General features: G+C 36.1%; 8 protein-coding genes, 1 long non-coding RNA gene and 2 pseudogenes across 20 annotated transcripts in view; 6 read left to right on the top strand and 5 right to left on the bottom strand.

Moving 5' to 3' along the window:
- Positions 1-7,111: 7,111 nt before the first annotated feature.
- On the top strand, positions 7,112-12,847 carry LOC147556165 (uncharacterized). 2 transcript variants are annotated; one of them, XR_015235195.1, is made up of 5 exons: positions 7,112-7,258; positions 7,306-7,338; positions 8,675-8,881; positions 9,656-12,383; positions 12,459-12,847. It is a non-coding gene; the product is annotated as an uncharacterized LOC147556165 (long non-coding RNA). The 2 variants fall into 2 exon arrangements; XR_015235196.1 differs by lacking the exons at positions 7,112-7,258; positions 7,306-7,338 and adding an exon at positions 7,920-8,036.
- Positions 12,848-19,527: 6,680 nt separating this feature from the next.
- On the top strand, positions 19,528-25,478 carry LOC147556164 (cellulose synthase A catalytic subunit 8 [UDP-forming]-like). 2 transcript variants are annotated; one of them, XM_086663946.1, is made up of 13 exons: positions 19,528-19,984; positions 20,870-20,949; positions 21,107-21,158; positions 21,250-21,400; positions 21,540-21,806; positions 22,009-22,354; positions 22,503-22,640; positions 22,766-22,891; positions 22,980-23,192; positions 23,271-23,529; positions 23,653-23,852; positions 23,968-24,321; positions 24,742-25,478. In XM_086663946.1, the coding sequence occupies exons 1-13, from the start codon at positions 19,798-19,800 to the stop codon at positions 25,327-25,329; spliced, it is 2,961 nt and encodes a 986-aa protein (XP_086520072.1). In that variant the 5' UTR covers positions 19,528-19,797; the 3' UTR covers positions 25,330-25,478. The 2 variants fall into 2 exon arrangements, with proteins under 2 accessions (XP_086520072.1, XP_086520073.1); XM_086663947.1 differs by having other exon boundaries at positions 23,968-24,450; positions 24,652-25,478.
- Positions 25,479-31,156: 5,678 nt separating this feature from the next.
- Positions 31,157-45,487, bottom strand: OVA9 (glutamine-tRNA ligase, putative / glutaminyl-tRNA synthetase, putative / GlnRS). Of its 3 annotated transcripts, none has more exons than XM_086663951.1 (25): positions 45,118-45,487; positions 44,971-45,001; positions 44,677-44,811; positions 44,345-44,395; positions 44,169-44,240; positions 43,997-44,096; positions 42,665-42,760; positions 39,963-40,024; positions 39,722-39,826; positions 39,526-39,621; positions 37,354-37,506; positions 37,225-37,280; positions 36,262-36,352; positions 35,918-36,004; positions 35,628-35,825; positions 35,426-35,524; positions 34,837-34,968; positions 34,597-34,733; positions 33,769-33,868; positions 33,593-33,688; positions 32,276-32,376; positions 32,091-32,196; positions 31,901-31,990; positions 31,679-31,808; positions 31,157-31,502 (listed from the first exon to the last, which is right to left on the bottom strand). In XM_086663951.1, the coding sequence occupies exons 3-25, from the start codon at positions 44,806-44,808 to the stop codon at positions 31,405-31,407; spliced, it is 2,388 nt and encodes a 795-aa protein (XP_086520077.1). In that variant the 5' UTR covers positions 44,809-44,811; positions 44,971-45,001; positions 45,118-45,487; the 3' UTR covers positions 31,157-31,404. The 3 variants fall into 3 exon arrangements, with proteins under 3 accessions (XP_086520077.1, XP_086520078.1, XP_086520076.1); XM_086663952.1 differs by having other exon boundaries at positions 39,725-39,826; XM_086663950.1 differs by having other exon boundaries at positions 44,971-45,118.
- A 17,188-nt stretch (positions 45,488-62,675) lies between these two features.
- Positions 62,676-64,444, bottom strand: LOC147556162 (uncharacterized). Its single transcript, XM_086663944.1, has 3 exons — positions 64,021-64,444; positions 63,846-63,936; positions 62,676-63,603 (listed from the first exon to the last, which is right to left on the bottom strand). Exons 1-3 carry the CDS (start codon positions 64,302-64,304, stop codon positions 62,956-62,958), a joined length of 1,023 nt encoding a protein of 340 aa, XP_086520070.1. The 5' UTR covers positions 64,305-64,444; the 3' UTR covers positions 62,676-62,955.
- Positions 64,445-64,506: 62 nt separating this feature from the next.
- LOC147556161 (enoyl-CoA delta isomerase 2, peroxisomal pseudogene) lies at positions 64,507-65,554 on the top strand (annotated as a pseudogene). Its single transcript, XR_015235191.1, has one exon. The product of XR_015235191.1 is annotated as an enoyl-CoA delta isomerase 2, peroxisomal pseudogene (transcript).
- Positions 65,555-73,677: 8,123 nt separating this feature from the next.
- LOC147556160 (enoyl-CoA delta isomerase 2, peroxisomal pseudogene) lies at positions 73,678-74,484 on the top strand (annotated as a pseudogene). Its single transcript, XR_015235190.1, has one exon. The product of XR_015235190.1 is annotated as an enoyl-CoA delta isomerase 2, peroxisomal pseudogene (transcript).
- Positions 74,485-77,377: 2,893 nt separating this feature from the next.
- Positions 77,378-84,963, bottom strand: LOC147556159 (Leucine-rich repeat protein kinase family protein). 3 transcript variants are annotated; one of them, XM_086663939.1, is made up of 11 exons: positions 84,559-84,963; positions 84,309-84,447; positions 84,116-84,187; positions 81,234-81,377; positions 81,056-81,127; positions 80,914-80,976; positions 79,975-80,048; positions 79,747-79,893; positions 79,314-79,652; positions 78,676-79,067; positions 77,378-78,121 (listed from the first exon to the last, which is right to left on the bottom strand). In XM_086663939.1, the coding sequence occupies exons 1-11, from the start codon at positions 84,659-84,661 to the stop codon at positions 77,810-77,812; spliced, it is 1,857 nt and encodes a 618-aa protein (XP_086520065.1). In that variant the 5' UTR covers positions 84,662-84,963; the 3' UTR covers positions 77,378-77,809. The 3 variants fall into 3 exon arrangements, with proteins under 3 accessions (XP_086520065.1, XP_086520067.1, XP_086520066.1); XM_086663941.1 differs by having other exon boundaries at positions 80,914-80,973; XM_086663940.1 differs by having other exon boundaries at positions 80,914-80,973; positions 81,234-81,380; positions 84,559-84,900.
- A 5,078-nt stretch (positions 84,964-90,041) lies between these two features.
- On the bottom strand, positions 90,042-95,796 carry LOC147556158 (Ribosomal protein L1p/L10e family). Its single transcript, XM_086663938.1, has 10 exons — positions 94,849-95,796; positions 94,043-94,129; positions 92,980-93,021; positions 92,789-92,894; positions 92,608-92,672; positions 92,482-92,526; positions 92,276-92,383; positions 92,105-92,192; positions 91,541-91,587; positions 90,042-90,593 (listed from the first exon to the last, which is right to left on the bottom strand). The coding sequence occupies exons 1-10, from the start codon at positions 95,581-95,583 to the stop codon at positions 90,516-90,518; spliced, it is 1,401 nt and encodes a 466-aa protein (XP_086520064.1). The 5' UTR covers positions 95,584-95,796; the 3' UTR covers positions 90,042-90,515.
- A 2,707-nt stretch (positions 95,797-98,503) lies between these two features.
- LOC147556157 (O-fucosyltransferase family protein) lies at positions 98,504-105,916 on the top strand. Of its 4 annotated transcripts, XR_015235188.1 has the most exons (11): positions 98,868-99,574; positions 101,109-101,201; positions 101,308-101,410; positions 101,541-101,611; positions 102,155-102,243; positions 102,725-102,845; positions 102,967-103,110; positions 104,179-104,513; positions 104,698-104,938; positions 105,400-105,805; positions 105,885-105,916. XR_015235188.1 is itself a non-coding variant. In XM_086663934.1 (10 exons), the coding sequence occupies exons 2-10, from the start codon at positions 101,157-101,159 to the stop codon at positions 105,706-105,708; spliced, it is 1,458 nt and encodes a 485-aa protein (XP_086520060.1). In that variant the 5' UTR covers positions 98,504-98,856; positions 101,109-101,156; the 3' UTR covers positions 105,709-105,909. The 4 variants fall into 4 exon arrangements, 3 of the variants coding, with proteins under 3 accessions (XP_086520060.1, XP_086520061.1, XP_086520059.1); XM_086663934.1 differs by lacking the exon at positions 98,868-99,574 and adding an exon at positions 98,504-98,856 and having other exon boundaries at positions 105,400-105,909; XM_086663935.1 differs by having other exon boundaries at positions 98,618-100,412; positions 100,568-101,201; positions 105,400-105,909.
- Positions 105,917-106,327: 411 nt separating this feature from the next.
- LOC147556156 (nucleobase-ascorbate transporter 2-like) lies at positions 106,328-111,337 on the bottom strand. The gene is made up of 14 exons (XM_086663936.1): positions 110,801-111,337; positions 110,595-110,692; positions 110,329-110,505; positions 109,899-109,999; positions 109,560-109,635; positions 108,438-108,497; positions 108,099-108,283; positions 107,885-107,981; positions 107,697-107,783; positions 107,542-107,600; positions 107,339-107,430; positions 107,101-107,178; positions 106,833-106,993; positions 106,328-106,744 (listed from the first exon to the last, which is right to left on the bottom strand). Exons 1-14 carry the CDS (start codon positions 110,889-110,891, stop codon positions 106,532-106,534), a joined length of 1,575 nt encoding a protein of 524 aa, XP_086520062.1. The 5' UTR covers positions 110,892-111,337; the 3' UTR covers positions 106,328-106,531.
- A 28,343-nt stretch (positions 111,338-139,680) lies between these two features.
- Positions 139,681-144,179, top strand: part of LOC147556155 (Threonyl-tRNA synthetase) — a 16,216-nt gene continuing 11,717 nt past the window's right edge. Inside the window, exons 1-3 of the mRNA XM_086663926.1 lie at positions 139,681-140,156; positions 140,260-140,497; positions 140,582-140,641. Of these exons, the coding sequence (XP_086520052.1) occupies positions 139,852-140,156; positions 140,260-140,497; positions 140,582-140,641 (603 nt within the window). The 5' untranslated portion in view covers positions 139,681-139,851. The remainder of the gene's footprint in view (positions 140,157-140,259; positions 140,498-140,581; positions 140,642-144,179) is intronic.

Raw genomic sequence — 144,179 nt, 5'->3', positions numbered from 1 at the left:
GAATCCCTAGCGGCTCACCGTCCTCACTGATCTCTTCCTCAAATCTGTTCAGCGGGATGTTTTCTTCCTGAATAAGAGTTAAGACCCTCTCCTCATTTGGGTACCCAGCGAACCCTAGCACTCTACCAGTAACCAAAATATTATTCACCCTCTCCTTGTCTAATTCACCACGTCCCCTGACCTCATCTTCTAAAGTAGCTGCCCCTAGAGGTGTGGCTTCCCTTAGAGATGGGCCACCTCCTTGTTCCTGACCCCTTTCCTGGTCAGGACTTCCTGGGCTATCACTAACTGGGCCTATCTTCTCACAAACATTACTCCTAGCACCTCTATTCTTGGGGGCATACACCTTCTTGACTGGGGTTCTCTTTCTTGAAAAGACTTTTTTTGACTTGGTCCACCTATCAGCTTTTTCCATCACCTTCTTCACTGCCAGCATAGCTTCTTCTGTCAACAACATCTGTCCCTCCATCATCTCGACAGCTATCCCCTCCTTAGTAGTACCTTCCTCCACTATCTTCTTCCCTTTATCTAAAGATACAGGGTTAACCTCCTTCGTCACGGAAATCAGGTTGTCAATACCTCTGGTCAACGACTCAGAAGGCTCCTGAATTCTGATCCCACCAACGGCAGGATTGACTTTCCTCTTTCTATCATAAGTCTTAGCAGGTACAGAAGATCCAGTACCCTCCACCTTCTCTTTCGGGAAACCTGAGTTAGGTTCAGGAACCCAAGCATCAGAAATCTTACGGAGGGGAGGGAAAGCATCAGAAGGTAACTTCACCCCAACTTTCTTAGGTGGATGTTCAGCTTGCCATAAGCGGTAATTCTTATCGGAAATGACCTCCGACTCTGAAGCAATATGGAAAGTCTCCCCTTCTACCACTAGCACCTGTTTTTCCGGCATGACTCCGTTCGGTTTACTCTGAACTGTCACCTGAGCAAACCATAAATTGTTGAAGTTTCGAGTATCTTCATGTATATCCACCATCTCTCCAGCTTCCTCTACCAAAGCAGAAAAAATCTTCTCGTTCCACAGATGGAAGGGAATCCCAAACAACTTGACTGAGAGAAGATTAGGCTCCTTAGAAATAGTGTTACATGCCGCCGTCCACTGTCCGAAGAACAGAGTAACCTCTATATCATTTAACTCAATAGACTCAATATCCCTGATTCGATCAACGTTTAGCTTGGTTCTAAGGACAGCATACCCCTTACGAAAAGGCAGGATGTCAAACTCTTTCGACTCCAAGATACTATGGATCACCCTACTAGCTCCCGACCAATCTTCATGTGGAGGGTACATCTCCAAAATCACCGTTTTTGGCCAGTTAATGTCTCCTTTCTCTGAAACCGCCATTTTAGAACTGAAAGATTTAGAGGGATTTGAAGGAGAAGAGGGGTTGTGAAATGAGGAAGAAAGGGGGTGCTTAAATAGAGTATTGGAATGGGTATACCCATACTTTTTAGGTCCTAACCTAGGGTTAATGGAGAACCCAAACGTCTTCTTTACTTCCTTTGTTTTTCCCAAGTAGGAATCTTCATTATCTCCCTTCCATGCATTGGTCGAGGGCTTAGTGGTAGTTGGGAATACCTTGGGGATGGATACATTAACTGATTTATAAGTTTCTGATGGACTACTCAAGGATCTAAGAAGGAAGTTCATCATCACACTCCATCCTCCGCCGTCTCTGGCCACCGGCATGCATATCGATTTACTACTATTATCTCCCTCCCCTACTTTATAAGCCCGGACATACTCACCTCTTGCATTCTCCTCGCTTTCCCATAACCACATGGAGTTTCCATCACGAAACCTTCCCATCTGCTTGGATTTAACTTTGTTCCTTCTCTGTTCCGTCAACCTTCCCAAAAACTGAACAAGGCTACGAACCCCCTCCACTGGCAGGGAGATTCTCCATTCTCTATAGTAGCCTGATTCTATTAAGGTAATCCTCCCATTCAACTGAACAATTAACTGAAATCTCTTCCCTTCAAGCTGTAATTTCCAATCCTTCCCGGAGGAAGAAGAAACTCTCTGATCAAAAGTAGTCCCCTTATCACCAGGACCGGCGACCACCATTCTCCCTTCGATACACTCAGGTTTCCAGGCGAAGCTACACCAGGAATCTACAGATTCTCGTGCTATGGCACTAGCTGTGGACTGGTTTCCTGCGATCTAGGGGAAACGGTGGTCGGAGTTTTAGATAGGTGACCGAGACTCTTGCCGGTGTCAGAGCTTCTCTGGTAAGTTATCAAACACATTCTGCCTTGGAAATTTTCTTCTTGGAAATGTTAGTCAACTCTTGGAATTGTCACTTCCATTAAGTTTCAATATTTTGCCAAGTCAGGCTTTTCCCAATATTTTGTCCTATAAATCTCGTTTTCCACTCTTCTTTATTCGCAACTTGAGCGTTCAACTAAAATGTTCAAATTGTTATCTTCATGTTCTTCATTATCCATGGAATCTTCATCTTCTTCATCATCCATTGGTTCGTCAAAGTCGAACCCAGTTGATAAGCCGGTTCTTGGTGGACCTTCTTCTGTGATGGTAAATTCTTGTTGATTCTCCATTAGTAGGAAAGGGCCATTTGTGTTTTTTTTTATTATTGTTTGCTTTTGTCTTAGAAATGTCAAGTATGCAACGAAAGTGCTCATTCTGCTCTGAATTGTCTATGGATTTATAGTCTGTGCAAAGTTACGCATTGGGTTCAGACGCTTTGTCTTCTGCCACCACGAAGGATGGTAAAATACGGAAGTATCTTGCTTGTCAGTTCACCAAGTGCGCTGGTTTCTAGTGGTTGGACAAAGCGAAGGCTGATGTCCAGAACTAACCTTGTACAAGCAAAGGGAAGAAGGTTGAAGAACCAAGAATGGGAAAAGATGACTTTGTTTTTTCTAAGTTTATTAGTAAATTTGAGAAAAAATATTAGAGCTATGTAATCTGTTGTTTGACTTTGAATTACTATTTTGTGAAGAAATGGATGAAAGCCTATGGTTTGACTTTTCAGTAACAATTTCATGTGATGCTTTTGATTGTTTGTTTAATATTAAATGAATGAAATGATGTTTTGTTTAATTTTGAATTGATTTTAGGGACTTGATTTATTTATTTTTTTGAACAAATCAGTCATCCAGTTTGATTTTTTGTATAAATATTCGATATTGTACCATCGATCCTAATTACAGTAGCTTGCATTAGGGTCTGGAGCCAGAATCGACTAATTTTTGTCAATTTTTTCCATGTAGAGTCGACATTGTATAATCGATTTTAACTCTTGTAGCTTACCTTAGTTACTAGAGTCGGAATCGATAGCGTGATATCGATTATCTCCAGAACATATCAATTCGACACGTCAATTTGTTTTGAACCAAGTCGACATGACCTAACCGAAATTGTATGTACTAACATTTGTAGTTAAGTTTATCTTCCGTTCTTTATTCTCATGTATGTTAAAAGTTACCACAAATTAAAACATAAGCTTATGTTGTAGGATGGCAGCAGATCCACAACTTAAGACGATCATTGATTGCAAGGCAGGTAGCCAGGTATTACATGTTTGTCTAAGGTTGATGTGATGACTTTTAAAGAACAGAAATTGAATAAGAGGCAACAAAGTATGTTTGAGAAGACATATTCTGGTCACTTTCTTCATCAGATTGACCTAACATGATGTGGTGTGGTTGTCCACAATATGTTGTTGCGGGAGTGTGTTCTGAGATCATACGAGAGCAGCGGCGAGTCAATGACTTTTTTCCTCGGTGGTAAAAAGTTTAAGTTTTCGCTTGAGGAGTTTTCCATCATTTCAGGCTTAACAACTTGCGATGTGTGCGGAATGGAGAATTGGTACACGATATGGAGAATGAGTTGTCTTTGCGCGATGCATACTTCGCAGAAGAAATTAAAATCATCAAGGATATGTTAGAAAAGTGGATTGGTACATGCAAAAATGATCGTCATAAGGTCAAACTTTGTTTACTTCTACTTTTAGAGCTCTTTTTGTTGAGGAAGGATATGATGAAGTCATTTGTTGAGTCAGAGCATATCGACATGGTTGAAGACCAAAGTGTCTTTAACAGGTATGCATGGTGCGCTAAGGTATTCAAGAGAACTATAGATAGCCTTCAAAAATGTATTGGTCACGGAATCAAAAACAAGAAAGAAGGTAGTCAGTTGAGGTACCATCTGAATAGTTTTTCACTTACATTTCAGGTATTCCGATATTTTTCATTTAACTGTAATTTTTATTTTGTGATTTAACTTACATTTACGTATGTATGTATGACTGTTTTGTTTGTTATATTTAATTGGAGGTATGGGTGTATAAATGTGTCCCCTCTATTGCGATTGAATTTGCGGAAATGAAATCGAGTGTCGTGTACCCCCGTATTTTACGATGGAATACTAAAAGAAAATTTGAGCATGAAAAATGCGAGAAAAATTTGTGGCAACTGATGTAAGTTCATAACAATATAATTTCATTAATTAATTTGTTCTATTGACTTAATTATGGTTAATAGTTATAATTTTTGTATTTTTTTCAAGGTTAATGTTATTATGTTTTCACCCGACGAGATTGAGTAGGTGAGGAAGTTGTTTAGGAGGCTAACAAGGTTGAGTCTGAAGAGACAGTGCATGAGTCTAGCAGAGAGGTGCGAGACAATTTAGTGGGAAGCATTTACTCAACCTTTAGAGAGGTATTTGCGGTATCAGACGACGACAAAGATGCAACTTCAGACCCTAAGGTTGAAGCAGTTTAAAAGGTACTTCAACAGTACGACTTCTCAGACCGCAGTGAAAGGGTTAAAAGACGTAGGGGGGAGATAAATCAATTTCATGAAATCCAAACTTGCACCCCCAACGACTTTATAGGATTATTTTACTGGATCATTAACTGAAGAAAAAAGTGTAAGTATTACTACATTTCATATTGTTTTTATCGTCGTGACATATATTATGCAATGAAATATATTTAACTTTTTCTTTGGGCTAATTTGTAGGTCAAGATTTCTAGTTAATATTGGTCATAATATTGTCGAGCCAAAATGGTCCAAAGGGTTGTCGATGAATGGACATTGGCTAAATGACCAGGTTGGTTTTTTTTAATATTTTATTTGTTTTAGGATGGTATAAAATATCGATGGTATAGCGACACCTATTAATGTTATATTGGCATTGTATTGCAGCATATAGTTGTCGTGCTCCACTATTTTGGACAACGCAGAGATTGCACCCCAGAGAGGTACGGGTCAAATTGGACCACTGGAGATTGCATCTTGTCGGTAAGTTTTACTATACTTTATCATGTATACTGTATTCTAGTTTTTCTGTCAAAGATCTTACAACCAAGTTTATAATATGATATGGACATATAGCAATATTTATCAACACGTACGGAAGAAAGCAATACTCTTTATATAGTCGGGGCATGCATCAGAGATATGTGTCAGGTTTACGACTCAGTGCCACAAAACCTTGGAAGGAAGTTGAAACGGTGTATATACCTGTGAACATTAATAGTAAGCATCCGATACTTGTTGTTGCTGACATAGTTAACAAACAAATTACTATATACGATTTTTTACATGGCAACTGTCAAACAACACGCAGTTCTTCGTTTATTGGGCGTATTATGCCATGGGTTTTAAGAGATGAATTGTGTACAAAAGGTTGGGTTGTGACTTATAAAATCAACGTACCTCAACAACATAACTGGTGAGTTAGTACAATGTCTGGTTTTGTTAGTTTTATGACAATTTTTAAATACTCCAGAAATAAGTTATTATTTGGTGTTGTTTGCAATGATGATTGTGGGATAAACGTTTTGAAATTGCTAGAATGTTTGACAATGGGCGAAGAAATTTCTAATTGGACGGAGTCTGATATTGACGAGTTTCGTCAAAGATTGTGTGTCTAAAAAACTAGGATTTCAAAATCTGAAATAGTTCGAATAGTATGTAATTTTGTTTATAAGATATATAAGTGGGTAAGTGTTGTGTAATCAACTAGGATTTCAAAATCTGAAATAGTACTGAATTTGTCATCAGCTACTCCATAGACTTTGACGATATGAGTTCAGACTACATGTCTTGCCAAATCGGCACAGTTGTCACAGGTTGTCAGTTTTGTATATAAATACATAAACGATATATTTCGCTTACCACTACAATGTCTGCTTCACCTTCATCCTTTTGCTTAATGTGTAAACGTTCAGGTCATTATATTAGTGTGTGTGGATGGAAGAGGTGTGAGTGTCCGATGGTAATCATGGTTATCTAATTCTGATGCATGCCGACGGAGTTAGTGCAAAAGGTGGTTTTCTTCACTGCAAGAAGTGCAATATGTTTGAGTGGGTTTCAGACGCTATTAGTCGTTATTTAACTGTAAGTACATTCACTAAAAAAATAATTTTAAGCGCGTAACGAAAGTGTTAATAATTTGTGCAAATGTATTGTGCAATTTATCCAAGAGGCGTCTAAAACACCCTGTTCTGCTTGCGCGAGGTTTGACACGATCATTTGACATGTCCGTAGTTGTGCCAAAAGAAAAACGTCCGGTGTCATCCGGAGATGACTCAAATTTTTAGATCGTGTTAGTTTATTTGTTAACGTAGTTTTAATGTTATAAACTTAACGATATATTTGTATTACTGTATTAAGAATATTAGACTATTAAGTTATGTATGAATGTGTTGTCTTATCAACCCGATTTGAATAACATTGAAATAATACATATTTTGACCATATAAGACCCATAGGATCTGTCTCGTCCCATCAACACAGACTGTCAATTTCCAGAACAAACTATGTTAGTGTTGTCTTATCAGCCCGATTTGAATAACATTGAAATAATACGTATTTTGACTATCCAAGACCCATACAGTCTGTCTCGTCCCATCAACACAGCATGTCAATTCATAGACGAAATTATGTTAGTGTTGTCTTATCAACCCGATTTGAATAACATTGAAATAGTACGTATTGACCCATACGGTCTGTCTTGTCCTATCAACACAAGTTGTCAATTTCCAGACGCAATTATTTTAGTGTTGTCTTATGAAGCAGATGTTGTAGGCTTGTATATAAATATACCGGTCATGTATTAATCATGACCAGTGAGAAACCATGTCTGGTTCATCTTCATCTTTTTGTTTGGTGTGTAACCGTTCTGGTCATTCCATTACTAAGTACGTATGGAACAAGTGTTGTTGTCCAAATAGTTGTAAAGGTTATCTAACTCTGATTTATGCCAGCGGAGTTAGTGGGAAAGGTAGTTCTATTCACTAGAAGATGTGTAATAGGTTTTAGTGGGTTTCAGAGTCTCTCGGTCGGTATTTAAAGGTTAGTTTTTTTTTTTATCTAAATGTGCTTATATATCTTTAATGTGTAATGTAACATAACAAATATGTTCACATTAGTTTAGGATGCCGAGAAGTCACCATGTCCTTCGTGCGGTGTGGTTGGACACGACTATTACATATGTTCGGTCATAGCCATCGTATATAGAGAAGTTATTGTTCCGAGTTCAGGATTAGAGAGTGACGATGATGATTAGCTAAAAAGTGTAAAAATCAATATGTTATTTAATGAAAAGAAGTGTACTTTTATTTCTAGAGTTTTTTAGTTTTATTTAAATTGAAAAAAAAATTGAAAAAAAAAACACAGGTAAATAAAGTAATGTCTAGAGTAATCTAGAAAAAGTAATTAATTGACCTAAAGGCATAATTGACGGCGTTAGGTCAACTGTTAAGTAAAATTTGAACAAAGCATCCCTCCTCCGTTATAACAGAAAAACCGTCCATATCCCCATAACCTCCAACCGATCACATAACCCCTCAACCTCATAATTTCTCAATGTATTTCATTCACCCTTTTGCAGACAGAAAAAAAACAACCCAAATCATCAAATAAAAACCAAATCATCTTCCATTAATCTACCTCAAATCATCAAACAAGAAACCTAATTGGATTCATCTTCATCAAACAAAAACCAACCCTCTTCATCTTGTAACTCATTCTTTCTCTCTCTACATACCAAGGTTGTTAAATATTCTTCAAAATCCAAAATTTCTCTCTCTCTCTCTAGATCTCAATGTTGGAAAACTTCGTTTGTTTTGCTTGGGACATATTTAAGTGTTGATTAACGCAAGGTTGAGGGGCATTTTTGTTCGCATTTCGTTAAATTTCGAGGAATTTTAAAATCCCCAAATTTGAAGATACACCCTAAAACCACTCATTTCTCTTCAATTTCTTTTCATTAAATGTGGCATGTTTACTTTTATTAGACTATGATTAGGTTGTAGTTATGTTTGATTGTTCAAAATAAGACGAATTTGAGTGGACTTCATTAGTGATCATCTAATAGATCGAACTAGACCGATTTTTATGCATACAAATCGATTTTAGACTATCGATTTGTACTCCAGTAGGTTTAGGTGTATAAATCGATCTTTGAGTATCGATAATATTCAGAGCAAATCGATTTATGCCGTCGATTGGGTCTACTGTATCTACTGTGCTCTACTTCGGTATGACAAAATAGATTTTGCCTTAACAGAATCGACACGATTAAGTCGTTTCTGAAATATTCTGTTGACAATTCAATTATTTGTTATTCCAACATTTTCTCGTGGATAATTTCTTATGCTAAAATATTAATATTATTATTCAATTCCAGTTATGGCACCCCGTGTCCTCCACCGAGAGCGAGAGAAAAACCCCGAAAAAATATAGAAGCCTCTACCAATGAAGGTGGACAACCAAAAGAGAAACCAGCAAGGAGAAAAGGCCTCCACATGAGGGTCCTTTCCCAGGAGTTCCGATAGACAGAAAGCTTCTTGTCAATTACGAGAGTCACATAGTAAGAGATATTTGGGAAGGGAAGGTAATGAATTACGTAACTTTATCGATAACGACCTTTCTTATTCATTTAATTTGCTTATGTTTTAAATAAACTATGTATAATATAAAGGGTTATATTCCTAATAGCCCCCAACTTTGTGACCGGTTTCCTGCCTAGCCCCCTACTTTATCAAAAATACTCAGATGACCCCCTTATTCAGATTCCGTTATAAGACTGTTAACTAGTCATCACCTCTCTCGCATCCAACTCATCGCCTCTCTCTGCCACCTCATCTTCTCTCTACCTCATCATCTTCACCGGCGAAGGTCGTTGGCCGGGGACCTTCAAACAATAAAAAAAAGTTTTAAACTGTCCTCTCTCTCTAAAATTTTTTTTTTAAATCTCTCTCTAGATCTGGTTCACTAGGCCTTGAATTTTTTTAGAGAGAGAGGAGAGTTTAAAATTTTTTTTATGTTTAAAGGTCGTTGGTCGGCGAAGATAATAAGGAGGTGATGAGATGGTAGAGAGAGGCGATGAGGTGGCAGACAAAGGCGATGAGGTGGATGAGAGGGAGGTGATGACAAGTTAACAGTGTTATAATGGAATCTGAAAAAGGGGGACATCTGGGTATTTTTAATAAAGTAGGGGGCTAGGCAGGAAACCGGTCACAAAGTAGGGGGCTAGGCAGGAAACCGGTCACAAAGTAGAGGGCTAGGTAGGAAACCGGTCACAAAGTAGGGGGCTAGGCAGGAAACCGGTCACAAAGTTGGGGGCTATTAAGGAAATAACCCTAATATAAAATATATTGTTGTATAGGACCGTGCTTGTTGCGGTTACACAATCACGCAACTGGAGTTGAAGTTGGGGCCCTTAGAATTGAAGCGGTCTGAGAGGAGAAGAAAAAACATGTATTGGATATTTAGCAAGAATGCAATGAAGTTAGTAACTGTGTCGAGCAGAGTGGAATTCTACCAATAGCTCGATACTCGTACCACAATCTAGACTGTGTACTCATCACGGCTTTAAGTGAGAGGTTGCAGCAGGACACGAACACAAATTATTAGCATTCGGAGAGCTGACCGTCACTTTAGAAGATGTGAGTAAGATAAAGGGACTCCCGATTGTAGGAAAATCAATGACAATGGAAAACAATCTCTTTAACGTAGCCACTCTTCTAAAGGAAGGGTTAGGGGTAATTGAAGAAGAAGCTCAGGATGAAATGAAACTCAAGAAGAATAGGAGTGTTCGGATGTTGTGGGTTAGAAAAATTTGTGGAGGTGTCAAAGATAAGGACAATGCCTAGAGAAAGGACATCGTTGTCAGAGGGTACCTACTCTACTTGATGGGTTCTGTCGTTTTCTGTGACAAGCAGTCAAGAACAGCACAAAGGTATCTGTGTACTACCTGCGTTATTTGATGAACCTCTCTAAGGTCCCTAAATATCCATGGGGCACCGTTTGTCTATCATATCTCTACCACCAGCTTAGTCATGCTTCGACCAAGGGAGGTGTATGGGCAAATATCCGCCCCACGAGGTGCCCGTAGAATTTAAGAACAACCGCTTCGTAAGGATAAAATCTGCGAAGCTCGATAAGAAGGCCCGGTAACGGCCCGAGTCGCTAGTCTGATCACCGGATCCAAATCTGCTTAACACTAAGCGTATCTGACACGTGTCACGCGATAGCCACCTCCTAGTACTAAGTTATCTGACGGCCAGAAGGTTATTACGCAATACATAACCGCACTAGTGGTAAGTATTCCGTATCTTCCACTTAAAGACGGGCGTTACCGGCCAGTAGCTTACCGCACACGCGGTAACATCCTGGCCGTCCCTCGAGAAATTCGAATACTCATCTGATGGTCAGATCCCCCAGCCCTTAACGTATATCTCAGAAGTAATGACACGGAATAAGTACGTCGGTTACTAGTTGGTCGTCATCAAGGCAATCCCTCTCCACCATTATAAATAGGAGAAGCAACACTCAGACAATGGCATCCAATATTCAACAGCAATACTCGAGTAATCCAATCAATCTTCACTATCATTCTCTTCGAGAAACCTCTCAAAGAGCTCTTCACTCTTCCAAAGTCTCTGACTCATCGTCTTAGAAGTTGGGATAAGAGCTTGGTAGTCCCGAATTGAGCAGTAACTAGCTGGCCGTAACACTATCTCGCAGTAACTAGCTGACCGTATCACCATCCTAATACGGCCACCTCCTTACCGCATCACTCACCTAGCGATAAGACGCTAGGCGTATCGTCATCATTCATCCCACAATCCTCACCGTCCGATCCACTTACGACCAACACCTTATTGCTGATCCCTTTACGACCAGCACCTTATCGCAAGTCCCACTTACGACCAACAAGTTAACGACAATATATCATCACCATCACCCTTTTTAGTACAGTAAGTATATCACTACCGTGGGGATCTGTTCCGACAACTCCACGAGCCGCAACACCTAAGCACTCCGACGACGGTTACCTCTTTGTCGCTCACTTTCACTTAATTTATATTTGATCGAGTATCTGACTTGACCGTCGGAGCCCCCTTAGGTCGGTACCATCCCGTTGTCCTAGAGGCTTCACGATCTCTTCTCTCTTTTTGTGTGCAGGTTCTTTTCGACACGTAGCCGGTCCCCGAAGCATCCGACCCGACCCGACAAGACTTTTGATCGTCGACCCGTTGACTGTCAGACTTTCCGACTCGTAGACATTTTACCGTCTACAGGAGGACAAATGGCAGGTTATTCCAATGCTTCAAGTAATTTTCAATTTCATTTTATTAGATCCTCTCTTGTATTAAGGTTAAAAATATTACATTATTCGATTAGGCATGGATAGGCAACAACTTTGATATTGGTCAAAGTGTTCCAAACAAAGAGTACGATGGTAACGATATTAAGGTTAAAAATATTAGATTATTCTATTAGCCCATGATGTGTAAATGGGCGGAGCATCCAACTGCAGCCAATCTGGATGATCGATTGGTTTTACTTTGTGAAAACTAAATGACATGCAAGACCGGGACGTAAAAAAAAATTCTATTTTCATTTCGAACATCCGGGGGTAAATAATTTTGTATTGCCCGTGAAGAGTTCAATACATTAAATTGGGTATTTTGTGTTTCTTAGGTTACTTCGGACCCATACAGACCTACGGATAATGTTGGGTCCTAAGTACACCCGAACTATGCATTTTTCACAAGATGTATCGTTTTTTTATTACGTCGTGGAACCATATCTACCCGAAAGGGTTCTTCGACAGTTTGGAATCGTCCAACAGGAACCAAACGATCCCAAGACCCAAGTAGAAGAAGAGGGGTGAAACAAAAGACTGTGGGGAGTACAACTAGTACTGGAACAACTTTAACGACCATATATTGAATGAGGACAAACGGTAGGATCAAGTAGTTATCCTTTGGAAAACAACCGGAGAATATATCAACTAGTTCAACTGTGTGTCCCACCTCAAGGTCCAGAACCCAACAAACCGAAAGAGTACCCAAGCCAAAAACAAAGTTGGTTCTATCGAATACTATGTGAGTATACTCCTTTTACATAACTATTTTTATTCATATTTTTTTAGTCCATTTATTTAAAATTTAAATTTTCAGAGAGATGGTACTCGAAACGCCATGGCTACTTTGAAGGTCGCGGGCAAAGAGTCTTGCATGAACATCTTTCAACAACTTTGAATGACCAAATTCTCTCAGAAGCACCCCCAGACCCTGATGAAGCAATTTCGTCGCCAAGGAGGGTATCGACAAGGGCTGCTAGGAAAAAATCGTTGCGTCAACATGTCGTAGAAAATAAACTTGTTTTCATATTTTGTATTGGTTTGTTTGAATGGATGTTTGTTTTTATCTTAACACTCTATTTGCTTTGATATGTTTCGATTTGTTTGGATGTTTCTTTTCATCTTAACACTATTTCTTTTGATATGTTTTTGTTTTGGTTTGTTTGAATGGATGTTGTTTTCAACTTAACACTCTATTTGTTTTGATATGTTGTTGTTTTGATATGTATTACTTTTTTTTTTAGATAACCATATATTCGATCGGCTACTCCTCTTTTTTTTCAGGACTTATCGACATACCACGACTGATTTAAGCTTCAGAATGATTGTACCCTATTTGTTAAAATCAGTTCTGATATATCAATTTTATCTAAACCAAATCAGTGGTGTCCAACCGATTATCTTCTGATGTTAACTTTTTTTTTAAAATGACTATTGGTCAACGGTCATATTTTGAAAAAAAAAACATTATAAAACATCTGAAATACCCACAAATAATTTCACTATCTCTATCATTACCTTCAAAATCATTGTTTCTTCTTATATGGCCTCCTCAACTTCCAACAATGTATGTCAACTATGTAGACTATCGAAGCGCACTGCGATTAAATGTCCTTGGATATATTCAAAATGTCCAAGCAGTGTTGTATAGGTATTACAAAACTACTTCAGTTCGAACGTGGTCTGTCACGAGGCATAAAATATTTGTCATGCCAATTTGATCGTTTTGATTTTTTTCAATAGTTAGATGATGCTATGGACTTAAAAAGTTTCTAAATTAAAAACGAAAAATTGTTGTTATTACTGTAAGGAAGATAATCATGCCCACAATGACTGTCCTTGGTCAGGGTACCCATGTATTAACCTTTTATGTGGTGGTTGGATAGACGTTTGTGATATGTATACGAGTGGAAAACGTGAAAAATATGTCAGCTGTCGGAAATATTATCAATTCGAACTATAAACAAATGTGGTTTCAAAAGATGATGTCAGTTCGAAAACATTTCTCATGTCACAACAACACAGTTCAAGCATATTTCAGTTCATCACGTAAAATCGAGTTTCACGCTACCTAAACTCTAGCTATAATGGGCCATACAAATATAAGACCTAACAAATTTCATTATCTATAAAACCATGTTGGGAAAAGGATTCAGAACCCCTATCTGGTTGTACTTCAACTCCGCCAAAACCGTAACATGATCGTAGCCGATAAGCTCCGGCTTCCACCTCTACAAATCGATAAACAAAAGAAATAGACATTAGGTTCTTCGGTAAGAACCTTTGTACAAAAATAAAATAGATAAAAGAAAACAAAGAAAACTTAAAACATAAAAGCAAATTTGTCAACTCTGGAAGACCTCAAATATAACAGAATTTCGATCGATCTTCTAACTTGGTAGCCATGTACAATTAAGGTCGATCAAATACTGTTTGAAACTTACTTATGTCCTTAGTATTTATTTATTAAATTTCTTTGCCAAAATCCAAGTGAATCGCCTTTTGAAAATTTGCAAAACAGCGCACTGTTCGCTAAAACAGTCAGAACTCTCTCGTCCGAGATCGAAACCACTTGTACCATACCAATTCGGAAAGCTAAAATCCTAAGCTTCGACTTTTGTGTTTTGGGAAAGTCCGTAAGAGTCATATATCAAGTCCAAAAATGCCTGGATAGTAGACTGAATTTCAGTCCCTCGAATTGTCGTTCGATCGATAAATTAATTATATCAAATAATCTCTCTAAAGTTGTTTATGTACCAAAATTACTCAATTCTCAACCATATAAATCCTAGAACTACATGAATCATGAAAATCCCCAATTTCATATTCCTCAAACTCTAGAATTTAAGAATTTTGACATTAAATCATCTAATTCATAGGTTTCTTACCTTGGTTTGGAAGAATTAGAGTTAGTATAGCTCTCCCTTAATCAATCCCTCCCCAAACTTCTACAAATTCGAAGCAAAAGATCCATTAAAACCCAAAATACAGAAATATAGAGTTTTAGAGAGACAACCCAAAATTTCTTTCTAAAATCAAGAAAATTTAGCTTGAATAATTCCTTGAAGCTTGAATTCGGCAAGAACTAGTAAATCCCCTTCAAATTCCACTTGAAATCCTCCATTTTGATTGAATTATTTCATTGAAGAAAAAAAATCTGATTTTTTCTTCCCTTATCCATTCCCATGGAATTACAGTTAGGTCCCTAGTTTTTACCTGATTGCAAAATACCCCCCAAGTTTTTACTGTTTGTTGATTTTGCCCCTCTTTTGAGTTGACCCAAATGTCAAATATTCCCTCAACTAACTTTAAAAACATGGATATTAAAGATGTCGTGCATTTGGACCTAGAAAAATGCCGAATCAAAGTTGTGTTCCTTAGGTGCTAAATTAATATCACAAGCCTTAGAAATAATCAATTCCTCCGCTATTACCCACGGTGAACTTTCTAAAGCCAAACCAAGTTCACATGCCGTAACAAAAAGCATCATAAACTTGTTATCTTGCATTTCTGTGAGGGAGAATTTGTTAGGACCATGAATAAGCCTTGATAGTCTTGTCCTAGCTTGCCCAATATCTATCTTCTTAGGCCTGAGAAACTTTATAACACTTCCTTTGTTACTTTCAGTTTCAGGAAAAGAACACGACAAGTGGTTTCCGTACACCCCGCCACCGGTAACTCATCAGTCGTGGGAGCAGCAAATTGCTGTAAATAATGACTGTTAGGAACGTCCGTTGATCCAGAAAGAACAAAAACACAAATTAGAGAGTAGAAATTAAGAGAATAAATTTCAATATTCAAATCTCCTGAAGATAACAGATGAAAGGAACAATAATATCCAAACACTAGGCTAGATAACCGTGCAAAACTGAAACAGTAACTGCCTAAACAGTGAAAACGCCACCAGCAGTGGTGGTTCTGACAGTGGAGAAAATCAAACTACCGCCCACTCCTTCTATCTCCTAAAACGATTTAAGTGAATGTTTATGTTACTCCTCTCGAGAACATTGATCTTGTCATGTTAAACAACCTCTTTTTACAATTTCTCTCCCTACAAATTAATTGTTGGTGATGAAGAAGAAAAAAATTTGCAAAGTTTATGGGAAGGACTAAAATAAAAATTCTAATTTTTAGAGGGCATGAATGATAGATTAAAATAATGTTTCCATAAAAACCATCTGAAATTTCTAATTTTTTCATTTGTCCATATAAAATTACTGTCCACACAAAATATTTGATTGTCCATATATTGATCCCCTTTAAATGACGATCCAATAACTAAGTGGGTGAAGGTGTTGAAAGAGTTAGGTCAAGGTGGGGAGTTCACAAATACCTAAGTTGGTGAAGGTGTTGAAAGAGTTATGTCAAGGTTGGGGGTCACAAATACCTAAGTGGTTTAAAGTGTTGACATAAACTCCAAAAATCCCTAGAGGTCTCAAGCTCGATCCCCAAAAGAGGTGGAATCCTTGAGTTATTGAATTTTGGTTATTAAGATATAAATAATGTAGTTGCCCTGTTTAAATTCGGTTGTTATCGTGCTTATCACATGATGCATCAATCCCTTTTTTTTTTGAGAATTCGACTACGATCTACGTTAGTCGTTACAAGGCATTGATGCATGCATCATGAAGATGTAATAAGCACGATAACCGTCTAATTAAACCAAGAATGAAATAAGCCTAAAGTCCGACAACAAAGAACCCTAAAGCTCGACAAATTATTATATATTTATAGTCTAAATTACATAGGATAAATTTTGATGGCAACTGTTTCAACCGAGACTCGACCTCACGACCTTATGGGCTTAAGAGGGGTGTCCAACCATTACACCAAAAGATGGTGGAGGATGCATCAATGCCATTTTTTTTTTTTGAAACCATTTTCATTAATAAGTGATAAAATCACAAGTTACATGGATATAATACTTATTTCTCTCGGTTCAGCAACATGAGAGTTACATAAGTAAATTCTCAGAATTTCGAATGTAAAGTGCCTCATGAAGTGAGAGAAATTAGACTTGACACTGACGAAATAAGAAAGAAAAAAGTGAAATGATCCTAAAGATCACGGATAAAAAGACCCTATAGGTCAACAAAATAACTGATAATACAAAATACTCCCTCCGTCCCATTTTGTTTGTAGTTTTGGGGAATTCAACTTATTAAGGAGACCTTATTTATTGTTGAAAAAAAAGAAACACTTTCCTAAACTACCCTCATTTAATTTAGAGTATTTCATTAAATATAACATTGGTAGAAGTGTAGAACCAATTAGAACATGTTATTGGTTTTGAAATTAAAAGGTAGTTTTGGAAGTGACATCATTTTAATATTTGAATGAATGTTTATAAAAGGAAAGTGATCAAACATTTTGGGACATCCATAAAAGGAATAACAACCAAACAAAATGGGACGGAGGGAGTAAAGAAAATACTAATTATATCCCGTCGCTTTCACCAGAAAACCGCCATTGTCGTCGGTAAACCGTCGCCGGAAAATCGTTGTCATCACCGGAAAACTGTCACCATCATAGAAAAACCGCGCGTAACCAAGGTGTTTTCAATCCCTGTCTATACATCAATTCGTCTTCTATTCGACTATTCCTATCTCCGATAATCCTCCTCAACATCACTTAACCAGATATCTTATTAGGCAAGGAAAATTACTGATCTCTTACTGAAAAGTATCAAATCTTAGGTTTTCAAAATAATTACCCAAAAGAATCAGAAATTCTTAGATCAGAAAGAGATAAAGATCAATCTGATTATATTGTGATAGTATTTTGTGTCTGATCCAGATCGAATCCAGATTGTGTGTAAGAATAATAGAATTAGTGGTAGGAGTAGATGAAGAAGAAAATGAAGGAGATGAAGTTGGTGAAGTAGTGGATGTACCAACGGTTTTACTGTGAAAGAGAGAGAGAAAGAGGCTATAAAGAAACTATAAAAAGGTTTCTTCCCTTCGCCGGAAAAATCATCAAGATCTGAAACGGTGTCCTCCAAAAGGGAAGAAAATAGGAGATAACTGCTGAAAACTTAATGCTAACTGCCAAGATTCAAAATCCAAAGCCCCAAAAATGGCCTATAACTGCTCCGACGGAATAATAAGAGGTGGCGCCACCCAACTTATAATCGCTCTGCTGCAGAGCAAAATAAGTAACTGCGGACCCTTTGATGCATCAATGCCAGGGGCGGCCCAGGCCCAAAGCAGCCAAAGCAGCTGCTTTGGGCCCCATTTTGGAGAAGGGCCCCAAAGGTATAGATTTTATAGGCACACAGTCAGAAAAAATTAAAGAACAATTGTCCGTTTGAATTAGTCCGCCATTCCTAAGAAGAATTGCGCGTCCCGGATTGTTAAGAGAAGTTGCACGTGACTCCTGGGCCTACCTCGAATTAATAAACAAACCAATTAAAAAAGAACCCAATTTGAAAAGGAAACCTAATAACCTAGGCTTCACCCAATTTCTACTTTACTAAACTCCTCTCTCTTTAAAGTCTCACTGAACTAGTGAACTCTCTCATTCTCTCACATATTTCTTTGTCTTGTAGTATTATTTAATTTCCTGCCTTGGTATGTTTAATTTTTCTACTTACTTTTCTTTCTTTCTTTCCATCCCTTTTCATCTTAATAGCTTTATTTTTTCTCTTTCTAAATTTTATTATGTGAGTTAATTTTTTTTTGTCTCTACAGTGTACTCATCTTCTATTGGTTATGTTATAGGATCTTTACGACTTTACCAACTACAAGGTATCTAATTCTTAATTAGATCTTTCAACGTTATTTTTTTATGCAACAAATATGTAAAATAATTGTTCTCACTATTACACTAGATGTTTTTTTTATATTATATGATGTTGAATTTATATAATTGGATTATTTGATAGACAATGGTTATCGGTCTAAACTTTTCTATTTTAGGTCTAAGTTTTGATATTACACTTAAATTATTTCATTGATACTTAGTGTAGCAATGAAGCGTCATACGAATCAGGACATACTAAGAGAGAATAGAAAAAAAAGATTAGAGATATCAGCAAAATCTCAAGAAGGTTCTCTAAATAAGTATTTTACGACAACTAAAAAACTTGAGAATAATTCCACACAAGAACATAATAATGTGATTGAAGAATCTAGTAATGGAAATATGGTCGAAGAAATTGTTGGTGATGACGTTGGTCATCAGAATACAAATGAAGAACATGAAAAAGAAACTATTCCTGAGGAACATAGATACGAAGACGTTAGTGAGGAACTAGCGAAGGAGAACATTGATGAAGATATCGAGAACAAGAATACTAATGAAGATTTTAGTGATCCGGCTAGTTGGATAACAATTGATCAACCATTAAGGGACTTGTTAGTTGAAAGGGGACCTATTAGAGTATTAAGAGATGAAGATGATTTTCCAAAAGATGCTCTTAAGAGACGCTTCTCTTCGACGTATTATACTCGACATTTATCTAATGGAGATAGACAAGATAGGAAGTGGCTTGTGCATCTCAAAAGGCGAGAAGAATCTTTTCAAAACATATTTAGCTCGTTTCTATATGTAAGTTGGATGCACTTTTTATAAAGTTTATAATTCATTTTTATATTTTTTTACTTGTACTTTTAGTACTAATTTATATTGACGGTAATTTTTTTATAGTTACTGCACAAGGCCCCCAAATTTTGGTTCGCTTTAGGCCCCCATACTACTTGGGCCGGCCCTGATCAATGCCATTGGGATGAGTCAATTTCCCCAAAACAAAAAAAAAAACAAGAGGCGGGAAAGAGTTAGCTAATTAATTAGTTAGTTAAGGGGTCCCGCTCTCCTAACCGAAACATTTTCCTTAAAATGTCCGCTTTCATTCAAACTTTATAAAATCTTTCTTTTGTTTAAAAATAGACGACGTTGCTTCTCATCTATCTCTCTAACTGAAACCAACACTCTAACTTCCACTCTCTCTCTCTCTCTCTCTCTCTCTCTCTCTCACTCACCAACCTTCTTCTCCTTCTCTCTCTACCCATTACAAAGATGTTTGTCTGTCTTCTCATGGACACAACCAATCAGAAGCTTATTACAGAGAGAGAGAGAGAGAGAGAGAGAGATTATAATTGTGAACCCCCAAAAAAGAAGAAGAACCCTAGATAGTAGGGCTCATTGTAGTCATCCAGATGATGAAATCAGGAGTTCCTATTTGCAATTCATGTGGTGAATCTGTTGGATTTGGTTTGAATGGTGAAGTTTTCATAGCTTGTCATGAATGTAATTTCCCTATTTGTGTGTCTTGTGTTGATTTTGAGATCAAAGAAGGAAGAAAAGTTTGTCTTAATTGTGGGGTTCCATACTCTGCTACCATTGGTAACTCAACTCTCTCTTCTCTCTCTCTATTGAAGTGGATCTAAATGAATTAGCTTTTCAATTTGTTTCCATTAAAGAGAAATCAAATAAACACATAAACAATCTAATTCGATCAAATGTTATACTTAGATAGGTGAAATAGAGGTCTTTTAGGGTTTCAAGTTGATGTAGTTGACAATCTAATTCGATCAAATACTAAAGCACATAATTTGGAACAAATATTGATTTTTATTAAACACTTAGATTAATGACTTGATATACTCTCCTTGTTTGCATATCTTGTGCTTTAGAGCCTAGATATACTCTAGGTAGGTCGAAAGTTTTGCACTAGTCCTGATTATTCATGTTAGTCGCTATGAGAATAGTCCCACATGGGAAAAGGGTGATCTCTCAACCAAGAATATTATGTTTAGGTCATCTTCACTCATAGATGACCAAACTTAACATCGTATAAGAGTTAATTGATAGGCTCAAAAGTCACACGTGTTCCCATCACCTGAAAAGAGAAAAGAGAAGCGTTAGGCAAAGAATGCCACACGTTGGAAAAGAGTGATCTCTCAACCAAGAATATCATGTCTAGGTCCTCTACACTTGTAGCCAACTGGCTTTCAGTTGGATGACTACAAACTTAATAGTCCCAACTATGAGGAACCAAGATTAATTCATTTTTAATCCATAGAGCATAAAAAACAACATTAGAGATTGAAATCCAACCGATGTGGTTCTCTTCGGATCATTCTCCCAGGCTTGGGAAACTAAATTGATGTGAAAACATAACAAAATCTAGCCTTCTTTACATGAAAATTTTCTTTAGGGTGGACAACTTTCGGTTTTTAATGAATCCGTAATAACTTTCAACTGAAAATTTGACGATGGATCCTTCAGATAACCCAACAATGAAAGGTGTCGAGGGGAACTCGTCACTTAGTCATTCATCAATGGCAGATCATGTCCAAAATTCGCAGGTATATATAGCACCTTTTCATTACCTTGATATATGAATAGTATCACAACCTTTATATTCCATTACTCACCGGTGTATCATGGCAATTTGTTTGTATTTACTTGCTATCTTCTTTATATTAGGTGCTGAATGTTTGTTAATGATCTTACTTTGTTTAGGATTCTGGCGTTCATGCTAGAAATATAAGTAATTTCTCTGCACTAGAAAGTGGTTAGTTTTGTGATCCTCTTTTTCGTACTTTATGTGTTTCCGTTTTAGTTTCTTCTATTTAAAAAGGTTTCTGACACTCCATTTTTCTTAGAGTCGAATGCTGAATTTGGTAACCCAATATGGAAGAATAGGGTAGACAGTTGGAAGGAGAAAAAGGGTGACAAGAAGAAGAAGAAGAATGCTATGGATAAGGATGCAGAAGAGCCTCAAGTTCCACCGGAACAACAAATGGAAGAAAAACAGTAAGTTTAACAACGAAATAAGACGATTTAATGAATTGAAAATGGCCATTAGGAAAAGATGCATAAACATAAAACAACTAGAAAAGAACTGCATCGAATTAACCCTACTAATATCCTGAGATTTCATATTTATATTCAGGGCGGTGGAAGAAGTACAACCACTTTCAAGAACAATTCCAATTCCTTCCAACAAGATCACTCCTTACAGAATTGTTATTATCACCAGATTGATTATTTTGGGGCTCTTTTTCCACTATAGAATTACACATCCTGTTGATAGTGCATTTGGTCTATGGCTTACTTCTATCATTTGCGAGATATGGTTCGCTGTTTCCTGGGTATTGGATCAATTCCCCAAATGGTCTCCTGTAAATAGGGATACGTACGTCGACAGACTTTCCACGAGGTATAAAAAATTTGAATTTTATCATGTACTCTTTTTAACTTCTAAAAGTTCACAATTCACATTTTTTCCGACATCTCAGGAAGATTTGTAATTGTCCATGTCTAACTAAGTAACAGGGAATTCACGAAAAGCGAAATAATCGAATGTATATAAGCATGGTATGTTACTTGAGATGATAAATTTTACTAAATACATTTTTTAGGTACGAAAAGGAGGGTGCGCCCTCTGAACTTGCTGCCGTCGACTTTTTTGTCAGTACAGTCGATCCCTTGAAGGAACCACCATTAATCACTGCCAATACAGTGCTCTCAATCCTGGCTGTTGACTACCCAGTTGATAAAGTCTCCTGCTATGTATCTGATGATGGATCCGCTATGCTTTCATTTGAGTCTCTCGCTGAGACAGCTGAATTCGCAAGGAAATGGGTTCCTTTCTGCAAAAAATATTCAATAGAGCCACGTGCACCCGAGTTTTATTTCTCCCAGAAGATCGACTACTTGAAAGATAAAGTGCAACCATCTTTCGTCAAAGAACGTAGAGCAATGAAGGTAAGCACCTGCAAAGTATAAATTTTACTTAGAATGGTCTATGGAAATCGATTATTGCTCTTAACTATACTAGTACAAATGCCGCCTCATTTATGCTCATTTCATTGTAAGGAGATCATTTCATGATTTACTTTTTAATTTGCTACAGAGAGATTATGAAGAGTATAAAGTTAGGGTAAATGCATTAGTAGCAAAGGCTCAGAAAACACCGGATGAAGGCTGGACGATGCAAGATGGCACACCTTGGCCAGGAAACAATCCACGTGACCACCCTGGCATGATTCAGGTACAAAAAAATCTCTCTTCTCAAATACGCTTAAAATATTAGCTAGAAAGTTTTGCTCGGAACTAAAGCGTCGTCATTTTTTTATTGTAATCTGACTCCACATTCTATTTTGTCATCGTCTTAAGGTTTTTCTTGGACATAGTGGAGCACTTGATGTAGAAGGAAATGAGCTTCCTCGTCTGGTTTATGTTTCAAGAGAGAAAAGGCCTGGTTACCAACACCACAAAAAGGCTGGCGCCATGAACGCTCTGGTAGAATAGTTGCAAAACTCAAGTCGCAACTTTTCCACTTATTTTATATTTTTTTCTTAAACGTGCTACAATTATTGATTACTTACAGGTTAGAGTGTCTGCTGTTCTTACCAATGCTCCCTACATTCTGAACCTTGACTGCGATCATTATGTCAACAATAGCCAAGCAGTTCGCGAAGGAATGTGTTTCTTGATGGACCCACAAGTTGGTAAAAATGTCTGCTATGTTCAGTTTCCTCAGAGATTTGATGGAATTGATCGTAGTGACCGATACGCCAACAGAAATATCGTTTTCTTTGATGTAAGCTATACTATCATGCCCTCATTTTCTAAATAATCTAACATAAATTTTTGAGATATCTTTGACTACCATTTGCAGGTAAACATGAAGGGTCTAGATGGGATTCAAGGACCGGTTTATGTTGGGACTGGTTGTATGTTTAACAGGCAAGCACTATATGGATATGGGCCTCCATCTCTGCCCAGCCTTCCTAAGTCATCTTCATCTTGCCCATGGTGCTGTTGCTTCTCTTGTTGCTGCCGCGCCAAAAAGCCTTCTAAAGACCTCTCAGAGGTGTATAAAGATTCTAAAAGGGAGGACCTCGATGCCGCCATTTTCAACCTCAAAGAAATTGAAAGTAAGCGTTCTTTCTAATGCTGTCATATTCAAGCATTTTTTTTCACGCTTTTCGCTTAGAACATTAGCTAGTGGGTGGTTTTACTGTGCGTATAACGATGCCAATTCAATTGAACCCGTGCAGATTATGACGACTACGATAGGTCACTACTTATTTCTCAAATGAGCTTTGAGAAATCTTTTGGCTTATCTTCTGTATTCATTGAATCTACCCTTATGGAGAATGGAGGAGTAGCAGAATCTGCCAATCCGTCGACTTTGATCAAGGAAGCAATTCATGTCATTAGCTGTGGTTATGAAGAGAAAACTGAATGGGGGAAAGAGGTGAGGTTTTCAATAAGATTTTTATGATCAACTCACCATTCACCTAAATGATAATTTAATTGTGTTTGTCTGTCGCTTGATACTTTCATGTAAATTTCTTAAATGTATTTCTCAGATCGGTTGGATATATGGGTCCGTTACTGAAGATATTTTAACGGGTTTCAAAATGCATTGTCGAGGATGGAGATCAATTTACTGCATGCCTGTAAGACCTGCTTTCAAAGGATCAGCTCCTATCAACTTGTCTGATCGGCTTCACCAGGTTCTTAGGTGGGCACTTGGATCAGTCGAGATATTCCTCAGCAGACATTGTCCCCTCTGGTATGGATTCGGAGGTGGCCGCCTCAAATGGCTTCAAAGACTAGCATATATTAACACAATTCTTTATCCATTCACTTCCCTTCCTCTGATCGCTTACTGCTCGCTTCCTGCTATTTGCCTTCTCACGGGAAAATTCATCATACCAACGGTAATTTCCTTCCTACCTTTCCAAAACTTATTGAGTTATGTTTTAGCCCTAACGACTAACGTCACCACATTAGCTGACCATATGATATGGTAGCTGACTCGTCGTGCCAGATAATATGGAAGTCTGTTTGTTGTTGATGTTGTGTTGTTGTTGTGTTCATCTATCCTTCAATAAAGATTTCTTGTTCGCCCGAGGACGTAGGCTTTAAATCCGAACCTCGTTAATTCTGTTCGCATATTTAGATTTTGACTTAGCTTTTCGATTAGTTTTCATAGTCGGATCAATTTCTAGGATAGGTTCGATAGCTTCCGCGACTTTTAGTTCTAACAGTCCCGACTCACAAAATAGCGTAGAAACTTACTTCTTCGAGTAAATCTGCCCAATGACCCACTCTGATTGTTCAACTAAAACTTGTTTCAGCTCTCAAACATTGCAAGCATCTGGTTTCTTGGCCTCTTCACCTCAATCATCTTAACAAGTGTGCTCGAGCTTCGATGGAGTGGTGTTAGCATTGAAGATTTATGGCGTAACGAACAATTTTGGGTAATCGGAGGTGTTTCAGCTCATCTATTTGCCGTATTCCAAGGATTTCTAAAGATGTTAGCTGGTGTTGACACCAACTTCACTGTGACAGCAAAAGCTGCCGAAGATGCAGAATTCGGGGAACTCTACATGTTCAAATGGACAACACTTCTAATCCCTCCGACTACTCTTCTCGTCATAAATCTAGTGGCTGTCGTTGCTGGACTCTCAAATGCACTTAACAGTGGGTATGAAGCTTGGGGTCCACTCTTCGGCAAGGTATTTTTCGCCTTTTGGGTTATTCTTCATCTTTATCCGTTCCTTAAAGGTCTCATGGGACGTCAGAATCGAACTCCAACCATTGTTATTCTCTGGTCAATCCTTTTGGCATCTGTTTTTTCACTTCTTTGGGTGAAGGTGGATCCATTTTTGAACAAAGTGGATAGTTCGACAATTGCCCAGAATTGCATCTCTATTGATTGTTAAATTCATTGTTAAGCTATCAATGTTTTTCAACATGCTGTTTTTGTATTCTTTTTCTTGTAAATTGTTACACATAAAGGTCTAAAACCTACAAAAGTTGTACTCTTTTTTCTTGTTAGTTAATGGAACTTTATGGGAACTAACCTTCTTAATTTCCTAGTTTCTTGATTTTCCACATTCCACTACTAAACTAAAATGTTTAAGAAGTTCGTAAAGCAAACTTCAAGACAATAATCTTTATACAATCGGTCTCGTAGAAGATATTGCCAAAACTACCCATGTTCTTTATAGCATCAAATAATAATTATAAAGCTTACAAAAATACTAATACAAATAGATATTATATTGTGCCGACGGAGACTCATGACCTAACTATCCGTAAAGAGTGATTATATCACCACCACCGCCACTAAGTTGATCAAACACCACGAATATGTTGAATTTGTCGGAAATGGTTTTGTGCAGAAACCATGGATTCTCTAGCTAAACCATCGTTTGTGATATGGTGGGGAACTATTTTCTCACCATCTAGTAGTAGAAAATCTTGATCATTTTCTTTAGATAGTGTAATAACACTCACCATAATTTGCTTTAGAGCGGGAAAATATCTACATATAAAATCAACCCATTTTACTAACCCCATAATAAATCAGAATTAGTTCTTGCCACACTAGAGTAAATTGAACTCTCTATATTCAAGACTCATGTACAAGATGTAAGCTATAAACATGATTTTATAGCAATTTTCAATTACTTGTTGCTCAAGAATTCATTGTATCTTAACTTGGTGACTAGCTTTTCAGAGGTTGTCATTGACTTTCACCTCAGAAGACTATATAGACTATAGTGGAATCCCTTTTAGCTACATACCAAGAAACTTGTGACCTACTTGTGTTGTGTGTTTCTTAGAGATAATGTAAAGAATAATTTTCTTCGTTGTCGTCAGAGTCATTTTGAGAAGAACTTTTGTCATTTTCTATTTAGTTCAAAACATCATATTACAGTGACTACATCATGTCATTGATACATCAAAAGATGAGATAAACACATAACTGACAGAAGACTGTATAGATATATTACATCGATAAATTAAGACTATAGAATAAGATCATTGACCGTTATATAAATAACACAGGTCCTCTAAGTCATAAAAATGAACCGTAAAATGTCACCAAGAACTACATTTACTTTATTTACACCTAATAAATTACATTGGAAAAATTTGAGAAAAACTACATCCCTAAGACTTTAATAGATGTATGCAAGAGAGAGGCACAACCAAGTGACCTAGAGGCATGTGTTCAAGTGATATTACTTTCATACCTTAGTAAGGGTCTAACAGGATCGTGATTTTAACAGGGTCATCTAAATGACTTGAAGTTTTGATAATTTTCACGTAGACTCCCTATGTATCAGTTATTTTTCGCAACTTGCCAATAAAGTGAAAGAACAAGAGATGTAAAAGAAAAAAAGTTTAATTCGTGCTAGAATATTTTTAGATTATATGTGAATACAATTTTGTTTAAAAATAATGTTAAGGGCGACAACTTATGTCTCATGTCATCACGTGTAATAACTAAAACTAGTATAAATTAGGATTTGAGGTCAATTTAAAAAATTAATATACCCTTAAACAATTGAAAATTTTTATTTACTAGACTTCACCAACTAATATTGACCACAGATATTACAGCAATGCTTTAATGAAGACATTTGCAGCGCAATCCTCAGCATACACCTGCAGTATAACCAGGAAGATAAACCGATATGGACGCTCACCAAGTCAGGTAACTTTACGATAAAATCTATGTATTTTCACTTACGATTAGGCAATATTAATGTGATGCAGGACAATCTTGAATGGAAATTTATATGGAACTTGAATACTATACCACGAGTAAAGATATTCCTCTGGAAATGCTGCACGAACAGCCTCCCCGTCAAAGAGAAAATAGGCAAATTCATAGGTGATCTTTTCCACTGTATTAATTGTGAGGAAATTGAAACTCTTGACCACGTGCTGCTGCACTGCACGTTTGCTAAGGCAGTATGGTTCAACTATAATGTGAGAACAGACCAGATTAGCTCGACTAATCAATGGATCATTCAATGGAAAACACTCAAGGATGATACTATCAACCTATATGCCAAAATACTTTGGAATATATGGAAAGCTAGATGTGATAATTGTTTTAACACAACCAAAAAAACTCCCCCACAAATCATTGAACAAATTAACAATGCCAATATAACGCCTCTCATGAGTGAGAAAACTACAAATACCACGTGCAGGAAAACAAAGAAGAAACAAAAATGGAGCCCTCCATCGACACCATATTTAAAGCTCAATGTTGATGCCTCGTTCACGAAAGTCGAAGAACCAGCAGGAATTGGATGCATTATTAGAGATGAAGATTCAAACTTCATTATAGCAGCAGCCAATACAGTTCGTAGCCAACATACGGAAGATTGTGAAGGACTAGCTATACTTGCAAGTATGCAATGGGCGATTCAATTAAACATCCAATACGCTCATATAGAAAGCGACAACCAAGCAATCATCAATCACCTCAATGGCCATAACACGGCTCTTCATTGGCAATCCATGAAGACAATACATCAGATCCAAGCCTTGAGAAATAACTTCGAAGGAATCAAGTTTACTTACATTTGTAGGGAAAGCAATGCTCCAGCTGATGCGTTGGCTAAATGGGGAAGAAGACATGGAGAAAGGAAAGAATGGAATTCCGCCCCGGACTTTATGTTGTCTTTAATTTAGTAGTAGTTGTTTAATAGTTTCGTATGGGTTGCTTTCTGTTGTTTCGATGTTTGTAGTACGTTTGGTTTTCTTTAATGATATGTTCTTTCATCAAAAAAAACTAATATTGACCTCTAGCCTAGGTCCAAATACTTGGAGAATTTTCTTCTTTAGTCTTCTTTCATTTGTGGCCACATCTATTTCTATATGTATCTTGACCAGAAAGTCTTATATTCCAAATAAATCTCATACATAGTGGCATTTTTTTCACTTTGAAATTGCAAATCCATTCTAACATTACTTCAGCCTCCAAATGATTCACCAGTAGCAAGACCTTTTTTTTTTTTTTTTTTCTTGAACTACCAGTAGCAAGACCAGAAACACATAATTACATATCCTAATTGTGGTTCTTGTGATGACTTTTTTAGCAAGCAAAGTTGGCCAAAACCTTTTTTAAGGTACATTTTTTTGTTTTAAAAAACACAATTGGGGGGACACCATTCATATAGAAATAGATGTGGCCACAAAAACAACTATCTTTTTAAGTCATTTCAACAAAAAAACTATCTTTTTAGGTTACTACATAAACCTATATGCATTGAACTGCCTCCAACTCTCCGAGTATATGTACCGGCAAACTTCAGACATCAAAGTTTCAGTATGACCGCGCTGACAGCAAATTATCATCTAATTCAGATTTCTAATGTTTGTTTTTTTTTTCAGATCTGAAATTTAAATTGATGTCAATTTAGATTTCAGATGTTTTTTTTATTTGGTAAGACCTAAATTTTGGCTTAATTATCTAGATGTCTGAAATAACTGAAATAATACCTACTAATTTCAGACTTCAAAACAAGTTTGAAAAAGAGACCCAATTTTTGAAACAAGTTAAGAAAATCTCTCCCACTCAAAATATTTCACCACCGCAATTAACAAATTCACGGCACCACCGCACAATAAACCACGACCGCACCACCACAACCAACACAATCACCACAAAACTACCAATGAAGTGTATAAATGTGATTGTCTTAATTTTTTATTTTTGATGAAAGTGATTGTCTTAATTCAATCCTAATGATTTAGATTTAAAAAACAAACGTCTAATTTGTAAAACTATACAGTTAATTTTAATTGGGATATTTAGCGTTAGGGTTAAAGAAAAATACCGGCATAGCATTCAGGTCAAGAGTTTATCTGTTATAGGATCTGGGTCACAGACTAACTGTTGACCCAGTTTACTAGAGACGGTCGTTAACAATCGTTAGTTTGTGACATAAATGCTAATGCCGATACTTTTTCATTAACCCTGACGTTAACTTTACCTTTTTAATCATTGGAACATGGACGTCTTAAGGGAAGTTGGTCAAAGATGTGTGGGTTTCAGGGATGTACACATTTCGATGGAGAACTTGTCAGATTTGAGAACTTGTAAGATTTAAGAACTTATCAGATGTAAAGCAGAGCCTAGCCCTAAGCTAGCTCTTCCACCGTTGCTAGCGCTACTAAAGACACGAACCCTGACCGAGGAACCCGCCAATAGAGAGGCATGGACCCCAACGATCTACCGTTGATTGAGAAATAAGTTGTGCTAGCAAAGGTCAATCTAATGGATCAAATGCTTAGCATAGGCCCCTTCAATGTATCATGGAAATAGTTGTAAGAACTCGTCTAATGAGATTCCCAGAGGGCAACTGTATCAAACGCTCGGAAAGAAAAATGTCCATGTGATATTTGTGAAAAATATTTTTGAAAGTATAGAGACTTCCACGATAAGAAAGACAAGTGTCATTAGAACAATTTGTAAGGAAAGAATTTTTGAAAGTAATAGAGAGTGATCTAGAATTTGTAGGGAAAGAATATCATATTTTGAGGCACTAGTACAACATTTTTGCATCGGAAAGACGCAATGATTTGAGGACGCGTATTTCGTGGTGGCCAACGGGTCGTGTCGGCCCGAAAACGGACCAGCACGGCCTGTTTATAAGGCAACACGGCACAGCACGGAACATCGCGTGCCGTGTCGACCTGTCACGGGTCAAGCGTGCCATGGCGGGTCTGGGATTTTAAGTTCCTAGATTCGTCAACCACGGCACATTAGGAACGGAAACACGACCCAACACGCCACGCTAACCCGTTAGAAACGGGTACTTAATTACAAAATATTATGGTAATTTGTTGAATGTAGTTATTAATTAATAAAATTATTAAGTACTAAAATAAACATAGATTCTAAAGTTTAAACAAAGATCACAACGTTTGACTTGAAAATTATTTAGTGTTTCCTCTTTTTACGTTTGGCAACAGCTGGCTCATTAGCCACGACTCGGCACAACAACAGTCGAAAAACGCCACGGCTGGGTCGTTACCCTGGGGTGTTTCTATGCCCAGACCTTGTGGTATAGGCACGACAAGATTCGAAGTCGGGTCTAGCGTGGTCGTGGCGTGTCTAACACCACTACGCGCATTAAGTGCAAAATAAAACATGTTCCCTCTACGATGCACATATTAAATTCGATGAACTTTATGTTTTTGATTTACGTTGAAGTTTTGTTAGATTGATCAATCTTCTTTTTATAATATTATAATTTTCTTCTGAGATATTTAGTTTCAAAATCAACGTAAAGTATCGGCATTAGCATTTAGGTCACAAATGAACGGTTATTACCGACTATCAGTTGTCAACTAGGTCAAGGGTTAATCCGTGACCAAAAATCTATAACAGACAAACTCTTGACCAAGCGCTAATTCCAGATTCAGACGTACAAAAAACAAACACAACCTAAGTCAGAAGTACGCATATCCATGCATTTAAATATCTTATATATTAAAGCTTGTCCCAGACACGGCTGACCCATAAGATAAAGAACAAGACCACAGAAGTAAACTTACCTCATACCTAAATAAGAATTAACTACCCATGAAGAGTGAAAAGGTCCTTCAAAAAAGAGAAAAGAGTTGACGTGAAAATGAAGATAGATGATTTCGTGTAAGTCAGGTATAACATTGACTTGTAACCTCTTCCAGCATTACTCTAAAATAAAACATGTTTTTTCATCTATCACCATAATGTAGAAATTCAAATTGAAATTCAAATTATCATACCAAAATAAAATAACAGTATCCACCATATGTTAATATCACTGTAAAATCAGACCCTAGAATTCTACTAAAACCCATTTCTAATTCCTGACTACAAATTCTTTTTAAACTGTACACCCTTTGTTTTTAGTCTGATGTAAGAGTAAAAGGTCGCAATAGTTTAGAGTTTTCAGCTTTCAGCTGCAGCTGAGTTCTCCTATAGAAGTTCCCACGAGCAACTACTTGCTCCCACCCTTCACGTACGAATCACGAAGTGTGACAGTTCTATTGAAGACGAGTTTCTCTTGAGTAGAATCTGGATCAACCGCAAAATATCCTGGAACAAGAATATAAAAAGAGTGAGAAACAAAATTAGAACAAAGATGACCCATCCTTTCGAGTTTTTTCAAGAATGGCAACTTTTTCATGTATAAATAACCCAATTAATATCTTTTATATAAAACTAAAGAGAAAACTTCGAAAAGATACTTAAAAGAGTGTTAAAAAGTTTACCAAGCCTTTCAAACTGAAACTTGTCTCCAACTGCAGCATCCCGTAGATAAGGCACAGCAATTGCTTCCGATATCACCTCTTTGGAGTTGGGGTTAAGATCAGCAAGGAAGTCCTCAAGTTCGGCAGGATTCTAACGCAACGATGATATCGAAGAGGGTAAGTCAAATGCAGCACATTCAGAAAACAAGTAATGAAGCAGAAAAAATTGAATCCGTTACCAACCTCGGAAAGGAAGAGCCTATCAAACAATCTAACTTCCACATTGAGAGGATTCACTCCAGGGGAAGGTTGTCCAACCCAATGAAGAACACCCTGAACCAAATTTCAAAGAGATCAGTAAATTAACGATATCATCATTTGTAACTTGAGCAAAATCCCAGTTGAAAACTCGTAGTTCCAAGTTTTAGGAGACCTTAGGCTTCGTCTGTTTCGAAGGATCGTACTCAGCTCGGATCTCAAGAATGGTCTCATTGTCGTCACCATAGATAACTTCCGTGCATTTGATGGGGAAAGCATATCTGCATTGAAGAGGGATCAGTGAACTTATGTACTTTTTTCAAGTAAAAGACAGGCTATAAGAGGGATTAGATGCACCACCTTAGCAGAACTGATTTCCCAGGAGCTAACCCATAGTAGTCTTTTGAATCCTTCGTCCGGAAATCAGAACGTTCAATGTATAGAACATTTGTAAAAGGAACCTAGTTTGAGAAAAGATTTGGAAATTACTTTCAATCAAAACAATGTTTACATGCTTAAGTTATAACTACCGAGGCACTAGAAGGGATCTGACTCTTGTGTCTTCTCAATTCTCGAGTTGATACATTAATATAATATGGAAACACGTGCCTATTTGTATCATCGAAAAACTCATGCCCTTAGTACACAATTATAGTTGCTCATTCATTACCTCTTAATTCTTATTCACTATAACAGTTGGGCAAAATCCAGTAGAACCTAGAAAGGTCAGAATTTAATTTACTAAAATTTCCAGTGGTCATTAAAGTTAGAACTTTTTAGGACAGTCTCATTTTCACTTGTCGCCGGGTCATGATTGATGAGACCAGGATCATTGTGATCATCAAGTTATCGTGACTCGTTGCGTGTGTAAGTGTCAAGGAGGGTACCTAGCACCATGACTCCTAAGCAAATGACAACTGTAAGTTTCCCCATTTGTGCTTGTCAATTTGGTGAGGCATAAGCACAATTCAGCTAATACAGTGACAATATCAGATAGGTTGTCTGCTTCCTTTTTCAAGGATTATGTTGAGCTTCTATCAACCCAAGAAGTTATATCTCATAAAGCATTTATGTAGCTCGGGTAGGTCTTAAAGGAGACGAATGGATGTTACAGCACGGAAGCAACCCAAACAATCACATTGGACCACCCGAATCTGAAAACCTAAGCATGACTTTACCAAGACAATTTTTAAATGTTTTCCTGCCTCAAGGTTGTTTGCTATGAAAAAGCGAAGCGCCGCCTTGAGGTGTGTACTTGATGCGCAAAAGGCGTATGCTAAATCTTGAAGAAAAAACAATTGATAAGCTTTCTACACTTTCCTAGCATAATATAAAGATTCAAGTGTTTAACACGAAAATAAAAATGTTTTTACTTCTTGTGCTGCATAAACTTAAAAGATGCTTGCAAATTCTATTTTTTCTGTAGATGTGTGCGCCCCGAGGCAAAAACATACCACCTCAAGGCGCATCTCGAGACGTACGCATCTACTGAATTTTAAAACATTCAAGAGTTTCCAAATTAACTGGACAGAATGAATAGCCAAATAGATAAGCAGAAAGCTTCTATCTGTTGAGAGCCCATGAGCATCCAGTAAACTATCATTCTTCATTAAGATTCTGATCCTTAAGTTGATAACAAAGAAATTATAGTTTCTCAGCACAGAGTTTGGAACTTGCCTTGTAAAAAGCAGATGCATCATCTGTCTGAGCATCAGGCCACTTCTTTGCATCGAGGTCCACAACTGCTTTGTCATCTAAATTTGTAATCACGACCTGGAGAAGAAGAGAAGTTCAACAGAATTCGTACTATGATCGCATAACGTAGTCAATAACGAATTGCACCAAAATAATACCTTCAGAGGATGCAACACAACCATTACTCTGGCTGCTTTTTTGTTGAGGTCTTCCCTTACATGGTATTCGAGGCGGTCCAAGCGTATCATGCTATTATCACTACAAAATGTGAGTTTAATACATATAGATTAGAATAAGATCATACCGATGGAACAATTGTAATAACAGATAAGGTTCACTGTCATGATATATATACTATATATATATATATATATATGTATATTTATATATCCAGTTATACATATGCAGAGAAAGAGAAAGAGAAAGTGCAACATCGAGACGATAACCAGAAAGCAACATGCCTATATGTGAACATCCGAAAGATAAGATTAGTCCATGTGCATTTTACACGCCGACAAATCCATAAGTAAACAATATGGTCCTAAATCGACTCCTTAGTCATGCAGCCATGTCTGTGCGATCGTGTTTTCCCAGAACCCTTAGCAATAACATTACTTCAAGTCTTCGACTTGAACATACAATAAGTAACAGAAGTCACAACCTCCGTAACTATGCATGCTAATCAACATTGTGCATTCAAGATTTAGAAAGTATAAATACTGAAACTGAAATATTACTAATTTGGAAAGTGCATGTGTGTGTCTCTAACTGTAATTAAAAAAAAATTGAATGAACATATTGAAAAACAAGAATAGGGGTACAAGTTACACATTAGATTGGACTACTATAATATGACATTACATTGTCCCAATTATACTGTATATAATTATTGATGTATAAAGTAGTACTATAATATAAATTTCTAGAGTAAACATGCGATGGGAAAACATGAAACACATGAACATGCAGTACAAGGAAAGTCCAACCTTCTAGTAATTCCAATTCCTCGAACAAAAGTATTGATTGCGGTTGAAGACACTCCTCGTCTTCGTAAACCAGCTAGTGTCATTAGACGAGGATCATCCCAGCCGTCTACCCACTTTTCAGTCACAAGACGATTCAACTGCAAAGCAAAAAAATAGTTCACTGAAATGACCTAAAAATCATCAATTACACAAGATTAACTTTTGAGTTTATCTTAGATTTGGGCATGAGAAGGGGCATACCTTACGCTTAGACATTACAGTGTTAGTGATATTCAACCGTGAATACTCCCACACATAGGGTTGGTAAAGGCCCAATGCATCTAACAACCAGTAGTATGAAGCACGGCGAGTCTCAAATTCAAGTGTGCAAAGCTGCAAGCGAAGTGTAACACTTGTAAATGATCGTGTGCAGCAAACTTTTAGGATTTTTGTAGTTCACATAAGAAATCTATGCCCTAAAAGCTAATGGATCATATATGAGAAAGAAATAATATGCAACAAAGCAACACATGGTAGCAAAACTGCATACATTTAACTTTAGTGGTGATATGAGTGAGATGCAAGTTATTTTAGGTAGACATTTTGGTCTTTCTGAAAACAAAATATTTCTCACACTCGCAGGCTGGACGCAGGGGATATTTATTCCCTCGGCCTACCAATTACCCCCTTTTGGCCGGGTTGCCTACGCTTGGTGAGGTTGCCTTAGCGTGCTCCGTCTTCTTGAGACGGATGCTCGCTGCGGCCGTAAGAGTGTATGTACGGACTATTTAGTAGTTGTGAAGTTATACATAACTAAAAGAAAAAAGTACAACATAATGAAGCAACATACCGAATGAGTGATATTTTCTAGAGAATCCACAATACAATGAGCATAGTCATAACTGGGATAAATACACCACTTGTCTCCAGCATGGGGATGAGGAGTGAACTGGAGAGAAATAACGTATTTAAGCAATGACTCTGAGCAACAACGTAAATTTTTATGATAACATGTATGGACTTTAAATGAAAAAATAAATGTTTTGATTTACCTTAATACGGTACGCAATCAGATCATACATATTATAGTTATCACTCTGCATGTCTTGCTTCATGCGGAGTGTCGCTTTGCCTTCTTCTATCAAACCCCGTTTCATGTCATCAAACAACTTTAGTGATTCTGCAATTGGCCTATCCCTCCAAGGGCTGTTCATCTTTTTCTCTCTGTACTCTTTTATTTCAACAGCATTCTAAAAACAGTAGAAGCTAATAATTAACTTGATTCACTTAATGGTTTTATAAATAACTTGATCATATCAATGAAATACTAGTAAACAACAACCTGATGATCAACATAAGCATGGCCCCTCCTAATTAGCTCCACAGCCAAATCGTACAGATCTTGGAAATAATCACTGGTGTAAGTGGTCTGCGAAAATATTAAGATGTCAAGGGGAAGCCAAGCATAAAATTTTGAATAGTTAATAACTAGTGATATTTTCCATCTAATTAACAGAAGTTCTCAACCATCAGCTACAAGTAAGTTCCACAAAAGAATAAATAAAGCTTGCTACTGCCACTGTGCCACTAAATGCAACCTAAAGGCTAAAGTACAAGAGAGTAAAATAGGATTAACATCAGACCAAATCACTTAACGAGGAATAGAGTTCCTCGAGAGAAGTATACCTTGAAAGGTTTCCAGCCCATCCATTGCACTATTTCTTCAATGTGATCAATGTATTCTTTCTTTTCAGCCTCAGGGTTTGTGTCATCGAACCTACAGCCATTGAATCCCAAGTATCAGAAGCTGAGCAGGTTGAAACTAGAAAATGAATTTCTATAGCATAAGTTACTTAAATAGCTGATCAAACTGATTATAAAGCTCTTCATGTTTAATCCATGGGAAAAAAAAAATGAAGACTTTCTTCATTGATTACCCCTTCAAAACATTATTAGGAACAGGTTTTTATCACCTGCCTTTTTGTTGAAGCACTCTTTTACTAGGTCAATGAAAGTTTATTGAGCATTTCAAGATATCTAGGGTTCTCAACTCAAAGGGTCAATAAGTTAAACCAACTTCCAGTATGTTGGTAAAAACAGAGATAAGTCGGCATGAGAACGGTACAGTACACAAAAACCAGAACAAAAGCTCCAGATGATGAATTTTCTATGAGGAAACTATGAGGCATCCTGAACAAAGTTTGATATATTTACTCCTTCAAATACCACCTGGAATCATCTTTTCATGCCTATAACCTATGATTTGCAACTGACTTCCTTGTTATAGGCTTATAGCCATCTGCTGTTATATCCAAGTAACGACAAAAATATTCCACTTAAATGATAGGAGACACCTAGCCTAAATGAAACCCAAAAAGTACATTTGTTAAAGATAATCCACTTGGATCTGTCACTGTGTCACACCTAGCCTTAAGGTTTACCCCGCAGAATGTATTCCACAGTCCCAGTGGAAGAAGCCAGAAAGTTGCAAATTGACAATGTTTTTCACTTTTTCTCACTGAAGCTATGCACTTACTCTTCTTTCATTAGTGTGTAATATTTATGCCTAAACAGGAATGACTTTAGAATTTAGATCATATTAGGAAGAATAATTGCAGAATGCAAAGGACCTGGTGAACTAAAGCTTACCGTAGATAGCAACATCCATCCCTCTCTTTTGCCAGTCCAAAACTGACGAACATAGCCTGTATAACCATATTAGCTAGAAATCTCGACAATAATATTGGATCATAAGAATTTATAGGATGATGTAAATACCTTTGCATGACCAATATGCAAGTACCCATTTGGTTCAGGAGGGAAACGGGTATAGACCCTTCCTCCTGTTGCTTTCAAATGCTTTTCAAGAATTTCCTTTGTATTGCAAACTCTTAGTACAGGGCGGTCACTAAAAAATACTTCAGTGTGAACCTACCATCCAAAATTCATGAATAATGAAGCTTAGTCAAATTCCTTGGAGTACCCAAGGTTAAATTCAGATTTGGAACAAATTTTGTTCTCCCTGGAAAGAGAAACATTTGGAATTGAAGTCTACTACAAATATTTTAAGAACACAATGACAAACATTTAGTGTATGTTATATGACTGTCGGTCTAAAAACTGATTACTTTGTTTATTGACCACTCATTGGCTAGCTCCTTGACGTGCTTGTGTTTCTACATCCATATCACTGGCAACGTATTTATATTATTTAAATATTTTTCGTTCGGTCACCTCGTAGAAATATATGCGAAAGGAGACAGTAAGTGAAGTTCCTTCTCAGTCTAGTAGTAAATAGTAACACATTTATCATTAAGGTAGAAATACGCCGACATTCAGTTCAACGATTATACCAAGCTAACAATAGCCAAAAAGAAGCAGTACTAGAAAACTTGTCTACGTGAATATTCAAGAAAACCAATAACCTCAGGAAATTTAACTGACACATGAAAGCAAGAACTACGAGCTGAAGCTTCAGAAGGAACACGTGTTGTGAAGCAAATGCACAATCAACATATATGTTAATTATGTTATCAAGGTTTTAGGAATGTAGCAGCACAAATGGTTGACCCACATATTATTATATTAAAGTGAAAATGGAAATGAGCAAACACCAACCATCAAATAACATGTAAACTATACACATCTTCATGCTAAAGTAGTACGAACAAGGTTTACCAAGTAACTGGAATAGTGAATTAACAGCTAAATTGATATAAGGACATCAATGGAAGCCGAATGGGCTGCCCCCGAAGGGATATCAAGTGCTCTACTAGGCGTATTCTGGATAGAGTTTTAGAAGTTTAGGTCTTTAGGAAATCAGTGATTAGTTTGGATAGGGGTGTGCAAAAGTAGACCGAACCAATCAAACCAAACCGATCCAAACCGGTCCATTCGGTTTTCAAACCAAACCAAACAACGAGTGGTTTGGTATGGTTGTACATTTTCAAAAACCAACTGGCTTGGTTCGGTAAGCGGATGTAATTTTTAGGAACCATTAAAACCAAACCGAACCAGTCAAGTTAAATTAATATATATATATATAATTTCATATTTACTTAATTTTTTCTAGAATATATCTACCATATCTCTATAATTTCATACAAATACATATCTTTCATCAAGTTCTTGCTAGAAACAAGAATAACTACTACCCATACAAAACAACAACACTACTACAATATAATGTTACTAGCTAATATTAGATTAAAAACAATTCATGTATCATTAATGTTACTAGCTGCTATAAAATATTTTGGTCGGTGGCCTGCACATGTCTTTAATGTTTTAAATGTTTTTCAAGGTATTATGTTAATTTAATTGTTTCTGCAGATTTTTAAGGAGTGTTGTCTTGATTTTATACGTCAATGTATGAAGAAAGTAACTCGATTTGTCGATTTTCATGGAGAACATGTTGTTTTTATGGATGGTTTGGTATCCAGTGGTATCTAAACCGCTTATGATGGTTTGGTTATTAACCGAATCAAACCCTGAGCGGTTTGGTAACGGTTTGAAAAATCACTAACCAAACCATGAGCGGTTTGGTAATGGATGACACCAAAATACCGGATACCGAACCAACGAACACCCCTAAGTTTGGACTCATCTTGCAACTATATACTTGTTATTTATCTCGCTAAGCAAGTTAGGTTATGATGTAAACGGAGTTCAGCGTGAATTAGGAATTCATACAGGGAACTAAGTTGTTATGGTCACTTCTGAGTCACCGGAAACTAAAGTTGTTATCTCTTTTTTTTATCTTCATTTATGCTTTTTATGCTTATTTATCATGCTTTCTAGGTGTTAAACGTAGGTTTACTTTATTAGTCTTAGTTTTCATCGCAGCATTTTACATTTTTTAACAAGAGAGAAATTATACTAGCATGTAATTATGTATCAACATGTAGAATTACATTTTGTAGAACACCCGATAACCATAACATCAATTACCTTCAAATTTTCTTCGGGTTGGGGGAATATTGTAAATGGATTGAGTTCTTCTTCAGAAGGTGGTACAGAAGGCGTCTGCACAGCTACTTCTTTCGGCTACAAATTAATAACAAGGAGAATAAATGAAAGGAAAAGGTAGGTTCGACATAACAAGCAAACTAAATCTGTTGACATATAAACTGTACTTGGTTCATACTACCTCTTCTTTAGCAAGCTTCTCCTTCTTTTTCTTGGTTGGCTTTTCATTATCTGCAGCGGTCCTCTCCCCTAGTATTTCATATAATTTATCGTCTATTACTTGCTGTTAGGGAAACAAAACATAAAGCAGAAAATTAGAGACACAAGAGAGAGAGAGAGAGAGAGAGAGAGAGAGAACGTGAATAAATCAATTTACATCTATCACTATTTGACTAACGACGAGGAGAATAGGAGATCACCTTCACAATTTTCGGATCGGCCCATGGGTGTGTGCTTCGAACTTGTCCAAATAGTTCACCAACTGCAAAAGGACATGATGTCAATGTCAGAGACTCAGGTCCCAAAGTGTGAACTAAAGATCTTTTTTTTTTTGAAGATTTGATTGAATATATAGAAAAGAGAACTATACAAACGGCAGCGACAAAGAATAAAGAGAAAACAGGAAAGAAAAGAGTGAGGCTAAGATGGATTCTTCACGATATCCACGCCTCCCAATTACAGACTATATCGACATAAGACGAGTGCCTAAACTTTGGGATTCCCTTCGCCCACATACATATAATCGACTTAACATCATCCACGTCTAGGCTCGTGTTCTCATTAGCCTCCTTGAATATTTTGCTATTCCGGTCCTTCCATATGCTCCACACAATAGCCACTGGGATAATACTCCAGATCTCTTTCCTTAACTTAGGCTTCGGGATGGAGTGCCATTGTTCGAACAGTTGAGGGACTGTTGAGGGCATACACCATGTTATCTTGCATGTCGATAGGAAATAGGACCAGATCCCACTGGATACCTTACAATGGAGGAATAGGTGGTCTCTTGATTCCTCCTCCTTTTTGCATAGAATACATCGATTTACCAACTGGAAACCTCTGCGTTTTAGCTTGTCCACCGTCGGCAACCTATCTAGTAAGGTGGCCCAAAGCATAAATCCAACTCTTGGAGGGGCTGCCACCCTCCTTAGTACTTTTACTAAGGTTGGAGCTATGATTTGGTCACCTCCATCCAGTAATCCATAGCACTGTTTGACCGAAAGCGATTCCTTTGCGTCATGGTTCCACACTCTTTTGTCTTCCTCATTGCCTAGGGTGACTGCCTGTAAGGTCTCAAGAAAAACCAAGTACGAGTTGATTTCCCAGTCATTTAGTGCCCTTCTCACATTGACTTCCCAAACTTGGGTCTCCTGATTGAACATGTTCTGCACCAATACCTTCTTGTCTGAAGCTATAGCATAAATCAAAGGAAACTGAACCATAAGACTAGTAGGACCCAACCATACATCAGACCAGAATTTAATCTTCCTCCCGTCACCTACTTCCCACCTGGTTAAGCTTCGATACTTGGCAAGGAAGCCTTGGATTCCTTTCCACACGCCACAACCGAAAGATGAATTACGTACCCTAACAGCCCATTGCTCCGGGTCTTCACCATACTTATCCCCCACCACCTCTCTCCACAATTTTCCGGCTTCTTGGTCGAACCTCCAAATCCATTTAGATAGCAGAGCTTGATTCATAACCTTCAGCTTCTTTACACCGAGACCACCTTTACCTTTAGAAGTGTTAACGTATTTCCATGCCACCCAATGCATTCTCTTACTCTCCGACTTCCCATTCCATAGGAAATTGTTCATCTTAGTATCAATAACCTTTAGTACTCCGGAGGGGATGGAAAAAAGTGAGAGGTAGTATGTTGGTAGAGCTTGGAGTACCGACTTAATAAGAGTCACCTTCCCACCTCGGGAGAGAACCGAACCTTTCCACATGGCCAATTTCCTGTTTACTCTCTCAATCACCGGGTCCCAAAGGACTTTTGCTTTATATCTATGTCCTAGAGGCAGACCCAAGTAAGAAGTTGGCAACGTACCTAACGGACATCCGAAGCTGTTGAGTAGTTCATGGTTGCGATTATCATCCCCCACTTTTGTGGCCTCATAGACATATGATTTCTCCATGTTTACCTTCAAACCTGAGGCTAGTTCATACCAGAGGAGGATCTCCCTTAGCTTAGCCAATTGATCTGCATTCTCGTCTAGGAAAAAAAGTGTATCATCCGCAAATTGAAGGTGATTAATTCTTCTACTCGATACAGATGCCTGAAAACCTGAGACCCAATCCTTGCTTTCCGCTAGTTGCATACAATAACTCAGAACTTCCCCCACCAACAGGAAAAGAAAGGGGGAAATTGGATCCCCTTGCCTGATCCCTCTCGAGCTCTGGAATACCATGGATGGCCTCCCATTAACCAGAACTGAGAATGTAGCCGAGGAGATGCACCCATAGATCCATGATCTCCACTTATAGCCAAAACCCATACGCTCCATGATCTGATATAAGAAATCCCAGCTTATTCTGTCGTAAGCCTTTTCTAGATCAGCTTTAACGATTAGGCCCCTCTTATTTGTCCTCCTCCTTGAGTCTATTAGCTCATTAGCTACGAGCACTCCATCTAGAATTTGTCTACGAGCACTCCATGTGAACTAAAGATCTGGTTCACCCATTATTTTGGATTTTTGCCATGTACGGTAATAAGACCCTTCATAAATATAACTCAATTACAAGCAAATGGTTCACACTGAAAGTACCGAGCCGTTAATACAGTTGTACAACTTGTACTGCTTCTAATTTTACAAATGACAAATATGCATCCTAATATCAGTTCAAACAACTCCTAGTATGTTCAAAAACCAAAAGGTTAGGCAGTAAGAAACGCATCAATAGTAGTTCAGTACAGGATGTCTAGTTGTTGAACTGATAATGAAGTTTACACTCATGATAGAATTTAACCACTAAGCATTCATTCAGTACTAACTTTTTTTAACGTCGAATCGGTAGTATCTTTACAAAAAAGTTGGGCACAAAGCACAATAAATGAAACCAGAAGATATGAAAAGAGAACATCGATAGATTGTTTCAAACGGGAACAAATACTAACCATTTATTCGGTAGCGTAACTCCAAGATGGCATCTCTCTTCTCTTCCAAAACCTTAGAAACTGTGAATTCAATTTCCTCTAAAGAAACCTCCACACCTGCAAGAAACAAAATTATCACTAACACGATAAGAATAAATATTCTTAAAGAAAACTCAACCTTTCTTAATGTTTTATTTACAAACTTAGCACAATTACGTACTAATATAAGGGCATGGGTGGAGGGAAAATATTTTATATGTTTGTCAAAGGTGGCACCGCGGCGCTACCACCACTCCAAAAGGCTCTACTTCATAATACTGGAGACACTCTTCTCTGATTTTGTGCATGATTCATCATCATAAGTTCATAGTGAACTTAGGTGTTTAGAGACTCAAATAAATAGATTATCAATAAGTAACATATCACTTCTCTATTAATATATCTGACCATGAATGCCGGTTCCTGATGGAGCACAAATATACACTACCTGTCGAGAAAACTTAGCCCCTATATACCGTACTGGTAGTACAGTTAGAGTGGGGAAGAGATTACAGAGAGAAAAAATAGCAAATTAAAAGCTTCTTCCCTCTATATTTAAAGAGAAAGATTTAGAGAAAATATGTAGAGATAGCGACACCGCGTAAAGCGAGAAATTGGTGAAAGAAGATGAAAAATACCCATAACGGCTTTCTCTTTTCTTTTCCTTATTTCTCTCCTCATTTCCTTCTTTCTTTTTCCAAATAATTTAGTATAATCTAGATTTTTCATAAAGATATTTAGTGAACCGAGTCACTTCACCCAAGACTCAATTGGATCTTGTGTAACCCAAAGAGCTACTTGTTGATTTCCTGGATCCACAAATCGTCCCAAATCAACTCGTTTCATGATCCTAACTGCAGAGGTTAATTGTTGGGAATTCTACAAAATGGTGGCTAACGTTGACTTCGGTGTTGAAGTGGACATAATATTGAAGTTAATTATCTAAAGCAACCTACATAAAGCAAGTGATTTTAGTCCACACTATTAAAAATTTAAGTAGAGGACAATTGCTCTATACACTTCATTAGAGAGGTGAACAAGCAAACAATTTTGCATGTGTTTTACGGTTTAACACTTTCACCTCTATTACACGTGACTTAATTTATCTTAGTTTCCTTAATGAGATGATTAAACAGGGTAATCATATAAGAAACAGTTGACCAGAAATCATTTATTTATGATAACACTCTCCAACAAAAGTTAGAATAGTATAAAAATGAGCAGAACGTACTCACAACTCACAAGTCACAAATACAACTGCAAGGATAATCAACTAACTGACCTAGCGTAAATCATTTCTAGCCAAAAACCTACCTACTCCACAAGCCTCTTCAAATTCATGCAATTGAAGATTCTCTGAACCAACGCGGCTAAGAAATGAAAAAGCCGCTTCTAACTGAGCAGGGCTTTTAATCTGCAATGTTCATAAAACCAGTTGTCAACCTCATTCCAGAGGCACAATAAATTAAATTAAATCATATGGTACCTTCAGTGACACAATGTATTCAAGCAAAGTTGGTCGATGTATAAGGGCATTAGGAGGAAATTTAGTCGCAACCTGACCCATAAATAGAGCAACATCAAAATTCAATTACAGAAAAGCTTCAATTTTACTTAATTAAAGTAACATTGTAACAACAAAAAATTGATCGACGAATTCACCGTGTAAATGAGGTTTCCGACCGCCCTGCTACATCCATCAGTCACAGCTGCCTGAGAAAATAGATGAAATTGTTATTTTGAAAAGAATAAAGTTTGGGTTTGGGTGAAAATTTCGGTAGGAATGGAAATGGAAATATTTCGGTCATTTCGACCAAAATAATATTTCCATGACAATGCATTGTTAAGAGAAACTTAGTTAAATTACGGTTTCGATGAAAATTTCGGTAGGCATGGAAACGAAAATATTTCAAAATTTAATTTCTTGATTTTGATCGATGCATGAAATGTTATGACTTATGAGATTAGAAGTAAACTTTATAAGAAACCAATACCTCATGGATTACGGCTGTTAAGTTGGTGGTAACCTTGTTATTTGCAATAGTGTTCTTGGCTGTCCGTTCATCCAACCCAATTTTCAGAAACAAATCCAAACATTTCTCCTTGTTCTCTTCTTTACCCACCATTCTCTACAAAAATTTAAGCTCTAAATCAATTAAACCAAAACAGTTTATCTAGAATCAAGATATATCAACAAATTAGGGTTTTGGGAGCTGTGAAACTAGGGTTTGCTATGAGCAATATCAGATGCTTGACTGTAAAAAGAGAGATAGAGAGAATTTTATTACCTCAAAATCAAGAGAACGAGATATGGATGCCCTAACAGTAGTAAACAATAGAGACACAGTGAGAGAGATAAAGAGCGACAGTGAGAAGAGAGAGAGAGAGAGAGGCGAGGGGGTTTTGCGCGAGGAGAGGGTTGAAGACAAACTTACACAGAGTAAATCTCAATCCTCCAAGAGAAAGTCGAGAGAGTAAATCTGAACCATTCGGATGGTGTAAAAATAACCTTACGGGAGATTTTATAGGCAATGCCCTAACTTGTTAGGCAATCTTGCTAAAGGCGTCCTAATTTGGCTAGAGGCAATGTGCGGATAGAAGGCAATGCCCGGGCCATGTTTGACCTAACGGCGTCGTTAGGTCAACTGTTAAGTCAATACACTTTGACTTAAGTCATCCCTCCCATTCTCAAAAAAAACTGATCGAGATGTTCCAAAAAAAATCGAGAGGGAGAAAGAACCTTCCTTGTCTCATCTTCGTGAATCTCTCATACTTCTTCAAATTTCGTATCTCCCTCTTTCTGTCAATTGGTTATTAGGGGTTTTAGGGGTGTTCATTGGTTCGGTATCCGGTATTTTGTTGTCATCCGTTACCAAACCACTCATGGTTTGGTTAATGATTTTTCAAACCGTTACCAAACCGGTCAGAGTTTGGTTCGGTTACTAACCAAACCATCATAAGCGGTTTGGATACTACTGGATACCAAACCATCCATAAAACACAATTTGTTCTCCATGAAAATCGGCGAATCGAGTTACTTTCTTCATATATTGACGTATAAAATCAAGACAACACTCCTGAAAAACCTGGAGAAACAATCAAACTAACATAATGCATCAAAAAAACATTTGAAACATGAAAGACATGTGCAGGTCCCCCGCCGAAAATTATATAGTAGCTAGTAACATTGATGATACATAAATTGTTTTAATCTAATACTAGCTAGTAACATTATATTGTAGAAGTGTTGTTGTTTTGTATGGGTAGTAGTTATTCTTATTTATAGCAACTTGATGAAAGATATGTGTTTGTATGAAATTATAGAGATATGATAGATGTACTTTAGAAAAAATTATGTAAATACATAATTATATATATTAATAGAACTTGACTGGTTCGGTTTGGTTTTAATGGTTCCTAAAAAGTGCATCCACTTACCGAACCAAACCAGTTGGTTTTTGGAAATCTACAACCGTACCAAACCACTCGTTGGTTTGGTTTGAAAACCGACTGGACCGGTTTGGATTGGTTTGGTTTGATTGGTTCGGTCTATTTTTGCACACCCCTAAGGGGTTTTACCTCCATATTCTTCTTCTTCAAATCTTCAAATCTCTCTCTATCCAAAAACCCATAGATTATCCATTAAACCCTAGAACTTGGGCAATCGAATTTCTGTAAAATCTTGTTTCCAAAACTTGATTTCTTTATGTGGGATTGCTTGGAGTCTTAATTGAAGCTTGTATAACGACCATTTTAGTCCGGAATTGAGCCAATTATTAGGAAGAAGAAAATCCCCAATTTGAAGGTAAAACCCTAAAATCTCTTTTGTTTTTGCTTAATTGATCTTAAATTGTGTATGTATATGTTTGTATGAATCTAAAGATGATTTACAAGTTGTTCTTTTTTATGAGGATTTACAAGTTGCTTAATGGTTGAATTTTTGGGTGTTTTTAGTTGCTTAACTGATCCAACCTTTGAATTGGATTTATAGTATAGTTTCTTCTTTATTTGGTTCAAATTTTAATTATGTAGTTAAGGTGTTTGATGTAATGACTCAAATAAAAATAGGCGCATAAAGTCCTTTGAACTTCTAATTTTGAGCATCCCATGGCTGCTTTACTTAAGTATACTTGGTTAGTTGTAGGTTCCTGTAAGATTTCAATTAGTTTCTTATTTTGAAGAGAGATAAAAAATAATGTGGGTGAAGATAACCTTCAAAATTTAATTATTGTAGGCATTGCCTTTAAAGAAATATGGTCATATTGAATTGACCAAGTCATAAGTGGAAAATACATTGCCTATAACAAGTTTGAGCATTGCCTTTAAAATTTCCCTAACTATATTCAGCTATATCATGACTACACTCCTAAAATGATTATGGTTTTGGCGTTAACTTCCAAAAACTGGTTTTCATCAAATGCCCATTATATGAGGGGCGGGCGAGTCACCTGCTTTATTTCGGGCGAAAATATCCCCTCCAAATCTGACGGCTAGCACATGCATAAGAAGATCAACGGTCCAAATCATTATCAAGTTTGCCCTCCACCCTTCCTCCAACAGTCATCCTCTATAAAACCAAAGAATGTCTTACACTCTTCACTTGGAAATCCTTAAAAATCTTGGCCAGGGGCGGTCCGTGACCAAAGCCACCAAAGCAGTCGCTTTGGGCCCCAAATAATCAAGTGCCTCATGTTTCTTATTTTGCATGTAACTTTCGAAAAACTAATTATACTTTAAACCAATTTCAAACATAATTTAGGACGTAGCTTAGTGGTAAAGAGTTTAGATCTTGAAAGAAAGGTTAAGGGTTAAATTCCTACCCTTTGCATTGTTTAAATTTTATTTAATTTTTTCTAATATTTATTGTATGGGGCCCCAATTTTTAATTTCGCTTGGGGCCTCCGATATACTTGGGCCGGCCCTGATCTTGGCAAACAAATACAAGTGTTAGACGACTGATTCACGCTAAAACTGATCAGAGGAGGGTCAAAAATAGGTTTAGGTAGTTAAGTATTGCAAATTTTGACTTTTTTGTGAAATCATTCGCGACAATGAAACTTTAAATCATATTCAAAACTTAATTAAACTGAATAACTTTAAATCATATTCAAAAACTTAATCAAATTGATGCCTAAAACACTTTTAGATACAATTACCTATCTAAACAAGCATAGCTTAGACTGCAACTTAGCAAAAAATTAGCTACGTGCAAGAGGCTCTGGCGCTACTGTTAGGTTATGGTGTCTCCTAGTGTTGGTAGCGGAATCTCAGACATCTAATATCTAATACTAGTATCCCCAGGATCTCGTGTATAAGCTAATGATTATAACTAAGTTAACTAGTTTGAAGTTTACCTTAATCGCTAGTTTTCCCTCGAACCTTTCCAATCACTTTTGAGAAGACCAAGAGCTCCAATTGTAGTTCCTATACTTGGGACAACGATCAATCACCTTGATCTCCCGCCTTGTTGAGTTAGCACTCCAATGGTGGTTCGATTGAAGAACACTTCTTTGACTAGATAGATAGTATTGGGAATTATCTCTCTTTCTTTCTCTACTTGATGTTGTAGAGCTAGAAAGCTTCTTGAGAATTTTCCACACCTTATTCTAGTCTTAAGAAACATTATATCGAACCCTAAGTTAGAGTAAAACGCTAGTTAGGTTTCCCGAAAAACCCTTTTGAATAAAATTTAGGAATAGTCGTAAATAGCAACTAGTTATTTTTTTCAGTTTCCCTCTCTCTTGGCCGACCATAGCATGCCCATCTTGGGCAGATCTGGCCAACCCCTATAGGGGCACGCGGCCAAGCATGGTCGGTCCTCTTTTGGATCTAAAACATCCTTTTTGGTGTCCCCGCCCAAAATCCCTTTATTCGAGTCTTTTTGTACTATCTTTACCTGAACTTCTTTTAGGCCTTTTGGACATAGTATGGGTCTTACTCATGCATATATGTCTCATCCCTCTAGTCATATCTTCCAATCAAGTTGACACTCTTTGGTGTAACCCGTTGTAGGATCCGGACGAAGTTAGACGTGAATCACTTCGCGATTCGACGATCGTAGTTGGTTTCTAGCTAAACACTACAACTCTTAAATCATCCAGACTTGATGATCTTCTTCATCAATTGTCATATCCGACAAATTACTCGCTCTCCATCTTTGGTCGAAAGACATTTCCTTCACGGTGGTCGGAGAAAAATGGAAAAAAAATTAAATTAATTAAGATTTCACTTTTCAAATTTCGGATGCTTGTCGAATATATTCGAAAAGTTTTGGTACAGAATTAAGATAAATTCTTTAATTGAATTCATAATTCTCATATATTTCAATCTTGTATTTACAATGTTATATAACTTAGTTACAAGATAACTATGGTTAGAAAATCAAGATAAGATAATATATATATATATATATATATATATATCTAAACCTAATGACAGAAATTATATAAGATATATATATATATATATGATATATCTCTAAATCTAATAATATAATATATAATATTTCTTAATTCCAACACGGCCCCTCAAGCTGGAGCAAAGATGTTGACGAGCCCTAGCTTGACAAGAGATGACTGCAATAATGATGGACCAACAGGTTTAGTAAACATATCGGCAGTTTGATTAGAAGATGGGACAAAAGTTGGTTTGATGACACCAGAGTAAACTTTCTCCCGAATGAAGTGAATATCCACTTCTATATGTTTTGTCCTTTCATGAAGGACCGAGTCTGAAGATAACATGATAGCAAACTTATTATCACAAAATAGTGTAGAGGATTCCATTTCCGGAAAGCCTAATTCAGTTAAAAGAGAACGAAGCCAAATGATCTCACATGTGCCTTGAGCCATGACACGATACTCAGATTCTGCAGAAGATCGTGACACAACTGTTTGCTTCTTACTTTTCCAAGCTATAAGATGATTACCACGAAACACACATATACCAGAGGTAGATTTCCTATCACCCTTTTATCCTGCATAATCAGCATCAATATAACTAGAGAGGCCTAACTGTGCTCCTGTGGCATAGAATAAACCAAGACCAGGACAAGTCTTTAGGTACCGAAGAATATGGTAAGCGGCATCCATATGAGCAGTACGTGGTGCGTGCATGAACTGACTTACAACACTCACTGCATATGTGAGATCAGGTCTTGTATTTGTTAAATAAATAAGGCGACCCACTAATCTCTGGTACTGTGGTGGATCAGGTAATAGTTCTCCAGACTCTGCAGTTAGTTTAAGATTCGGGTCCATAGGCGTAGATGCAGGCCTACACCCAAGCATACCTGTATCATGAAGGAGATCAATGGTGTACTTCCGTTGAGATAAGGATATTCCGCAAGAAGATCGAGCAACCTCGATGTCAAGAAAATATCGAAGAAGACCCAAATCCTTCATATCAAACGATTTCCCGAGAGCTTCTTTACTTGGGTGATGCCCGACGAGTCATCTCCAGTAATGATTATGTCATCAACATAAACAGAGAGAATAACAAAATGCCCCTGAAAACGACGAATAAAGCATGTATAATCTGAGTGACACTGCGAAACCCCCAAAGATTTGACCACATCACTAAAACGACTAAACCATGCTCTGGGAGACTGCTTAAGACCATATAGGGATTTGCGAAGGCGACAAACTTTCCCTGAATACTCCCCCTGAGCCTGAAATTCCAGTGGAAGGTCCATATATATGGTTTCCAACAAATCGCCATTAAGGAACGCATTCTTGACATCAAGTTGATAAAGAGGCCATGAATTAGAAGCTGCAAGAGATACCAACAAACGGATTGTGGTTAGTATAGCAACGGGCGCAAAGGTAGCATTGAAGTCCTTCCCTGTTACTTGAGTAAATCCTTTCGCGACAAGACGAGCTTTATATCTGTCAATGGTACCATCAGTTAAATATTTCACATTGAAAACCCACTTACATCCCACAGTTTTCTCTCCAATAGGTAAAACAACCAACTCCCATGTCTGGTTATGTTGGAGGGCATCCATTTCAGCTTGCATAGCATCCGCCCACTTTGGATTTTCAAGAGCCTCATGAACAGAACGAGGAATGGAAACTGAATCAACCTGACTGAGAAAAGAGCAATACTGATCTGAAATACCCTAATAAGACAAATACTTAGAAATAGGATGATTACTGTTGCATGTAAGAAGATACCGAGAGGGCATACGTCGCTCCCGGGTAGGATATCTAGGAGGAAGAGATTCAGAAACTGAAGGAGATAGTGAACTACCTGATTGTGCGGAAGAAGCTGGCAAAGGATCTCTAGAGCGCGACGGACGAGAGCAAGTCTGTGATGGATTAACAATAGGAGATAGAGGCGCCATTTGGCTGGATAAAAGAGGAGAGGATAATATATTATCAAGGATAGGAATTGGACGTGGAAGAGAAGTATTTTCCTCCACGAAAGTCTCTCTAGCGGGATCCGACAAGGAACAATTACTTGTGAAAAAGGAATATGTTCTAGAAAAGTTACATCCATTGAGTGATGGAAACGATGTGTGAGGGGGTCATAACACCTATATCCTTTAGACATTGAAGAGTACCCTAAGAAAACACACTTAATAGAGTTATCATCAAGTTTTGTACGAGCAGGATTATGATTCTGAACGAAACACGTACATCCAAGGACACGAGGTAAGATAGGAAATAGTGTGTTATTCGGTTGGAGAATATGGAAAGGAGTCTTTTCATTTAATACTCTACAAGGAGTTCGATTTATAAGATAGACTGCATTGAGGACTGCTAAATGCCAAAAATACTTAGGAACATTTATACCACGTAAAAGGCAACGTACTACAGACATAATATGACGATTTTTCGTTCTGTAACGCCATTCTGTTCAGGAGTGTAAGGGTATGTAAGTTGCTGAAGAATACCCTTTTTGTTAAGTTCAGACCGAAACTCATTAATTAGGTATTCCCCACCGTTATTAGATCTAATGTTGCAAACTACTGTGTTAAATTGAGTTTTTATTAATTGAAGAAAATTAGTAAAATGAGTGAGGACTTCAGGCTTTGTTTTCATCAAATAACCCATGTGCAACGAGTGTAATCGTCAATGAATGTCACATAATAACGATGTTTGGACATAGTTGTCACAGGAGAAGGCCCTCAGACATCAGAATGGATGAGATAAAAAGCTCTAGGTGCACGAAGCATACGAGGGATATATGGTACGTGTATGTTTTGATAATTCACAAACTACGCAGTTAAACTTATAATCCTTGCAAGCTTTATGAATGGAAGGAAATAACCAACATAGGTATTGAAAGTTTGCATGTCCTAAACGTGCATGCCACAAATCTAAAGATTTTAGAGAACATTGAGATGAATTCGAACCAGGTAAAATAGAAGCTTGCAGACTAGATGGAGATATCATAGGTGTCAAAGGCTCACCAAACTAATAGAGTTCATCGCGCTCATATCCTGTGCCAAGAATCTTATTCGAAATCAGCTGTAAAACACAACAATCAGGTAAGAAAATAACAACACAATTTAGTGTTTTTGCAAGACGGCTAACAGATAAAAGATTGTAAGCAAATTTTAGGACGTAATAGACTGAATTTAAGGTAATATTGGAGGATAAACGAGCATTTCCTTGACTACATATAGGCATGGAGGTTCCATCTGCAATACTAACAGTTTGATTAACGGGAATGACCTTTAAGGTAAAAGTAGATAACTTGCCAGTCATATGATTATTGGCTCCTGAATCCAAAATCCAAGTAGGGTGGTCCGACTTACCATGAAAAGCGACATAGTTACCAACTGTGGTAGCATCCATAGATTTAGGAGTATGTGTTAAGTTCAAACACAACTGTAGTTTATCAATTTGGGATTGAAGTTCGATGTAATCTAGTTGAGCAACAAAACTACTATGAGAATGAAAAGAAGACGTATATCCTCCAAGTTGAAACACAACTAAACAGAACACAGATTTGAAATGTTCCTGCAATATTGAACTGCCAAACAGTAGTATAGAGAATAGAGATACCAAGACTTTCTTGAATGAAAGTTATGACTGTTGAAGAAGATGTTTCTCCTTTTCTTTTGATATTTTTAGAGAGAAAGAGTAAAATTCTAAAATTCTGAAGTAGATATTGATGTAGCCACTTTTGATAGTTTCTTCACTTTATGAGTAGAAGAAGAAAAAAAAATATGTATATATATATATAACCAAAACCAAGAGATTGATGATAGAGATTCAAACGAAGAAGGTTGTCGAAAACCACGAGATTGATGATAGAGTTTCAGACAGACAGTAACTTCCTTCTTCCAGATTTGAAGATCCACTACTGCCGGAGATACGGCTGGATTGAAATGGGCAAGAAGGTTGCCGGAATGTCAACGAAATTGTGAGAATTGAAGTATGAATCAAGCGAATAGGCTCTGATACCAAATTGAATTCATAATTTCTCATATATTTCAATCTTGTATTTACAATGTTGTTACAAGATAACTATGGTTAGAAAATCAAGATAAGATAATATATATATATATATATATATATATATCTAAACCTAATAACATAAATTATATAAGATATATATATTTATATATTTATATATAAGATATATATATATATATATATATTTATGTATAAGATATATCTCTAAATATAATAATACTAGGTATTACCCGTGCCTTCGGCACGAAACTTTAAATTAAGCACTTTACGTGTTTGCAGATGACGAAATAAAAAGAAAAAAAATTAAGAAAACAAAAACACATGACATAATGTTGTTAAAGAAAAATGAAAGATAATGAACAATTTAATTGTTGAATAGTTAAATAATAAATGAATAACTCATTCTCTAGAAACAAATATTCGGGTAATTTTCTATTCTTTTTGTACCTTCATGTTGAATCACTCCTTTAGTACAAGTGTTTTCTTTTTATTTAAGAACTGACAACAAATATGCACGACCAATAGTTAAATCGGGAAAATGAGTTTTCACATCTTAGAGCATTAGCAAGTAATTTCCCATAAATAATCAAAGCAAATACATCCAAGCTTCTTGTAAACAAAGAGATTAATGTCTTTGTGTCGATTATATGACGGACTACACTTTCTTTTAACGCCTTTAAGCACAATGGCTAGCGCATAAAAAAATGAAGTAATACTTCATTTAGCGCTATTGTCTCAAATCTCGAATGAGAAAAATTTAAGACGAGAAATCGAATTTTATTTCTTAATCCTCTGATAGTAGACTTACACATTTTTTTCTTGTTGCCTTAATATTCGTGGAGTCCCTAAATAAATGGAAATCTATCAGATATGTTCAAGTCAGAGTGTTGGCTAACTGACATATAAATGGTGTACATAAATATTGCAAATGATCATAATATTTCAATTTTCGATAACCTACATTGATGGCAGTTTCCACGTTATCCGCAGTAAGACCTCATATCCTTGCATCAGCTATATTGCAAGTTCGTCGATGCATTTAGAAACTTGAAACTCATTCAAAAGCAAAAAATTGAAATCCCATGTCAAGTGCGATTTGCAATAGGGAGTTTTGATAATACAAAAAAAAACGTACTGAGTTTGTTTCTTGAGCCCCTTGCTTACACTAATTTGAGGCTTGTCTTTGACGACAATACCACGAAGAAGTAATATTTTTCTATCGTCTTTGCAACTTCGTCGATCATTGCTTATCAGTCTGCACCAACTTAGTTCTTTGCCTTCGAATTACTCATTAAATGTTATGTATTCTTCCTCGTGGAGTTGATATGTAAGATAAAAAAAACTCATTTGATCATCGTTACACAAAAGGACAAAGAAGATAAATACTTAATTCACCCCAAAAAGTTCGAACTACTCAATATATGTTTTGTATTTTTCCTCACAATATGCAAAATAAAAAATCATTTGAACATCTTTTGACATATTGACCAAAAATACCTTACTTAATTCACACCAACAACGAAAAGAGGGATGAAAATATTCTTTTTAATTGTAATACGTTACCATTATCAAGATGAACAAACTAAAATTAAATGGTGCAACATATTACAACTTCAAACAAAATCCTTTAAATAAGGAGTGGAATCTTTGATAAGTTCAAAACATATAACAACTTCCGAATTTTTATGCGCGAAGAGTGAGGGTGTAGAAATATACCTAATACTTTTCAAGGAATGAGACCCCATATACTAAACCTGCAACAGAAATCATGATAAAAACCGATAATCCAAATAAATAAAATCAGTAACGCTACACATACCGTGTTTCCATAAACTTAAAACCATCATTAATTCAATTTCGGGGGAATTCTACACTACAAAGATGTATTAGAAAAATGTATTGTAAGAGGGATAGAGATAGAAATCTGCAACATTGATTATTTGGAGAAAAACACCACCGAAATTAAAAATAAAATTGAGGAACCATTCAATATACTTAAGTCTACTACCATTCAAAATTAAAACAAAACTACTCTAGAAAAAGGACATAGAGTAATGTGAACCTGGAACATTGAAGAGATATAGAGACGGACACCTTCAACATTAAAGAAAAACACAACTATAGAAAAACAATAACAAAGAACACCATCTAAAAAGTAACAACCAAAATAGGCAACCTTCATCTAGTCTTTAAGTCTCTAAAGTGGAAATTGTACAATACACAGAGTGAACAAAATAAAAAAGACACAACTTAAAATAACTCAATGTATAGAAGATATTGATTTGAAACTGAATTAAAGAAATATAAGAAACAAAGTCATCTCTACCAAGAATCTAAGTTTCTGGACTCAACCTAAGAAATTGTAGTTCATAATCAAGCTCGTTTTTTCTTCAGAAATTGTCGATAAAAACATGAATAACCACTACGGACCTTCCATCTCAAATTAGAGGGTATGTGATTTGTTCGTCTCAAGGTTTATCCATTTAGCTACTCTAAACAACCCCATATCTAAATCCTTAGGTAGAGTACAAAATCACTTCCACACATGTATATTTGCATACTATAAATCATAAACTTTTTTTAGTACGGTGTAAATGAGAGTTATGACCTTAATGAATTACTACATTGAAAGTATTTGATTTGTAACCGAAATGTTTACTCTCTTCACAAAATTTATTACTGAAATCTCTTCACTTCCTCATTGATTTCATAGAAGATGAGAGGTAGTGTAACATATCCAGGGAGATGGAAGAGTCATAATCATGAGCATGAGCTTTGAAATGATTCAAGGATTCAGATTGGCTTGTATGGTTGATCAATGACTTAGATTGGTCAATGAAATATTTATAACCCATTAAAAAGAGTTAATGACATACGCACTAAATTAGAGTTGTGCACGTTTTGTTTTCTTTGTTGATCTTAAAATACATAGAGGGTTGAGATTTAGTATGGGATAACGGACGGCTAGATTTATCCATATGTTTGTCTCTTGTTTGCCTCATGTTTGTCCCAGTCAGCACTCTTCATTCTGTTTTATATAACAGATAATATATAATATTTCTTAATTCCAACAAATTTTGGATACATCTATATCTATATAACAAAATAAAATAGTTTTGTGTTGACTGAGACAAAATTAAGGCACGCAAATTGGGAAAAAAATTAATGCACCACATAGAAAATGATAACGTTTAGTACCCATATTATGCCACCCTTTATCTTCATCTTCCATCCATCTCTCCCTCTGACCCTTCGTCTTCCTTTACTTTTTTGAAGTTCACAAATTTTTATCAATTTATCTGTTTTTCTATAACGAAGAAGAAGAAGAAGCAAGTTCTTCATTTACCTTGAATAAGGCCCCTTAATTGTGAGTCAAAATTTCATTTCTTAGTCAGAACACAAAATCCTTTCTCAGTAACACAAGAAGATGAAGTCGTCGAAACACGAAAGCAATAAGAACCGAAAACATAGCACCCACGTGGTCACAATACATCAATGTCTCAGTCAAGGTATTATATATCTTGGAATCAAGTAAATACTCTATCCCTCTTGAATTTCGAATATTTTTTACATAGCACGACAAGTATTTCTTAGATATGAATTTGTTTCATCAGTAATTATGTAATTAATCGTAAACATTTGATTATGTTAGGTTTTAATTGGGGCCATTGTTTCGAGTTAGGGTGTGTTTGATATCTCCCATTTCCATGGAAATAAAAGAATTTCCATGGAAATAGGTATTTCCACCGTTTGATACGAAGTGTAATTCCATAGCTTTAATTCCCTACGGAATCTATTTCCATGAAATAGTCCACTTTTAATTCCTTGCTCCCCCCTCGGAATTAGTTTCCGTGGAAATCAAAAATCAAAAAAAAATATTTTAATATATTCGTATACTTGAAACCTAATATTTATCTCTATATATGTTCAAAATGATATTTTTACCCATAAAATTCAGCAAAATAAATTTTTACTTATACATTGGGCAAATGACGTTTTTGTCCTTCTTACCAAATGACATGTTTACAAAGTTGTCAAAATGACATTTTGGATTTTTATAGCCAAAATTACATTCTTACCCTTTTATAATACCAAATTGACATTTTACCCTTAAATTAGTAAAGTAACACAAGGTTAAATAATTTTACAACATATGGGTAAAAATATAATTTTGAAAACATAAGGGTAAAAATGTAATTTAGACAACATAAGGATGAAAATTTAATTTTCGCAAAAGTATAAATATCATTTAGACTACATAAAGAGTAAACAAAAACTCTTAATTGAATATTATATTCGTAGAAGTTAGTTGTCAACCAAATAACAGAGTTCGTAATTCCACGTAATAATAAATGACTACCAAACGAAAGAACTCTTATTTTCACGGAGTAAATTCCGTGGAAGACTTTCCACGAAACTCTTGTATTTCCATGGAATTGTTTCCCTGATATCAAACACAACCTTACTCTTTTGTAACATTGTTGTTATATTTAACACCGTTGAATGGTCCCATTCGAGAACAATTAGATGATGACAAAATGATCAAAGATCAATTTTATACTAATGGTAGGTAAAATCTTTGCCCTTTTCTACTTATAATCTTATTTACCTTTAAGAAATATACTAACATTGCATTGGGGTTCATTTTTGCTTGGAAGTTGGTTTATCCAATCTAGAGTGAGAAATGAGAAAAACTGTTACAAAACTAAAATCATATTGTTACAATATAATAATCTAATAATGGAATACGACATTGATGAATATAGTTGGTTCTTTTATCTTATACGGGGTATAAATTGATTAATGATAGATAGAGCTCAAAACTGGGTTTTTTGTATCTCAAGGGAAATCATTCTCATATTTCCGCTAGAAAAGGGGTATTTTATTTTTGCTTCTTTACGCAATAGTTTAATGAGAAAAAAATAAGATTGTTTATTACAACTTTATCTTGAGTAGAAGTAATTTATTAGAACGGTGAGGATAAGTTGTTAGTGTGAAAATAAGCTCACACGAACCAAGGGAGTCATGTAACGAATAATATAATATGCCACTAGTTGCCAATTAATGGTTCTTAATTCTATCCTACAAACTTAACATGATGCAGAATTGGCCTCACACGTGATGTTGTTAGTTGAATCCTACATCTAGGTCATGAAAATGTCTCATCTGAGTCGTTTAACTTAGGCGAATTAGTCTAGTTTGAGCCTTTATTATAATAAAATGATTAGTTTTCTTGGTTAGGCATCTTTTATAGAGTTAAGATCGAAAAAACAGATACACGTGTGAAAGGTACACAAAGGGCATTTTGATCATTTAGAATCAAGGGCAATCTGATAAATTAGCAATATTAGTATATGGGTGAAAGTAGAGTCCAAGACAAACATATAGGAAGAAACCAAAATCAAATCGGAATCCAGACGAGTGAAATATGTGAAGTCAACTAGGTCAAATATGGTTGACCAAGTAAGCAGCTCGGGCACTTCGGGAAGGATTTGGGAACGCGGGCTAACCTAAGATGAAGTGGCGCAGTACCAAGATGCGTTGCAACTTAAAACAGTACACCGCGAAGCACTAAACCGATCTTCCAGAGCGCTCGTTACCATGTAGCCCATTGCAACTTAGTTCTGTGTTCCTGCGTGCGCTTCCGCGTTTGGAGATCCAACGCTCAAGATTGTTGCCGAACCAGATTTCCTTACAACCGAGATGCAACGAGAAAACTTTCAGGCGTCCGCTTCAGTGTAACGCACTGCAACCAATTTTGGTAGTCCCTATTACGTGTCCACTACTTGAAACATTTAGATTCGCGTTCCCTTCATCTGATGGTGGTTGCTTGATGTCGCACCTCAGTTCAGCGGTTGCGAAGTACACTAGCCGCGTGTATCCAAGCCCTAATGGCCAGATTTCCTCATCCTCTTCTCATGTGATCACATGCCCTCCTCTCTACTCTTTTAGCAAACCCTAGCCGCCAGACACTTAAATGGGAGAATATGATGGTTATGAAAATTTACATAATTGCCCTCTTTATTCCCTTTTTCTTCCATTTTAGTCTTAATAAACCTTAACTATATTTAATATCTCTTGCTCCCTCATTAACACCTAGACTTGATATTCCTCTCAGTTCCTTCTCTTATCCATATTTCTCTCTTTCTTTCCCTTTTCTTGAGTTCTAACCCTAAAATCTCTCTTCTTCTACTTTCTTTAGCCAACTTCATCTCTTTTCTCAATTTCTTTCTACTTCTAATTTCTAGATCTAATTTCTATTTCCAACCTATTCGCTTCTCTCATTTTTTTCTACATCTTTCTCTCTAAATTCTCTTCTAAACATCTCTTCTTGCACCTATTCTCAAGCAATAAAATGTGTTATTATTTGGATTTGGAGCATAATGGGAATCATATTTGAAGAATATTTGGAGCAAGGATTTGGGTGACTTCTTTTCTTTGTCTCATTTATTTTTCATGGATTTTGTTTTATCAATGAATGTGTCTTTAAATTCAATGAGTAGCTAATTTTATATCTAGGATTGTAGAGGAAAGTCATACTTGGTCTTTCTTGAGATATGTTATTGATTGATTGAATCCTTTAATTGAGCTCTAATGTCTACTAATTGCCATTCTATTTAGATTTTATATTCTTTTCTTTGTTCATGTTTCATACTTTCGTTAAGTTGTTAGATGGAATATACTCGTTAGATCATGAATAATAGTTAGTATAGTCTTTATATGATAGTCAATTATAAATACATGATTATGAAATGTGTTAATCAAGAACATCTTCCGAAATCTAAATAGTTCATTATGTTAGATTTTGAGTTATAAAGAAAGAGGCTTAGCTGATGTGTTAGGAAGTGAACTAATATGGTGGATTCTAAATCCTAGATCTTTCTTCATCTTGATACCTTCTCCTTTAATTTCTAATTATTGTTTTAATCATTTTCCAAAACAAATCAATTTTATGAATGAGGTGTTAACTTAAGATTTAAGCTGAAATTACTTATTTCGGAGGATCAATTCTGGACTTCCGAATGTACTATAACTTGATCTCGTATACTTGCGGGAATAGACCCATTTCGGGCCTATCAATCTACCATTTCAAAACTAAATTTATTAAATTCTACACTTCACAGTTAAACCGACATGTTTGTAGAAAATTAATGTGTTAACTCACACATCCAACAATTCCTCTTCACATTGTCTCTTCAACAATTTCCTATATTTTTTCCACTTCATCCTCAATAACAGTACGCCTCCATATAATAATGCATTAATATCTCCTTTTACTTTCTTACTTAAAAACTTAACATTGTATTAGTGAATGGTTCTTCTTTTTTCTTCAAATTTGACAAACTTCTTCTTCTTTATGACTTGGTGTTAATGGACAACGAAAACAAACAGAAGTCTCATCTCTAATCAAACAGACCAACTCTTCATCCATAATCAGACAAAAAACCAATAATGAAAAAAAATCGATGCACAATCTTCTGAAACCGTATCTTTTCAAAATGAGCAAAATCCAATCAGATCTACAAACTTTATTGCCATGAACAAGTTAGATAGAGGAGAAGAAGATCGATGAAGCTCTGTGTTTCTTAGATTTTTTAAGAGACTTCATCTTTTTCTTTGTTTCGAAAACAGATCTAATCTAAAATAGATAAAACTTCTTCTTCGTCTAAAAAAATGAAACGAGTTTAGAGTTTTGTATTAGAGACACAAAAGAATCGAGAATCACTATATTCGTCACCTAAGAGTGAGAATCTCAATTTAACTTGACACATATGACGAATAAAGATTTTTGAGTTTTGCATTAGAGATGCTCTAAGTCATAAGTAATGAAAAATCGCTTAATATATAGTGTTATTTTTTGTATGTGTCGTAAAAAAAAGGTAAGAAAAGATTCTCGGGTCTAGCATGCCTTTAAATTGACCAAGGCATCCCAAGGGAATCAGTCGGGGTTCCAGTGGTCAGGTGTTGGCTACCAACCCCATTTGACACCTCTAGGTCCTCGTAGGAACAACTAAAGGCCCTCGGAAAAATTGTTGTTGGCACCCGAAGAGAAGATTGACTAGGGTCAGTCTCCTTTGACCCCAAACATCTTTTGGCATCCGATTATAAAAGTTTCAGATCGATATGTACCCAAAACAAAACTTTGGACTCGGACCTGTCCGAAAGATTTTGGACTGAGCCAGTCTGAATCCTTGCTTTAAGTTCAGACTGGTCAACCCAAGAGGAATTTTTGTGGTGATTTTGGACCAAGGGTTTGTAACCAAGGTTCTTCCTCTCTCTAACTCTTTATTATAGATGAAGGTTGGTTTGGAATCAAAATTATCACGATGATTTTACTCTGTTTCTCTCTCTAAAATAAAGTTTTTTCTCTCTTTAACTCCTTATTGTAAATTGATTGAAGAAAAGGTTGTGTTCCATGATAAGATGACGATGATACGAAAAAGAATAAGAAGATGCGAAGAAGGAGAAGCAGAAACGAAGAAGGAGAAGAAGCAAAAGAAATCTGGACCGGGTAGGGGCGGACTGGATGCCTAACACCCGGTGCGGATAGCAGTTCCGCCCGGGCCCCGGTGCCTTAGCCACTCCCTCGTATATGACCACATCCAACCCGACCAAACACTTACTCCTCTGCCAAACAGAAGAAATAACATTCATTTTATAAATTTTCTTTTGGGTTATTTAGTAAAGACCCCCCAGTTATTTAGCTATATTAAGGAACAAACCCCAAATTGATTATGCTTTAGGGGTTACCCCCCAATCTCTATTTCTCCGTCAGAAGCCCGTTATGTTGCAAGCGTGCGAATCACGTGTGTTTCATTTGACGATTTTGCCCTCCCCAGTTAGCGTTTGAAATATATACCAAAATCACCCCTCTCTTTCCCAACGGTCGTATGAACCCTTCTATCTATATAAACCCCTCTGTTGGTTGAGTTTGAAATCGATTTCTTACCCCAAATCAATCAAAGACAGTGGAACAAGGAATGGGAGGAGGTGTTAAAGGGGAAGAAACGAACCAGGTAAGCCATTAGTGGTCTTCATCAACAAAACTGTAATGGGGGTCCTTCCCTAAATACTTGATTTACAGTGGGGGTACTTCACTAAATGTCATTTTATTCATGTTTTTACAGGAAATGAGCTGCCAAATTTGTGAGGTCAAAGCACATGAAGCCTTCAATTGTCCATTTATGTACTTAGCATGTACAAATGCAAAATGTGATGGCATTCGAAAAGTTCTAGTGTCAAGCACATCAAAAAACCCTGGAAGGAAGTATTTGAGGTGTCAATACTTGAAATGTAATAGCTTTCAATGGCTAGATGAAGCAATACATCTCTTTCTGCTTGGAAGACATCCTGTAAAACAACATTTAACAGTGGGATGCTATGGATGTGGTGATCCTGGTCATTGGAAGAAGTATTGCCCACTGAACAAGACCCCTTCAAGCCAACCAACTACTTCTACCCAAACTCAAATTGTCATCAATACTACTTAGAAGACTTTTGTAATACATTTAAGAATTGTAATGTAAGAAAGCCATGAAAGAAATGTAAGAGATGTATCAAACCCATTAGCTAATATAAAATAAGATTCATCATCTATTCAAAAACTTCCAAAAGAAACAGTGTACTTAAGTTTTATACTAGACAAAACACCACAAAATACCATACTTGTTTGAAATAGCATATACCCATATACCCAAAAAAGCTAGACAAAAAAACTTAAGTTTCAAATCATATGTACCACATGTACCATATGTACCATATACCATATACCCATATAAACTAAACAAAATACTAAGATGTTCATGACCATAATGCATCACAAATCAACAAGCTTAAATGTTAGACTTACTTTCCTGGTCTCCTTGGTACCAATTTGGATGGCTTAAACACTTGACTATGTGGTCTAGTTGGGTTCCTTCCAAAATATGTCATACATCCTCCAGTATTACCTGCAACCCTAACAGTAGGTTGTGAAGATGATGGTTGGGAAATAGTTGGTTGTGAAGACCCAGCTTGTGAAGAAGGTAGTTGTGATGCACTTGGTTGTGAAACAGTTGGTTGTGATACAGTTGGTTGTGCTCTTGCTCTTGCTCTTGGTTGTGAAGACCCAGCTTGTGAAGAAGGTAGTTGTGATGCACTTGGTTGTGAAACAGTTGGTTGTGATACAGTTGGTTGTGCTCTTGCTCTTGCTCTTGGTTGTGAAGACCCAGCTTGTGAAGAAGGTAGTTGTGATGCACTTGGTTGTGAAACAGTTGGTTGTGCTCTTGCTCTTGGTTGTGTTGTTGGTTGTGCTCTTGCTCTTGGTTTTGGTGTTCTTGCTCCTGGCTGAGGTGCTCCCTTGCAGGTCCTGCTGTTGTGACCAAACCCCAAACATTTGCTGCACCTTTTCTTTGGTTTTGGTTGTGAAGGACCTTCTTCAGCATCTCTTCTCCTCTGTTTCTTTGGTCTCCCAGCAGGCCTTAGTATGATTGGGGGCAGGACCTCATATGCTGACTATTCAATGAGCAAAGTTGTAATGAAATCAGAATTAGTACATCAAATGAAATCAGAGTTAGTTTATCAAATGAAATCATGACTTAGTATATGATCAAATGAAATCAGACTTAGTATATAACTCAAACTTAGTACTTGTAATGAAATAAGAGTTAGTATATGATCAAATGAAACCAGGTACTTAGTACTTGTAATGAAATCAGACTTAGTACTTGTAATGAAATCAGACTTAGTATACTTACTTCTCCCCAATATTGCATTTGTTTCATGGGGGTGATAAATCCACTATAAGCCTCCAAATAAGTAGCTACTCTATGGAAAGGACTGCAAAACCTACAAGCACAAGTATTCATAACATTAGTATCTTAATGACAAATCAAAGAGAAAAGAAGATACAAAATGAAGATATACACTCACTCTGCCCATGGTATCCTTGTTTGCAAAATGATAGGGACAACATGCATACAAGGGATGCCTGTCAAGTCCCAGACACAACAAGAACAACTGAAAGTAGTCAAGTTAACTGTCCACCTATTTGGGGTATTCACTTCATAGACATTAAATAGATAATCACTTGCTCCTTGAATCCTAAACTTATTCATACTCTTCTTAAATCCATCTATCACCCTCTGAGCCCTAGGAACAATACCATTAGGATCCCATGTTCTAGCTATCTTTCTTCTCTCATACAACAAGGACATAGAGATTGGGGGGTAACCCCTAAAGCATAATCAATTTGGGGTTTGTTCCCTAATATAGCTAAATAACTGGGGGTCTTTACTAAATAACCCTTTTCTTTTCCTCTTTCTTTTCTATTTTTTCTTTTTGTTGAACCTCTTTCTTTTCTTTTCTTTTTTTTTTTTTTTTGTTGAGAAACTTCTTTCTTTTCTACTTCATCATCTATTATTTCACGCCTTTCAAAAAAAAAAAAAAAAACCATCTATTATTTCACCAACCCCAAACAGACTCATTGCTTATACCACCTTCTCTCTCCCAATCCAATCCGATCCTATTCTATTCATCATGTGCACGTTAGAGAAACGAGGGAACCTCTTCATCCTAACCCTAACCGGAGAAGACGAACAACATCGTCTAAACCCAACCCTAATCTCATCAATTCGAACAGCCCTCGCCCAAATCAAAACCCAAGCTCAACCTGGTTCAGCTCTAATCACCACCGCCGATGGAAAATTCTTCTCAAACGGATTCGACCTAAGGTACGCTCAATCCGCCGGAAAATCAAACTTCTTCACTCTTCTTGAAGAGATGGTAGATGGATTCAAACCAGTTGTTTCCGATCTACTATCTCTTCCACTTCCAACTATCGCCGCCGTCTCCGGTCACGCTTCCGCCGCTGGATTCATGCTAGCTTTGAGTCACGATTATATATTAATGAGGAAAGATAGAGGAGTTATATATATGAGTGAGATTGAAATCGGTTTGAATTTTCCCGATTATTTCATGGCGTTGATGAAATCGAAGATCTCGTCGCCGACGGCGAGGAGAGATATAGTTCTTCATGCGTCGAAGATTAAAGCGGATAAAGGTGTGGAAATGGGGATAATTGATTCGGCGTATGATAGTGTGGAAGAGACTGTTGATGCTGCTTTGCGCATGGGGGAAAGATTAGGAAGTAGGAAATGGAAAGGAGAGATTTATGCAGATATAAGGAAAAATACTTTTCCTGAGATTTCTGAATTACTTGGATTAGTTGAGAATTATAAATCACTTGTACCTGCTAAACTTTGAAAGATAATACTATGTGATCAAACCCTAATTTTAGTAGACTTCTTCTAGGATTGGAGTCTTGATCCATCCCAAAAAAGAAAGATAAATAAAGCTAATGTTTTTTTGTTGAAGAACATAAACCTATGTTGTTATTGGAAGGTGTAATATTGTAGTACTTGGAGGACTCATCTCCTTTTGGAAATAAAGAATGTTTGTGATGAAATGCATAAATATATGTGGTTTAAGAAAGGGGGCCAAATTTTGATATGCTAGTCAAATAGGATGGCTAAACTTAAACTAAGTATTGTTGTTTTGGCTAAACTAATTTGGTCTAATCGCGCACTTATTTGGTCAATTTCTAAATTGTTTCTTCTTCAGTTTGTCAAAGTCTTTCTCTTTATGTTGCTTTTAAATCTTTATCTTTGCCGATGAACGGGGTAGATGAGATATCTCGTGTTGCGAATGAGCTCTTGACCCGATCTGAGGTCAAGAGTAGAGAGATCAACTGTATGAGCTTAGCTTGCCTGAGCTCCAAAGGTTGGAAGTGCTTGTTGATAGGGATCTGAACGGAAGTGATCTATTAGCACTAAAATTGGATCAAAAGAAGAAAAAAAGAACTGGGTTTGTGAAGTTATTTTTTTTACATACCCTTGAACATTTCTGAGGGTTTGATTGAATCTAGAGTCGAGATTCGAGTTGTTATCCTTTTTTGAGAGATCCCCTTCTCTGTTTTTATCGTTGTTGTTCTTCATGATCTTCTTTTTTCAATAATCATGTTTTTTTCTCTCTCTCTTTAATAATAAACCTTCTCACACAGGTTTCCGTTTGTTTCAACTGTTGGAAATTGAGACGGAAAGTGGGAAATGGAGGAACTAGTTGGTCGGTTTTGGATCCGATTTCAAACGTTTTTTGAGAGATTTGGTTCTAGAAGACTAGAACCGATTTCACCAAAGCAGTTCCGGAACAGTATTTTAACAATATTTGGATTTTCAGTCAAAAAAAATCTAACCCTACACTCACATTTATTCCACCCTAATATGCCAAAATAATAATTATAATAGATATTTAGTCCAAACTGAACCATCTCTATAGAAAAAATAGATTTCTATCATTTCTATTTAACTATAATACCTATATAACCTTTTATATAAGAAAAACTCACTTTTGAAAACCAATCTCCAAAATTCTCTTTCTTTTTTTTCTCAGATTTTTTTAATTGATTTCAAACTTACTATCTGTTTCGCAATATACACGTTATTTAGTATCAATTACGTATAATTCTACAACAAAACACATTTAGTATAGTTAAAGTATGTCACGATGTCAAAGTTAATGGTGTTTTTGGTTGTAGTATTCTTAAGTAGGATTCCTATCAAAAGTGGGATTTGGTAGGAACAATGAACCCTTGGTCTATTTGGCTACCAAGAATCTTAGGACTCTTGAATCCTAACTATTCCTAATTCCAAAATTTGTATTGGGTCAAAATCTCACCCTACCCCCCTAGGATTTTGGATTAATTTATCTAAATTTCAAACTTAAAATCAACAGAAAAAAAATATTTCCTTCGACAAAATAATTATTTTTTCCAAAATAGTTTTTCCTCTGAAAATCATTTTTTCTTCAAATCATTTTTTTTCTCAAAAATCAGTTTTTCCCCAAAAATCTTTTTTTTTTCTCGAAAATCATTTTTTCTTCAAAAAATTATTTTTCTCCAAAACCCGTTTTTTCCCAAAATCTGATATTTCCTCGAATGAAATGATATTTGAAAAAACGAGTTTCGAAAACAAGGTTTATTCAATATTTTTTCTAAAGAAGCTTTTAAAAATACTCAAATAATAAGTCATAGGAATCTTATTAGTTGCCAAACAAACCAAAAAATATTACTTGGATTCATGAATCCGTGGAATCATGAATTCCAAGGACTCATGAATCCGCGGATTCATGATTCCGTCATCCAAACATACCACAAGTGTTTTTCTGTTTATTGATTTTGATTTTGTTTCATAAATAACGTGTTATTTATTGTTAAAGTTTCATACTTTATTTCATGTTTTTTTTATGTGTCACATAACACATTATGTATCAACAATGTTTCTTCCAAAAACGAAAAAGACTATAAACTTTTTTTCTGGAAAGATTGGACTTTAATCCTTTTTTTGGATTTTAATTTTGGCCCTAACCCGTGGACCCGTATTTTAAGGGGATGACATTGTGAGGAGGGGATTCTCACTACAATTTTGTTATAGGATGGTAAGGGGATGACATTGTGAGGAGGGGATTCTCACTACAATTTTGTTATAGGATGGTGCGGACCATCTTTTTCGATTGCTTGCAATACTGTTCGCTTTGGTACCACAGGCGTCACGGGTTTAAAATGCCTCACTAGGTAATGGTGCTTAACCTCTTAAGAGAGGCACCGCACTCCGTCTCACAACTCTCACTCTCACCACTGAAGCACCATTGTGGAATTGACGGGTTTAAAATGCCTCACTAGGTAATGGTGCTTAACCTCTTAAGAGAGGCACCGCACTCCGTCTCACGACTCTCACTCTCACCACTGAAGCACCATTGTGGAATTGTTTTACAAGAAATTTCTCGTTTTAACTCCTAATCTTTTGTAAGGTTTTAAAATAAGTCCTTGTTATTCATATTCTTCATCAACACCACCGTCACCACGGACAATAGATATTGTTGTTAACGAGGATTCTTCTTGTTCACCTAAAACATCCTCGACGACAGAAGAAACTCTTTCTAGGTAGGCAAAAGCGCCCCCTCTTATGTTGCCAGGATAGATGAGAGGATAGAGAGGTGAGAGTAGATAAATATGTAAAATGAAATTTTTATTGTTAAAGAGATTTAGTTAAGGTAGGATGAAATCTGAACGCCAAACCCGAGACCTGGAGGATAAAAACTACGTTCGGGCTTACTCCAACCGAGGGTTGAAAAACGTATTTATGAAGGGCAAAATTCCTAAACTATAATGGTTGGAAATTAAGATGAAAACAACATTAATTTTAATGTCACAAAATGACATTTTTTAATTGCCACAGAATACCCTGTGCCATTTCATGGTGGTCAAAGACCGTGAGGCCGAGAGAGTGAAAGAGCTGGCCAACAGCAACTCCATCGTCCATCATTTTCTACCACTATAAGAGGAAAAGGAAGTATTTTTAACACTGCTAAACTAAAATAGAAATGTTCTTGTATGAACAAAAACATGCCATGAATATCACAAAGGAAACAGTTAACTGTTATATCTTCCAGTTATCGCCAATTCACAAGCGACCACAAGGCGATAACTGGAAGATATCCAGCACCGGTGTGCCTGTCAGTCAATATCATTCAGAAACATAACTGAAACGTCTCACTTTTCCATTTTCATTCTTGTACTCAAATCATTGAAATATGGATAGTATAATTCTCTTTGCAGTGCACAAGTGAATATAATAATCAAATTTGATCGACAAAAACAACATATCCATAGAGATATAAGTAGAAGCTACCCAAATACTTAACCTTATTCAATTCACTAACTGAAATTGAAGTTTCTGTCAGAAAAGATTATACAGGCAACCTGGGAAGATGATCAAAATATGTTTCGAGTTCACCTGTTTTTCCAGACATTAACACCTCGACAAGGACCTGAGTTGGCAAATGCCTAAACAGGATATGGACCTGCTAAGACTCTTTGTAGTATTACTGAGAAGATTCACTTGCAGGAAGAGGGTGGTGATGGCTTACTACAATGGGGGGTCGTAGCTCCCGATGATTGGCTTGGTTTTGCTTGCGAGCCTTGAACATCTCTTCTGTCTCAACCACAATCAGCCTCTTAACCTTTACATTTGGAAGAAAGAAATGAATTAGTGATAATAAAATCATGAGATAAAACTAAGGTACAAGTAACAGTGTCACATAGTTGTTTAACACGCCCATGACCTTTGCAACGGGTAAAAGGATGTCGTTCTAACAGTGTTTTATTCCAAACGTGTTGTAGAAAGAGGTCAAAAATTATAACAAAAAAAGAAACGGTAAACAAAACAATCAACCCGAATGTCCATTTTCTTATTATCTTATTAAAAAGACAACGTAACAATTTAAAACATATAATAGAAAAAACATGTGTTATAATGATTTAATCACCACGTAGAACTGAGCGGTATTCTCACCATAATAGTTACAAAAGGTAATGATGGAGGACCATCATTGATGAAAACAGCCATGATTTCTGTCGTGATGGTTGTTATTTAAACATTGTATAAAACTCAATACATAAAGAAACATGAACATAAGGTCGACTATATGAACCTGCTGAAGCATTCCTCTGACAGTAGGTGTATTCCACCGCATAACAGTTCGGTTGCATTTGCGAAGGCGCAATGCCTCGAGTGTCCGCCTGTGAAGCCTCCTTGTCCCTGGTATACCCCTCACCAACGTTATATATAGATTTGGACTCCATGCAATCGGAACAGACGCTTTGAAAGCCTTGAAAGCATTCATTTTTCCCTACCACTTGCACTGACCAACAAAAGAAAAGAAAGTCATTGTCTTGGTTTGGAGTCACTACAAAAGATTCATGTTACAACAAAATACATCAAGCCCACCGAAGCACACTCTCGGCTAACACGGTGCACAATTTAACTGCAAGTTTTTGCTTGATCTTCTTTTTGCCTATATCAAGGGGATGTTAAATATGTTTTTATGCAAAACGGACCTTCATTCAAGGGAGGACTAGAGGATGATGAATATGTTGAAGAAATAAGAACTTGATAACCAATTATTTAGGAAACGGAACAGTTGATCGGCAATCTCTAGATGTTCACAACAATTATATTGCTTTGCAAGTATTACAGAAAAAGGAAGACAGCATACAATTTATAATACATGAGATAATCTGTTTCTTTAAAACTTGCAACACATCAAAGTGCTTGTGATTCTAATTTGTCAAGTAAAAATTTTGGGTATACTTTGCAAGGAGGGAAGATCAGCCAATGCACGTGTAGAATAAATTGTGTAGAACAACCATCAATGGGTTTACACGAAAGCCATTGGCACCAGACTCAATCAAGACCTATTAAACACCACCATTTTGTTACTAAGCCTTATCAATCCTAACAAGAACATAATTAGAGTGCTTCATTCGAAACTCGAGAGATGTGAAATAGAAAAGTAGTTGTTGATATGTTATAGTTTTGACAGGGTTCAACATTTGTCAATCAAAAAATGCAACTCCAACAGAGAACCCACCAAAGAAAAAAGTAGTAACTATATCCAAAATCAATCAATTAAATACTGCAACTACGAGAAAACAAATAACATCGACTGAACAAGGAAAACACACTATAAACAATCATAATGAAGAAGTTATAAAGATAAAACACTAATAGTCTAAGTAATTCAAGTTTAACATTATTCTCCCCATCCAATTAGGCAATCTACAAATGGAACCCTAATAATGATAGTAACCAATCTTTCTAAATCATTGATCTCAATAACCCGAAGAAAAAAAATCCCAATTTTTAGTTCACTCATAGCATTCCCAGGGACAATAAATTGGGTTAATATGCAAAAACACTTAATAGAACAAAAGGGGATTACCATTTTACTGGAAATAATTCAAATATTTCATAATTGATTTTCAATAGCCAAAAAGATCTTTCAGTTTCAGTAGCTGGTTCCATTACTCAGGAAAACTGTACCAAGATCTATGCTTGAAAAATGGGAAATGGGGACTAGGCGACCAAACTGGGACTACTGACTATAGTCGGACTCCATAGGGGCCAATCGGATTTCATCGGACAAGAGAAAAGAAACCCTAACCTGGGTTTTTGTGTTAGTCGAAAGGGTTAGAAAAAAAAAATCTGAGCCAACCGAGTTAGACGGCGGCCAGAAGCAACTGTTTCTGAGGAATGGTTCTTACAAGAGAACAATGATCGTAAATAAATTGAGAGCTTTAAACCCTAATCCCTAGAAAAGTAGTGACAAAATGAAGAAAATAAAGTAGAAATGCTTAGTGTCCGCTTAAATTATAAAAGTCTACGTAGAGAGAGAGAGAGAGAGTCTTACGGCGAGGATTTGATCGGAGAGGATGAACAATGGTTCTGTTCTTCCACCTGAACTGCAAAATCCTCAAACACAAAACCCTAGTATTACAATTAAGGTTGAGGATGAAGAAGAAGAAGCCATTGATGGGCTTTTACTTGAAATGGAATGGGCTTCATCATTTTATGGGCTCCTTCAACGACAGAAAGGCCCCTCTTCCTACCAAATTTTAGGAAGAAAATGTCAGAGAGAGATGCGCCTTTAACACTCTTAACACTTCACTTTTTTTTTAAGTATAATTTCTACAAAAATGATGGGGGGCCTTCGTTAATAAGCTTTGACTAAGAACCCTAATCAAGTAAGAATCGTGAGAAATCGGTAGATTTTAGATAGATATGACAGATAAGAACAAATTACTATGAAGAAAAGAAAGATAATAACAAATTATGGGTAGATTTTACCTAGAAAAGTTCTACTGAGAAATCGGCAGAACAAGAAATAGGTTTGTTTCTCCTCTGTGTACTTCTCTTTCTCGCTACGTTAAAGAAACAAGACCTAACCCTAAGTTCAGAATTTATATGAATAAATGAATTACCGGAGTGGGCCTTAAGTAGACGGCCCAAGATTTTCAGGCCCGTTCTAATATACATAATGAAAAATGAAGTGTTATATATACACTCATTTTTACCTGTAGTAGACGGCCCAAGAGTAAAAACTCTAATACACTCATTTCTTCCATACATACATGTTGGTCAAAATTCTTGACCAATTTCTTCTCCCTCCTTCTCTTTCCCTATATTCTTCTCCCTCTTCTCCTACGCCTCTCTTTTCCTTCCGTTCTCAAGTTATCTATATAACAAAACACAATGTTTTGTGCTGACTGGGACAAGTCGAAACACAAATCCGATCGTTCATTGTGATACGATCCTCACCTTTTGATCTATTACCCACCCTAAAAATAACAGATTTATTGACCCACTAAATGAAAGAAAGTGAATAAAAGTCTTATTATGGACCGTCAAATATGGTAAACTGATCCAGATTTAATTAGTGTCGTTTTTAAAGGACGGTCTGGATTTAATCTTTCTTACTTTCTTGGTTCATCCCCAATTGTGACTTTTAGATCCCTCTAATGTCTGATCAAAATCCTAACACTAATGACGTGAAATAAGTGGTGCTTTATTGCTCATCAAAATTGTATTCATTACGTTAATTAATATCAATAACCCTCCACACCTCGTTATCTTCTCTGTGTGCCACTTCATTATCTAAATGAAAGAAAGTGAATGAAATCCTTAATCTGGTAGGTGAGAAGTGGTCAAATTTCCTTGGTATGTTACAAAATTGATTATGACTGACTTAGTCAACCATGACTGACTTAGGGGGGCATATTTATTTTTTGACCCAAAAATTAACTAACTTGTCTTTTGCCCCCTAATATTCGTCTTCCCCAAACTCATCTCACCACCAATTCTAGCCACATTCCGTCCACCACCTTCATTTCTCACCTTCATTTCTCACCTTCTTTCTCTCTCTCTCTTCTTCGTCTTCTTCTTCTTTCTTCCTCCTCTTTTCACTTTGTTTCTCTCTCTAAAGGCTTTTCCTTCAACTCAATCAAGATGATGTATCTTCTATTGATGGAGGTCTTTTTGTCCACAAATCTATTGTTGAAGGTGTTGATTATGATGAAGTCAAAGCCAAACTTCTCAGAGATGAGGTAAACTAGCATTATCTCTTACTTTTACTACTTTCCCCTCAGTTTTCTAGGGTTTAACAGATTTAGGGTTTTATATCTAGATGGGTTTTATATATCTCGATTACTTGTAGGAAATTGATTTGATTTTTGAACAAAAGTACCTTTTTTTTAATTATTTTGATTAAACTACTACCACCCTTTCTGCCATTATTGGTATGTAGAGATCTCAAGCATCCATATATAATGAAGGAATAATTCTAAGGTATAGTACATGGATTTGAACTAAATTAGTTAAAAGATGCTTAGGTTTGATTTAGTTACCCAATGAATATACTCCAGATTCAATTTAGTCAAATCATATTGTTTTGTTGAAAAGTAAGTTTTTTTAAGATTTAATTTCTGGCGGGATGAATTGAGGAAGATGAAGACTAAGGGGCAAGAGACAAGTTAAAAAGAATTTGGATCAAAAAATAAATATGCTCCCTAAGTCAATAATGGTTGACTAAGTCTTTATTCCCTAGAGATTATTCTTTATTCCCCAAAGCCGCGACCAAAAAAAACATCTATTATTTCACCAACCCCAAAGAGACTCATTGCTTATACGGTTATACCACCTTCTCTCTCCCAATCCAATCCGATCCTATTCTATTCACCATGTGCACGTTAGAGAAACGAGGGAACCTCTTCATCCTAACCCTAACCGGAGAAGACGAACAACATCGTCTAAACCCAACCCTAATCTCATCAATTCGAACAGCCCTCGCCCAAATCAAAACCCAAGCTCAACCTGGTTCAGCTCTAATCACCACCGCCGATGGAAAATTCTTCTCAAACGGATTCGACCTAAGGTACGCTCAATCCGCCGGAAAATCAAACTTCTTCACTCTTCTTAAAGAGATGGTAGACGGATTCAAACCAGTTGTTTCCGATCTACTATCTCTTCCACTTCCAACTATCGCCGCCGTCTCCGGTCACGCTTCCGCCGCTGGATTCATGCTAGCTTTGAGTCACGATTATATATTAATGAGGAAAGATAGAGGAGTTATATATATGAGTGAGATTGAAATCGGTTTGAATTTTCCCGATTATTTCATGGCGTTGATGAAATCGAAGATCTCGTCGCCGACGGCGAGGAGAGATATAGTTCTTCATGCGTCGAAGATTAAAGCGGATAAAGGTGTGGAAATGGGGATAATTGATTCGGCGTATGATAGTGTGGAAGAGACTGTTGATGCTGCTTTGCGCATGGGGGAAAGATTAGGAAGTAGGAAATGGAAAGGAGAGATTTATGCAGATATAAGGAAAAATACTTTTCCTGAGATTTCTGAATTACTTGGATTAGTTGAGAATTATAAATCCCTAATACCTGCTAAACTTTGAAAGATAATACTATGTGATCAACCCTAATTTTGATGAAGGGAAAATAAAAGGCTTTTGGTATAGGAAGAGCACTATTTAGTAAAGGCAGTGCGCTAGAAAGGTCAATTTATGTATTTGTTCTTCCTTTACCAAATTAGTTTAAGGAGGGCGTTATAAGGATCATTTAATAAATAGTGCCAAAATAGAAGGACTTAGACAAAAATTAATAATAAATCTAATATTTTATTCACTTGTAGTTTCTCTCACATAAACAACCAAAACCCTAATATCGTCACTACTATCAACATCACCATTAGTATTAAAAAACTTGCAAAGTTTACCATCACCATAGTCTTAGTTTCGAGCTTTTAATGGTGCCTCAAGATCTCATGGATGAGGAACCACCATTAATGAAGGAGGCAACCTACATCAAGAAAGAAGATTTCTTTGACTTAAACGGAGACATCGACTTAAATAAGGGCATCGACTTAAACGAAGTTATCGACTTAAACAAAGACATTTATAATGAAGATAATATGTCTCATGTAAAGAAATATCAATTTCTTGTCTTCCTCTATGATTGTGCAAACGTTTTAGGGTTTTAGGTCGTTTTTTTCGTAAAGAATTTTCGATTGGATCGACGGAAAATGGCAATGAATTTCGGTAGGGTTGGCCGAAAAAGACAACAAATTTCGGTAGTAACGGCTAAAAAAGATGACAAATTTCGGTAGGGTCGATTGAAAAAGATAACAAATTTCGGGCGATCCCGCTGAAAATAGTAATAAATTTCGGCTGATATTGCTGAAATTAGTCTATTTTTTCAACCGCTCTGGCCGAATTTTTTTAAAATTTTCAGTTGGTATTCATGAATCTTTATTTATCCTAAGCGAAATTTGTTTTATGTATATGTCGATTATATATTTTTCGAGTTACATCCTTGTTTGTATTCTTCATTGCAATATTGATACTTGAAATCTTCAAAAGTTACTTCTATTAAAACTCTAAAAATCTATGAAGAAATCAAGCAATAACAAGAATTACAAACTCTCTATGGAAATGGGTGTTTCTAGAGTTTAGGTTTCTATCTCTATATCTCTCTGTTTGATAGAATCAAACAGATTTAGGGCTTTTCTCCTTTTCAGGATGTTCATCTCTCTTCTCTCTCTTTGATTTGATCGAAGGTTTAAGGTCGAACAGGATTTTGTCTTCTCTCTCGAAGGTTTTTAGTCGAACAGGAGGATACTCTCTTCTCTCTCTTTTGGTCCAAAATAGTTTGATGGGAGGGACCAAAGTATAAATTTGAGATATTTAAAAAAAAAATGTTTATCCCTCCCTATTCTAAAAAGAGTGCTCTCCCTATCTAATGCACTGCCTTTGCTAAAAAATGCTCTTCCTATACCAAAACCCAAATAAAACTATGTTGTTATTGGAATGTGTAATATTGTAGTACTTGGAGGACTCATCTCCTTTTGGAAATAAAGAATGTTTGTTATGAAATGCATAAATATATGTGGTTAAGTGGTTTAAGAAAGGGGCCAAATTTTGAGATGCTAGTCAAATAGGAGGGCTAAACTTAAACTAAGTATTGTTTGTTTTGGCTAAACTAATTTGGTCTAATGGCACACTAAAATATCATGATGGTCAATTTCTAAGTTGTTTCTTTTTCATTTTGTTGAAGTCTTTGTCTTTATGTTACTTTTAAATCTTTTATCTTTGCGGATGAACGAGGTAGATGAGATAGCTCGTGTTGTGAATGAGCTCCTGATCTGAGGTCAAGAGTAGAGAGATCAACTGTATGAGCTCAGCTCGCCCGAGCTCCAAAAATTACCTGAAGAGAGATAAATGACGGGATGGATAAAGCACATAAAAAATCCACTTTCTAAGCACAAACTGTTTATTGTCAGAGGATTTGTCAATGTTAGAAGATACACACTCATTGAATGTTATTATTCTCACCACCATCAATGAGTGGCTCCATCTGAATCGATACCTAACCACCGCATCATCTCAGCCGATCATCACGACTGATTAACCAACCCTATGTAGCCATACCACGTTCGCGCTAGCGATGGATGGAAGGTTCATCTTTTAAACCTCAGACTCAGTGAATTCTTTCTTTTAACTGCAAAAACACACTACTGACTTAAGCATCAGAGTGATTTCTGAGTTTTTTGCAAGCCTCGTTACATCAAATTAAGCAAGGAGAGTTCATCATCTGATCGTTGATCCTTCAAAACCACAAACAAGTGAGTTTTTTCAATTTACTTTACACATTCAATGTGTTTGTCTCTTGATTCAAACACTTGTTGAGTTTGAAAATACTGACCAACATCAATGTTTGCTACTCGCTCACCATTTTAACTTATATTTTGTGGATTGGAAACTTCTCTAAGGGTGCCTTGTAGTTGTGGGGTGCACTCTTCATTACTAAGTTCTCCAAAATTGTAAGAATCCTGAGAAACATTTATTTCATTTAAACAGTAGTTACCAAGAGGGGTGTCCTCAACTTCGACATGCTACCTATGCTGGGTTTAAAGACCTCGAAAATCCCAAGTCGTGTAGGACTGAGGCATTTCCGTTTGGAGACTGAACCATGTCTAAAAACTGATTTTGATGCAGTCACGGATGTTTCTCCAATGTTTTTGGAAGTTTCTTTGTCCAAGGTGGCTCATAGCGAAGAAGACAACACGACAACACAATGGAGAAAGTGCAAATTCGTGTAGGATTAGTCTGTATAGAAGACTCGCCGACGACCAATGAGGGTGTTGGAATGCACTCACCGATCATTCTAATATAATTTCCACCAAACCAAAACGATCTTTCTAGTATGAAAATTTTTGAATGCACTCACCATCTTTGTTATATGCACTCATTTCCTTTGACATAAATGGTAAGTGCGATGAAAATTCCTTTCTAATAAAACTTACATTTAGCATGAGATGATATAAAGCATTTAAGGAGATGTCAACTGTTCCTCGTAATAAACAACCCAAAAAGAAAAAAGTAGTTCGGTTTGCATTTACAAGATACATTAGTTAACAATACCATAAACGAAGAAACTAGATTTGCAAATGCCTTACACAATAAGTAAAATACAGTAAAAGAATTGAGAAACAAAACTTTGACATACATCTATCTACCTAAAAACTTATCGAAGGCCGTACATCATAACTAATTCCTATTGCTTTCATACTACAAAATCTACTGATACACCGGGCGTTATAATTGTTTGCCCATTTCTGATGTTGATGAGCCGATCGAGTTCTTCAAGATGAGCTCTCTTTCTCTACAACTTTGACAAGAGAAATTCTGGAATTCTTCCTTGTGGCTTGTATATGTTATACTCTGTCTGAGTACTGATAAGGCAAAAAGATATACTTTTTATCATCTAGGTCCGGACAGCTCGATTGCTTCGATGATGAATGAAGATTCTTCAGGAACATTGTAGTTTCTAGAGAATGTGCAGTCCCTTTCCTCATGAAGGGTTTCTTCCGTATATTCCTCTGGGACTTCATTTCCAACTATACCTTCCAAAATTCTTAAAACTTCTGACATCTTTGGTCGTTGATTAGGATGCGGTTGAGTGCAATGCAGAGAAACCTCTACCACTGTTTTCAGCACATCTAGATCATAACTTCCATTCAGATCCCTATCAACAAGCACTTCCAACCTTTTCCCCTCGTGTAAAGTCCTAACCTGCACAATTCAGTAATTTATAATGAAGCCATTTTCGCCAAACCTCCGAATTTACACTTGTTATGAACGGAAATCAGAATCATGAGAGCTCTCCCTTTATTGAAGATAAATCTAAGGTGGCATTTCGTTTTTCTTTTTCCAAATTCAGATCTGAAATCTGATTCGAGGTCTGAACTCAGTCGAGTCAGACTTCAGATTATTGAGTTTACTTCTGACACGTGCATCTATAATTCTGAATGGCTGATTAAGCCTGATTTCGTAAATTTGAGTCAAAGGTGAAATGGGTCTGAACTAACACAAGTCACACTCAAATAAGTCGGTCTTAGGCAAGTTGGATTGAGACAATCTAAAACAAGAAAAACACCGCCACTAAACAAAGAAGCTGTCTTTATTAACTACTGAATGAGAAATGAAAAAGATTCTGTTGATATGAATGGATGTTCCTGGTTTTAGCCTTTTAGGTACTAGTAATACTTTCCTAATAGTGGAGGAAGGTGTCCGAGATGAAACATAACAAAAGCATCAATGAGCGGAAACACAAAGTAATTACTTACCCAGTCGAGAATCATTCCTTTCTGAATCTGACCATTTCCAGCATCTAATGCCTTCTGCCCTGTTATGAGTTCCAAAAGTAGTATACCGAACCCAAAAACATCAGTTTTCTCTGAGGATTGCCCTGTTGAGAGATACTCAGGGGCTATGTGCCCAACAGTACCCCGTACTGCGGTGGTGACATGCGAGTCTCTCTCATCTAAGAGCTTTGCCAGACCAAAATCCCCAACGACCGCCTCAAAACTTTCATCGAGTAAAATATTTGCAGCTTTTACATCCCTGTGAATGATTTTGGGATTACATTGTTCATGTAGGTAGAATAGTCCACGAGCAGCTCCAAGAGCAATACGCATTCTTCTGTTCCAATCCAAGGATGGTTTATCACGGCAAGGATCTGCACATGTTATTACTCATATCAGGAAAGAATCGCTAATAATTGGTACAAGGATAGGGAAGGAGGAAGATATAAATTGTATTACACTATTACTAATGGAAGAAAATCTGCACATCTGAGAGAAAAAGGGGTTCAGAAGCACAGTTTCTACCGTGGTATCGTTAAGTGATCAAGAAACTTGTTGTCCCGCTGACATTATTTACCTTACGATTCATACAAACCTACAAAGATAAAAACAACACAAACCTCTCAAGCGATCTGCTACACTTCCGTTTGGCATGTAAGGATAAACAAGTAACCTCTCGTTAGATGTCATACAGAACCCATATAGACATAAAAGGTTCCGGTGCAGAGCTAAGCCGATCATCTCTACTTCAGTCTGAAACTGAACTTCACCAGTGAAATTGGGATCTTTCAATCGTTTGACTGCAACTAATGTCTTATTCCGCAGACATCCTTTATACACCACCCCAAATCCACCATGGCCTAAAATATTTTTGGGACTAAAGTTGTTAGTGGAAGATTGGAGTTCACGGAATGAAAACCTCTTGAGATGGCCCATACCAAATTCACAATCTTGCTGCACTGCAAATAAATTTAATAACTGATCATTTATTTCAACGTCCTTTAAACATAAAATTGTATAACTTATCAAATAAATATCTTATTGTGGAAGTACCATATGAAGCAAATGGAACATGCCATCTGAACCAATAAACCCAGCAAACAATGAGCACAAGAGAAACCAGAAAGGTGCAGCTGATTCCTATAATTACTATAACAACCCATCGATGGAGACCACTGCTGTTTTCTGACAAATTAGGTTCTGAAAGAAAATCATGACATACATGTTACATTCAACTTTGATGCTTCATAGGAGATGATTGCAGATCATGTCAAAGGTTACCTTTAACAGGCTTTCGGGTGTTCAAGCAAGCTTGTGGGGACGATGAGGCACAAAGAAACTTATTCCCTGCTACCCTACAATAGACCATATTCCTTTAAACTTTTAAAGAACTCTAGAGGTTGTATACAGTATCATAACTTAAAAGAAAATGCATTTTTAATGAATTGGAATCATCAATAAGTAATGCTTATAGATCATAAATCTTGTCCAGATTCAGAATTCCAGATTGTGACTTACCCTAACAAAAGTATGCTTTGTAAGTCTTATCAGATTGGGAAGAAAAACTATGAACGGCCCAGTTGATAAAAGTAAACGAACCATAATAGATTAATTTTAAAAAATAGCAAGAGGTACTAAAGAGTAACTTTGTAGTATAAGGCAGTGTTTGTTTTTTCTAAGTGAGATATGAAATCTAACTCGAGTCAAACTTCAGAGTGTTTGTTTTTGTCTGACTCATGATGTTTGATTTTAAGTCCATTCGAGTTGAATAATTCAGCTTCGGAGTTTCAGACAATGTAAGAAAACAAACTCCACCTACGTTTATAAAGCAAATAGCTGGATACTGCTAGTTGTGTGCAAGCATCAAAGTATCAAACTACTGCTAAGCGCACGTTCATTGCACTACATCCTGACCCCTATCAAATCTGAGGGATAAGGATGATTTTTCTGCCAGGCTAACAGCAACTACCCTTACTGTCAAATTGTTACTTCAGATTTTAGAGAAAGGTTAATCACTTGAAAGCATATCGTCAAATCAATCAATAGGCATCCTGAACTATAAATTATCCTAAAGCAAGACTAAGTGGAGTCCCAAGAATCCATTTGATAAAGATGTGAAACATGTGACATTTATTGAAGTAGAAAGTCAGAATGTCAAATTGCTCGAATACACTGTCCATTGACAAGATATATTTTATGTTTCAAAACTCACATTCTCACCTGTAATCTTTTGCAAGTATTGCTGGAGCCGGACCACTCAGATTATTAAATGACAGATCCCTGCTACAAAATTGCTATTAGAATTTCAGACTACGAAATATCCATAGGGAGCTTGCATTTTAAGATGTGATAGAACACATACAAGAAGGAAAGACCTGAGAGATTTGCCACTGATGTAGGAATCCGACCAGATAAATTGTTCTTGCTTAGCTTCCTAGATATAGACATGAAAGAAGCATAGATAAATTTTACTACCCCAAGTAGACTACCTTCACATTCATATATAGAAAACCAATTGTTGAAACTTAAAGTACGCTTACATGTAACTTAGACGGGTCAAAACGCCCAATGAACTTGGAATTTCACCAGCTAATTCGTTACCAGAGAGGTCGAGGGTCTGAAGCTCGGAAAGCTTCCCAATCTCTTCTGGAATAGGACCAGAAAGTTGATTATTCTGCAATAACCTGCTAATAGTGAAGTATATTATAAGCTTCGAACATTGGAACAGTTGTGTAATCACATAACATTAAAAACTAAGAGCATCTGTCATTGACAAAGCAAAGTAGGATTGACACTAAGGTCGGCAAAATTGTATTTGTGCAAATGAATTGAAGGGTAAATGGATCATTTTTTGCCAATGAATCGGCAGAAGTCGCCGGGATTACAATTTACAAACCCAAGCAAAATGCATTACTCCCAAAAGGCCCATTTAGTCGAACTGTAGTTTAGCAATCCAGTCAACTAAAATATGAGAATAAATTATATATTAATGTCTAATATCAAGTTACACTAGTAAATTAATCATAAACAAAGTTTACCAAGTGTCTGTCAAATCAAGCACTAACTCGATCAAAACGATATGCACGAATGTGATGCAATAACTTCAATTCAGAAAATTCTACTCTTAAGTTTTGTTCACAAGACTTTTCTTGGGGTTCTTCATGAAAATTTAGTACATTCAACTAAGAGACACTTACCATTTACCAAAATCAATTGCGTAATTATATAATAATATGTTGGAAATTTTCAACAATTTAAGGAGGCATTTGGTCGTGGAATGGTACTTGGCAATGCCATCTTTTAGAGACAGCAAGCAAATGAATGGGTGTGATGCCCATTAAAATTTCTTTGTGGAATGGTGCATCCAATTGATGCATATCCCTTAGATGAGATGCTTCCATATCTCGTCACTTAATATAAATTAAGTGGCTCACCCCATTTGGATAAATCCAACGAAACTCTCTCCTTGTCTTTCTCACCTTTTCTATTTTCTACTCAAGTGTGATGAATTGATTTTTCGGGTATTTTATATATATATATACCGTCTGTCCAATTCGAAGTCGGTTTCCTTTGGCATTATCAGTTTACTAATACCGAGTGTTTTTGGTCTTGGTCAAAGCGTACATACTTTGAACCAAGCAGTTGTTGAAGGGCTTCATCGTATCCTGAAGGCACAATTCCTTACCTGTTGTGTACTCGTGGTTTCATACCAAAAGGGGGCGAATTACTGTCTAAAAGAATCGAGATTCTCGAGCTTTGAAGTCTAGTGATCAACATAATTTTGTTCATTGATTATCTTCCACCTTCGATTTCAACTTGAACATTAATTTTTTCCAACAATGTTTAGACAGTAGTTTTGAGTTGAAATGGAAGTCATTTCAATAACATCTAGCCATCAAACCAAGCAAATAAAAATTAGCAGATCGCCTGTAAGTATTTCAGTTAAATTTGATGCATGGTTTTATGTGACAAAATTGAGTAGTTTGATATCCTGCGATATTTCATGTAAGACATGTCCTGCTAGCATATGTGAATTTTTATTATACAAGAACACATGCATGTGCGTGAACCCTGTGTTTAGATACATACATATCACATATTATATATAGTTTGTTTTTTAATATATTCAGATGGTTTAGATGTTGACCATTGTAAATCATCACTTAGTTTCATGCCTAACATCTTCAGTAAATATCCTGATCGAATGCTTCCTTATAAGTTAGCATGACAAGATTAACTTGGTTTCACTTATACATGATAAGATGAATAGTGAAAAGTTAATAATTATAGGAGATGCTAGAGTTACTTAGAGGATGACATAATGACGTGGAATTCACTAAAAGACAAGGTGTTTTCAAAGTTTGACTACGGTGGGGACCGCTTTTGTTTCCAAATGAGGAAACATGTCATCCTCTAAGTACTAAATTCTAAGTTACTCTATCATTTCTGAATAATTATTTCGTTGTGTCTTGTGGTTTGACTTAAAATAATTGTTTTGTTTGACAATTAAGAGATGTAAGTGAGACAAACCATACACCACATTAATTGCTTTAGCTCATGGCTATTTCCTATTTGAGCTATTTTATTAATCATGCTAAGTTAAGATATTTTTTATCCATAATACATTGTTAAGGTTGGTTGTGATTTTGTGGTTACCTTGAGACCCTTAACATTAGTGTTGGTCCATTTTATAGTTTGTGAGAAGTACTTGATTTTGGAATCCAAGTGGTTAACCACTTGAGGAGGTATTTACGAGCCTAAGAGAAAAGTGATTTTGGTCACACTGTCTTTTGTGTTAGGTGAAAGTGCACTTGAGCCATTTACAAAACGGTGAAATATAAAAAAAAATTGGTACACGAAGTACATCTCATGTGTGAGTTATATTTGCTCAATTTAGAAAGACAAAAGTATTTTACTTAATGTTATGAGTACATCATTTTATTATAGAGTACTATTATGGGCATATTTTTTTTCAAGAAAACAAAATAGAGTCCAGTTGAAGATATGTACTAATAGTCTTTGCATCGCTCGCATGTACTTTATATGCTAAAATGTATATCATATTTGACAAATTCTGTTATTTATGAATATGTGAAACCTTCATAATTAAGAGACTATTAATATTTACGCATTATTTCAAGGTATTATTCAAAATCCAGTTCAAACTTATATTTGCCAAGGAATTAAATTTCAAAATGTTTCGGTTGAAATGACCAAATATTTCCAATTCCTTGGCAACTGAAATTTTCATCGAAACCGAAATTTAACTAAGCTCTCTTAACAATGCCTTGTCAAGAGATAAATTTCGAAATATTTCGGTCGAAATGACCGAAATATTTCAATTTCCATGTCTACTGAAATTTCCACCGAAACTGAAATTTCATTCCTTATGCGTACATTGTTAAATGACAAGATAACTTACATTGTTTTTAAGTGATTCAAATTGCCAACACTAGGCGAAAGCATACCCGATAACCCCTTGTTGACCATTTCTCTGAAAATAAGAAATTGCCAAACAATCAGTCGTAGAACAATTAAAGAAAGATTTCATAACTATTCCAACATCATGAGTTCACATTAACAAAATTAAAATAAAATGAAGAAGAATCACTTACAGAGAAATTACAAAACCCTCAGAAGAGCATCCAACCATGTTCCAAGTACAAGGATCTACTGAATTAATGTCCCATCCATCCAGAATATGAAGATTACCATCATCCCTCAACTTACTTTTCATTGACATCAATGCTGCAACTGGATATAATTTCCCCCCAAACCCAACCACAAAAAGATGGAAACTTTCAGAATTCACAACTTAAAAGCAATACAAAGAAGACTGTGAGAAGCTTGAAGAAGAGGTTTTACCTTCATAATTAACACCTTTAGGAGAGAGAAGACTGTCAGAAGCTTGAAGAAGTGGTAATAAGTAGACTAAGAAAAACAATAGTAGTAGCAACATTTGTTTCATCCTGGATTTCAGGATCCGTTTTCTGATATCTGGTTCTGAGAAATTTTAGGGTTTTGAACCGAAATTGCAGGAGAAGATAACAAGTGGTTGCTCTGAAGTTGAAGTGGGAGTAGGAGACCACCTATTATTGATGAAGAAACTTCGTCACTAGGAATCTATTCTCAAAACCCTAATTTAATAATTCAAAAGTTTTTGCGTTGGAAGAGGTGAAAATTGAAAGAAAATGTGTGGATATGAATAGAGTAACTCGAGAAGCTAAGAAAGCGGGAAATGTTTCGAGATTTTGAATGACACAAAATTTCATCTTGTCCTTTTCCCCCAATTACTTTAATAATAGTAATAACTAATTTTCAATTAATTATGCAAGTAATTATGTTTAACATCTAGATCGTGTCTACTAATCAACGTTGGATGCAATGGTATGACCTTTTTCTTTTTCTCTTTTTGGTTCTTTGTGGGTTAAGTTGGAGATGTTTACATACTTGGATTCCTTTTCATCAACTTTTGTTGGATTTTTTGGGCCAATGCTTTAGAAATCATTGAGATTCGGTCAAAATTCCTTATCCAAAATCATTTTTTTCTTTCTCTTCTCGAATGTGTCTAAGAGCATCTCCAATGCAAGACTTGAGAAAAACTTTACAAATCATGTGTGTCAAGTGCGAAAAATGAATCTCTAAATGACCTCTTTCCTATTTGACTATTTAGAGATACTCTATTGAAAAGTCTTCTCCAATACAATACTGAAGAGAAACTCTAAAAACCTATATTTTAGTATAAAAATAATTGATTTGTCTATGTGGCACTTAGAGATCCTCAAGAGGACACTCTAAATTTATAGTGTCCTCTTAAGGATCTCTAAAATAACTACCGCCACCTCGTTTTAGAGATCCAAGTTAAGTGTGGCATTGGAGATGGATTTTGAAAAGAAACTCTAAAAAAATTCTATGTGGTACTCTAAGATTTAGAGTTTGAGTCTTGCACTGGAGATGATCTAAGAGTGACAGTAGATCCCTGTTTATCTGAAATCAAACCAGAACCGTTTACTTTGGTTTTGAGTAGGTATTTTTATAATGGATAAAGATTAGATAAAGATTTAGTACCGGACAAGGTTTCGATTACTTTTTTTTTTGTTGAAGAGATATTATATTAATTAGAAATAAAAGTTCTATTACAATACATCTTACATAGAAAATAAGGAACATGTTTCCAAACCTTCGATCTGTTTTTCCTTCTAGCCCATTTCGCCACTGTGTCCGCTGCTTGATTGGATTTCCTGCTTATATATGAGAATTTCACTATTTCTAGTCTCGTTTTTATCTCTTTGATTTTCTTTATATGTTCTAGTGATTGCCATTGAATGTTGTTCTTTCCTTTCTGAAGGTAATTAATGATATTCAGGTTGTCACTTTCAATGATGATTCTTTTGTATTCTTGAGATTCTGCCCATTGTATTCCTTTGAGGATGGCGATAGCCTCACCCTCCTCTGCATTTCTACATCTAGTCGTGTAAGCTATTGTTTCCATTAGTTTAGATTCATGGTCGTGAATCATGATGCTGATCCCAGTGATATCCTGGATGTTAGTAAACGATGCATCAACATTGATTTTTTTGTAGGAAATTTCAGGCGGGGTCCATTTTTCCTGAGTTGATTTGGATTTTGTTTCTTTCGTTGTGTTGATTTGTGGGAACGCCCTGATCATGGATAACATCGTGTCGATTTTAGTAATTTCATACTGAAAGCAGTGGTCACATCTAAATTTCCAAATGTTCCACATTATGGTAGCATAATGGATGTTGTCAGTCGTGTATTGATTCTGATCCTCCTTCTCCCATGAGAATATCCAATCCCGCGTAGATGAGATGTTTTCCGAAATGATATTATAATAAAACCATATATTTTTAGCAATGGGGCAGTGCAAGATAGCATGTTCTATCGATTCTATTTCATTACAATTCGGGCAGATTTCGTTGTTATCAATGTATTTTCCGATCCTAACCCTGACCGGGAGAGCCTGGGTGCATATTTTCCAAAGGAACAGTTTGACCCTGGGAACTACCGAGAGTGACCAGAGAAAATTCCAATTGGGAGACTGGGGTAGGGGGGAATTTCTACTTAGATTCAAGTGATGGTACATCGATTTCACGCTAAATTTTCCTGATTTGGTAAGGATCCATTTCCTTTGATCCTCACTGTTAGTATCTATGGGGATAGCTAAGATTAGATTTTTTGTATCATTATCGAACTCATTGGTAAGAATGTGTTCGTTCCAGTTTCCATTGTGAATAAGTTGAGAGACTTTTTGAAGGTTTGAGTTCTGGTTGTGAGGGAGCGCTGGGAGCGTTGGAATCCAATTATCTGTCCAAATATTTATACTGTTACCGTTATGTACTTCCCATATCATGTGGTCCTCTATAATCTTGAGCTGTTTAGTAATATTTTTCCAAATCCAAGAATGGTGGGGTTTAGCCGGTCCTGGGTTATCAGTCTTCATGAAGTACTTGGATTTCAAGAATTTAACCCAGATCGCTTCTGGTTCCGATTTGATTCTCCATGCTAATTTACTTAACATGGCTTGGTTATCCAGCTCCGGGGAGTGAATACCCAAGCCACCCATATTTTTAGGGAGACATATCGCTGCCCAAGATTTAGTACATATGCTTTTAGACTTACCCCACCAGAACGACTTCTGCAAAGTCGTAATGCGCTTGCATATGCCCTTTGGAAGGGCAAAGCATTGCATTTGGTATCGGGGTACGGCCGCTGCTATAGTCGAGATGACTATTGATCGGCCCGCTTGAGAAAGGAAACTGTTATTCCAATTCTCTAATTTCGCTTTCATTTTCTGCAGGATATCATTGAAAATGTGTTGTTTCTTAGCTCCTATGAAAAGTTGGGTACCTAGATATTTTTCCGACGTCGAAGCGTATTTCACTTTTAGTGTTCTCATTATCATCCGCTTAAATTTAGGGTGCGAGTTTTTAGAGTAGAAGATATTCGATTTTGCATAGTTAATCATTTGGCTCGAAGCGTTACAGAAGTCATTAAGGATATTCTTGAGGGTGTGGATATTGTCTAAGGAGTTGCGACCGAAAATGATGCAATCGTCTGCAAAAAGCAGATGAGATATGGAGAGATTATGGTTTTTCGTGGGAAAACCTATGAATTTATTACTATCTTGTTCTTCTTTGAGGAGACGGCTAAGCCCTTCCATCGCAATAGTGAACAGGAATGGGGAGAGGGGATCTCCTTGTCTAACTCCTCGAGTTGGGTGAAAGACAGGGCCCGGACGACCATTGATTAGTACCGCCATTGAGGAGGTTGTGATGCATTGGGTGATCATCTTAATCCAATGGTCAGAGTATCCCAATTTTGTCAAGATGTCCGAGATGTAACTCCATTCTATTCTGTCAAATGCTTTGGACATGTCTAGTTTTAGGCCGAAGAATCCGGTTGCTCCTTTCAAGGTTTTGAGGGAGTGGATAATTTCCTGTCCTATGATAATATTATCAGAGATTTGTCGACCTGGGACGTACGCTGCCTGGAAAGGAGAGATGATGTCATGGAGCGTCTGTTTAAACCTATTAGCTAGGATCTTCGTTATAATTTTATAGGTTGTGTTAAGCAGGCTGATTGGTCTGTAATCTGACGGTGACTGGGGTGTTGTGGTTTTCGGAATAAGACAAATGTGTGTGTGATTAGTTTCTTCTGGGAGTTGTGCAGTCTGAAAGAACTCTTGCACCAGATTGTAGATATTGTTGCTAACTGTCTCCCAGTTTGCTTGGAAGAAGAAGGGTGGGTATCCGTCCGGACCCGGGGCCGCTTCTTTTTTAAGGCTGCTAATGGCTATATCGATTTCTTCCTGCTCAGGGATCTTAGATAGTTCAATGTTTTGGTCGGGAGTAATGGATGGTTGGAAAAGGTTAAGTATTTTATCTTTATCTGTATTTCCTTGGGTTGTGCTGATATTGAGAAGGTGGGAGGTGAAAATGGTTTGAATCTCATCCAGATCATCATGCCAGTCACCAGTATTATCTTTGATGGCTCTAATTTTGTTATTTCTGTTGCGTTGGATGGCTTGTGAGTGGAAAAATTTTGTATTTTTGTCTCCTACTGTGATAAAGTTGTTCCTAGATTTTTCTTTCCATAGGGATTCTTGGAGCCTGTATAGTTCTTCTAGTTGATTATTCAGGGTGGTAAAGTCTATTTTTGTGGTTGCATTATTAATTTGCGATATTAATTGTTTAATGTTATTATCTATATTACCGAAGACTGTTTTGTTCCACTTTGTTAGGTGCCTGCTAAGTTTTTTGAGATTTACTTGTATGTTCTGATGGTTAGTCCATTTATCTGCGATGAACTTGGAGCAATCCGGATGGGACATCCAAGTCCGGATGAATTTGAAGGGTTTTGGTCTGTTATCGCTAGCGTCTGAGTCTGCTAGGAGAATAGGTAGGTGGTCGGATCCTACTGTCTCCAAGTGGGTGACACCAGAAAGCTTAAAATTTTGTAGCCAAGGCAGATTGGCTAGGGCCCTATCTAGTCTCTCTTGAATGAAGTTTTCGCCAAATTGCCTATTATTCCACGTGAAGGGATGGCCTGTAAATCCCATATCTGTTAAGTTAAGATTATTAATATACGTTTGAATTTTGTGTGTCTTAGAATTCGATGTGTACTTGCCACCATCTTTTTCTTGAGCATCTAGAATAACGTTGAGGTCTCCTATCACTATACGGGGAGTTTCGTCTTGAGATTTTAGACTATTCAAGACCTTCCAAGGTTTGAGTTTGTTGTTGTGGTATGGGCTTCCGTAGAAGCCGGTAATAATATAATCCAGGTTGTTATTCCCTTTATAGATTTCTGTGTGGATCATGTTATTATCCGAATACAGTATTTTAAGATTGAGGGTGTGGGTCCAGAACATCGCTAGACCCCCCGATTTATTGTTTGGTTCGACGAAGAAGTTATCGTAATGCTTGCTAATTTTAAGGTATTTTTTGATGTTGTGAGATTTCGTTTTAGTCTCGGAGAGAAAGATGATGTCCGGATTATGCTTATTAATTAAGTTTAGAAGGTGTTTGCGGGTGCTGAAAGTTGTTATGCCCCTAGCATTCCAACTTAGGACTTTAGGTCCAATGTTATGAGGCATTGGGGTTAGACAGTAACCCGGCCCACTAATTAAAAGGAATTGGTCTCTCTCTAGTAATTAAGGGGAAAATACCTATTCACTGCCCCTAAGAAAGGAGACAAGTAAGAGACTAAGGTTCAAAATGATTCACTCCTACAGGTGTGATTTATCGAGTACAGAGTAATAAGGGGAGTGCTCCTAAGCTACTATCAGGACGCTTGCGCCAATTAGTATCCAAGGGTAAAATAGAAAGTAATAAACTGATTATCGATCATTTCTGCTGTCATATCCAAATCGGAATAGACTATATCCAATAACAATGTACTAACTGAAACCAACATTCTGAATGGCACTGATTATCTGAATCTAATTGCCTTTGACCAGTGAATTTGAATACTATCAATGCGCCCATCTGCAATTAGTTTCTTCCATGAAGGGCACAAGACGTCTACAACTTACCAAAGAGGTAAAACAATAACAAACTTCAGACATTCAGAAACAAAGATCAAATCCATAATTTATTTCTATTTCAAAATCAAGATTGTCACAGTGGGGGTTAGGTACCCTCCGTTTTAAGAACCTTCCAATCTAGGTAGCTCCTCCCACTTGTTCAAATAACTTGTTCTTCGTCGGCCTATAAATAACTCAAAATGGTAGAGTAGCTTCTTGGTGCTTTAGCAGAAGAGAACCTTCTCACGCATGCTTTCACTCTATGCAGCAAAACTCATCACTTGAGTTTTATTTTGTTGTAATGATCTGCTGCCATTGACAGAGACTGTATTGAAACAGGGAATCCAGGGCCCATCTGCATGTGAAGAATAGTCAGAGAAACGTTCCATCAGTTGAACCATAAAGCAATACGTCATTAAACAGTATATCGAGGTGATGCCAAGTTCCCCCATGAATCCCCAGACGTGTGACACAAGGACAAATCAATGAAGCATTTTGAAGTTGGGCACTTGATGACCTTCAAAAGAAAATAGTAAATCTTGGCTACCAATTTAAACTTCTTCGTCCTCGATTACTACCCTTGTTAAAGACCATGAGTTAGCTGTAAAAGGTGTAATAATAAGAATATTGACCTTCACTCAACAAGAGTTGGATGCCAACTCAAGTAGTACGGACAAGCTTATGCTAGCAACCACTGAATTTATTCTTAGGAGGCTGGTGGAATATTTCAGATATAAACTCGCAGTTAGAGGTCCACCCAAGCATTCGCTTGCATTTTGATTAACTTGATTAATCTTATACGTGCATCAGTACCAAAAGAAGACGCAATTGTTCTACTGTGTTCCTAGTCCTAGGCTTGCTACCTGATGCATCAAAACTCCCAATGTTGTATGTCACCCTGGTTACCAGAATCGGCAGGAAACTGGAAGTAACACAGAGGAACCAAACCCCAAATGACTATAAGTTGTCTAGGAACTGAGATACAGAAATATGAAAGTAACACAAGAAATAAAAGCACGAGTGAAAGAAACCATCGAAAAAACAATAATGACAAGATCTCCACAAGACTCCTAACATCTCCTATAGTAGACTGTTGATGTGGTTGAAATAGCCTGTTTTAACATTTGGTAGTTCGAAAGTTGGAATATCTGGACCCTTGTTTAAGGCAATTCCTATCTACATAATAGGAACCTGTCTTTATTTTCCCTCTTTATTATTACTATCAAACAATAAACAACTAACAATTAACAACTAAAGGAATACTCAAAAGGAGTGGAATGTAAATAAGGTTTACAAGCTCACCGTGCTGCACAATGTGAAGCTGTTAACGTAGCCAGCATATTTAGAAGCTGCAGAGAAAAAAATGTCAATATCCTGAGAGTGTAGAAAATTATCAAAACAGTATACTACCTCTGTGCTTTATTGCTTATTGACAACCTTAAGAGTACACCTATAGTTTATTTTGTGGACGATTAAGTTGAGGGTGATATGTTAAAAGTTACCGTTCCAGAATTCCAACTAGCCAGTGATGGGTATAAGTAAAATAAGTTCTTCTGCATTGTAAGAAAACTGTCCAAATTGTGGAAACTAACGTGGTAAATTTACGTCTAACTTCCTAAGCCCTATAGGCAAGTACCTGCCTAATCAAGTGGATACTGGATAGATACACTAAATGGTATCATCAAGCAGGGCATCAGATTCCAATACCCATTAAGGGTGTATCATGTGTGACATAGAAACGAAACCATGGTGCGATTTGGCTTGCACCCTATTAGGTCTTTACAAGTTAGAACTTCACCTGAAGTTCTTTCAAGAGTTTCATCTTACACTACAACCGAAATATAATGCATTCTACTAAGTACTCACTCTTTTTCAAACCAACAGGCTTTGCCAGCAATAGTGCATTGATGAATGCACCAATGTTCTCACGAAGACACTCGTCCGAAAGAGTTACCTGTAAAAGCACAGCAATCAAGAGCTACCCCAATATACCAACACCCTAAAATACTAAACGCAGAAAAACTGAGTTTGTCAGACCTTTCCAAGACCTGCATGAATAATAGCCGTTTTGTCAATTTTAAAGTCAACGCGGCCACGTTTTGCATCTTGCACTGCTGTTGCGACGTCACTCGTCACCGAACCTAGCTATATAATATAGTAGAACAAATAAATTTGAGGGAAATATGACCCATATGTAAGTCTAAAAACAGTTATGAATAATAAAAACAAGAGGAAAACCAAACCTTCGGATTTGGCATCAAACCACGAGGTCCAAGAATTCTAGCAACCTGACAAAATAAAATCATGTATATTTATGAAGGAACATATTCTAGCAATCATGTATTCTTTGCGTGAGTTAAGGCTAAAACCTTTCCAAGACGAGGCATGAAAATTGGCGTTGCTATACACTTGTCAAAGTTGAGCTTACCACCCCCTGCAGCAATTAAATTAGGCATGAAATGAGAATATGACACCTTTAAATTAGTTTTCGAGACTATAACTAATTAGTACTTGTTAGTGATTATCAGATGGTAGAACATTAGATTTTACCCTTCCTGATTTCCTCAATAAGTTCATCTCCTCCAACAAGATCAGCACCAGCAGCCCGAGCTTCCTCTGCAGCTGCTCCTTCAGCAAAGACGGCAACTCTGACAACCTAATGTTTGATAGTCTTATTAAGAGGCCATCTAAGTGTAGCATCAGTTATTGAAAGTATGTCTTAAGCAGCAAAAAGATGCTACCTTTCCTGTACCATGAGGCAGAGTTACAGCACCACGAACCATCTGTAATTCAAATCACACCTCATTAACTGTAAATTGGATGAACTAACACATAAAAATGCTTAGTTACAGCCCATGCCAACCCCTAAGTACTTGCTTAGTTTGAGTTCCAAAACTTTAAAACCTGTCCTATAACCTTCATGGGAACCAACTTCAGTTTCGTTTTAAACTTCAGAAAAATGAAAAGATTGAAAACTATGTCATGACGAATTGGATTTCGACAAAATTAACATATGTGGAAAGGATTTTTCAAGATTCAGAACAATAGGTGTTCTTGTGTTGAAATTTTTTTTTTTGAGAAATCGACTACGATCTACATTAGCCGCTCCAAGGCATTGTTACATCATGAAGATGTGATAAGCTGATAAGCACGATAACTGCCTAAGTTAAACCAAGAAATGAAAGAGGCTTAAAGACCGAGAACATGAAAGAGGCCTAAAGCCCGCTAAATTTATTACATTATTTATACCTTTAATAACCTAAATTCAATAACCATGGATTCCACCTCCAATGGGAATCGAACATGGGACCTCCAGGGTTTCGGAGTTTATGTCAACACTATCAACCACTTGGGCAACCAAGTGTTGACTCTCCTTGTGTTGAATTGAAGGGGGAAATCATTATTTCATCCAAAATGTTATGGGAAAGTCAATGGATTAATTTGCATATGGATCTAACAACAAATTTTGGCAAAGTACAAGTCTTGCGAGCGCAAGCACTTGCTAGAAGTTGGTTAGTGAAATCTTTCTAGACCAAATCGCATATCAGAAACTCCTAGTTTAGGGAAAGAACCTTGGAATAAAACTTCTTTCTTCTAATTTCAGATTGACATTTTTGATTTTTCTAAAGACTGCATAAATTTTTTAAACTCCAGAAATTAGGTTCGTGAAGATTCTTTGTTTACTAAATTTTAATTGTTCTTCGCAAAGAAGCACACAGACAAGTCCTTCAAGACGGTTAATTCTAGAATAATGGAATAGAACGGTGACGAGTCGAATCGTAAGGCTTAGACTAGCAAACTAACCTGGTCGCCTCGACGTGGATCCACACCCAAGTTTACATGTGCTTCAATCGTTTCAAGGAAATTCCGCTTTTCTTTGGCTGCATTTGCCTGAAAAGTAACTATAAATGACTTACTGTATTTAACGAAAATGTGGTTAAATATGGAGGAAGTAACGTGGATGTAGATTTTTAAACAAATGACTTAAACCCATATCAGTATCTACTTCCATCACCACTCTAAGTCAGGAAATTTATGAATAACAAACAGTTGGGCAATTTATGAAAAGCAAAATCAACCAATAATGTAATAAATTCACATACGAGAACATGTTCCACAAGAACACACTCAGAGAGGATTGATCCTGAGAGAGAGTCCACAATTCAACTATTTATTAAATTCAAAGCAAATGCATTGTGTTATTAAGATGGATTACTGGATCGATTATAAGACTCTAAGAAGTCAAACTTTTAAAAATCTTCTAAATCTAACCATCTCAGGAGATAAGACACTTTCCCCAAATTGTGTAAGCTTATTAGCAACTACGGGTGTATGAATCCCACTAAGATATGCTTCATTTTTTTTTCGAGATTACTCCTGACATAGTGAATGAGTGCATAAAACTGTAATTCTAACTATGGATGGGATATACAACCCTAACTTACTTGATGAGTTACCAGTATCCATATATAAATGTGTAAAATCGAAGTTTTACTTGTCAAATTTACTACAATATGTTTCAAATATTCAAATTTAGTAGGCATGATAAGCGGAATTGACGACATTTTTCCAGTATTAGGTCGGAAATAGTGAAGCAACTTTATACTGACCTTTACTTCTTTAATGGCCTCTTGAAGATCCATAACAACCTTCTGCTTATTCTTCTCCAATTTGATAAGTGTTGGAAAAGGAACATTTATATCCTCTTCAACCCTTAGAGCTCTACGAATTCGATACTCAGTTTCAATTCTCTTTCTCTCCTGCTCGATCTGCTCATTCTTACCCTCTTTATCTTCTTCAGCTGCAGTTGAAACCCTATCTTCGGGAAGTGGAGCTACTTTTGTTGGGTAAGATACAGGTGCAATTGATGGAACATCCTTTACATATCGAATGTCTTCTCTAGTCCAAGCCCTAGATTCAGTATTTGTTTCTTGTTTCGATTCGCCATCAGGTTGTTGAAACCCAGCTCTTCCAGAATCTCTCTCTCCCCTAAATTCAGGAGATTTAGGATTCCCTCGGGTATCTCCTTCAGCTGTGGAAGACGGATCCTTGGGTTTTATAGAGTAAGAAACTGGTTTGATAGGTGTAGACTGATTTGAAGTATTAGCTGGTTCTTCAGTTTCAGTCTCTGCAGATGATGAAAATCTTTGAAACCCTAGAAATGAAGATCTTGAGATGGAACTTGATGTAGTAAAGTCTAAAGGAGATTTACAAAACCCTAAATCTCCATTGATAGAACGCGGCGAGGATGAATACGAACGGAAGAGAAGGAGAGAGATTTTAGAAGGTGAATATCTGGTGCAGTGACGGCGAGCATGAGAGAAAATGAGTTCTATGGCCGCCATGGTTGGAGACCTGAAAGAACCGAACAAGGTTTATGAATTTCAGCAGCGTTGAGGCTTTGAGGGTTTTAGGTGGTGGGGATGACAATTTGGTTAACCCGTCAGGTTGTTGTCTCGACCCGCCCCTAAGATGCTAAGACCAACTCCAACCCGATCCTATGTTACGCCCAAAAAACCACATTTTTTATCCAAAATTTTCAGAATCAGGTCGGCCTCGAAAATTCAGTTCTAATCCCACACTCTTTTGAGGTCTAAAATTTGAATTTTTTAATTTCCCAATTTACTTAATATGTTCGTTTAAACAACATTGGTTACAACTAATAATTGATTAAAAATTTAAATCACCTAGGTCTAACTTCGAAGACGGGGCTCCTTCCGATCGAGAAGTATCAAACACGCCTCCCATTCTTGTCAAAAGCGTCCTGCCTAGTTCTTTCAATTTGGTTAATGTAGTTTGACTGTCTTTGGCTAAAGGTGCCCCATATTAAGTAGACTCAACTGAATTTTGTTACTGAATTCAGTTTAACTTCACTAAATTCAAGTCTAATATACTAGTAGTGGGCTTGAGCTAAAATTTGTAACAAAATTCAGTCTGAGTTCACCAAACTTGAGGTGTATCTAGTAGAAAGTACTCGGTCCCTTTGAAATTAGTGGACTTCAGTTAATTTTGTAATTAAACCAGCCCAAGTCCACCGATTTTGAGTCAAAACTAGGAGTGTTTCTTTTAAGAGGGGTCGTTTTTGATAATTTTTAGAATACAGATGTGCTAACATCAGGGAAGCCCCATAACACTTTGGACGACATCCGTAAAACTTACAATTCCAGTTTAGCCTCTCACATAAGACCAACTCCCTCGTTTGCCTCACTAAACCTAAATGCGGGCTACATTCATAAAACAACGTCGATTTTAGGGACAAAAAAAAATTCAGCTACAAATTTTTAAAGAAAAATTGGGTCTTATCAAATTTTTCTTGTATTAAAACCTATTCTACTTCCTCATCTCCGACCATCAACTCCGTCTACCACCTCCGACCATCAACACCGCCACCTCCATTCTTCTCTTCCTCACTCTATCTCTCACTTTTAATCTCTATCTCATCTCTCCCTCTTTTCCTCTCACTTTTTTCTCCACTAAATTTGTTTGTCACTCTCTCTCTCTCTAAAACCTCAACTTCCTCTCTCTCTTTATCTTTATTGTTTTGGAAAAAAAATTCTTGTCTTCATCGAAATAATGAGATTAAAGAGAAATTGAGAGAGATTTTGCCGAGAAAAAAAATGAAGGGGAGAGATGAAAGAGTGAGGTAAGAGACTGAGAGAAAGAAGATAAATGGTGGTGGTCGGAGATGGTGAATGGAAGAGGAAAAAAAAGAGAGAAAGATCTATTAAAGGTCACCAACAATGGTAGTATGTCAGAAACCCTTATCGGTCGTAGAGAATAAATGGTAGGGGTAAAAAAAAAAATTCAAGTCAAGATTTTGTACGTCGAAAACTTCTATTGTTTTTTCAAAGGGGTGTCTTTATAATTAAAAGAAGGTGTTGTATGTGGTTGCCTCACCCACCCACACACTGACACACACCCAAACCCCCACGCGCCATACCCCCGCACCCTCACACCCAACACCCCAAGCACTACAGATTTATAGGGGGTTTTGACCATTCTAAAAAATCTTAGGGATACGAAGATATAGGTGGGAAAAATCTTAGAAGTTCCCCATCCATTCTTCTCTTCACTCTGACGCACTGACGACATTTCAAAAAAAGAAATTTTTTTTTCTCTCATCCCTCAAACACCTCCTGCAAGGCTGCAACAGCCACCTCACTCTTTCTCTCTCCACAAGAAGATTTTCTTTAAAGGATGGTAGTGGTGGCCAACGGGTGGTGTTGGTCTGTAAACGGATCGGCACGACCCATTTATATGGCAACACGACACAGAACGTCGCGTGCTGTGCCGTGCCGGCCCGTCACGGGTCAATCAACCACGGCACGTTAGGAACGGAAACACGACCCGTCACGGCACATGGCGTTCCTAACCCGCCACGCCACGCTAATCCGTTAGAAACAGGTACTTAATTTAAAAAATATTATTCTAATTTTGTTGAAAGTAGTTATTAATTAATAAAATTAATAGTTAATAAAATTAAAGTTAATAAAATTATTTAGTAATAAAATAAACATAGATTCTAAAGTTTAAACAAAGATCATAACGTTTGACTTGAAAATTATTTAGTGCTTCCTCTTGTTACGTTTGGCAACAGCTGGCCCATTAGCCACACCCCTACACAGCAACGACCGGAACCGCCACGGAAACGGCGCCATGTGGCGTTTATGTGCCCAGACCTTGTGGTATAGGCACGACATGGCTCAAAGTCGTGCCTGACGTGGCCGTGACGTGTCTAACACGTCATGGCCTGTTGGCCACCACTAAAGGATGGTCAACCATGACAATCTGTCGCTTATTTTGTCGCCACAAAGAAAAAAAACGGCGACACGACCCGTTGGCCACCACTAAAGGATGGTCAACCATGACAATTGCCGCATATTTTGTCGTCATAAAGAAAAAGAATGGTGGTGGGAGCTGCAAACGCCCAATAATTTTCTACCTAAATATGGGATACTTCAAAGACTTTGGGAGTCCAAAATTGCAGAGGCCCAAATTGGAATTCACCCAATTTTGGAGGTGTGTCAGGTGCGTCTATAGGATTTTGAAGTCCAAAACTGCAGGGGCTCAAATTGGAATTCACCCAATTTTGGAGGTGTGTCGGGTGCGTCTATAGGCGCGCACACCGTTTTACTCTTTGAGCGTCCTATATTTCCTACGTCACGGACTGGGGCAGTCCGAGTAGGGACTAACTGCGTTGGGCCTGAACAAAAAGGGTCATGCTCAGTCCGAATTCTGTCGGACTTCTCCTATCCGTGGGTCTCAGACTGCTCAGTTCAATCCCACATGGAGTACTATAAGAGCCGGATGGGCTAAGAGTAAAAAGATGGTGGCCTTTGGAGCACCCAGTTTGGAGTTATAGTTTCATTGACCAGACCAGTCAACATCAGATCGTTACTCTTTCTCTCTCTCTCTTCTTTTTCTCTCAACCGAATTCCTTTTAAAAAAAAAAATCAGAGAAGCTTCTCATGGTGGATTCATTCTAGTGATTCATTATGATTCCTTCTTCATTACTGTTCAGTTCGAACAGAAACTACCAAAAAAAAAACTTCAAAAATCAAAACCAAAGTTTGATCAGGTTTGGTGGAAGTAGTTAGTTGTTAAGCTCCATTCAAAAGGTCAGATTTCTATTCCCTTTGAATATTCAACTCATTATCTCGCTTACGTTTCACTCTCAATACCTAATTCTTAACTTCAATTTAAATTCAAACTACTTCTTTGGCTATTTCCTCAGTATTCTAATTTTGTGTTCTTATCATTTTAATCTTATATTCAGTTCTGATTCTATGCTATCATTGATGCTTTTTTTCTTATCTAGGGTTTTTATATCTACCCATTTTATGATCCTTGAACAAAATTGGATTTTTTTTTAGATTCTACTAAAAGGGTGTAATATAGAGGGAATTTGTGTTAATGGGGAAACAAAGTTCTCCTAGAAGTCCTCGTCCTCCATCTGTATTGACTGGGAACAAATTAGTAAAACCCTCTTTTGGGATGAACAATTGCCAAGCTAGATACTCGGAAAATTTATCCGGTGGTGATTATGGAAATGGAATGTGTAGGAACTCTTTCGAGGGAGATTACATATGTAATAATAATAAAGTTGGGATGATTCATGGGTTAAAAAACGATAGTATTTTGTCTGGTTCGTCTAAGGGGATGATGAATTATGGGAGGAAGCAGATTTTTTTTCTTAGGCATGTTAGATCAATTGCTTTAGTATTTGGTTTGATTGGTGCTCTTTTCATGCTTGATTCTTTGATGTTCTCGATAATTCATTCTATCAATCTTCATAATGGTTCGCTCACGCTGCAGAGGACATCAACTAGGATCAAGGTATGACTTTAGCTTATTAGATTAGGTTGTGGTGTCATAGGACTTTTCTTGACGTATCTCCCTGGCTAGGTTTCTTTTTATGATATTATTGTTTGGAGTTGATCAATAGGCTTAGATTGTCGATACGGGTATAGTGTGACTTCCTCGTATTGGATTCGTTGCCGTAGGAAACATAAGCATTCTGCATGTAGTAATTGTACCAAATTGGTATATTATTAGTTAATAACTATGCACATAAGTGGTCCTCGTGTGATTTGGTAGAACCAGGTAACATTTAGCTGTGTGTCTGTGGAGACTGAATTTGGTTCACATTTAGTTTAAACTTTGAAGATATGAAGAACAAAATAATTTTATTAAGAATGCAAGAAGTACTTTTTAAGTAAAGTCCTTCTGATTTAAAGAAATTTCATCCCATCCACATAGTTTTTGTGCACTTCAATGATGTAGTTGAAATAGTACTTTTGGTTTTAGAAAACTAGTGAAAAACTCACTGATATGACTTATGAGGCTTACCTTTATACGTTCATAACGTAGTGGCTTTTGCGTTATTGTACATTCATCTTTGTTGGTTACTTGGTCATGCCCCCATTTTGAACCTGTGGGTTCTTGACATATTCAACTTCCCATAACAAACATACATTATGTAGTGTAGAGGTTACGTCCAGTACAAAACTTAAGCGTGTACCACTTTTATGAATGATTTGTAATGCTGCATCTCTTCGGAGACAAGACCTTTTATCATGATTTATGCTCGCTGCATACCCTGATTTACTACTGTATAATTAGCATTTCCTACTGCAGTTTGAGCAGCAACAAGTGTCCCTCTTCCAGTGGCGTGGTGAGAATCTGGTAGCCCGGTGCGAAAAAAAATTTAGGCCCCCTTTAACAGATAACCTTTAAGCGTAATTTTTTTCTTTTACACGTAATGCAGTAGCAAAAATTCAAAATAAGATAAGTTAGATTAAAGAAAATATTATCTTAGATGAATCTAAGACGTGTACTTTTTCTCCCAAATATTTACAAGCAATAACAATCCACATTGAACTACATTCCTTCTACAAAAAAAAATTTAACGATAATTATTGAATGTCGTAACTCGTCTTTAAGCATACTCACTACCCGGCCGGAGGACCAAGAAACTACGCGACCCCGTACATGTGTAACTGTTACAATGGGATTTAATGAAAGTGGCCCAGCATGTTATTACATTTAAAGTCTCCGGCATTAGAGGCAGGAACTCTCTTGATCTACCTATGAACCATTGATGGATTTAGAGAGTAAAAGTTTCATAATATAACAATTGTATTGTTTATCTAAATTCCATATCTTTCAATGAATACAATTGAATCATACGGTGTTTCTAACTCAAACAACAAGTAAAAGGGCAGTTTACAGCTTACTTCTATAAATATTAATATTCTTAGCCTTTTGAGTATTTGACCTTAGTTTATTTGGTGCTGCTATAGTTAGCCATTTTTTTTTTCAAAAAACCAGCATCAATTCATTAGGATCATGTTTGTTGCATGTCTTGCAGAAGGATAAACATAATGGTTACGATAATGAAGAACGGACTCCGATAGTGATGTACGGACAACTGCTTAATTTGGCTTCTACTGCTCTTACAGAGGTTTGCTACATGAGAAATACAACCATGATCCTTTCACGTACATGTCGTTACTTTTTTCATTACATTATTGCTCCTTAAGATGATCGCTCCCTGAATTATGCAACAGAAAGTCCGTGAACCTGATATCTCAACATTGTGGGAGGAGCCATATAAACAACAAGCATCTGAATGGAAACCTTGTTCCGATACGAATACTCCAAAGCACCAAGGTAATCTTGTTCATGCTAGACTTTTCTTCAAATAAGCAATCATTGGTTTGATTGTTTAAAAGGTAATCTCATCATTTTTGATAAATTCTATGGAGTATATACTATACCATAACTGGCTTATGTTGGGCAGGAAAGGCACCAGAAAGCAGTGGATTTATATTGGTTAGTGCAAATGGTGGTCTGAATCAACAACGAGTTGCTGTAAGTTGCATAGCTGCTTAATTACCTTTTTTTTTTCTTGTTGCGAGGATGTGGAAAATTCTCTATTATGAATATTCAATCATTCAAATCCTTAGCATTTTTGTACTTCGTTTTTAATGCTAAACATCATTAAACTTATAGGGATCGGGATAGTCTATAGATTCTAAGCTTAAAAAAAGATTTCAAGCTTTTTCAACTCTAATGAAATGAAATATTGCAGTTAAATGGGAATCTTGGTATTCTTAAGTTATCATTTGCTCTGGGGTAAGAATCAGAACGGCTGATTCTTTGTAGATAATTATTCACATGAATGACATTTTTAAAAATAATGTGGCAGCATAATGACATATCACATTTTCCTATCTAGTTTAAGTCAATAAGGAATAACTAAATGATTAAAGCAACCATAATTTGTTTTTTTGATCTATCTCATTTTTAGTTTCCAACAAAGAAATTCTTTTGTCGTGATGAAGTTGTAAATGCTATATGTTACGTCTGTACTTACTATCATCCTGGGTCATACTTAACTTTTTATATTTGCAGGTGTGCAATGCTGTTGCAGTTGCATCTTTACTTAATGCAACTCTGGTGATTCCCAAATTTCTCTATAGCAACGTATGGAATGACCCCAGGTCTGGTATTTAATTATTGTTTGACTTCTCTTTCTTGCCTATTTGTCTATTCACATTGGACTCGCATGGAGAAGTTCCTGCCACCTGTTGCCTATTTTTTTTTTCTCATGATGATTTCTTACCACCAAGATCAACTTCACTAGCAGACTATTCGGAATTTTGAATCGTGTGTTCCAAGATGTGTAAGACAAAATATTTTCTATGTAACATGTAGATCGACACGACTCATGAGAAGCGGTAGCCAATGCCAGTACTCGGTGTCAATGCCAGTACTGGGTGTCAGTGTGTCACACACACACACACACAATACACATATATACTCTTGTCTTTTTTACGTCACCCTTCGTTCTTTTTTTACGTGATTGCTACACTACACACAAAAGACGCTAACCTAGAGTTGTAATTTATTTTCTGGTCGTAACATGATTGTATGCAAGTTCACGCAGAAATAACATGTGCGTTTCATATTATCTATGTGCAGCCAGTTCAAAGATATCTATCAAGAGGAGCATTTCATGAATTCTTTGAAGGATGAAGTGAGAATTATAAAGGAGTTGCCTTCTCATCTGCAATCTCTTGACATTGAAGCCATTGGGAGCCTAGTATGTCCATTTTCATTTATGATATCTTTCTCTGCGTGCAGATGTTATTTTCTTTTTTTTGCCGAAGTTATACGGCTATCTTAATCTTTTCTTTTTCTTTTTCTTCTTATCACCCTACTAGATTACAGATGCAGATATTGTGAAAGAAGCCAAACCAATTGATTTCCTTAGAGTCATACTTCCACTCCTGCAGAAGAACGGAATTGTTCACTTCCTTGGATTTTGCAATCGTCTTGGCTTTGATCCCTTGCCTTTTAAGCTCCAGGTTCTGTACTAACTCGTATTAAATCATGTATAGTGCGTGCCACATCACACATCAAAATGGGTCTATATGTCACTTGTACACACATCACATGAGGTAAAATAAACATGCATCACTAATTCTTGCACAGTCACAAGAACTTCCCATTCAGATGTATTTCCTAATGCATGCAGATCATAAGTTCACTTCCACTTTTTAGTAACAGTTATGTTTTATACATTAGATGCAAAGCCCATGATAGTCAACAAGAACGTATTAGGCCTAGATATGTCTGTGGATTGAAGGTGTCAGCATGTAATTATGCAGATCAAAGAGATACATTAGTAGAAGTGTTCTTTTAAATTGTTTTCGAGACAATTTGCATGATATCAGATGTTCCAATGAGCTGATATTGGGAAAATTAAATGATCAAGTGAGTGAAAAAATAGTCAATGACTTTTTCTGTAGGATGATCTCCTAATCATTGGTGGTCAAGTGACGAATTTTTTTTTTAACTAATCTGAACTCTGTAAAAAGTTCACCACAACTGAAAGATTCTGAGTCATTTATTTAAGTGTTTAAGTTCGAAACAAATTGGTTTCGTAAAGGCCGTTCATTGAGATTGGTCTTTCCATGTCAGGAGATTATCTTCACCAAGTAGGACCTTCAATCATTTAATCATCTATGAGCTAAAATCAGCTGATAGACTTGTGTAAAGCTATCAACACTTGGTTGCCCGAGTGGCTAAAGTGTTGACATATACTCCAAAGGTCCCTGGAGGTCCCGGGTTTGATCCTTAGAGAAGGTGGAATTTGTGGATTATTGAACTTGGGGCTATTAGGGTATAAATAATGTAGATGGGCTTTAGGCCATAGTTAGTTGGGCTTTAGGCCATAGTTTAGATGGGCTTTAGGCCAGATCTTGTTTGATTTGGCAGCTACCGTGCTTATCACATCCTTGATGTATCACCGCCTTGTAATGACTATCATACATGATACATCATAGTCAAATTACCAAAAAAAGGACTTGTGTAAAGCTAAAGTATGATTTTATGTTGAAATGCTTCTAAAGCCTATTTTTGATCTGATACAGAGACTAAGATGCAAATGTAACTTCCATGCCTTGAAATTTGTGCCTAAAATCCAACAAGCCGCTTCGTTACTGATCAGCAGAATAAGGAAGACTAACCCAGTGGCGTATCCATTAGACAAGCAACTACTTGGAAACTTCACGACTGGTATACCTTTTCAGGGACATGACAAATCAAGAAACCCTTCAAAGTATCTTGCTCTGCATCTAAGATTTGAAATAGATATGGTGGCATACTCGTTATGTGCATTTGGTGGAGGTCACCATGAGACACAAGAACTGGACGTCTACAGAAACATTCATTTCCCCATCCTGGTTGAGCGTTTAAAGAACACCAAGTACGTTTTAGTTCTCTTTAGTATGCATCCCGACTTGTTTAAAACTAGAAATGAAATAGCAGCTAAAAAACAACTGAAGATATACTTATGCAAAATAACTTCATAATGCTTTTGTTAATTTGACATGGGTTTCTTCGTGTCTATGTATTTGTATACTCTGACTCTTCGTCTAACATAATTGCAGACCTGTTTCTCCAGCAAAATTAAGGAAGTTGGGTAAATGTCCACTTACACCAGAAGAAGCAGGACTTGTGCTCTCTGGTCTTGGTTATAAGCGTGATACTTACATCTATCTTGCTGGGTCTGATGTATATGGAGGAAAATCCAGAATGCACCCTTTCACAAAACTCTACCCTAATTTGGTCACAAAGGAAGATCTTCTCACACCAAGTGAACTCGCACCATTCAGAAATTTTTCTTCTCAGGTAAACCCTGTAGCACCCAGTTCTTTCTTATCTACTGCACCTTGGTTATCATGTTCAACAGTATATCAAACGGTCGTGTCTATCGTAGAGAATTGGTCGAATTTCTGAGGTTTTTCCCTACTCCCCGCAGAAGTACAATAATTAGTACATTGGAGTTTGTTTTCCTTTCAAGATACATTTATAGATTTACTATTTCAATATGTCTTTTGCAGTTTTGCTTGGCCAAGTAAAATTCAATTAACCTTGCTTATAATACTTCATATTTTCATATCTCAACGTAGAACAAGAATGTTTTTCATATTAATGAACGAATTCTGATATATTATCTTCCCTTAATCAGTTTCATCTTCATGAAGACTGACCATTATGATTCACAGTTATAAGAATGTAATTCCTTGAATTTTTCTGCAATTTGCTTATTTGCCATTTCATTAAGAGAAGAGACATAATTGTGGATGCAGTTAGCAGCGCTTGACTTCATTGCTTGTGCAACTTCGGACGTGTTTGCTATAACTGACTCGGGCAGTCAACTATCTTCCCTCGTGTCTGGATATCGAGTTTACTATGGTAATGGTCAGGCTCCAACCATCAAACCAAATAAGAAGAGACTTGCATCCATTTTGACATCAAACAGCACAACTAGTTGGAACAAGTTCCGGAACAGAGTTAGGAAAATGATCGAGGAAAGCCAAAGAGTGCGTGTAAGAGGTTTTGGTCGAAGTATTTATCGTCAACCAAGGAGCCCTGGATGCATGTGTAAGGCTCAATAACTTTTGTAAATATGTCGATTTTTTTCAACATAGCTTCTTTGTTCTTCAAGTTTATCTGTACATCTCTCAACAAAAAAAAGCTTATCTGTACATTATGGTGTAATCCTGTGGAGTCTCTTTCTCTGTATCATTTTTCAGCACCCGGTTGTATATCTCTTGATCTCACATTCTTCTAGTTGTAATAAAAGTTGCATTTTTTTACTGGCCTTGTGGTTTCATTTTTTTACTGGCCTTGTGGTTGGATTAAGTTTTTGCAGCTTTCTGTTCCAATACAACATCGGCCAACTTAATTTGTGCTTTCTATTGGCTTCTCTCGATCTTGATTTCGTAGAAGACTCAACTTTTTTCTGTTGCAGTTTTGTATTGCTAGAGTCAAGTAGAACTTTGTAATGATCGAGGTCAAGTAGAACACTAAACTTTCGGCCTTGTTTCGCTTGTTACGACGACAAATACACCTTTGGATTAACGGAGCCTGTGTCAGCACTGCAAGTTCTGTGGTGATTAGGTCAATTTTTTTATGCAACTCTCATCCTTGCACTAGCATATTGCACGGCAAACGTGACAATATACTTGTTCTCTTGTAGGATTGGCTATGCCCCAGAATATTACATAAAATGTATAGATAAATAAATAACTTTTTATTGGATCTAAATTCACTGATATACATAAAAAAAAACCAGTGCAAAAATTAAAGAAACAAAGCTCCTAATAAAACCTACAAAACTATCCCTGCATAATCTATTCCATTGAGACAATGATCATCGACATCCTTCACTTTGAGCGATACTTCTCTCTGCTTTCTTTTCTTCTTTCATAGCACAGGTCATGCCGGAGGAAAGAAACGGTTTAGGTTGAAAGGTAGAGTGTAGAATTCCTCGTTCCTGCTGTCGCCTTTGAATGTCCGGAACTTAACCCACCATGGCATCCCTCTATCTCTTGCAGTATCCTTGTAGTCGAGTGTATTATCAAGGAAAACAGCGACAATCAAAGCCACAGTCGGCGATGAGGAGAAGATGGTATTGATGAAATCATTGAACTGCACAAAATAAAAAATCAGAATTTCACAATGACTTCGAATTCAACTTCATTCACTAAAAAAGACAGATTTTATGTAGAAAACAAACCCATCCAGCTTTGGTGTGAGCAGGGCCATGAACAGCACTCATTGTGTACTCACGGAAGTATTCCGGAACAGATAACCCTAGGAAGAATGCAACTCCGACGATAAACAAGTTCCTCATTGAGTTCATGTTAGTGAACTGTAAAAATGATAGACCAACTGACGCTGATAATAAAAAAAACAAACGTTCAGATAAATAAGGGAGTAATTCATAATTCCAAGATAATAACATATAAATGTTGAGCGTACAAAATTCGATGTTTTGGACATACCAACAAGCCCAAACAATACACAGTAGACAGCAGCAAAGATAGTAAATGGTATCGATGCAAAAAGTGCTCCGAATTTCCCTGTTTGTGTCCACGAAATAAATCGAATTCAGTATATATGGAATTTCATCTTTAAGGGATCACAGAGAATAGATTTAATTTTTTTAAGAAACAAGTTGTCAAGAACTCAAGAACAATCAAGAATTGAGAGTTCAGTGATGAAAGAAAATCCTCAACTCACCTAAGATGGAAAAGAATATCATAAAACCAGCTGAGATTTGAATAACTCTTCGGCTGCCTACTCTTGTAGCACCAAGAAGACCGACGTTCTCTCTATTGGATTCAAGAAGTATACCACATTATTAACTCGAATTCAGTAAGAGAAAGAAAAATGAAGAAAACCAAAAAAGCAAATAGCAGTTACTACGTATAATTCTTACTTACATAGATACAGTAGAACCAGTTCCTGTTCCAAAAAGTCCATCCAATAGAACTCCAATTCCCTGTTATAACACAAAATGTTAACTCTTAGAACTAAATGATTGATATCAGAACTTCAAATTTTTCTGCAGATTTTGAAGTTGGTATAACTTATGCACCTGCCATCCGATACCACGGCTAAGAACATAAGCAGGAGGAGGAGTAGCACTTGCTAGTCGAGAAGCAGCCTTATATGCTCCAGTTGACTGGCAAAAAAAACATTAAACATTAAACATCTCAGCTAATTAATATATAACTTACCCATACAATGTTCTCGGAATAAACTTTTAAGGAAATATTTCTATACCTCTATCAAGGAAACAACAACAGCAGCCATCATTCCGAACGAATGACCTGCATCAAATGTAGGCGCACCCCATTGAAGTGGGTATGGAACTTTGATCCTGCATTTCGAAAAAAAAAATATTTGAGATCAATTAAGTGATACAGATCCTGCTCCCCAAAAGTTTCATTGTCGTGAAAGAGATAAAAGATGTATATTAAGGCAATTCTGTACGAACCATGGTGCTGATGAGATGAGATTAGCCTTATTAGTTTGGCAATGGACCTGTGTCAAGGGTGAGCGGTGTTTGTATGCACCGCTTGATGTTAATAGTTCTGCATAAGCCCATATGATTATGATCGATGCAAGGAGAGCAAACCGTTCCATTATAGGCAAGTGTCCCACGTGAATATTCTTCAAATACTGTTACAAACAGAAAAGAAGTCTATTCATCCTAAAGAAGCAACTTTGTCAAGAACCATAAATTCACGACATCAACTAATTAAAACATATTAACGATTTTTAAGTTATATCACGCTTTTTGTCAGTCAATGTCATTGGTAAAAGATTTATGTACCTGAGAGAAGCCTATAAATATGATTAGCATGGGAACGCCAATCTCAACACATCCTCCAATCTGATCACCAAAAAAGGTGTTAGTCAATACTTGTAACAAAAGTACTGTCTTAAGTTATATTTCTGAGTTACAGTCTAATCCAGAGTATGATTTAAGTGTTAGTACATCAGATAAACATTAATTATCTACTGTTGAATAAGTTAATTAGATATCTAAATCACAATATTGTAATTGCACCATTTCTATGAATGAGATTTTCACATCAAGAAGTCGGTCGGCCGTCTGTACAGGAAAGAACTCACTATAGTGGGTTCCTTTAAGAAATTTCAAAGCTGTTACGAGAAACCTTTATAATTTGTAACAGTATATGTTTTTTTGGTTAGCAATCCATGTAAAATCTTTTTTATATATGGAAATTTGAGTGGCCTGTGGAGCTCACATGAAAATGATTCAATGATTAATTTTAACTGGGGGATGGGTTCTCCTCACCATGTAGATCATCCTCACCGAAAATCAACCTATTCTAAAACTTCTAACCTATCATTGTTGTTGATATGTTGATAGATAGAAAGTTTTAAAATAAGATAATTTTCGGTGAAAATGATCTACATGATGAAGATAAAGACCACACCCAAAATCAAACCTTTGGATCATTTCCATATGGGCCCCATAGGCCACCATAAGATTGCCATGTAAGAGTAAATATGCATGAAGATCCTATCATTTTCTATATTAAAATTAGCTTGCATGTCTGAAACTTACAAAAAGTGAAATTTTGAAATTTTTAATTTTCGATACATTCAGGAACACGTGTTTAGTAGTTCTTTCTTCTTTGGGCAGTTAATGGAAAAAATGAGGAATGACGGTAGACATAATGACAACTCTTTGACTCAATTATTGCAACACTCCTATAATACTTGCATATGGTCAGTCTCGGTCACAAAGTTTTTTGGAAAAATGCCTTTCAAGAACTCAAAACCACAAAACTGCCATTTCCTTCTAGAATTTGTTTAGATTATATCTAGAAGTAGTCTAGAAAGGTATTTTTGTGGTTTTCAGATTTTAATTTCTATACTCTAGTTTGAGTAATAAAGAGGTAGCAGATAAGTATGAGTATATTACCAAAGGGAAGCCTTTGTCGAATAGACCAAATCCCACCAATGAAATTACTGGAACCATTCCAAGTGGGCTAAAAAACCTACAAGCATTAAAAAGAAGTTACAAAAATATAAAGAAGTTTCTCTATTTTCTTCTTTCAAGGGCTCTAATGACCATGTATAGAAGGCCATAGGTGTGGCAACAAGTCGGGTCCAAATCATGAGGAATATTCGGATTGAAGGCCTTTTTTGCACATTAGTTAGGTACGGTATCTTTTGCACATTGTTAGGTCTAACCAGGCTAGATATAACCTTGCATCCAACTTGAATTTAGTAATGCTAATTTTATTCCATTAGTCATTACCTAGAGCAAATTCCCCACAACTGACTATAGCCAAGAATAATTTGCACACTTGATGCTACTATCATAGCCCCTTGAATTGCTCTCATTGTTTGTAGAAATCTCTGTAGAAAATTAACACAAAAAAGTCGTAAAAACTTCGCTAATCCCCTTATGAAGTTATAAAAGAACAAACCGACCAATTATCCCTATACCCATATTGGACGACTCCGACCCAAGCAAGGAATGCTATGGAGCAACCTTTATAGGTTTGCTCCGAAGTGTCATGACTAAAATTAAGATAAAAAAAAGTTGGCAGTATATTGTCTCCGTTTGGAGCCTAACCCCTGTTTTAAGCCCGTGGGGCTCCTGAGTTTGGTTTCAACAGACACAAACAAGCTAGAATCAGTTGGTAATCGTAATCAATAATGACGATCAGGGTAATGGAACAAACCTCATGAGGATCAACAATTTGCCTCAAATTAGAATCATTGATGATAGACACTATTGGAACAACAAATGCATAAGATCCTCCTATAACTGTAGGCAATCTAGTCCCAAATAGTGTTTGCAAAAGTGTATTAATTCCTCCAACAAATAACAGTGTTTGAAATACCCTCACTTTATCCCCCTGCAAAATCAATTTGGATTCATCAATCAACAACTAAAACCCACATTTCAAATCTTCAAATAAGCAAAACCCAGAGTTTGACTGCTTACATCTGATCCTCCCATTGAAGGAACAAGCAAAGTTGGAATCATAACAGCTGTTCCTAAAGCTAATATATAATGTTGAAAACCCAAAGCAATAGCTTCTCCTATTTCAGAGACAATAATACAAACACAAGATAGAGTAAAGAAGTAAGATTTCAATAGAGATAGAGAGAAAGAGGGATTAAGAGATATAATAGTAAAATGGAGAGTACCCCATGATGGATTTGAGTCAATACAGTACTCAAATCCTTGGAGTTGATCCATAGGTTGATGAGTTATCTCTTCTGGTTTTGGACCTTCCATGGCTACAATCTCTCTTACTTCTCCCCTCCCCTCAACTTCTTTTCTGTTAAGATGATGAAAAAATTATTCTTCTTCTTCAACTGGGTATGTATAAAAACAACCCAGGAAGATAAAAAAGAGAAAGAGATCAATCAAAAAAACAGAGATAGAGAGAGAAAGAGAGAGAGGGTAAAGAGCCAAAGGGGAGTAGTATTATTGGATATGAACACCACCCCAAAAAGAATGAAAGCAACAACAAAGGAAGAAAAGAAAAGAAAAGAAAAGAAAGCTGATGAGGGAAGAAGGTGAGAGAGAGAGAGAGAGAAAGCAAAAGAGAAAGAATGAATGAGGGGGAAAAGTGAGAAGAAGTTTGAGAGATAAAAAGAGAAAGGAAAGAAGGAGAGGATAAAAAATGGCACCTGCAACCCACTGAAACTCTTTCATTTATTTTTTTTATCTGTCTTCTCAGATTCTGATTACCGTTGTTATTTTTTATTCCAAGAATACCCTTTAAAACACTTGTAAAAGTTTAAAACTGACAAAGTTACCGTTGCTTTTAGCCTTTTACTACTCTTGTCTGAAATAGTAGTCTCAACTTTTTCCCCTTGGTAAAACAAGATTCTTTTGGATTTTATTCCCACCCCCAAAAAAAATAATGGGCGAGTCCTCTATTTATGATTACCTTAGAGTTTAGCTCACAATTATGTTCCATAAACAGAATGGTCTTCAATTGATGGTTAAATCTAAGGTTAATTCCAATTTGGCGTCCAATAGGAAAATTTGTCTCCGTATTTGTCTAAAGTTTCAAGTTGACGTCGTAATTTCGTTAATCGAACTTAACAATCAACTCTTTTTACCTTTCATTTCCTTCTCTGTTTTTTCTTTTTGATCGCTGAAAATTGCAGTATGTCAATTGGCGTCAGCATTTTTTCCGATAAGAAAGAGAAAACTAGAAAATAAAACATTTTGATGAAGGGACTTTTAGGCATCATGGTTTTAGAGGCTAAATTAAAATATTGGACAAACATAGGGGGCAATTTTTTCAGTTGGTCACAATAGGAGGCTAAATTGAAATTGACCCTTAAACCTTTTTGTTCAGTTCCACCTTCTTTCTTTGGTTTCTATTTTCCATTTCCCTTCAAATTGTTTTTTTTGTAATTATTATCTAAATTTTACTCAATTCTCTTCTTTACCATTCTTTTTTGTTATTTTTGTACAGTAGATCTCTTCTAGTGAAGGTATTCGTGTCGAACGTAAAGAAAATGAAAGAGTGAGAAGGAATATAGAGAGATTGAGAGGATCATATTGAAAAAATATTTCCCTCTCATTGTTTACTTATTGAAACACATTTTTTCTCCCTATTTGTAAACATCAATCCGAATCTAATGAATCCAAGAACAGTCTGGTGCGTTCTTTTGGAGTAAAATTTTAAACCCAATGAATTCAAACTTAGGTAGCTCACTACACATATTTCTCTCAATTCATCTCTTAAACAGCAAGAGAGTTGTAATCAATAAACTTCATATAATCATATCTATGTATTCCATAATATGGATTAGATATAATGGTTTCAAGTTCATTGTAGTTTGTCATTAAAAGTAGTAAAAGTCCAACTAACAAATTGTTGTTAAATACTACTTTAAAATTAAATTAGACCACAGATACTAATATTTAATTTAAAAGAGAACTCTTTATATGAATAGCAATTATGTGGATGTCTGTTTTAAGTCTTGGAAATTGGTTGTCAATAAATCAAATCATTGCTACATCCCTTTCAAATTTATTTATCCTTTTAAAATCAGATTATACTTCCAACTTTTTAATATATCTCTAACTCTAATACAATTAAAATACTAAACTTTTTCTTTTGTTTAAAACTATAGTTTAACAGTAAATACTACTAAAATATGGATCATGAATCATCACATATTTACTACATATATTGTACAATCATCATGGTTGTATTCGTAATTGGCCCTTACCACTAATGCAGATTAGGATTCGACCCGTACTCTTAGTTTTTTTTTTCTTTTACTTCAAAGTAGAATTTCAGACACTAGATAACAAAAAATTGGAAATATACCAATTTCACAATATATTACTCCTATGGAAAGAGAGGAAAGAAGAGTTCTTTTTAGGGTCTTGTAAATTTGAGATGCATGACTGGTCAACTGTGATGACCTAATAACAAATAGAATATGTAAATTGACTTGTGCTAAAGATGTATAGGGGATAGCCAGATAAATTTGAGATGTATTTAAATATAAAGCGAGGAAAATTTTTACAGTCTGGTAAAGAGACATTAAAAACTTGTAGTTCATATGAAGGTTAAAAATGTAATTGTAACAAAATTGTTCTTATTAAAATTATTTTAAATTCGAGTAATTTATTTAAGTAAAACAGAATTAGACCGTTTTCTAGAGAACGCTTAACAATTTCTTGATCTTATTTTATTGTTCTTATGACATGCTAACTAAGAACATTGTCCATTCTTTCATGTAGTAAATATATTTAGTTTATTCAAAAAAATGTTTTTATATTGTAGTTTAAGTACATGACTTTTTGTTTTGTTTTGAGATTACAAGTACAGGATCTTTGTGTTTTAATTATAAATATATTATGGGATGAGTCAGACTCAACGTATCTATTTGCTTTCCCATGAACCCGACGTAGACTCAAAAAGGGAAGTTTTAGTCGCCTTTGGCTAGGGTTATCGGTGCCTGTCTATTAATAGCGATCGTTTATTCTCGAAGATGGTTAAAAGCGCCTCCTCTCGAAATAGGCACTCCCATTTTTTCTTTGACCACAAAATCGGTAGACACGAGCTGATTTGGTTACAAAACCGGCTCAAGTCCACTGACTCCGAGTTTGGTGGGCACGAACTGGTTTTGTAGTCAGGGACGTATCTATGTGTGGGCCAGGAGGGGTCATGGCCCCCGTGACCCACAAACTTTGCAAACTAACTGCCACCTAAAACACACATGTGCAATCTTCTTTTACTCTATTGGCCGCTCTCCTCTTAAACCTCTTAAACCTCTTAACTCAATGATCCCAATCCAAACTTAATCTAAAATTTCAGTCCAATGTAGATCCCCACCAACCAATTTAGATTCCTACCACCCAATGATCTCATCTTACTTCCGTACTTCCACGACTCAAAATTCTAAATTTCTATACTTCAAAATTCAATTGTTTCTATTCTAAGTTTCTGTTATTTCAAGTTTCAATTGCTTTTATGTTTCAAAAAAAAAAAGTTTCAATTGCTTTTAAGTTGTTAATTTATATTGATTCCAATTGTAAAGAGAAACCAATTTAAATCATCCAAACTTTAATCTCCCATTACTCAAAAGCAACTGCCTCTTGAATTGTAATTCGAAAAAACATGAATTTATCAGAGATTTGAATGAGCAATGACTCCGTTTTAATACATTAAAGAAAAAAAATTAGCAGGTGTAGTAGTATCATGTTATTTTTCTTATTTTTTGTTAATTTTTTATGACTTAATTGATATTTTCAGTGCTATTTTTTGAATAGAATTGATTATTTGTTTTAGTGGTAGTTTTGAACGGATTGGAATTGATATTTGTGTTTAATTTCTATGATTTTTCTTTTGTTGAACGTTTAATTTCTATGACTTATTTGTGTATAAATTTCTCAAAAGTTTATGGCTAGAATGATTCGGCCCCTCCCTAGAAAAATTTCTTGTTCCGTCCCTGATAATCCTTATAAATGGTGAGACTCTTACGAGCATAGAGTACACGCATTAAATATAGAGTATTTACCGACAAAAGTATTAGGATAAAAAGCAGAGGACTTTGAACTATGACCATGCACTCTACCAAAAAAACCTAAAATATTCATTAGTCCCCACATTTGAAGTATGACAGTATGTAAAGATTGTACATTTAGAAAGTAAAAAAGGTAGTATGAGAAGGTTATCAAATAACTTTTCTTTGGGTAGCATGCATCACCAAACACTAGTACAAGTGGGATAAGAGTATATTCTTTTCCTTTTTCAAGTGGATGATTGATTCATTAAGCTACCATGAATTTTTGCCAACCTTCAAGCTTATTATAGACAGAGATTGAGCTTCAGTGGCCTTTTAACAATACTTCATTTTATCCTATATGGAAACATAATTTGATTTCACCATGGCTCTCGTCGAGTTGTGCTTATATCACAAAACTGTTTAATTTTATCAGACCTCTCTAGGTTTACGGCGAAACTAACTTGTTTATCATAATCCATTGGCAGGACTAGACAAACATCTCGTCTGCGAGTTCCCTTTTTGTATACATGTAAATATATATCTTAAAAGTTGGTCTGGCCTAATAATCTCTATGTGGATGGACTTCTGTTTTGATGTTAAAAAAAATATGGTGATAAAAATAAGATTTCAACTAGCTAGGAGAATTTTCCCTCACTACCACTAATCATACCAAAGATAAGATTTTTTATAGGATGAACTAAAGAAGAAAGATAAGATTGAGTTTCTTATAATAAACCAATGGTTAAACCTTATATAAGCACACTTGATTGTTTAAGTTGTGGGTTAATTATGAAAGCACGTGGAGAGTGGTTGCAAATTTTAGTTGAAATATCTTTCTATATATATTAAGATATCCCATATAATAGATATTAGGAAATATCAATATTAGAAACTAGTAAGAATTAGGAACTAATAAATACATTAGTATAAACTATTAAGAAATTAGTAAAATATTAGAAACTAGTAAAATTAGAAACTAGTAGTATTGTAACTCTATAAATAGAGTCTTATATTTCTTTTGTAATCCGTCAAGGAATAAAACAAGTTCTTTGATCAATTTCAACTTGGTACCAGAGCCAAAAGTCTTAAATTTTTTGTTTGGGAATTTATATTGATTGAAAGAAAAGAGCCTTTCATCTTCATCTTGTTTTTCCGGTTTAGCTAAAGTGAAGGCCAACTGATGCTTCCGCAATAATGACTCTTAATAAGGCAAATTCAAATTTTGCTAAAGTTGTTGGTCAATTTGACAAAATTACTTATAAGTGTACTCACTGCAACAAAATTGGTCACACCAAAAGTCATTGTGATGAACTATTAGGCTATCCAGAATGGTGGGATCATAATCGAAAGAAAAACTCTAAGAAGACCCTTGTAGATCCAACTGTTCAGCAAGCTTCATCAACGGTAGCCACTACAGGTAATGTAGGCAAGACTTTAAATATGTCTACACAATTTTCGAATAGTACCTGGATAATTGATTCTGGTGCTACAGATCATATGACTTTTGATTCTAGACAGGTCTCAACCATAAACCAATCTTCACATAAATATGTCTCTACTGCCAATGGCACCTCAGCCTCTGTTGTAGGGGAATGACCTATAACTCTAACAAACACATTGAACTTAGACTCTGTTTTGGTTGTCCCATCTTTAGATCATAATTTATTATCATTGTCTCAAATAACCACCACTCTATTTTGTGTTGTCATCTTTTGGCCTGAATTTTGTGTCTTTAAGGACATCCGGACAAGGCAAACAATTGGTTATGGTGTTAGGCGAGGAAAGTTGTAGTACTTGGATTTAGTATCTGAAAGCTCTAATAAATTGCGTCAGGCATTAGTAGTGAACAATTCTGAAATAAAAAATAAAGATGAAATATGGTTATGGCATCGCCGTTTGGGGCACGCCTCCTTTGGTTATCTTAAGAAATTATTTTCATCGCTATTTATTAAATGCGATGTTTCAAGTTTTCAATGTGATGTTTGTGCACTTGCAAAAAGTCATCGTGCATCGTTTCCGTTAAATTTAAATAAAAGTCCAACTCCTTTTATGATCTTACATTCCGATGTCTGGGGTCCATCTAAGGTTCCTACTTTGGGTGGGGCACGGTGGTTTGTTACCTTTATTGATGATTGTACTAGGATGACTTGGGTGTGTTTGATGAAATCTAAAAGTGAGGTAAAGTTATTGTTTCAGAAGGTTCATAAACTGTTTAGTACTCAGTACAACGCAAATGTTCAGATACTTCGTAGTGACAACGGAGGAGAGTATATGGATCATGAACTTCAAACTTATTTGGTTTCTCATGGTATTGTTCATCAAACTACTTGCCCAAATACCCCTCAACAAAATGGGGTCGCTGAAAGAAAGAATCGTCACTTGTTAGAAGTTATCAGGGCTATGTTGATCGAAGCACATATGCCATTATCTTATTGGGGAGAAGCACTTCTTGCTGCAACCTATTTAATTAATAGAGTACCATCTAGTACTATTGAGTTTAAGACTCCTTTTCAAGCTCTATTGGATGTTACAACTTCCCCGACAGTTTCAAATTTACCTCCCCGTGTCTTTGGGTGTGTAGCATTTGTTCATCTTCATGAGCACCAACGTACAGAATTAAGTCCAAGGGCATTAAGATGTGTATTTGTAGGGTACGGTGCAAATCAGAAAGGGTACAGATGTTATCATCCTCCAACTAAACGAATGTTTGTTACATCGGATGTTATCTTTCATGAAGATTCTAAGTATTTTTCACCTGAGTCTGAACTTCAGGGGGAGAAAACTAAGCAGAAAGTTCTGACTCTTGATTATGAAGAAACGGATAATCATGTAGAAGAGAACAAAATTGGATCTAATATTGAAGTAAATGTGATTCCTGAAGAAATAAGTAGAGCTGGAATTGAAATTCAAGAATTACCAACACCTGAATCGGTAATGGAAGAAAGTGTTAATGAAATCGTTGAACAAATTGTGGATTCACCTCCAATTGAAGTCGTTGAACCAAGGGTTAGTAATACACCAAACCAATCAGTTGTCGAGGATGTTCTTGAAGCACCTTTCAAACCACCTAGGAAAATATTACCGTCGCGTCAAACCAGAGGTATTCCTAAACCGACATATGAACCTGAGCTGTCTAATAGAGTCAAATATCCTATGAGTCAGTATGTGTCAGATCATCGATTGTCAGAATCAAATAAGTCGTTTGTAAATCAATTATCTACTGTATATATTCCTAACAATGTACAGGAAGCCTTATCTGATTCAAAATGGAAAGCAGCTATGAATGAGGAGATGAAATCCTTACAAAAGAATGACACTTGGGAGCTAATTGATCGTCCAAAAGATAAAAATCCAGTGGGATGTCGGTGGATTTATTCAGTGAAGTATAAAGCAGATGGTACAATTGAACGTTACAAAGCGAGACTAGTGGCAAAAGGCTACACTCAAACTTATGGAGTCGATTACACAGAGACATTCGCTCCAGTTGCAAAAATCAACACTGTTCGCGTCTTGTTATCGTTAGCAGCAAATTTAGATTGACCACTACAACAATTTGATGTAAAGAATGCTTTTTTGCATGGGGAACTATTAGAAGAAGTCTATATGGACCTTCCACCGGGATGCAAGATACCACAAATACATAACCAGAAGGTATGTAGATTGAAAAAGTCATTGTATGGATTAAAACAATCACCAAGAGCGTGGTTTGGAAGGTTTACAAAGGCTATGAAGGAATTCGGTTATCACCAAAGCAATTCTGACCATACCTTATTTACAAAAAGGCAGAAAGGAAAACTCACAGCACTTATTGTATATGTTGATGACATGGTGGTTACTGGGGATGATCCTGAAGAACGAAAGGCTTTACAGAATTACTTATCTAAAGAGTTTGAGATGAAAGACCTTGGTCCATTGAAATACTTTCTTGGAATTGAAGTATCTCGATCTAGTAATGGAATTTTCTTATCCCAAAGAAAGTATACTTTAGATTTGTTACATGAGGTGGGTATGTCAGCGTGTGAGCCGATTGATACACCTGTCGAAGAAGGATTAAAGTTGTCAGTGGAGCCTAATCAGATACCGGTTGATAAAGGAAGATATCAACGACTGGTTGGAAGGTTGATGTACTTGGCGCACACGAGACCAGATCTTGCATATGCGTTAAGTATTGTTAGTCAATTTATGCACAATCCCGGTGAAAAATACATGAATGCTGTTTTATGCATTTTGAGATATTTGAAGGCGGCTCCTGGAAAAGGTATTTTGTTTACTAAAAATTCGAGTTGTCGAACTATTGATGTATATACTGATGCAGATTGGGCCGGGGAAGTAAATGGTAGGCGATCAACTGCAGGATATTTTACCTTTGTTGGTGGAAATCTTGTTACATGAAGAAGTAAAAAACAGAACGTTGTTGCACTTTCAAGTGCAGAGTCTGAATTTAGAGGAATGGCTGATGGCATATGTGAAGCGTTATGGTTAAGACTCCTGTTGGATGATTTAGGATATCCTTCTGAAAGACCAATTCAATTATATTGTGACAATAAAGCAGCATGTGATATTGCTCACAATCCAGTCCAGCACGACCGCACAAAACATGTTGAGGTGGATCGATGCTTTATTAAAGAAAAGTTGGAAGACAACATTGTAGAGTTACCAAAGGTCCGATCTGAATATCAATTGGCTGATATTCTTACCAAAGCAGTTTCAAGTCGAATATTTTCGAAAATGGTAGACAAGTTGGGCATGTGCGATATCTATGCACCAACTTGAGGGGGAGTGTTGAAATATCTTTCTATATATTAAGATATCCCATATAATAGATATTAGGAAATATCAATATTAGAAACTAGTAAGAATTAGGAACTAATAAATATATTAGTATAAACTATTAAGAAATTAGTAAAATATTAGAAACTAGTAAAGTTAGAAACTAATAGTATTGTAACTCTATAAATAGAGTCTTATATTTCTTTTGTAATCCAATAAAACAAGTTCTTTGATCAATTTCAACTATTTTCACATCTTATTTATACGGCGGGAGTGTAAGTTCTATAATAAGCCAAAATTGAAACAGGAAGAAGATATGTGATTAAGATATAATGTGGACATTCCCACACACTCTCTCTCTCTCTCAGGATCAATTATTTGTGTCAAAGGGAGATTCTTCTGGGTAGGGTTAAATTGTGATAGGGAAGATGATTTTGACATGAAATGAGAGAGATGACTTCTGTTGATACATAATCAAAAGCAAATCCCATAAAAATCGCTTTCTTTACATCTCTTTGCCTCCTCTTTTGTTTCTTTCCACTTGATTAGATGGCTCTACAAGTACAAGTAAGGCCAAAATTATGTGGACTCCATCTAGAATAGAAACTAGGGTTTCACTTGCAATTAACATATAACTCACATTTTGATCAACAGTATTCACCATGGAATGACAAACTCCTCATGCCTATATATAGCGTATAACTCATGTGGATGATTTGGGACAAGAGGGTAACCCTATTTCTAGTTTATAATTCCTGCTAATATTTCCATGTGTTTGTCAAATAGTGTTTAGTCTCTAGGAATAGGTTCATGTGAACGACTTACACTAAGACACAACTACAAATCCGTAGGATGGAAGTTCGGTCGAACGTCCCTGGCTCGAATTCATCTTCTAGGAAGCACTTCGATCTACAACTTGCTGACTATTACGGGTGCTTCGTGGCGGATGGGTTATGTGGCGTTTGTTTCTATCGTCATTGTTATAATGTGATTTGTTTGACTCGTCTAGATTTGCATTGTCTGACAAATCGACTAGAAATCAACCTGTATTAACCCTTCCAAACAGAGTCTAACATAAAGTCAGATAAAAGAAACATTTTGAATGACTCGAAGCAATTCAGACCTTGAGTCTGATTTCGAGTCTATTTTAGAAAAGACAAGAAACAATATGAAGCTAGCTCGAGGGACGCCTTATAGGTTCAGGTTCACCTATACTTGGCCATTCATGTCCATTGTTCCTAGCAGATTAGTTACTACCATGGTCACATGCATGTAGGAACGTTGCATCTAACATGCAGGGACGACTCTGGCCCAAAACAAACAAAGCCTCGCATTAGCCCACCAATTTTGGGGCCCCCCAACTTATAGTTTGATGTAAAAAACAGATTTGAGGACACCATTTGTTTTAAGCAAATGGGCCACCAACGGGATGAGAAGAAACAAGTCAACCCCAAATTTCTAGTTTGACTTTTTTTCTACTTCATTGAATCTTCTTTTTCTTTCCTCCCTATCCACTTTCCAAACCTCAACTAGTAAGTTACATCTCTCAACAAAAAAAAAAAAAAAAAAAAAATTACATTTTCCCCAAATCGCTTCCAAGTTCCACCTAAAAGCCTTCACATTCTTACCTCTTTATTCTTCAACTTCGAGAATAGAGAAGCGAACCAATTCAGATGGACCCTCACTGAATCCGGTAAATTTTCGGTTAAGCCTATGTATCAGCACCTCAGCCTAAACCATATCACAACTCTGCCTGAATCTATCAACTGGAATTTTATCTGGTCCATCCCAACCATCCCCCGTATTCAACTCTTTATTTGAAAAATCTGTACCAAAGCCCTCCCGGTTAGGGAAATAATAGGTAAATATATTGGTAATATTTTGGTTTGTCCAAACTGTAATGAAATAGAATCTATTGAGCATGCTCTGTTATATTGTCCCCTAGCGAGAAATATATGGTTTCATTTCAATACTATATCTTATAACATTACATCTTTAAAAGACTGGACACTCTCTTGGTAGGGTGAAACACAAATTTGCTAGACTTCAAACAATATTCATTTTGTAACCATTCTATGGCATATATGGAAAACCAGATGTGATCATTGCTTTCAGTACTCAATTACCAATACTAGTATAGTGATAAAAATGATTATGGCTTTCCCGAAAAGCATTAGTACCCCGGAAAAAATTGCTTCCACTTCGGTGGAAAAATGGCATCCTCCACCTTCGCCTCACTTGAAAATTAATGTAGATGCATCTTTTACTAACATTGACTCTAATATCGGTACGAGTTTAATAGTTCACAATGCAGACTCAAAATACCTAGCAGCAACAGTAATATCATCTAGAACAAGAAACAGTGAGGAAAGTGAGGCAATAGCTATTCTCAACGGTCAGGGGCGGATCTATGTGGAGACCAGGCTGGGCAGTTGCCCGGCCTGATCTCCACATATATAAGACAAGCTTCCATTATTTTCAACAGTTCACTTTAGCTCAAGTGGTTTAGCTTGTGCATGTCCAACCTCTAGACCCGGGTTCAAACCTCTGTCCCTGCCTTAAGTTATTTCTTTTTTTGCATTTTTGCTCAAAGATAAATTAAGTGCCCAAGAGAAAGTCTTGTTTTTGCTTGGGTATACTCTTGGCTATGTAATTTTTTTCTACTTCAAATGTTATTGAGTAATTATAACATGAAGTTCTTAGATTAATGTAACAAAATTGTGTGATTTTTTTGTTCTTTAAGATGTAAAATAATAGATAAAGTTCTATTGATATTTTGGTACTCAATTGAGTTATCCAATATTACGTTAATTTGTAAATTTAAGGCAAAAGATCGCTTCCATTGTTTTATTTAGATTATTAAGATAAATGTAAAAAAATCATGATATGAAATGATGTTCTTAAAAAATTTGTCTTGTGGTGTATCTTGTAAAGCTATACGTATTATATGTAGAAGTAGACTTTAGGCTTGCCCTGCCTAATATGAAATCCTGGTTCCGCCCCTGTCAACGGTCTCATTTGGGCAAAAGAAAATAACCACATGATGATCATTATAGAAAGTGACAATATCAACCTCATCCGGCATCTAAAAAACCGTCGTCATAATATCCAATGGCAATCATTGATTCATGTTAGCAGGATAAGAGATATCAAATGCAAACTCGAAAGCGTCAAATTCAGCCACACCAAAAGAAACCTCAATTCGCAAGATGACAATTTAGCTAAATGAGCTCGAAAGAAGAATAGATCTAAGTCATGAACAAATGTTTCTTACTTTTTAGTTCATATGTATTGTAATGGTACGCTGGTTAATTAATGATAAGTATTGTTCATCAAAAAAGAGAATACAGGAGCGAGGGCCCTCACAATTTGGTGGTCCCAAGCGGACAAAACAAATGTTGCCCCATGCCATACACCATGCATATGGACCGAGCGGAACCACAGGTGGACTGGTTGCTACCCGCTTCTGCCAACTTGTGTTTTTGTAAAATGTACTCAATTTATGAAAAAATTGGTAGATATATTCTGTCTATGTCATTCAGTTCCTTTTGCACACTTTTAAATTTTCTCTCCAACGACTTCTCTTTCAAATGATGGTTTTATATAAAAATAGATGGTATGAGAAAATTCGGATTGATATTATCTACTTGTAATTTTATCACAAAAAATAGTTTGATTTGTAATAGAAATTCATTTTCATTTGATTAATACCATTTAGGGACATAATATTAATCACAATGGGTTAAAATTAGTTAACAAATTACCTATTAGAATGAAATTTATTCTCTTCCCCTCTTGACACATATTTATGTCGAATGAATTACAGAGAATTAGAGATCGAACGTGGAAGGGACTGAGAAAGATCAGAAGTGGAGTGGTGGAGTAGGAACGAAGAGAAGCCGAGAGATATGGTCATTGTTCAAAGAGACGCAGATGAGTGATGGGTCATGAAAATGCCCCATCTGAGTCGTTTAATTTAGCCAAGTTAGTCGGTTTCGAGTCTTTATTATAAGAAAATGGTTGGTTTTCTTGATTAGGTGTCTTTTGCGGAGTTAGACGTGAAAAACGGTTAAAAACGAGGAAAAGATGCATGAAGGGTATTTTGGTCATTTTGAGTCAAGGAAATTCTGGTAATTTGGCCAAGGTCAGTGCGTGGTTGAAAAGTAGAGGTTGAGACGAGTCCGTAGGAGAAAACAAAAGTCAAATCGGAGTTCGGATGAGTGAAATATGCAAAGTCAAAGTCAGTCACATTTGGTGCACATTTGGTCAACACTCGGGACAGTGTCGGGCACAGATTTGGCGCGCGGTACACCAACAGACACGTGTCGGAGGACGGAGGCTGGTGCATCTATATCCCGTGTTCCCGCTGAGCATCCAAGCGCACACTATAGACCTGATCCGGTGGAGCGCGTCGCAACTTAACTTGGTGGTCCCGTTCAAAAGTTTTAATCTTGACCGTTGGGTTCCGCGTTTTCAAGATCTACGGCTGCTGTGCGTCCGTCCTTTATTCCATTCCTGTGTTACCCGAAGCAACTTAGAATCCGTAGCCCCGATCTCACGTTTTAATCTTAGCCGCTCCCTTCCGCGTGTCCCAGATCCGACGGCTTCCGTAAGTCCCGTGTTTTACACTTATTCCGTGCACCCGAAGTTGCTTAACTTCTGTGCTCCGGGACACGTGGCCTTGTATCGTCACTCCAGATCCGTGCGCGTGAGATCCGACGGCTGCTGCTTCGATTCACTCTATTATCTTACATCCGGCCACACCAAATCAAACCGAATTTCCAACTTTAAACCCTAGCCGCCAACTACAATTGGTTATGCCTTAGGGTTTTGCACTTTAATCCCTAAAACTCCAAAAATGACCCTCTTTTCTCCTACTATTTACCATTTGACCCAATCAAAACCCTAATCCAACTCTATAAATAAATCTCTTGCTCCTCCATTAAAGGCTAGACTTGCAAACCCTCTCAATCTCCCTCTCCTCTTTCAATCCCCTCTTACCTATTTCTTTCTCTCTTCTCTACTACTAAATCCATTTTCTCCATTATTTTTCCATCTTTCTCTACTACTACTTCTTCTCTACCACTATTCTTTCTTCCATTAATAGTCTTCTTCTTCTTCCTTCCATATTCTTCTATCATCTTTACCCTCTTCATCTCTTCTTTCCAACTTCTTTCTAGATCTAATTTCTTCCTTTTCTTTCTTTTTCTTATTTGGGTTGCAATAAAATAGCTATTACTTGGATTTCTTGGAGTACAATTCTTGAACACAAATGGAGCAAATCTTGGATAAAATGGAGATACATGGGAATATGGATTTTGAACATTCTTGGTGATTTCTTTCCATTAATTTCTTAGTATTTTCATTTATTTTACAATGTCAATGAATGTCACTCTAGATTCCATGTATAGTTAATTTAGCAATCTAAGGTTGTGAATGAAACCCATTTTGGATCTTTATAATACTTGTTCTTGATTAATTAAATCCTTTGATGTGCTTTAATGTCTATTGATTGTTTATCTATTTGGATTGGATTTTCTTTCCATTACTCATGCCTCATAATTAGATATTTCATACTTTCGTTAAGTTGTTAGATGGAGTATGCTTTTTAGATGATGAATAATAGTTAAGTGATCCGAATCTTTATAAGGAAGACAATTAGAATTAGTGATTATAAAATTGTTTTATCTAGAACATCATCCGGAATCCAAATAGTTCATTATATTGGATCCCGAGTAAATACAAAAGAGATTTAAATAATTAAGTGCTTGTTTTATAAAGTGAAATTATGTGGTGGATTTTATAACCTTAGATATCTTCTCCCCTCTCTTAGATAGTTTAGTTAGTTTCATTTGTTTTCTTATTTCTTCCAAATCAATCATCAAATTTATGAGTGGGGTGTGTGTGTTAGTTTAAGTTAGCTATTGACATTTTGATTATTGGGCTAAACTCGCCGTCAATATCCGAAGTTACCCACCTATCCCTTGGGACGATTCACGAATTTACTAAAATACTATAACTTGACCCCGTATACTTGCGGGAATAGACCTATTTTTAGGCCCATCAATGAGTGAGCGATAAGTAGAGAGAATTTGTAGCAAGTCTTAGTAATGTAAAATTTTAGGTTAGAGTTAATTACAGTATTCATTTTATTTTTGAGAAATCGGCTGCAATCTACGTTAGTCGTTACAAGACATTGATACATCATGAAGATGTGATGAGCACGATAACCGCCTAATTTAAACCATAATGAAAGAGGCCTAAAGTCCGACAACGTGAAAGAGGCCTAAAGCCTGACAAATTTATTACATTATTTACTTTATGTATTGTCTAAATTACATGGGATAAATCTTGATGGCAAACTGCTTCCACCGAGACTCGATCCTACGACCTCATGGGCTTAAGAGGGGATGTCCAAATGCTGCACCAAAGGGTGGTGGACATTACACTATTCAATTTGATAAGAGGAAGGTGGGGTCCTCATGTTGAGAAAAAGTGAGAGAGGGAAAGGGCCCAACAACACATCGTAGGTTTGCTAGGTTATATACACTTACCCTTTTACCAAATACACTCACAGTTATTCACACTCACATTTCAACCTATTTTTACGCTAACGAACTCACTTTTTCCTATACACACGCATGTTTGTCAAATGCCTTGACCAATTTCCTTCGCCAAGATGAACTTGTTTCTGTACTCAAACTAGCTCCTGGGACGATGAAACTGATGGGTAACACAAGACATCAGTACAATCATACCGACAAATAACAAAGAGAAACATTCGAAGACAATTTTGATGAGTTCCCCTCGATAAGATGAAACCATTGCTATACTCAAACTGTCGGAAAGATGAAACTGATATGTAACATAAGGCATCAGTATAGTCCTATCGATTGATAACAAATATTAACAGAGGAAGTGAATTTTATAAGTTTTCTATCGGTAAGATCAAATCGATATGTTCCATTACATATCGGTAGCTTTGTGTCGATATATCACACAATCTATCAAACTGGTACCTCCGATAGGTTAATTATATACATAAAGTCTTTATAGTTTTATTTGGATCGAAATAAGAATGTAAAGTTTTTCCCTTTTATATGATTTTCACCATTAAAACACCAAATAAAAAACTTCAGTGATTTAAATATGATTTTAGAGGAAGATAATTGTTTGATTTCGGGGATGTTTCCATCGACGGAAAAACTTCAAATGGTGGGGGTAGTGAGTGTGATTAATGGAGGAATTCATATAATTTTGTAGTGGTGGAAGATTTTAGGTGTTTTCTTAATTAGCTTGACTAATATTGGTTTAGTGGTGAGTGTGAGTGCAATTTTTACTTGGTCAAAGCAAATAGACCACCAAATCAACCGGAGTGCTAGTGTGGCAGGTAAAAATGGTGAGTGTATATAATATATCCCTGGTTAGAAAATGTGGGTCTTTATCACGAACATCAACATGTAGGAAATTTTATAGGTGCCCTTATTAACTGTAGCCGCAAAATTTGGTTGGCAAAAGCGAGCAAAGTCGACATGTCAAGAAGCCCGCCAGCTGCTTTATTATGTCGCTTGTCGTCAGTCTGTTTAGCACCTTTCGGTTTAGACCGCTTAGGTGATATTTGATAATCTCGAACGTTGTCAACACATTAGTATCTCTCAACTTCAAGCCCTAAAATAATCTTTGATCTTTTTCGAACCTTAAATCTTTTACATTATCCAAATTAGTAGAACTAAATTCTCTTTTCTCACTCAATATTCAACAATCATTCGAGTAACCAACATTCTTAGAATCTCTTTTCACATTCAACATCCAAATATCAATTAATCGACCAACAACATATAATCCATTTACATATATACATACAAAACATATTTTTTTTATTTCAATTCGATTTGTGTTTTAACCTTAGAAAAATAACTCATGATTTATTTATATTTCATATCTCCATGTTATATAGCTATGTATTATAAAATGTGTGTTACGATGTTAATTTGTTATCGATAATCTTATCATGTTGATGATTTACCAAAAACTAATTTTATTTTTTGTTATCTCTCAAATTTTTGTTTATAATATATTTAGTGTTCAAACTTCAAAGTGGAAGACTCAATTTAGTTATCAAAGAATTGAATTTTCTAAGTTATAAATATTAACAATTTAATTGGTGTCAAGGTATGTAACCGTTACCCTGTATATTTTCATTGTTTCTTCATTCATTGTTTTTGGATATTGTTATATTTAGTATATTCCCGTCACCATTGTTAGATTTGGGGTTTTAATTATGCCTCCAACTAGAGTTAGAAAGCATGTAGTCGGACCGGTAAAAAAGTAGAAAAGAAGATAACAATAATTAATAAAGTCTGAAGGCAGTGCATTTGATAAATTTTTTTAAAATGGCAAAGAGAAGACCAATGGAATCATGGAAGATGATGTTACAAACGATAACAACGTAAATAAAGATTATATTAATGATAAACTCAACCAACCTATGCATGGTATTACAAATGATGAAGACCTTACTATTATGAAGAAAATAGATCGTTATTTGTTCTTAATCCGAGTAATTGAGATATCATAGATCAAAATTTGATAGACTTCTTGGTTCAAAAGGGGTGCATAATAATTAATTATTTTGAGTTTCCTTCAGATGTACATGATAAACGTTTTGTTCTACCTGTTATAATTGTATTGTTATTAATAACGATAAATATGATTGGCTGTGATTTATGTATTCAATCTGTAAAAAAAAACTCTTTTATTTTGTTGCAAGTTCTTCAAGACTCGTGGAAATGGTGGTAAATTAACTAATGAAAGATTTGAATATTCGAGAAGTCTTACAGAAAGAATTCAAAGTCATGAAGGTAGTGATGACTATTGTGAAACTTGAATGAAGTGGTATGAGTTGGAAGTGAGATTGAGATTAGGTTGAAACAAATGTCAAACATTTATAAGAACAACTTAACAAAGAAAATGAACTAAATCTAAAATCATTCTAAACACCATGTGATTGTCATAGTCTTAATCTTGTATCTTGTATGGTCATTTCGTGTCCTAAATGAATTACTTAGTTTGAGTTATACAAAGTTTTTATGTATTATTTTCATCTTCACCTCAGCATTGATAAATCTTGAAAGATAAAGTACAAGGCTTCGAAGGTATCACACATCAATCACTGCCAAAAACTCGATAGGAAAGTCTACCTGAAAGTGTTAAGGCAATACGATACCAAGCTTCCCAAATACGTGAAGCTTTAAAGGAGTTGGTAGAAAGAAGTAATAATCCAAAAACGGGACATGGTGCCAAAAACATCACAACACAAGATTTTAAACATTTTAGTTTCTTGCTTAACATGGTAATTTGGCACGATATTTTGTTTGCGGTAAATTCCGTTAGCAAAACACTTCAAACCAAAGATATAGATATTAATGTTGCATTAGAGAAGTTAAAAGGAATAATTTCTTATCTTGAAAATCGCATAGTCAACGATCGGCTCATGGAAAAATGATTATTATCTAACCATCTTCAACAATTGACTGGTTAAAAAAGAAATGACATTCATAAGATTGAAATATAATAAAGAACAAGCAACCCAAACACGTAACAAAGGTGACATACTAAGTCAACTTAACAGGGAAAATCAACATTGCTTAAAGGTTCGACATCAAACCCTTCATTTTCTATCATCCTCGGGCTGGATTTTTCCTTTCTTATAACTACTTTGAAACTTTCTCTTCATCTTTCTAATCTTATTTGCCAATTGTTCCTTATTAACATCAACATAAAGTGCTTCCTAAATATTGTCAAAAACTTCTTGAAGATTAAAATTTGCATATCGAATTTGTATCTTGCAGTCACTTATATACCTTAATATCACAAATTCAACTTCTTCACCCCAATATCTCTTAAAGATCGTTATACACCTCAAGAGTGGGAAGCCATAAAAACTTAGACAACTGCAGGTGAATAAGTGACAAAGATATTACCCCACAGCGTCTTATTAGGACTTTTATCTCATTAGTATAAGGAAGACCATACTTTGGCCGATACGCACATTCACAATACCCTACATTGATTATAACAATTTCAGCTCGCTCAACCTCCACCAACAAGACAACCACACCATGTGAGACATAACATCTACGTTCCTTACAAACTTTGATTTGGTTGCACATCTTGATCGGTGTGCGACTTTTCTTGAATAAAACTTTCATCTCTGTGATCTATCTTCGACATCGTGTATATAAACTTGAAACATGTGATGTAGTTCCCCTCAGATGTACCTAAGTTTCTTTTAAGCTTTGCGTGCGCATCTTCTACACAATTCGTTGTGGTATTGCCTAAATGCATGACACAGTCAATCCATGTCTTCATGAAGCTTTCTTTATCCAAAAGCCAAGTCCTCTGAACATAAGTGACATAGACTGAATGACTCGTCCCTAAGTATTCTTAAAACCTTACAAGATATGATTATAACCTAAATTTGTATCTTCATCTCTAATGGAGTGAAACATGGACACAAATTTTCTAAAAGGTTTAGCTTTAAAGTTCCTTTTACATCTTTCGAGAACACACATTTTAACATGAAAATCGCATAGTAAACGATCGACTTGTGAGAAAGTGATTATTATCTAAACATTTTCACCAATTAATTGGTTAAAAAAGAAATGACATTCATAAGTTAGAAATATAAATCTAGAACAAGCAATCCAAACCACGTTGCAAAGATGGCATACTATGTCAACTTAACAGTGAAAATCAACATGCCTTAAAAGGTTCGACATCAGACCCTTCATTTTCTATCATCTTCAGACTGAAGTTTCCTTTCTTATAATTGATTTGAAACTTTCTCTTCATCTTTCTAATCTTATTTGCTAATTTCTCTTTATTGACATCTTTTATAATTTTATTTTCTAATTGGTCTTTATTAACATCAACATTAAGTGATTTCTGAATATTTTCAAAAAAAAAATTTGAAGATTAGAATTTGCATCCAGACTTTTGTCTCTTGAAGTCACTTAGTGGGGGTTATTCGTTCGGACCTTTTATTAGATCTGCAAAGTTCTTAAGATTTTTTAACTTCATTGTTATTGGTTTAGAGCTTTTTTTTTAAGAAGATTAAAAATCGGCGTTATTGGTTTAGAACATTTTTTAAGAACTTTAAAAGTTAGCGTTATTGGTTCAGAACCTTTTTCAGGATCTTTAAAAGTCAGTGTTATTGGTTTAAAACCTCTTTTTAAGAACTTTTATGGGACGTGTTATTCGTTTTTTTACGGGTCATTCAGATCTTTTAATCAAAAATCTGCCTTAAATCTTTTGGAGACGCTTTTACTTATATTTTTGCCTAATTAAAAGATTCACTTATTTAGGTGAAACTTTGGAGTGCTAATTAATTTGGATATTTATAGAAATTATAAGGTTGAAAATATCAAAACCCACAACCATAACCCTATTTCCCCATATAAAAAGAAAACTACATCTTCTAAAAAATCTACGTACATCTCACACTTTTCTCCTCCTATATCTTTCTCCCTCTCTTCAAGCTACAAACTAGATATCATCTTATACTTTTTTTTATGTTTAATAGGTTAGGTTCATCATCATAGAATAGACTAAATTAGATTAGAGAGATAGAAAACAAAAAACACATCTTTATCTATATAGTCTTTAGAGATGATGAGACATCAATATTTAATAAGTTAGTCTAGAGAGATAATGATTAACTCACACCCATCGCACCCCTACTTCATTCTCTGTGTAAAACAGTTTTGTATATCGTGTAAAACAGTAGGTTAGGTGGACGTGGGATTAACAGCGAAGGGTGAACAATGCTATTTTTTTTTTCTACTGTTTTTTGTTGACAAAAATAGTAAAAGTGTAAAACAGTAGGTAGGTACTTAATGATGTTATGTTATGTTATGTTAAAATTATTTTTATTGGAAGAATAAAGTCTATGAAAAACAATATAAGTTAGGTATTTAATTACTATTGTAAAAATGAGAGGTTATATTATGTTCGAATTGATTGCTTGATATTTGTTTCATATTTCTTTTTTGAGATTGTTTCATACTTAGTATAATAATATTTTTATGATCAATAAATGTTATCTACTTTCGATTTGTTTTGATTAGATGAATTTAGAGAAAAAAAATATATGAAATAGAATTCAACTGAAAATGAGTTTCGACTTCAACTTGTTGTTGAAGCTATGAATAGTGGTAAATGCGGTAAAGATGGTTTGCTTTCAAAGAACTACTATGAACAAGTTGTTATTCTAACTCTAAATCAAAAATGCAACGGGAATAAAACATGGGAACATGTAAGTAGTAAAATTAAGAAATAGAAAAGCAAGTACAACAAATTAGAGACTTAATGACTTCCTGCTCCGGATTTGGTTGCGATGAAAGTACTGGTAAGATCACCGCTCCACAAGAAATTTTGGGATGATTAATTTAAGGTAAACAACAAATTTACTTCATAAATAAAAAGGATATTACCTATTTAAATATTGATTCAAGTAGTTTAGTGCAGAAATACCCTGATGGGTCTTATGTTGTTGCAGATAATGCATGTAAAACGTCAATCGAAGTTTTACAAGGAATTAAATATGTAGACAATTTTGATGTCGACTTGGACCCTTTTCCAAGTGAGACTAATTATGACTAACCTAACGACCCTCTAACCGCGAACGACAATACTTGTAAATTCCAACAACCTAATAGAATCAAACTACCTCTCCAACAAAAACAAACAAGGACACATCACGATGATGTTAGTGAACGAATAACTTTGAGTTTTGAATAACTAGTTCAAACTACAAAAAGTGCAAACGATTGGTGTAAAGCATTTTATGATATTTCTGATGGACTACTCAATGAAAATGGAAGGAGCAAAACTTTTAAAAACACCAGAACAGAAAAGGATGTTTGCCATGAAGAATATGGATGAGCGAAAAAAGTAGATACTATCTGAGCTTGATAAATGAGAGTTTAAAAACCAGGGTCTAAAATTGATTTTGTTTAGTTTATGGTTTAATTCAGATACTATCTGAGCCTAATAAATGAGATTTTAGAGTTGAGGATTTAAGATTTCTTGAAGATCGTTATATACCTTAGGAGTGACAACTTATAAAAAAACTTAAACATATGCGGGTGAATAAGTGACAAACATATTACCTCACCACGCCTTATAGGGTTTCCATCTCATTAGTATAACGAAGACCATACATGATCGATACACAAATCCAAATAACCTTGTTTCAACAATTTCAGTCCGCTCGACCTCCGCCGACAAGGCAAACACACCATGTGAGACATAACATCTACGTTCCATACAAACTTTGATTTGGTGGCACATTTTTACCGGTTTACGACTTTTCGGAAATAAAGTTTTAATTTCTAGGATCTATCTCGGCCGTCGTGTCTATAAATTTGAAACATGTGATGTAATTCCCCTAACATGTACCTAAGTTTCTTTTAAGCTTTGCGTACGCATATTCTACACAATTCATTGTGGTATTACCTAAACGCATGACACTTTTCAACAATTCATTGTGGTAGTAACCTAAATGTCATTTCTTTTTCAACAAGTTCGCATCTCTAATTGATTGAAACATGGGCACAAACTTACAATAGATTTAGCTTTAAAGTTCCTTTTACACCTTCAGAGCACACACTTTTCAACATGGAAATCGCATAGTCAATGATCGACCTGTGAGAAAATGATTATTATCTAAACATCTTCAACAATTGATTGGTTAAAAAAGAAATGAAATTTATAAGATAAAAATATAATCTAAAACAAGCAATTTCGTTGCAGCCCCCTACGAATCGCGATCTGAATCGCACATACCCTTTTAGTGTGCATTCCTGTACCAGATCGCTAGATCTAGCGAACTACTTCTCATCAAGAACAGTAGAGTGAAGCAAAGACATACCTTAGATTGGATTTGTTGAAACCTCCTAAATCTTCTGAAAGTTGAACTCTTGGTGAATGGATCAAGAAAAAAATATGCAGAGTAATATAAAGATGAAGAAAAACTTTAAGAAATAACAAGAAGGCAAGAAAAAAAATCTTTTCTTCTTCCTTTTAGTACTTTTTATTTTTTCTTCATGTATTTGTTTTTCCATTTTCTTGTTTAGTTTATTTCATAGAGAGTGAGGGAGAGGGATAGAGAGAGAAAGTAGTCAGACTGTTGATGTCTTATGGGAAAAAGAAAGAGTAATTGTTCTTGTAGGCAAGTTTTAACTTTAATAAATTACAATTGTAAACAACCACGAGGAAACCATCTCCAATCTATATTCTTCAGGGGTCCTAAATTTTTACATGAAAGACTTTCCAAAAACAAAATATTCTTGCATTGGAAATCAAAGAAAAATTATAGAAGTAGTTATAACAGTAAAAAAATGATTAAGAAAGTGTCTCCAAAATATATTTTTCTAGGCTTTTAGGTTTTAAATTTAGAGATCTTTCAAAAAAAAAATTTCTTTTCAAGCATTACTAAACCAATATATTTCATAATCAAGTTTTGTGATAGAGAAAGCCAAAAAAATGAGTGAAATTTATGAAAGAATGAGCAATATGCTTGGTGAAATAAAAGATATTATGTGTGAAAGATAACATGCTGATAAATATCCTAAAATTAAAAGTATTGTGCTTAAGATGTGGGAAAAATGAATATTCCATTGAATTATCTTGGATATGCATTAACACCAAGGTATTATGATTCTCTCTATCTTGCAACACCTGCCCAGGTGGTACAACAAGAAATCTCCAAATCAAGACAAGGAGGTAATGATGGGAGGTTTTGGAAGCATTTGATAGAATATCAGAAGGTGTTAAAGAATCAAAAGAATTGCGTGAGGAATTTGTGAGATTTCACTTAAGAAAAGGTATATATGCCATGTTATCTGCCCAAACTGATGCTACAACAATGAGTGCAATTGCTTGGTGGTACACATATGGTTCAGAAACTCCAAAATTGACTGAAGTGGCTAAAAAAGTATAATGTATTAGTATTTATTATTTCTCTACTATTATTTTCATAGTTTTACAATGTCGATATTTTTATTTTAAGGTATTGGCTCAACCAGTTACTACCTTGTGTGCTGAAAGGAATTGGAACACATATTCATTTATACAGTGTGAAAGAGAATAGGTTGAATTCTACAAGAGTTGATAAATTAGTTTACATTCATTCCAATATCCTCTCCAATCACGTTTCACTAAGGGTTATAAGGAATACCCTTATAAAAAGTGGGACACTGATCCTAAACACACGCCCAGATGACTCGATTATCAAACTAGAAGATATGCGTTGGAGTTCTGTAGAAGATGATCAAGTTCATGATGATAATGAAGAAGATAATACGCCATCTAACACTTCAAGCATTCCAAATTTCATATCAAAGTTTGCAAGTAGCTCAAAAGACAAAGGCAAAGAAAAAATTTAGTTATATTGTTTCTGGATTTTGAGTTTTAGGTTTTGAATTTCCAAGTAACTGTTATTTTATGATTTTATCTTCATGTTTTTAGTACTATAATGATATCAGACTTTGAGTAATTAGTTGTTTCATCCCTTATTAGTTTTCAAAATATTTATGTCTATAATTAAGAAATATTTTTTGGAATATCTTATTAAGGTAATGAACGGAAGTTTTATATTAAGCGAATTATGTACCGAATTAGCGTACGGAAGAGGTATACCCCCCCCCCCCCACCATGTACCAGATTCACTGTAATATGCGCATTGCATACCCGTTTTCGTACCGTGTAACGAAACGTACCGCGAATCTGGTAACCTTGGACTGGATTTTCCTTTCTAGAATTGCTCTGAAACTTCCTCTTTCTAATCTTATTTGGTAATTACTCTTTTATCAACATCTCTATACTCTTATTTGTTAATCGCTCTTTATTAACATCAACATGAAGGGATTTCTGAATATTGTCAAAAAGTTTCTTGAGGATTAAAATTATCAGCCTGACCTTGTTTCTTGAAGATTAAAAAAACTTAGGCAACTGCGAGTGAATAAGTGACAAACATATTACCTCACCACGTCTTATTGGGGTTTCCATCTCATGAGTATAACAAAGAACATACTTTGGTCGATACACAAATCCATATAACCTTGCATTAATTTCAACAATTTCAGTCCGCTCAACCTCCACCAACAAGGCAAACACACCATGGGAGACAAAACATCTACGTTCCTTACAAAATTTGATTTGGTGGCACATTTTGACCGGTTTACGACTTTTCATGAAAAAGTTTTAATCTCTAGGATCTATCCCCGTCGTCGTGTGTATAAACTTGAAACATGTGATGTAGTTCTCCTCAGATGTACCTGAGTTTCTTTTAAGCTTTGCGTACGCATCTTCTACACAATTCGTTGTGGTATTACCTGAATGCATGACACAGTTAGTCTATGTCTTCATTAAGCTTTCTCTATCCGAAAGCCAAGCCCTCCGAACATAAGTGAGATCGATTGAATGACTCGTCGCTCAAGTATTTACAAAATCTTCCAAGACACGATTATAACTCAAATTTGTCTCTCCATATCTAATTGATTGAAACATGGACATAAATTTTCTAAAAGGATTGGATTTAAAGTTCTTTTTACATCTTTTGAGCACGCACTTTTCAACATAGAAATCGCATAGTCATCAATCAGCTTGTGGGAAAATGATTATTATCTAAACTTCTTCAATAATTGATTGGTTAAAAAAGAAATGACATTCATAAGATGGAAATATAAATCTAGAACAAGCAATCCAAACCACGTAGCAAAGATGACATACTATGTCAACTTAATAATGAAAATCAACATGACTTAAAAGCGTTCGACATCAAACCCTTCATTTTCTATCATCTTCAGACAAGATTTTTCTTTCTTATAATTGCTTTGGAAGTTTCTCTTCATCTTTCTAATCTTATTTGCTAATTGTTCTTTATTAACATCTTTATAATCTTATTTCTTAACTGTTTTTTATTAACATCAACATGAAGTATTTTCTGAATATTATCAAAAAATTCTTAAAGATTAGAATTTGCATATTGTCCTTATCTCTTGCAGTCACTTATATATCTTACTATCATAAGTTCATCTTCTTCACTCCACAATCTCTTGACGATTGTTATATCATTCAAGAGTGGAAACCTATAAAAAACTTAGATAACTACGGGTGAATACGTAACAAAGATTTTACCTCGCCACGCCTTATTAGGACTTCAATCTCAGGAGTTAATGGAAGACCGAACTTTAGCTGATACACGCATCCGCATAACCTTGCATTGATTTCAAAAATTTCGGTCCGCTCAACCTCCACCAACAAGGCAAACACATCATGTGAGACATAACCTCTTCATTCCTTAAAAACATTGATTTGGTGTCACATCTTGACCGGTTTGCGACTTGTCTCGAGTAAAACTTTAATCTCTACTATCTATCTCCATCATCATGTGTGTAAACTCGAAACATGTGATGTAGTTACCCCCAAATGTACCTAAGTCACTTTTAAGGTTTGTGCGCGTATCTTCCAGACAATTCGTTGTGATATTGTACAAGTGCATGACACGGTGAGTCCATGTCTTCACGAAGTTTTCTCTATCTGAAAGGCAAATCCTCTGAATACACGTAACATCGTCTGAACGACTCGTTGCCCACGTATTCACGAAATCTTCTAGACACGTCAAGTCTGTCTCGACATCTCTAATTGATTGAACCATGGGCACAACTTTTCTAAAAGGTTTAGCTTTAAACTTGCATTTACATCTTCTAAGCACACGCTTTTCAACATGGAAATCACATAGTCAACGATCGACTTGTGAGAAAAATTCACATATCCCATTGATTATTTCTTGCGCACGATCAGTAAAAGCACCTTTGACGTAGAGTTTGGAGGAAATAATGTTGTCAAAAATCCAATACTAAAGTGCGTAAATGTTCGACTTCCCCATGCATAAAAAGCAAGGTCAAAATGAATGGTTTTATAGTCAAAGTCATCCCAACAATCTCAAGTAATTGTTTCCAACATAGTTGTGGTCTCACAACAACTGCATCAGTTGTATGGTGTGCATTTTCGAGGTGTTGGCATTAAATCTCCCACGTATCTGAGAAAGAAACTGTTAGGGTTTCGTAATAATCTTGAGTAGTTCTTCAACAACAAACTGTTATTCGGATTTCAACCAATACGCATATGCATGACCAATTAAAGTTTTGGCAAGTTCATGATTATGAACCCTAAACACCACTTCTACCTTTCTCTTGTCACTGTCCACTGTCCATCGGTATTCCTTTGACCTTGAAAAGACAATTACATTTGTGTTTACTCGTTTTTTTTTCTTGAATACTTCTTTCACATTGTAGCACTACTTGAGATTTTTTACCACCTATCTTAGGTGCGGACATATAAATCACTATCACATTGAAGTAGATTCTTCAAATTTACTTTCCCCATTCAAGTAGGTAATCTCTTGTTTTGATTACGTGTTGAGTTCGAAAATACTCACTAACATCAATGCTAAGTGAGCGAAGTGAACTCTTACAATTTTCTTTGCCCATTCAAAGCTAATCTCTTGTTTCGATTACTTGTTGAGTTAAAAAATACTCACTAACATCAATGGTAAGTGACCCTTAATTGGAACCCATTTCTTGTATATCTTGTTTATTCGTTTAAAAACTTAATTATTAGGATTGTCAAAACTGGAAGAACCTTAAGAGTAGTTGCATAATGGGACAATTTGTGTTGTGCTTTTAGGATTTTCACAAGCTTCGCTATAATCAAAAGATGATTCTGTACTTTCGATTGCATCGTGCCTGCCACCTTTATTGGGTTTTCAAACCTCCAAAATCCCAAGTTCGCTATAGTTTCGGGTCAGGAATGGAGAAACAAGAGCAATAACCAAATTCTAAAGGGAAACACAGGAAAACAGAATCAAACTTAGATCGATGAGGCAATGACAATCTTTTTACATGACGCCTGTACCACCATACTGATACTCTAAGAATGAAACAAGACACATCCATCGATTCCAACTCTAAGATTCGTAATCTTTCCTGGAGTGGGAATTGGTGGGCACGTGGAGATTCCTGCAAACTGATCAGTACAGGACCAAGGATTCCAGCATGGTAAAACAACATACATTGGTGAGTTGGAACCGGTGGCAGAGCATCGATCTCTTTGAACCGAGTCGGTGCGAGACCACCGATTCGAACTCTAGGAAACCATGCCCTGCTATCACATGCTGGAATCGATTTGGTGCAACCGGGTTTTATTAAAAAATCATCATACTAGACCGATTTCAAGTTTATTTTTTTTATCGTTTCAAAGGATACTCCATCAACATGTATTAAAGTGTTAGGGAATGCTCATATACCTCTTTAGAGATAGAATCCAGTCCAAAAATTGGCTTGTTGTAGTCTTTTGACATTTCACCAACTTTTCTGTAACTACTTTCATCCATGGTGGGTTGGAACAAAGATGATAACTCTTGCACTTCAAGTTCGAAGAGAAAACACAAAATGGATTGGTGCACAAAATCAGTGTGGTCAACCTGTTTCACAGGTTGCGCGACCGATGACCTTGTTGATTTTGATGAGATGAATATAGTGCTTAGGGATTTGAATTTGGGAAATCTAGAGTTTGATTTGGTTTCTGATTTTTGGAGAGAGAAAAAAATAGAATTGAGGGTGGAAAAACCTCAAAATTGGTTTTTGTAACAACTTTGAGGACAGTTGCCTTGAACCATAATTGGTGAGAACTAATATACCAAGTCAAAGCTGAAATTTTACATCGCTTTTAACAGAAAAATACATTGCTTTTAAAACTTCCGAAATCAGACTAAGAGCATCTCCATTGGGGCACTCTAACAAACACTCTAAAAGTCTAATTGTAAAGTGTCAAATAAAGATTCTCTTTCTTAAGTGTCAATATTAAGACACTCTAAATTTTTGTGTATCCTTTTGAGATCTTTAAATTGAATAGGGAAAAAGTAGCTGAAAAGAAAACGTTTCTATTGGTTTAAATTTTAAAGTGACTTAGAGAGTCTCAAAGACACACTCTTGTTTTAGAGTGTTTCTCTTGAGTGTCTCTATAATAAATGCTCCCACATCATCATGGACTGTCAAATAGAGTGTTCTATTGAAGAAGGTATTTTTAGCAAAATCTCTAAAAATCCTAAGTGACACTCTAATTGTTAAAGTTTGAGCATCCCACTGGAGATGCTCTAATACAACATCCTATTGATGGCCACTCAAAGAGTCGACGAAAGTTTTATAGGCGCCTTTCACAGTAATAAAGACGACTCCTTCCGTCACAAATTTCCCCTCAAATCAGTTAAGGAGGCGCCTTTAACACTTATAGGCAGGCCTTTAAAACTTCCCAGGAGTCAATATACCCTTACTATATAAAATCTTTATAAACCTCTTCGCTTCAACACTCATTTCATGCTTTCTCGAGCAGCTCGGATTTTGTCTTCGTCCATCACTAACCGATTATCTTCTTCTTCTTCTTCTCGACTGTTAGCTTTCACCAAAACCAGATTCTTAATCTCTACTATTTCACCAGATATGGTAGAAACAGTCGATTCCAATGCGAAATCAAAGTCTAATAAACAAAACCCTAGTCCTATAACTTACACAAAAGATGAAGCTTATCTTGAATCTATCACTCAAAAGCGGATTCAACTATTTGATTCTATCAAAACTCAGCAAATCGAAGAACGTCAACGTATTGGGGGTGAATTAATTAAGTAAGATCACCATTTCTTCTCTACCCATTTTGTGATTTCACTAAAACCCTTTATTTTTAACTTTTGAAAGTATGTTGATTTAGGGTTTTTATAAAATTTGTAGAATAACTTTGCCGGATGGGGTTGTGAAAGAAGGGAAAAAATGGTTAACAACACCTTTTGATATTGCTAAGGAGATAGCAAAGAGTTTAGCTTCAAATGCTTTGATTTCTCAAGTAAATGGGACTTTGTGGGACATGAATAGACCACTAGAAAGTGATTGTGAACTTAAGTTGTTCACATTCGATACCGATGAAGGTCGTGACACGTTCTGGCATTCTAGTGCTCACATTCTTGGGGAGGTGGGTTTTTATCTGTTTTCTTGTAACAGGGTTCGTTTTGGTGAAATTGTTATCTAAATAGTTTGGGTTGAATTTGATTGGCAGGCTCTTGAGAGAGAGTATGGATGTAAGCTGTGCATTGGGCCATGTACCACCAGAGGAGAGGTAAATTGTTATACTCTATCATTTTGTTTATATGAAAACTAAAAAAAATTAAGAAAGAAGTGGAACGTGTAATATTTGTTTTCACGCACTGTGATATTTAATTATCTTGTCTCACTTAGTAGGCACAACCATGGAAGTGATATATGAGAACTGTCAAATACGAGCCTGGTATTTAGTTCTTGTATAATGTATAACTTAGTAGGCACAGCCATGGAAGTGATATATGAGAAAGAGCTAATATAGTCGCTTAGTTCAACAAGAAATCAGAGTAGTTTTTTCAATTCAAGTGGCATGGTTTTGTTAAAAGAATAAACATTAACTATTGAGGAATCATTGGAAACTTGCTATATACGTGCTTTATATTAATTTTGGGAAAAACATGGAAATATAGAAGTATCTCAAGCAGTTTGGTGACATGCGGATATTAGTTAGAAGGGTAAGTAATAATGCATCAAAACTTCATAATGTTTACATTGAGAATTACTCCTTTGACGGGGAAACACTAGGATATCTCTTACAAATCTTGTCAGGAGGGAGTTAAACGTTGATATGGTTTTAATGTTGGAATGGAAACTCCTACAAATCCTCCAAGTTTGGCTTCAGAGGAAAAGGAGCCTTTGACAGTTTTCAACTGCTATTAGAGACTGGACCAGGATATTATGATTCTTGAGTCCTCTGTCTCAAAAATCGTCTAGTCAAAAGAGCTCCCCCCTAGAGTTGGTTTCTTCGTTTGGGCTATGCTTCTTCGGAAAATACCAACTGCAGATGCCCTTAAGAGAAGAGGCTTCCACATCATGCATTCTCTGCAAGGAGGAGGAGCAGACGCTTGACCATCTCTTCCTTCATTGTAGAGTCGCATCTCTGGAAGTTTTTCTCCAAGTCCATCTCAATCCGTTGGTGCTGCCCCAACACAGCTAACCAATGCTTGCTCAATGGGATGGCCTCTACAAAAGGAAGAATAAGAAAGAGGTGTGCCAGCTGCCATCTATTGGAACATTTGGGGAGACAGGAACAACAAAATCTTCAAGGAAAAGAATCTAGCTACCAATGTGGATATTGAAGATGTTAAAGGAACTCTATTTTCTTGGGTTAGGAAACTTGACAAATACAAAGATGTAACTTTCCTTGATGTAGTAATTAATTGGGAACAAGGAATGAAATTTCGGTTTCGATGGAAATTTCGGTCGGTCCAAAAGTGGACATGTTTCGTGGAAACGTTTCGGTCCGTGTGGAAATTTTACAAATTTGCGGAATGATAAAACAGTTCTAAAACAATTAAGTTCGGTATTAATCTGCAATAAAACAATTAGTTTAGGGGATAAATTGAGTTATTTAACTCTATTAGTACTAAGGCCTCATTTGGGAAAGCTTAAATTTTCCACAGCTGCATCTATATGAGCGCTTTATTTGAAGCGCTTAAAAAAATTAATTTTAGTTGTTTGGTAATATATGTGGAAAGTGCTTTTTCATACGTAAAACTAGTTAAATACATTTGGTAACAATAAGCTGAATGTAGTTTTACCCAACCAATGATATATTGAACTAAATAAATAATGAAAATACATATTATCAAAAAAAAAAAAAAAAATAATGATCACAGGTGTGAGATACCTTAATTCTTAGATTAATTTTCTAGTTTCTAATTTTTTTATTATGTTATGTTACATTAACATATCCAACAATAAAAAAAAGTGAATCTTTGTTTTGGAGTTACAGTCACGGATTATCGCAACGAACCCCATAGAGTTGGCATTTGTCTTTTTGTAAAAAAAATCAAATCTTTTTAAAAATCCAGCTCTTGAAAATTAGATCAAATTTTAAATTTAAATATTATATTTCGAACAAACAATTTATAGTTAGAAAAATGGAATCAAAATTTGAGTTATACATACTAATTAAATTTTGATTAGGTTGGGGAACCAATATTGAAATTCAAAAAGTTAAATGCCCTATTCAGTTTGTTTAAAAACATCACTATTCAATTTACCTCATTCCTCTTTGCATATGGTAGAAGGACCCTATATAAAATACTATTTAAAAAATAGTCTACATAATTAAAAGAATTAGAAAAAGACAAATACTGTTGTATACTATGAAATTTAACCTACAAGTATAAAGGAGAAATAATGATTAGACTTTAGAGTAATGATGAAAAGAACAATGCCTCTTTAAAAGTTTTCAGTCTTCTAGACAATGAAAATAAAGAGTTTTAGTGAGAGAAAAAAGAAGTCTAGAGAGATGTAGAGAAAGAGGGTAGGAAGTGACATTTTGCATTTTGAACCTAAGCAGAGAAAAAATGTGAAGGGACCTTTTCAAACAAATTAGAGGGAGAATGGGTTCGAACACAGGACGTGTGGGGCCAACCTCAACCCCGGGAATGCTTCCCGAAAAAGCTAAATGCAGAAGCCACAAATTGTGGCTTCTGCTTTTTGGCTAATAAAGTGCTTTTAGAGCTTTTAAAAAGCTGAAAATTATTTTGCCAAACATGACAAAATGTAAAAGCACTTAAAAATAAGTGAAAAGCGGCTTTTCCACAGCTTTTAAGCTAAACCAAACGCGACCTAAAACAGTTAAGTTAGGTGTTTATCTGCAATTAAACAGTTAGTTTAGGGGGTACATTGAATTATTTATCAGATGTAAACCTAAAACACTTAGTTTAGGGGTCCAATCTGCTATAATAGTAATAGTTAGGGGGCTAACCAGAAATAAAACAGAACATTCTTGTTTTGTAGTAAAAATTGTTTTTCCCTTAAATACAACCCTTAATCCCTATTTCTAAGACTTCTCAGCCGAAACCGACTGGTCCCTCTTCCTCTCTCTCTCTCGAATCGGAATCTGAAGTTAAAGATCACCTAAAGAAGAGAAGAATCTCTTGAAGAACACAAGATTTGAGAAGTAGTCAAGAAAGATGGAACAAATTAACAGAAAGGTAGAAGATAAACGACTAAGGTATTATATGAGTTATGATTTTAGAATCTTTCGAAACCATAAACCTAAATCTCTGTTTCGAAATTTCGTGTCAGATTTTGGTGGAAATTTCGTTTCGGTGATGTGAATTTAGGACATGTTTCGGTCATTTCGACCGAAATATGTCGACATTTTATTCCTTGATTGGGAGGCTTGGATGTCGTGAGACGTTCCAACGCCCTCCCATAACCCTTGTACATAGTTTTTTCCTTTAATATATTCATTCAAAGTTTCAAAAAAAAAATGTTGGAATGCAAACCAGCATTGGTGATAGAGAACTATGGAGACTTGTGTTTTAGAATTACTCAATCGGGTATATCTGCTGATATGGATTCTTCTGAGGAATACAGATATCCTAATTGGTGAGGATATTGGTTGTGTAAACTGGATGTACGATAAGAGTTCTGCCTTTTTGTGTGCTTTTACTCCATTTGTACTAAATGATAGGCTTTATTAGGAGCTTCGTCAGGAATATGGCAGAACTGCGGAAAGCATGTGCAAATGTCTTGATTGAGTTTAGTTTGTATATGGTAATATCTATGTAATTATTTTGTTATACGTAAGGTTTGAT

This window comes from Eschscholzia californica, unplaced genomic scaffold, assembly GCF_041429995.1.
Source record: "Eschscholzia californica isolate CP2 unplaced genomic scaffold, dmEscCali1.0.p SCAF_2, whole genome shotgun sequence".
Taxonomy (NCBI): domain Eukaryota; kingdom Viridiplantae; phylum Streptophyta; class Magnoliopsida; order Ranunculales; family Papaveraceae; genus Eschscholzia; species Eschscholzia californica.
Note: the sequence above shows the minus strand (reverse complement) of the source record. Positions and strands in the feature narration are given on the sequence as shown.

Bases quoted from the DNA above. Each gene is read 5' to 3' on its own strand.
- LOC147556164 (XM_086663946.1), top strand. From the start codon at position 19,798: ATGATGAAATCAGGAGTTCCTATTTGCAATTCATGTGGTGAATCTGTT. The intron at 20,950-21,106 runs GTATATATAGCA...TACTTTGTTTAG, and splicing joins ATCATGTCCAAAATTCGCAG to GATTCTGGCGTTCATGCTAG. The intron at 21,807-22,008 runs GTATAAAAAATT...TACATTTTTTAG, and splicing joins GTCGACAGACTTTCCACGAG to GTACGAAAAGGAGGGTGCGC.
- OVA9 (XM_086663951.1), bottom strand. From the start codon at position 44,808: ATGGTGGGTAAAGAAGAGAACAAGGAGAAATGTTTGGATTTGTTTCTG. The intron at 40,025-42,664 runs GTTAGTATTTGT...GTCCTTTTGCAG, and splicing joins GTTACGCTACCGAATAAATG to TTGGTGAACTATTTGGACAA. The intron at 32,197-32,275 runs GTGGTGCATCTA...TCTTCAATGCAG, and splicing joins GGGAAATCAGTTCTGCTAAG to ATATGCTTTCCCCATCAAAT.
- LOC147556162 (XM_086663944.1), bottom strand. From the start codon at position 64,304: ATGTCCTTGTTGTATGAGAGAAGAAAGATAGCTAGAACATGGGATCCT. The intron at 63,937-64,020 runs GTGAGTGTATAT...TTGTGCTTGTAG, and splicing joins ACAAGGATACCATGGGCAGA to GTTTTGCAGTCCTTTCCATA. The intron at 63,604-63,845 runs GTAAGTATACTA...CTCATTGAATAG, and splicing joins AAATGCAATATTGGGGAGAA to TCAGCATATGAGGTCCTGCC.
- LOC147556159 (XM_086663939.1), bottom strand. From the start codon at position 84,661: ATGAAACAAATGTTGCTACTACTATTGTTTTTCTTAGTCTACTTATTA. The intron at 84,448-84,558 runs GTAAAACCTCTT...AATTATATCCAG, and splicing joins TAAAGGTGTTAATTATGAAG to TTGCAGCATTGATGTCAATG. The intron at 79,894-79,974 runs GTAACCTTTGAC...ATTTTCTTTCAG, and splicing joins CACCCGAAAGCCTGTTAAAG to AACCTAATTTGTCAGAAAAC.
- LOC147556158 (XM_086663938.1), bottom strand. From the start codon at position 95,583: ATGGCGGCCATAGAACTCATTTTCTCTCATGCTCGCCGTCACTGCACC. The intron at 92,895-92,979 runs GTAGCATCTTTT...ATCAAACATTAG, and splicing joins TGCCTCATGGTACAGGAAAG to GTTGTCAGAGTTGCCGTCTT. The intron at 90,594-91,540 runs GTGAGCTTGTAA...CTTCACATGCAG, and splicing joins GCTTCACATTGTGCAGCACG to ATGGGCCCTGGATTCCCTGT.
- LOC147556157 (XM_086663933.1), top strand. From the start codon at position 99,152: ATGGGGAAACAAAGTTCTCCTAGAAGTCCTCGTCCTCCATCTGTATTG. The intron at 102,244-102,724 runs GTCTGGTATTTA...ATCTATGTGCAG, and splicing joins AACGTATGGAATGACCCCAG to CCAGTTCAAAGATATCTATC. The intron at 104,939-105,399 runs GTAAACCCTGTA...TTGTGGATGCAG, and splicing joins TCAGAAATTTTTCTTCTCAG to TTAGCAGCGCTTGACTTCAT.
- LOC147556156 (XM_086663936.1), bottom strand. From the start codon at position 110,891: ATGGAAGGTCCAAAACCAGAAGAGATAACTCATCAACCTATGGATCAA. The intron at 109,636-109,898 runs GTAATGACTAAT...TAATGCTTGTAG, and splicing joins TTGTGGGGAATTTGCTCTAG to GTTTTTTAGCCCACTTGGAA. The intron at 106,745-106,832 runs GTTTGTTTTCTA...TATTTTGTGCAG, and splicing joins CTCACACCAAAGCTGGATGG to TTCAATGATTTCATCAATAC.